Source organism: Poecilia mexicana, unplaced genomic scaffold (genome assembly GCF_051168715.1).
Source record: "Poecilia mexicana isolate PSO_F unplaced genomic scaffold, ASM5116871v1 scaffold_12, whole genome shotgun sequence".
Classification (NCBI taxonomy): Eukaryota; Metazoa; Chordata; class Actinopteri; order Cyprinodontiformes; family Poeciliidae; genus Poecilia; species Poecilia mexicana.
The window spans coordinates 10,746,529-10,890,707 of NW_028263381.1; the positions used below are offsets into that span (position 1 = coordinate 10,746,529).

Sequence of the window (144,179 nt, forward strand, 5' to 3'; positions counted from 1 at the left end):
TCCCATGTCAGGCAGACAGAAAAACACACTCTCTCCAGCTCTCGCAGCCCAGTCCCGGACCTTTTCTTTTTAGAGGCTTCTAATCCTGGTGGGTCCATGGCCTGACGTCACAGGGCCCTCCTCCCCAAGCCTCTGTCTGCCTATGTGCCGTACCCGCACTCTCATTTCCTCTGCAGCTCACGAACACCAATCCCTGCTCCGGTTTCCCAAGCCTCTGACGTCTGAGCATCTGATTATGAGGGACTGCCTCATCTGACGCCTCATCTGGCCCTCTGAGGTGGTTAAACTTTAGAGAAGGGAGGCGCTGGGTGAATGTGTGGGCTGGAGTCAGTGTGCAACACCCAGCCCAGCCTTCTCTTTCTCTCTTCCTCATTTGCTTAGTCCATAGAAAGTCTCTCACTTGGCCGCCTGGACTTCATCATGTGACCAGGAAGCATGGCTCCCATCCATTTCTCCTCCTGACAGAAAGGAAATATTCTAACAAAGGGGGCGGACACTGGACTCTGCTACGTCGCCGGTTAAAAATAACTGGCATATTTAAGGCTGTTGAGGAATCCCAGGGCAGGCAAAGGCTGGACAGCTTGCCGCCCGGCAGGAGCTCTCTCTCTCTCTTTCTCCTTTCTCACAGTCGGATTCTTTGGGAAGTTTTCCCTGTTTGTTGCTCCTTCCTTTAAACCCGCTTAGCTTTACACAAAACCTGAAACATGACCACGACCACTACTCCACACCTGAACCACATGTTCCAGTCCCAGTGGAAGCCCACAGCTACATTATACAACATGATGAAGGCTGAGCAATGCCTTGCTGCAACTCTGCAGCATCTTTTTTGTTGTGCAACTGTCACAACAAAAACTGACTCAAGCCTTGTGCATATGTTTACTTGTTGGCTGTAAGCTAATTTCACCCACAGACAACATTTTATTTACTCTAGGAGTCTTTCCTAACTGAAGCGGACACCATCAATAAGCTTTTGTCTCTTCAGTTAAACAGAAAACAAAACAAACAAACAAAAAAAAAAAAACTTAGTTTCCCAGACATGGTAGAAAAAGTCTTACAAATAACCTTGCACATAACCTTGCAAAAGCATGCCTATGTGTTACAACCATGAACTTTAATGATTTTTTTTTAGATTTTAAGTGATAGACAAAGTACTATATAAGAAGTGAAAGAAAAAAGAATAGGAAAAGATTTTAAATACTTTTATAAAAAAAAAAAATCCAGTGCAACCAGTCACCTAGTTAGTGACTGTAGTTTATTTATGTGTATTTTATTTTTGGTTTAACCCAGTTGTTTTGTGAAGCCATCAAAGGTTTGCTGGAGAACATCGTTGAAAAACAGCATCATGAAGACAAAGGGATGCAGCAGACAGGTTAGCGAGGAGGATCTCAAACAGGCTTAAAGCAGGGCTGGATCATAAAACGGTATCCCAAGAATGCAATGTGCAACCCATCATCTGAAAAAGGTAACAGTATGATGCAACTGCAAACCTACAAAGACATTGCCGTCCACCTAAACTGATAAGCCAGACGAGGAGAGCATTAATCACAAAGACACTTTGGTCAAATGAGACCAAAACATAACTACATTATCAGTGAGACACTAAACAAATGCAGCCTTCAATCAACAGCAGCAAGGTGAAAGTCATTAAAGAGTGCACATACAGTTTGCCTCAAGACATGTAGCAGATGAGACCAAGCTATTTATTTTTGTCCTAGATCTAAAACGTTATCACCACAATGGCACTAAGTAGTGGCAGTATCATGCTGTGCCAATGCTTTTCTTCAGTAGGAACAGGGAACTTAGTTAGCTTCCTGCAGAACAACAAAGCTACATGTTAAACCAAAGTGGGTCCTGAGATCCTCTCTGTAAAGGCCCAGTCAAAGTCCAGACCCGAATCCAATAGACAACTTGTAGCAGGAAATTAAAAAAAAAAAGTCTAATGTCCGCTGATGCTCTTTATTATATCTGTTTGAGCTTGAGCTGTTCTACAAAGAAGAATTTCAGTCTCTGGTTGTGCAAGTCTGGCAGAGGCCAGAAGACTTGCAGCTGCAGCAGTTGACACAAGGAGGCTGAAAACAAAGCAATACCACATTTTCAGATGTTTATATGTGAATAAGTTTAAAAACTATCTATCATTTCCTTCCACTTTACAGTCATGCACTACTTCGCATTGGTCTCTCACGCAAAGTCTCAATGAAACGCATTCAAGCAGTTGATTTGAAAACTGCAAACACTTGAGTAATGCACCAAATAATGCACAAACACATTAAACAGAGTCTCTCCTCTTAACGTGTCCAAACATTGTTTTCCTTAACCGTCCCTAAGAGCGGCAACCAGATGAATAATTTAGTTTAAATTACTTCTTTCTTAACTCCACTTAGCAAGAAATCATCGAAACACAGTCCGAGGGTAACAGCACTACAGCTAATGTGAGATGTAGAAGTGTGGAAGTACAGCGCGGAGGGACGACAAACCTTCCCCCAACTTTTAGAAATTAAGGAAAGAATGAAAGCTATTTTTTAATTACTGAACAGCATCTGGAAGAGAGCGTAGAAAACCTCAATATCTGGAGTTATGATCTGCTGATATATTCACTTGGAAGCTGTCCAGGTTGGGAGGCTGGAGGAGGAGGGGGGCCGTTCACCGAGGGACAGCGGCGAAACAATATCTGGAGGGGCTACGATTTATCTGTAGTTTGCCGTTTTTATCTGAATCCTCAAATTTTTTGCTATGTCATTTCATTCTAATGAGTCTCAAGATGTACAAATGTTCTACGAATGGTTCTGTTGAAACTCTCAGCACAGCCAAGAACAACACCTGAGCTCACCTTAAAAACACTTTACGGAGGTGAAGGTACTCCTTGAGGTAAACGTTGTGACATGCAGACTTTATTTGTACAGAGAAATAGACAAAAACACAACCCTGGGGATGCTGAAAGCTCACAAGAGGAAAGTATTACCCATGTCGTTCACCTCTCCTTGCTGATAAAATACCATTACCTCAGCCTCACCACATCCGATCGTTATGTCACCGCAGTGTTCAAGAAAATATCTGAAGTTATGTTGAAATGATTCACTGCAGTGGTGTATCACAAGATTTTATTTTATTTTTTTAAATATCAGCAGTTCGTTCAGTTATAACTGCTGCATTAACTTATTCCATACGAGGGTTTGGTGTGAGTTACAGAACGGCCATGACTTCATTGTGTCAGGAACAGAGCCCAGCACACAGCGGTGTCATCTTCTCGGTCTTTATCTATTTTCTTCGGGCTATTATTCCAATGCAAAGCACCTGACTTGTTCAAGTCAGCCTTTTGTTTTGAGGATCACTTTCAAAAACCATTATGTCTCATCATAAAGAATGTGGCTATAATGACATGGTCTCTATTGTCTTCCTACCTGCTTTAGGAAGCTGGTCTTCAAGAACCTTATGCACACACACACACACACACACACACACACAACTTAAAACCATCACTTCTTTGCTCTCCGCACATTTGAAGAAAGTCGAGTAAATATACAATTGGAACCTGATATTTACATATAGTGCATAAAAAGATAGTTAGCTTTTGTTGTCACCTGTCTGACAAAACCCTTGTGTGTCTGTTTACTAAATTGAAATACATTTACTGTTTTTGATGATTTTCCTTTTCCTTCTTTTGTATTTTTATTAATGAAACCATAGAACTGGTTCTCACGAGAAAACAACAAAAACTCATCAAAAATGGAGATGCAAGGTTGTTGCCTAGCAATTTGTGAAACTTTGTGAATTCCACCAACCCCTCCTGCAGCAACGCAGCCCCGTAACATGGTTCTGCCTCCTCTGTGCGTCCATCTACCTGTACAGCTGGAATGGAGTTTTCAGGCTTGCAAGCTTCCTTGGTTTCCTCTAATGTGTAGCAATGGTTATTATGGCCAAACACTTTGACTTTGATTTATCTCCAAAAAAAAAAAATTTGAGTCACATTCACCCTGTCGCTGTCAGACACACACACACATTCAAACACTGATACGGAGATAGGTAGGCAACTTGAAATTAAGTTCCTTATTGTACGCAAGGTGAACCAGATTTGTGAAGCTGTAACATTCTCTTGCTGTTAGTTTGGCTGAGTTCTTTATTTTTTCTCCATGATGCCACACAACAAAGCAATGTGTTGAATGTATTGTGCTGAAACACAGCCACAGGTTTAACTCCCTCCCTTTAACTACAATGTTGTGAGTTAACCTATCGTGACACGGCATCATTATCAGGGCTTTCCCAAATTGCAAAGTAATCTCCAATGTTTAAAGTTTAGGAAAGTAATAAAAACAAAAACAGGAAAAGTTCAACTTTCCTGCTTTTGTGAGAAAAAGATTTGTCTTAATATGCAGTGTATGTAAATGTTTGTTTCATGTGCATATGCAATGCTTGGTCTCAGATAATATGTCAAATTGGAGCCATAAGCAGCCCAAACAGGATACCCGTTTTTTGTTGACAGAGCTCATGTGCCTCTGTGTCCTGCCTTTTTTTTTTTCCCACATGCTTTTGTTTGCTAACTGAAGCTTTGTGCATTTGTGCAGTTTCTGTGTGAAGACACGGACAAGTCGTTTATGGAGAACATGTCCTGTTGAAACGCCAGCGTGTTTGTTGACATACCTAACAGACGAGATCCTGATGCAGGAGGATCAATGCCGAACGCTTTGTTTGCTCTCGCAAATGCTGTCGAGTCAGTGCGCCAAGCTATTCTGGACAGCAGAGTTTGTACCAAAATGATTTGCAAATCCAGCAAGATGCCAGTTTAGCCACAAAGCCTGGCGTTTTAAAGCTTTAATGCTTTTCAAGGAAGATTTTTAAAACCCAATACAACCTCAGTGACACACAGATTTTTTTTAGTGTGTCTTTGGAATAAAATGTTACACTTATAGAGTAAAACTACTAGAAATAATTTGATTTTAATCAAATAATTTTTGCCAAGCAAAAGTTTTATCATATTTGAAATCTTTGGCTATATATTTTTTAATTAATAATTCAGCACTGTACAAATGTATTTAAGAACATTTACATTTTTTTACTTTTAAGCGACCAGAAATTCTCAAAGTTCTTATTCTAAGATAGCCATCATTAATATTTCTTCATATTTCTTCATACACACAGTGTTGTGTACTAGAGGGTGAACCTACATCCACACTTAAGTTTTTGCAGCCTTGTACATATTTTTGAAGATTCTCTTGCATTTAGTCACATCCGTTTTCCCATAATCTCCTACCAGATTTCAAATCCCAAACAGAGGAAAACATTTCCACAGCATAATGCATCCTACAGTATGATTCATCATGAGTTACTTTTAGCAGCTTCACAGAGCTCTGTGTAAAAGTTAAAATTAATCCAAACAACACACAATAACAGGGAACCTTTTTTTTTTTATCAAAATACCTGGATTTGTTTATACCTCGGGATGAACAGTGGCACAGTAAGGCTCAGTGTGGGTAATGTGTTGTAGTTTGCACGGTCTCACTGTACCTAGATTCTCCCCAGGTACAACTTCCTTACACAGTTCAAAAGCATGCAAGTTATGGTAATTGGTCTTTCTAAACTGGCTGCAGCGGTGAGTGTCAGAGAGCATGGTTGTTTGTCCCGTCTACCCTTCTGTGCTTTGCCATTTTATACTGCAACCTGTCCAGGGTTAACCCCGCATCTACTTGCAGATATAGACAATGGAGGCTTTTATTCCTCAAATTAGGACAATACGCCAAGATTATCAAGCAATATTCACTGCACTATGTGAATATTTATATACACAACTTTCGTACATGTACACACACACACCCCCCCCCACACACACACATATATATATATATATATATATATATATATATATATATATATATATATATATATATATATATATATATATATATATATATATATATATATATGTGTGTGTGTGTGTGTGTCATTAACTAATATAAAAGTAAATGTAAAAAAAATTTTACTCATCTATATTAATAATAATTATATTTCCATTATTTACTAAGTATTATTTATCTCGGCTCTCCAGGTGATATGTGCGCCTGCAGGTGTCCGCATTAATCGTCCCTACCTATGTTCTCCTGTCAGTTTGTGTGTTGCAATTGGAAATTTGCACTTCCTAAATGGCTTTTTACAAGAATAAAAGCAGCAAGGATTGGTACCGTTGCTATGAATACAAACAAACCTCGCCGTGCCTCACACTTTTTTTTCTCTATGCCATTAGACTCGGCCTACCCCTTCACTCTTCGTCCCTCCCCCCCTAATGTTTTCCTGCGCCCGTTGCCGGGCGACAGAAGGCGTTTCCCATGATTTAGATTTAAGGATGCCTCTCTCACGCTGTTTCCTCACTCAGACTGCCGGTCTCCCTGCAAGGCAACTGGCGGGAGGGATTCCCCTGCTCGTCGCCTCTCTGTCTTCCCCGTTCAAAACAGCCTCCAATCAGTCACAACTAGCTCCATTTTTTTTTTTTTTCTTTTCCTTTTTTTTTTTTTTTTGTATGCTTTTCTTTTCCACCGGCGCGCCCAATCTAGCGGCGGCATGTCCCGGAGCCAAAGTGCGGCGTGCGGTGCGGAGCAGAAACTTTGAAACACTTCTGACGAGGGGATTTTATTCCTACCAGATCCAGTGCAGTCCGCGGCAAGAAGAATTAGAGTCGATTCTAACTGATGAGGTGAAACATTTTTTTTTTCACAACATCGCCTGATCATCGTCTTGCTTGTGGAATATAAAGGAGCCTGCGCAGCGCCTCCTCCTGCAGGATCGTTCCGGGGATTTACGGTGTTTTCTGTGTAATTTCAGGCAGCCTCCAAATGACGTCGAGATGGCTTGTGGCACGCTTCTCCCATCTATTTCCACGTTTGCCAGCGGACCAACTGACAAGAGCAGACCCATAGGAGGTGCTTATCTGGTGAGTATACCCTACTGCCTGCCAGATAGACTTTGGGCATCAGGGAATCTCTTATAGTCCTCTATTTAAAGTGTGTTTATTTCTCAGTGTAGCTCCCGTATTATTACTGCAGTCAAGGCTTGACACTGCTGGGGCGTGCACCAGTTTATACAGGCAACCCTAGGCATTCAAACTGGGAAAGCACACATGGTTTCCAGCAAAACTCCTAGAAAGAATATTATCTGACTACACGATGTCTCCGAGTGCCTATCCAAGCATACTTATTGTTTTTCTTTTTCCCATTTTTATGCTTTCTGAATCAATTCCAGTATTCCAGCCAGTACACATTCCAAAGATCTTTCCTCCACCTGACTGAGCTGTGTTGCTGAGCTTTCATAAATATCACCCTTCATTAAATTCTTTCTTGAACTGAACTTGTCCACAAGTCGGTTTCCCTTGTTTTGGACTCTTTTAAAGTAGAGCAGGACATAAATAGGTACGAGTTTCTTGTAATTAGTGGTAACTCGACACAAACAAGCTTCTTATCTGGTTTCTGTAACTTATCTCTAGAAATGGAAGGAGGAGTTGTCCCATCTTAAGAGACCAAGTGTGCCGGGGAGAAGCAGCTGCTGCGACCCAGACCACCCCACAGCCACCAGCATAACAAGCACCAGCATGTCCAAGAAGGACACTGAGCCAGATCTGGACTTGGACTATGATTTTATTTTGTCCAATTCCATCTTGCAGCAGCAGCAGCAGCAGCAACAGCAACAGCAGGAGGACGCCATGGGGTGCAGCTCTGCCCAGGCCATGTCATCTTCCCCAGGTTCCTTCACCTCATCTTACCAACTTCCTTCTCCTCAAGACACTGCCAGCGAGCTGCTCTACACCATCCCAGACATCAGTGACGTTTCGCCCTCTGGAGGCTTTGTGGCAGAACTCATGAGGCCTGATTTGGACCCAGCATACCTCCACCCCCCTAGCCTCCATGGCAAGTTTGTAGTCAAGACAACAATGGACATGGGAGAGTACAGCCAAAGCATGACTGTAGGCAAGGCCTGCGTCGGCACGGCATCGGACTCTGCTCCGTCGCGGGTCTCGCCGTCCTTCGTGTGCAGCCGGATAAAGCAGGAGAACCCCAGTAACTGCACCATTTCACAGCCCATCGACCTGCACTTGGCAGGGGTGAACTCTCATGGCCGGGCAGGCCAGCAACAGCGTCCCAGCAACTTGGATCTTCACGCATTTCCAGGGAATGGGAGGACCATGACCAGCACTAGATTGTCTTCGTCCTCGTCCCTTTCTCCAGACAATCCTCTTGGCCGGGAGCACCAGTTGGGCCACCCTCTCTCTCAGATCCCGCTACCTCCGCAGGGGTACCACCATGGTACCTCTCAGGGCTACACCTCCTACCCTCAGGGCTCGTCCATGCAGTACCCAGGTGACTGGCACACCACTTTGCAGTATCAATTACTTTGTACAACCAGTTCAGCTGAGAGTTTATCTATTCAATAAATTCAATTTTAGAGAAGATTTGGCAAAACCGACTGCACAAGCGAATTCTGTTATTAAGATCTTTATTCTTCTATGGTATGATATTAATGTTTCATGGCGACTATGTTGGCCATCCTTTCACCCTACAGAGGGTCTCATGATCTCCAGCGGGGACTGCTTGCCCGAGGAGCCGAAGCCCAAACGCGGTAGGCGCTCCTGGCCCAGGAAGAGGGTGGCGACGCACACGTGCGACTACGTTGGCTGTGGCAAAACGTACACAAAGAGCTCCCACCTGAAAGCACACCACCGCACACACACAGGTAGAGCTCCCTTTACAGCTTTTCCTTCTCCTGTTGCCTTTTACTTTATGAGGCATGCACATTGAAGCCTCGCTCGTTAATCATACTTATTTTTTGTTATCTAGAGCTATTCAGCTTAAGGCTTTCATTGTGGATTTACAGAAAAACAGGCCACATCACTTGCACATTGTTGAACAAACACATTCATAGAAGGGTGGGGGATGGACTAGGGGAGTTGCTTGTCAGGTGCAGCCAAACAGGTTGACACTGATCCCTGCTCAAATACAAGTGCTAGGCCTTTTACGGAGGAGCTGCAGGACAGGATGGACCTCTTTTCTAGCTGGAGGTGGCTACTTCAACCTTAGGGATGGTGCTAACTGCTCTGTGTGTGTGTGTGTGTTTTTTTGTTATCACAGGGGAGAAGCCTTACCACTGCGACTGGGAGGGCTGCGGCTGGAAGTTTGCACGTTCCGATGAGCTCACTCGCCACTACAGGAAACACACGGGTCATCGGCCTTTCCAGTGCCAGAAATGCGACCGGGCCTTCTCCAGGTCGGACCACCTTGCTCTCCACATGAAGAGACACCTATGAGACGCAGACAAGACGACAAAAGCTGAAGGCTATATATATATGTCTGCAGAATCCCGAACACTTTTTTTTTTTTTTTTTTACCAATACTTGCCTTCAAGCTGACGTCGAGCAGCAAGACACGCTGTGGTGTTCATGGCACAAAGAAAAAAAAAAAAGCATTACTCCTTTAAGAGCCCCTCTCACCTTGTGCAGGTGACTCGACGAGGCCTCAAAGCCAGGGTTGTAAAACCTTTTTATAAAACAAAACAAACAAAACAAAAAAAAGGGACCAAACTGGAATTTGTCTTATTTAACTGACAAAACTTGGTGGACCAGGTGCCAGCGGATTTTAACTGGAAAATTCAGGGAAACCAGGAGCAACAGACAAAGCATCTCCAGAGGCCTTCTAGCAGCGAGCAACACACCATCGCAGACTTTACTCCTAATACACACTGTTTAAAACAAACTGTATTAATAAACACAGTGATATTTATCATCCCATTTCACCTGCAAAGCCATTTATTTTCAGGTACAATGTTAATTTATACAGAATGGTGCTGAGTAATAGAGAAGGTTTCTTTTAGAAAAAAAAAAGGTACCAAAGATGATGGAAAATGGATAAAAGAAAAGGGTGAAGCAATGAAAATAAAAGTGCCATTTAGTTGTTTGTGTTTTCTTCCAAAAAGTATGACTTCAGGTGAACACTTTCTAAACAGCGATGGCAATCTACAATGCACTGCAGCTGCAAAGTGCAATAATTTATATGAAACATTCGTATTTTTGTATTGAATGAGTAACTCTGAACAAAGATTTTGCTTTTGTTTATAGCCAAAATATGTAATATAATGTTAAACTTTGTACATTTGTACATACAAATGTTTTGTTATTGTTTTGTATTTTACAGTATAATGAAATAAAAATGTATTTGAACTAAGAAAATCAAGGTGGCATTTATACTCTTAGCTAATTCAAATCCATGATGAGATGCATGTGGTCATTAGACGTTTTGCGAAACCGCAACAGAGCAGCACATTTATATTTGAAATGGCAGCGGTGACTCAAAGTCGCATCCTACACAATATAATCGTCCCATATGGAGAGGCAAACCAGCACAACGTTGCCATTTAAAAAGTTTTCCCTTTTCCGCATGTTTTTTTTTTTTCTTTCCACCTGTCCGAGGAAAGAAAACGGGACATTCAAGGATGACACCAGATCTGATTGCTGCTCTCTGCTGAGTCAATATGAATAAAAACACAAAATGAAGCTAGAATAACAGTCTTTGTATTCTCATTTCTTATTTGTACACTGCTGTGTGCATAAAACTGCTGTTTGAATATTCCCATGTTAGTGGGTTAATGACGAAAATTAAACTCTGCTTTAGTAAACCGAGTTTAAACGGTTAATGACTCAGCGATGTTTGTTTTATTTTGGGATCCTCATAGCAGAGGCTGTGAAAGAGTTTTATTTAGTTCATTTCTTTTAAAACAGTGCTTCCAAAACTTGGGAAACTTTAGGATGCAAGTCTTTCAAACTGCAAGCATCTTACAACAGATTCTTAATATAATCCAGTCCAAAAACAAACCAAAATATGCACCTGAGCTGAAAACACTGCAGTTAAATTGATATGAGTTCGTAACATGACAGTGCAAAAAGAAATGTAAAAAAAAAAAAAGTTATCCAACAACCTCTCAAAGACTATCTGTAAATAAACACTACCGCAACAATTTAGAAAAAAAAAAGTTCTCAATGGAAAACAGATTTAGAACCATATGGTGCATATTGATATGACAATTTCAGGATTATCCAAAATAAAAATTAAAAAAAAAACAGAAAATGAACAAACCATCTGTGCATCTACAGATGTAAGAAAATGCCCCTTCAAGAAGACAAATTAAACACAAAAAGAATATACGTGTATGTATACATATATTTTACACACACACACACGTATCAAAACAATTTATAATTTTACTTTAGAAATAGTATACTCGAAATTTTAACATACTTTGTTCCTATTCCAGATTTTTTCATATTTTTAATATTCATAGCCTGACCATTATCTTCATACCTTATTCTTCTAGTAGCAACACGTTTTTTTCCAAGTTGGTATACATGGAATTATTTAAAGGTACCAATAATTGTACGCAAGCTTTAAAAGGGGGACAAAAACCAAGATGTAGTTAAATTAAATATGAGCTTCACCCATGTTGGGGCACTTATCATATAGTATCGACATTCATTTGTTGCATAGCTTCAGGTCGGTGCTGTTAAATCATGTGAAACATTTTGTGGTCTACGTTGCCCTCTGCAGGTTTATTCAGCTAAATCATCCTGTTTTTTTACAACAGGAAATGCCCTCTAGTTTGTCTCTTCACTGGAATTGATATAAGGGAAGACAAAAATGAAGTGAGTTGCATTTGTAAAATGTAACATATATCATGATGTAAAAATAAAGACAAACAGAAGGTGACACACATGTTGCTTGATTGGTTCCAATTTAATTTTTTTTTCCAAGAAGCAAGTGAATACTGTAAGAACCTCTTAGATTTACCCTATTATTTGCAAACAAACAATTGTTCTTAAGCAATAAAACAAAAGGCACATAGGCAAACTCTGATGCAAAAGTATTGGATTTTAATCACTACTCCATTGTATCCTGTTAACAACAGCCTGTCCTTTTACAGCAGCTCCCAACTGAGAATTATCCAGTGTTATCATGAAACTTTGATTTGGAACCTGGGAATAAAATACACTTTGGATATTAAAAGGCTTATTTGCAGATATACTGAACATGACTAACAAAACAGTGGAGGAGGAAGAGTGAAAACAACAAAAACTAACGTCTCCTTTAATCGTCGTCAAAGTTTTGTTGTAAAAGGAAGTTGGCAGCCAAGTTCTCATTCTTATCACAAGCGAAGTAGGCTTGGATGACGAGTCCTTCTGGAAAACCCAAGGCTTTTAGCTGGATGGGACGCAAAGTGTGAAAGTTAGTTTAACAAAACTGTAATAACCATCAACCTTTTCAATTTAAGCTCTAATATTTTTAGATATAAAAAAAAAAAAGCACGTTCCGGATATTCTCATCTTCCACCTCACCCTCTCAATAGCTTCTTTTTCCTGTGGTGTGACCTGGATATAGTTCATCTGACCCCCACCAGCTGTACCACCTCCTACCCCTCCGGCTCCACCCGGTCCTCCTCCGCCACCTGCTGGAGCTGGGTCTGGATTTGGCTCATTCAGCATCTGGATGAACTGTTCTTGGTGGCTGCTGATCTCCTATAATTCAGAATGAAAAGTTCATGACTAGTTTAGTGTTTGCAAAGTGAAACGCAGAACAGAGTGTTTAAAAAAGAGCTTTAATGTGGCTGTGTGGAATCTATTAGTGTCATTAAGAAAAAGAAACAAGGTGAATTCATTTTTTTGTGCAATGAAATATGCTCCCATTTGACAAACACACACTACTTTTGGTTAATTTATTCCACAAAATCCAATTAAAACACACTGCAATGTATTATCAAATGTGAAAATGCCCAAGAGGCTTGGTTGTCTTTCCCTTGCAATGTGTCATTAGAAGAATTACTTGAAATTTTAAACACTGGATATGGTAGACTGGTAGATGAGTGAACTGTCATTTTGTTAAAACTCCCCTATAAAAGTAATAAAAGTCTTAATCTAGAAGTGAAATATTGTTGCGGTCTGGCTCTTCCTCACCTGCAGCAGCTCTGGGTTCTCCCTGCCGATCTCCTGCAGCAACGTTGGAAGCAGGGCAGGATTCTGCTGAATCAGCTGTCGCATCACCTGGAACTGAGGCTGATTTCTTAGGAAGCTCAAGGGATTGGCTGGAAGCAGAAATTAAAGTTGTAAGACGCAAGGAACAAGAAAACTGGCAAAGAAAGCAGAGTTGCGTGTCTCATTTGTTTTTGGAATCAGGGTGTTCCACTTACTTCCTGCTGTAGCGCTTGGTGAAGATCCGGTGTTGGCAGGAGTGTTAACACTTCCGGAGGGAGCAGCTGGAGCTCCACTGGATGGAGTCGCCGTGGTATCAGGACCTGGTGCAGGACTCTGCTCTGTGGACGACACACCCTGTGGAAGGAGGCAGGCCTCCACTGGTTAGTAGATCAACAAGAAGGGGGATGATACTCTCATATCTTTGTAAGAAGTACTTTGTAAGAGTTTTAAGTTTTTTTTGCAAGTGAACACTAAAACCTCTGTCAAACTGTTTCCTATTGGATGCTGATGCATTTGAAAATGGATTTAATGTACAACAAGAAATAAATTGCATTCTGTGAAACCACTTTTGTCAATTAAACAAAATATGTGTGTTGGCTTTGATGCACCCCAAGCTTCCATTATGGATAAATATTTGGGTGAAGGGTGTAAAATGTAGTCCAACCCCGAGTCAGGACATAGTAAGTTACTTCTCTAGTTTTATATTTAAAACTAATTGATTACCTGACCATTTTTGACTGACAGTTCACTGGCATATTATCTAAAAAAATTATGAGCCGACAAATACACAAAATAAGTCTAGCTGTCATTAATTGAACATCCAGCATGCTGAGGGGAGTACATTTTCAGAGTGCCAGAACATCATGACATTACGTAAAATTATTTGGGGTCATTGCTTGATGTTTACCTTAAATTCATATAGAAAAAAACTAAATTTATCCTATAGAGAAATTAAATTTAACTCATATCATCCAAGTATCTTCAAAGAGTGATTGTGGATAGTGATGCTTTGGGCAGGAAGGATCTCAGGTAGTAGTCAGTTTTGCAACGAATCTGAAGTTGCTATATATCCCTGCATGACATGCTAACTACTCAATATCAAGGCAGCAGAGGTGATATTACACAGGAACATTTCCTAGATAACACCATCCAGTTTTTGCCAACACTGCTAATCTACCTCAATGCTTTTGCCACTCCTCTTTAAATCTCTGCCTGTGATGTTACAGTCGGGAATATGATCTTTGTCCATTATCATAAATGGAAGAGTTGGCTTGGACTTCCTCCTTCTCTCTGTTCTTTGGTTCTGCTCTGCATCCAAGAAGTCCCTTTTTAAACTCCTCTGGGTTTTGGGCTCCCAGTTCAGGTATTATTTAAACTTTTGACATTCTAATGAGTTAGTCCCAGCCTGGTTGCCATGGTTATGCAACCAGGCAACCAGGTTGAACAACTACCTGAAAGTAAAACAGCATGAACAAAAGTTGTTCCAGCTGCACAGCATCCAAAGCCAGAGGGAATAACTCTCCAAAAAAAAAAGCAATGCCACAGCCAGAAAAAAATTGACCAAAAGTTAACAAAAGGAAGAAATCAGAAATAATGTAACAGAGCTACTCCAACATGCTGCCATTGTGAGTGGCACAACTGTGGGATTAAATGGAATTGACTGTTAATTTAAATTTCATATTAAAATCCAAGGCATTAGTGCAATTTGTGATATATAGTATGTCTACAAGTTAGACCCTCATCAAACGTAACGTTTTTGATATCCCCCAACCCCCCCCCCCAAAAAAAAAAAAAAAAAAAAAAAACCCTTTGCCGGCCTGTTTTATAGGAAGCTAAAACTACATGCTACAATATTATATTTTTCATCTAAAGCATCATGTTTTTGCGTGCTATTGAAATGGTAAACCCACAGTAGTGTGAGGGGTAGAAGATTTTTCTGAACAAATATTTGGGGACTCTTGTAAAGTTTTATAGATAACCGGACCGTCTACAAAACAATGATATGAATCTGATCTAAAGTTTGAAAAAAAAAAAGCTTTTAACACAACTATGGGCTGAGAAAGCAAAGTAAGCTCCAAAATTGCAAATGTCACACATGAGTATAATATTTAATCAGTTAAAGTGATGTATCAATCTGGCAATATAATTAAAAGCGCATTCATTTCATCCACAGAGCTCCTCATACCGACAGCAGGTACTCCACAGCCCTGTCAGGGTTGTTGAAGCTCGCTCTCAGAGCTGCCACCACTTCTTCTCTCCCGAAGCCCAGGAGCATCATTTCATTTACCATGGCATCGTACGACGAACCTGTCACTGAAGGAATGAGTAGACAGTCGCCAATACAGCAACTGAGATTTATTGTCGCAGTGCAGACAAATCTTTTCATCTCTATTCTTTAAAACAAAATTTAAAAACCTAAGACACAGAAAGAGAGATAGTTGTTTCTACAAAACATAACTCCATTTAAACAATTTGAGTTAAAAAAAAAGTATTATTGTTAAAAGGAAATCAGAAAAAAATTGATGCTCAGCAGTTTTCAGACATGCAGGTTCACAGGATTCAGTGTGAGGCAACACATTTTCTAAGTGTAGAGCATGAGGACATATAGACCTGTGCCTCGTGTACATCGGAACAGCTAACAAACATCTAAACATATAAATGCAGCCTTACCAAGAGTTGAAACAGCTTCATTTATCAAGTTGGAGTTTGGTGAAATCTCAGAGCTTGTAGAAGAGAAAAGAAAATACTTTAATATCTCCAAAACGTAATGATATTGAGTGAATGTCTGATCCTTACCCGCTACTGCCACTACTGGTGGAGGATGGTTCAGAGATGGGTGGCGTCTCCTCTTGTTTGTCCTCTGACTTATTGTCAGAGGGAGTCGTCTCTGCTGGATTATCTAAACTAGACAAAGCTGCAGGAGGGGCTGCAGGAGGAGCTGCAGGAGCTGAAGAGGTTGATGAAGTCTGTGTGGTGGCTGAGGCTGTTTTGGGCTGGAAGAAAAAAATAAAAATAAATCACAGGCCATAAAATATCTTCGTCAAATAAAAGCTGTCATTATGATCGAGCTATCAACTCTGTTTTATTTTACATAATTATGCTGCTCCAAACTGATAATAAAGAGTAAAATATTGTTTTTTCTGACTAAAGTCATTGGACAGCTTTAATCCTTTGATGGAATACCAGCCAATGCTAATTCAAAAAGAAAAAAAAAACACAAGTTGGAGAAACTTTAAATTATGAACCTTTGTCACCATGAGCACCACAAAGTTCTTCTCATCAATGTTGTACTCTTTGAGAGGCGTGTCATCGTTTAAGATTTTACCTGTCAAAACACAAAAAAATGAACAACTAAATAAAATGGTGCACACTTTATATGAACTAAACCTCTGCTGAACGAATGACTCAACAGTGTACAGGAAAGCAAATGTGTAAAATTCAAGCTTTACATTGAAGTCTAAAATGCTACTGTCCCAATACTTTAGAAAAATATGTGAGAGTATGCAACAATGTTTAACATAGATAAATCTTAACATATTACTTAGCATTACTATGGAAAACAAAGCAAATGTAGCAAAAAATATGCATCACTTGTCTAAACAAAGGCCTCTTAAAGTTAATAAAACTATTAACCACTCAAGAAACTTCTTTAATTCTGCACTGTCCATGTGGTTACAGTTCTTTTTTTTTTTTTTTACTTAATGAAGCTGACCATAATCCATCAAATCTATAGGTGAAAATAAAGTTGCACATGGATTGTAGGTAGTTTCATTTAGTGGGGAAAAAAATCTGTATGAAGAAACAACTTTTTTCAGTTACACAATTGTTGTTTCCTCTACTCTCAACACTTGATGCAATCAGCTTTTGACTTCTGGGTCACTCTGTTCGCTTCAAGCTGCAGCTTTTCTGTGGGACTTCTGTCTTTGTACAGACTTACAAAGAAAGAAATCGCTGTGTTAATTTTGCTACACGTTTTAAATCATTGTCCTTTCAGTTGTCTGGAAGATTTATATGCAAAGTCTACTGGCATCTCAAAATGTTGGTGATGCTTTTCATGACTGACTTTTAAAAACCAAGATACAGAAAAAGTTCTTTAAAAAAGTTCAGTTCTTTAAAAATCACAACAAACTTCTTATAATGAATATTTATCACATATAAATTGCCCTTTTTCAAAAAATTGTGTAACATTTGCAACTCTAAATTACTTATTTAGCTTACTGAGGGCAAAAATGGCTGAATTGTAAAGTTTGCAGACCTTTTCCCACCTGTCTTCTCCCACCCCCATATTTAATCAGACTTGGAAAAATAAAATCCCATACTTTTCCAGACTTTCACACATCTCTACCAAAGACTCCAAAAACATGGGACAGCATCTTATTTTATGAATTTGCACATATCATACCAGCATAGATCAATTTCTGTGCTGCAACCGAAAAGATGTCCTTCCCCTTCTCCTTTTCAATCCTCTCTTTTAATGTTTTCACCTATAGAAAAAACATGAAAAAAACGTCAACAATGGTGTTCACATGTTATGTTGCACAACTGTTTACAACCCTTAAAACATCCGTTTAGTTGCTATGAGTAATAAAGGAAGTGAGCTTTACCTGCTCTCATAAAACTGGTTCAACAAACCAAATTCCCTGTGACATATAACCTACAAAAATAACGGCTTCCTTCTGAAATTGCCACAACGACCAGGGTTAAATCGAGTTTAACAGACAAATTAGAAGGTAAAAAAAAAGTTACAGTCTCCTTTTGGTTAAATTAAAATATTACGCAGTCCCCGTACATGAAAAACGAACATCATATAAGCTCACCGAAAGTAAAAGTTAGTAAGTAAATCATTTCAAACATCATCTGGAGCATCACGTGGGCTGCGGCTAATTACTGATAACACAAGTCACTTTTTCAATATGTACAAGTCAGTTACTTTGACTAGTTCAGAAATGGTAACATAATTATACAAAGCTTAAGTAGGACGCATTGAGGACAAATACATAAATAACATTCCATGAATTTTCGCAAACCTACTTATGGACGTGCCTGTTATCATACATTCCAAAACTGTTCTCGGTTCCAGGACATACCCCACTCCCACTCCACCCCCTTCACTTATATTTTTATCTCTCACCGTCTCCTCCTCATCGATGTCAATTTTAAATGTTTGTTGTTGTAATGTCTTCAGAGTTATCAGCATCTTGTCAGTCGAGCTTGACCCGGACTGGACTGGCTTAAATCTATTAAATCCAACTTGAAAGACTCCACTGTTTTTTTCGTTGGCTCATCACAACCTGTCAGCCGCCATGACTTTTCGGTTCTCTTCTTCGTGTGTTATACATCGTGCTTATGGTCCACCTAGTGGTTAGATGGTGAACAACACCATATGTTGTGTTTGCGTTCAATTTGACTCAGAAATTGTAATATTAATGCACTGTATTGAGTGATATTTTTTTATTCAACTATGTTAGTCAAATACCCATGTTTATTCACGCTCTTTTACAGTTAATTAGATATTTGGTTATGGTGTTTTTGTCAACGATTGTATAAATAAAATTTATTTAATTTGACTTCCAGTCTATGGATCAACCTCATTCATTCAGCACTAAGCTTGAGTGAATATATTCCAGATTTCCCCTTCACTTACAGTTTGGTTAAAGCAAAAAAACAAACAAACAAACAAAAAAATGCTTATCACAATTAATTTATCTTAATACAAAGTAACCATGAACATAAAGAGTAAGGGCAGGCATTAAGAATATGTATAAAGTTTCAGTTTGCTGATTAGTGGTCAACATGGAGAAAAGGCTTGTGTCTATGTTTGTGTTGCAATAGAAAATGATGAGAAAGTTCCTACAATCACAACCTTTTAACACTTGTAAAATCGCATGTTATCACTCAATATTCAAAGCTTTTATGTAATGCTGTTTTTTTTGTTTGTTTGTTTGTTTGTTTTTTCAACGATGTTGCCCAGTGGTCACTTTAGGAGGGCTGCAAAGTACAAAAAATAAAATATTCAAGGTGTTCTGCAATATTGTGTAGTCTTAGTCAATCTTCATCTCCCACTTCTCTTTCTGTCCTTCTGCGTCTCTTTGCTTGGCCTGCTCTTCTCGCATCCTGAGATCCTCCTCTCTACTCAGGTTATCCCTCCACCTCCATCACGTTTTCACAGAAGGAGCAGTGGCCTCACTGGCCTTGGCCTATGCATAGTCTCATCAGGTATTCCTTATGCTGCTCCACTCGGCAGCTGTACTGTTGTCCTCTTTTCCCCTCTCCTCTCTTCTCCCACTCTGTGACTGTGTCTCCTGCTCCTGTCTCCAGGGGTCGTCAGTCTGCCATCGGCCTCCTCTGAAGTGGAGAGCTGCAGAGATTACAGTCTGATCCCTGGCGACTCAAAGATATTTTTAAGAGATGATGTTAGACATGTGAAATAAAGACTCAGCCCCCATTCCCCCACCTTAAGAAGGCAGAGTAGGGAAGGACGTGAAAATGAGAATTTCAGTGGAAAAAAGAGAGAAAGAAAGAAACTGTGTCCATAGACTTCCGAAAACTTGAAGCCATTTTTTGAAAACATCTGCCCTGCAGGATTAAGTGTCTTGAACAGATACTCAAAAACATGCGTGGTTTCGGTCAGCGGGGTTCTTGGAGGGTGTGGACAGTAGTTCAGAAGAAAACAGATGACTGGAAGGGTGTAGCCAATGAAAGCTAATGACATGCTTTCTCATCCAAGCGCAGTGACTATTTACCTATTTTATTCAGTTTCCATCTATCTATCCATCACAATATTTATAGCCTTAATTCATTTACAATACATCACCGCAGATGGGCATCTGGCAATATAGAATACTTTTAAAGACAGTAAAAAAATATTGCAAGTACATAAATTCTAAAAGTATCACCATCATGGACTGGCTGTTTACATGTCTGCAAGCCTGGTCTTAAAAAAAAAAAAAAAAAACTCCTTATGTCTTATTCTGAAAATTTGCCAGTCTGCAATCAGTTTGAAGTCCTCAGGTAAATAACTCCACGCAATTAACCGCTTGCACAGAAAAAAGCGGTTTGACTAAAAAAGGTTTCACAAAAAGATACCTTACGATTCTTGCTGAATGCACCATGAGTAAGTAAACCTAGAGTAACTGCAACGACACTGAGCAACTGAGGAGCCCAATCTTGCATCTAAAAATTCATAAGAAATTGCAAAATTGAATAAAGCATGATTAAATCTAGTAGGTTTTATGTTCAAGGTTTTGATTGCTTGGTCATATATAAGCCTTAGAGGCCTCATGGTTGATTTAACATAAAACCAGGATGTCACAAGGTAACTTACGTGAGAATCATGTAGTGCCTGGAACTATTTACAACATGAAATCAAGGAAAAGCTTGAATTAGTCTAAATATAGGTGCAGATGTAGATGTATGAAGGTTTGCTTTTGCAACTCTGCTCATCATTTTCACAATTTTTTCAATTTTTAAATGAGAATCCAGAACAAAACCACAATAATTCACTTCTGAAACCTGCTCAGTGCGTTGACCATTAATTTCTAAATTCAAATTGGAGCCACCGATTACAGACCTTACCCTCAAAAAGAAGAAAACCAAAGCGATCTTTTTAACTTTTTGTTACATTCCTACACATTGCAACCAAAAACATCTGTGTATTTTATTGGGCTATGATGTGACAGACCAACACAAAAGGTTATTACTGCGAGACATTGTTTTCAACATTTGTTTAGAATAAAATAATACAGACTCCAGTCTCAGGTCTGATGGCCCTAAACAGAATCCAGTGCAACCTATTACCTTCAGATGTTTTAAGGTCAGTATAAACCCAGCTGCTCTGTGAAGGCCTCGTAGTTTTGTTGGAGAACATTAGAGATCAAACAGCACCATAAAGACCAAGGAACACAGCAGGCAGGTCAGGGTGCTTACAGAGCTCTGTTCAATGCACCGTCAGAAAATGGAAACTAGGAAACTAGGCCTAACTAGAAAAAACTAAACAGAGATCAAAAACATCAAAACGAAAGCGATTAAAAAAAAGAAAACAATTGTTGTTAGAGAGCCATAAGGAGCACCATACTGTGGTGATCATTGTCCTTAGCAAGGACAGGGAACCTGGTCAGAGACGATAGACAAATATATAGGAGCTTCAATCACCTCTCAGTAGGATGATCCTAAACATACAAACTGAGCAGAGTTTAAGTCACAACATATTCATTTCATGTTAGAATGGCGTAGTCAAAGTCAAGACCTGAATCCAACTGAGAATCTGCAGCCAGACCTGGAAATTTCAGTTTTCAGACGCTCTCTGTTCAAGGCTTCGCTTTGCAAAGACTAATTGGCAAAACTTCCACTCCCTAGAATTGCAAAGCACTTAGAGATTTTCTCCAACTCTAATTCCATTCTTGAAGGGAACCTTAGTTAAATCAGGAAATGATGGTTCACTACACTTCAGTCATATTTTAAAATAAAACCTCACCATAAGCTTCAGTTCTCCTTTGTGTCATTTCCAAGGATCCGACATTTTGCAGGACGACATTTAGAGCAGAGGACGACGACATTCAGTATTCTGATAACTTTATTATCAAGTTAAAAAAAGACAATGAATTACAATATTTACAGAATATCCAGAGATAAATGGAATAAAATTGTAAACAATCATTCTAGGCAACATCACAACCCACCATCAGGTAATCAGATGTATATAGGAAAAAAAAGGCAAGGAGAGATTCTAGTTTCAAACTATGGAGACAACAGTCTGAAAAGAGAAATGCTTTTTGAAACAAACTAAACATATATACAAGTATCCAGTGTGTCTTCAGCAGGGGCGGGGACATTTGGTAAACTGGGGATTTTTACAGTCTGGATCCTGAACACAGTGAAGGATTCATCAAAGATCATCACGGAACAACGAACTATACCAGGCCGACAGCTTCATGGCCACACTTGTCCAGACTCATCCTCTGGTTTACGCCGGGCCGGGCAATAAAACTGTATTCCTACGACAACTACTTCCAACGGGCTTTTCCCCTTCTGGGAGGGGAGGCAAGTTTGTTCTACAAAATGGGAGAACAGCTTTTAAAACTGAGCACCAACTCAACTGGATTTAAGCTATTTCAGGAACTGAGGAGCAGATAAGGGCTGCTTTCTTCACTTCTTGTTGACTGGAAAGATCATGAGATTATGAGCAGGCAGACGTGGTCTAAACAAGTCGTCACCGTTCCTGTTAACCAAGAGAACACAGTGGAGCGACACGATTTCGGAGACGTGGACCGGCTACATCTATAGGCTGACTAAAAACCCACATGGCGGCGAAGCTCAAGAAGAGGACCCAAGCGGTTCGTGCTTCCAAATGTACTATTTGCGTGCCTCATCTCTTCATTCGCCACACTAACATCCCTGCCCGATTATTGAGAACTGCATAAGTTTCCTTTTATGCTTCCTTTCTACTCCTTTGCTGCACAAAAAAAAAATAGCAACCAGACGTTGTACAACAGCTCGATAACGTTGGAATTGAGATTCAAAAGTCTCTAAAGGTTATCTTCATATTGTTTTTCTTCCCCTGAAAAATAATAATAATAATAATAAAACAAAACACTCAAAGGAAAACAGGGTTGATTAATCCTTTCTGGAACACCACAGTTCACACATTAAACAAGGAGTTTTGTTTTCTATACATGGCTGCAAACATGTAGCTTTCCTGGGTTCCTACATGTTGAATTATAATCCAAAGATTCCAAGGTCCAAACCTAGAATTCACCATCTCCATTGACAGTTCAATGCAAATAATAATAATAATAATAATTATAATTATAATAATAAAAAAAGACAAGTACAGCAGCAAACACAGCAGGCTTCATAAATATTTTGGTACCGAGAACACAGAGCCTCGTTGGTTGTGCTCCTGAACAAATTTTAAAATCAGACCTATCCGCTGATTTTTATTTTATTTTATTTATTTTTTTATCACAGATTGTTCACCGTTTCCTGTCGGTTTTTCTCAAATTGGACACAAATTGAACAGAATCATTGTCTCATAAGGCTTCAGGGCATTTAAGCAGCAACTTCCAACAAATACAATCTCTGCTTTTTTTCAAGAACAAGATAAACCATCGTAAAAATAAAAATATATAAAAAAAACAGCACAAAAAAGTGGACTACTACATGTTTATCAACATAGAATCAGAGTTTAACAGTATTTTTTTTACCTCATGAAAAGTCAGGCATATGTGTATCTGGAACTTTCTGTTTTGCTTACACTTGTCTTTTCTGTGATTTTTCTTTTCAAAACGGAACAGAAACTGTTTCCACCCTAAATTTATTATATGATTTTTAAGGACTTGCAAGCCAATTAGTAAAAAAAAAAAAGAAAACTGGAGACATCTAAAGAAAAGCAACGCTGGCTGCTAATCAAGCCCCAAACGGACATAATGTTGCAGAAAATTTCTCTTTTATTCCTCAGAATTGAATCTAAGTCTTAAAAAACTAAATAAATAAAAAATAAAAACTTAAGACTGCAAATTGCATTTTTTAATGAACGGTATTGTCTGGGTGTAACCCTCCCGAATGTTAACGTGTTTAAGCCTTGCTGACTATATTTCAGCCAACTGTATCAATAAACATGACAACGGAAATCTGACTGTTGAGCTGAGGATGCATCAGACCAGCTCTCACTACTCTAAGACTGGACTATGATACTCCAAATCAGCCGGCATGTGGAATGTTCCCTGCAGGCTCAAGATCTGCAGTGACTCAGCAGCATTGGAACGATCGCTAAGATCATGGAGGCCATGGGGGCTTCAGGCCGGGATAATGGAGGACTGAAATGCCATTGGACTGGTGTCTATCTTTCCAATCTTGAGTGAACAAGGAGCTTGCTATGTCTGACCAATAGAAGTAGAACTTTTTGTTGAATGATGTCTTCAACTGCGGGAGGCGGGGAGGGGGACAGCAACATAGATAAACACGCGTGTATTTGTATTAAAACTCTAGGTTTCGTTAAAGAACTTAGCTATTTGGTATATTTGCCAGTAGAGGAGTTTTATTGTAAGGCACTGGTTTCAAAACACAGACGAGGTCTGAACCCACTGTGGTCTGATTCTGTGCACGGTGTAACCCAGTGAACCTGTGGTTCGATCCATGTTGTCTGGGTCTCTACAGATGTGGCTGCACACACCTAATCCAACCATCAGCACTGAAAAGACAAGTGTAATCTGCCTTGGTCAAGAGGCCATCATTTTTTTAAGCCAGTTGCAGCTCATTTCTGAGTGGACATGAATACAGATATGACACGTGAAACATATCTCTAGGTCTATTAACATGAATCTGACAGGGATAAACGGGGAGTTGTGTAAATTCACCAATAGGACAAACAAAAAGTTAAAGTTAAAGGAGCCGGGCATCACAGGTTGAAGGCTTATACTCAGTATAATATAATATAAAGGGACCTAGATTATAGCAATTTGCTACAAAGGCTGGAAAAAATGTTGAAAATCTCTAAAATGAGGAAAAGATGACTTTTGATTCATACTAACATAGGTTAAGGTGCCATTATTTCTAAGGAATATTCCCACACATTTAACACAGGATGAAAAAAAAAAAAAGTCCAAAATTTTCACCAAGGAGTAAGAACTGGTCGCTGTTCACTGGGGCAAACATTTACCTCTTTCACCCGTCGTTGGTTTAAAAAGGTAAAATTCACCAAACCTGGAAGCAAAAGATGCTGGAAATAATAAAATGCTAACTTTAGATTTGGACAATATTCTTCATAAATAGCTTGGTTTCGTCAAGGTAGGGATCTTTCTTGGTGAATGTGACCAGAATGTCAGCGATAAAAGAGTTCTGTTCACTATTGGTTACCAATATATTAAGTTCTGTCCAAGGGGACTGCCCATTTAAAGGGGCTGAGACGTTTTTTTTTTTTTTTTTTATGCAGCACAACCTAATACTTATATATGTAACACCTAAAAAAAAAAATCTACTAATGCACCAACTGATAAAAGTCACTTTTCTTTAAATTTTAACCTCCCAAAGGCTTCTGCGCTGATTTTTCCCAATTGTTTTAAGCATGAAGTCGCTACAATCGATTCAAGGAGACTGTTGATCCGTTTTGGTGTGAAGCATTTCTTTGTCCTCCACATACTGGCTCTGACTCGTCAGTGAGAGATCAGTGGGATCTTCTTCCTCTTTGCCGTTACTGGCCGGGTCCAGTCTCGAGTCCGCGTTAACAGAGGAGTCACTGGAGGACGGAGCCGAGGCCTCAGCAGCTGACGTGGAGCCGGTGTCCAGGCGCGTGTTGTTAACTACCCTGGAGACGAAGGAGGGGGACAAGAAGGAGAGACATGTCAGACTAGTTGCATTCCTTTCACAAAATTCGGCTTCCTGGAGGCGCAACTTTGGCAGATGGAATCCATAAAAGCAAATTAATTCCTGGGCTCCTACAGCAAATTCCAAAACCCATACTTTTCCAGAGTGAAATTAGCAGCTTCCAGTCAACTTTTGGTCCATTTTTAGAACCAACATGTGAGAGACAGAGAGGTAGTTAGAGGGAGAGAGGCAGAGAGAAAGAGAGAGGGAGAAAAAGGGAGAAAAAAGCCCAGATGGAAGCAGCAGCGCTGAGACCTACATGCCGTGTCGCAGGACGTGCCTCTCCCATTCCAGGCTGTTGGTGAAGCAGCGGCCACAGAACTCGCAGGGAAGTCGCTTCTCTCCGCCGCTTGGCCCAGAGCTGGTGCTGCTGGGAGACGCGAGGACTTCTGGGAAACGGAGTTGAAACAAATGGTTAAGTTCAGCGCAAAGTGAGCCAGTTAAGAGTTGGTCCACAGAAAAGTTTAGCTACTTTCACCGGCAGCTCGGTCACAACCAGTTGCTGCCCTTTCTACCTCTTTGTATCTGATGGAAATAGCTGCTCCTTTAAATATTAGCTTATCATTCTAACACTGCTAAAAGTGTTAAATTATTTCTTCTTATGTTCCATAAACATTTCATACAAGAAGTGCCTTTGGTTGATGTGGAGTTTTACCTTGCGGGACAGTGATTTCCTTCACTACCTCCTTGACTTCTTGTTCCTCCTCCTCCTCCTCTTCTTCTTCTTCATCTTCCTCCTCCTCCTCCTGCAGTTCTTCCTCTTCTTGCTCCTCTTCCTCCACCGCCTCATTCTCCCCGTCCTCTCTGATGTTTTCCTCCCTGCCTTTGTCATCCGTCTCCTCCCGGTCATCCACCATGTTCTCGATGATTTCCATTCCGTCGTCGTCATCGTCGTCCACCTCCTCCTCGTCCTCCTCCTCTTCCTCCCCCTGCATGGTGGCCTCTCCGTCCGCCACCATCTCCAGAATTTCACTCTCAGCTTCCTCCTCTGCGCTGCTCTCTTGCTCGTTCAGCATCTCCAGCTGATCCAGGTTGACTCGGCCCATCAGCTCGAAGTTACGGATGACCTGATCAGAAACGAGACGTCAGCATTCCGTTGAGAGCTGTTATTATGTCTTTCATTTGGAGGTGTTTAAAATACTGAAACTCAAGAACAGTGCAAAATTGACACCCTTTTTTTTCACTTTTCTAAAGAAAGTTTTTATTTTCTTTCATTTTAATTTGGATCAGGAACATTCGGTGACTTTTTTTATGCTTATTAAAGCTAGAATAACCAGATCTAAACAAGATTCAGAGCATTAGATATAAAAGCAAAGCAGGTTCATGTTTAATCAGAAAAACTTGAGTGAAAATCAATATTTATGTTCTCTTCTGTGATTTGGGATAACTTTTGCTTTTTAGAAGGCCTGCATTTCTTTTACTAAATAGAGCTACAATTATAAGAGTCACATATATTTAATTAAACTGATGATTTTTTTTAGAACCTCGTGAAACAGATTAAAGGAGGTTATTCTTTCTTTTTGCACTTTGTGAAACACCTGCTGAAGAATTAGGTGAATGGTGCTCTGCAACGCTCTCAGCACAAAAGGATCGATTTCTGAATTCTTTAGCTTCAGCCTGAAACGGCGCTGCTCTCTTCATCACACTTTTAAAAGAATTTTAATTAGAAATGGAGGCTTTTGAAGGATTTAGATTCCAGAGGAAAACAAAATAAACCCAATATATTACGACACATCTGCTCGTTGCCAGTGAATAAACGGAGAAACGCCTACTGCAACATAAATGTGCAATGACATCACAACATGTAGATTAGTTATGAAAGGCTGAAGTAATCTCACATACAGAGTCCCTTTTAAGGCAAAGATAGTTTATCTTCACCAAGAGATCATTTGTTTTTGCAGCCATCAAAGAAAAGTCTCCTTTCTGAAACATCCCAAGTCCAGCCTTATTTATTTTCTTCTCTGATTTTAACGTCGTTACAAAGGTATCCATTTCTTCTGCTGCTACTAAACTCGCTGGTGTAGTTCACCCAACAAGACTCTGCTCATTGAAAGTCTGCTCATAGTTTCTGTGTACCCATGGAAAATGTAGCTATGCAAAACCGCACATATTGGTCTCCAACTGACCTTGTGCTCAAGGCGAAGGTGCTCCTCTAGCTGGCTGCTGCGGCTGCTGTCATAGTAGCAGAGCTGGCACTGGTAGGGCTTAAGCTCGTCATGCTTCTGCAGATGGAGCTGCAGGGCATGGTCACTTGAGCATGTGAAGGTGCACTTGTGGCAGCGAAGCACAAGGCCCTCTAGGTGACGCGACAGCTTGGAGCGGCTGATCTCCAGAGGAGCCACACGATCTTCTGATGGAGAGGGAAGTGAAAATTAGTTTCATTCTTAACAGACGGGAAGAGGAGGAGGAAGATTTGTGTGAATCTAAATTAGATATGTGTGCAGTGCTGCACATTTTGTGGGCTGTTGTGAGGAAAAGCAAACAGAGCACTGTGGGACTTCCTGTAGTCGTTGACGTCACTGTGAGGTTGCCAGGGAACCAGTGACAGACCCCAGGGGAAGAAAAAAAAGTAAAGAAGCAGCAGTTTTCCAGTCTGTGGAACTAAAATGTTAACGTTTACTTACGTTTGACTTTATCTACATTGGTCGAGGCTTACATTAGACGCATTACTGAAAATCTTCTCCATCCACCATAAAAATGTCAAGTAGAAATAAAACTTTTATAAACGACGAACACAGAAGATTCATAAAGGGTAAGTTGATGGAAAGTTTGTTTCTTGGGTTTGGATTTTATTAGTGTGTTTAAAGAATTGGCAGGTTCTGTAAACATGACCTGACCAAGAACCTTGTTTGAAGACGTTAATTGACTTAAAATGAGAAAAATTAAGGCAAACTGACCCAAACTAAGGGAAACTTGACTAAACTAAGACAAAAAAATTAAAATAAAATAAAGTAAGCTAAATTTCTTTAAACCTAAACTAAGCCTTAAGCTCAGCTTCTTTCGTTGAACAGAGCAGATAAAACTGAATTTCAAATTGAATCGTAGAATTAAACCCTTATATAAAAATACATTGCATGTCAAACATAAATAATAAGCATCTAGAAATTAGAACAGGATGTCAAATAAGTCAAACTGTAAAAAAAATTCTTAGATTAATTCTTTACTCGATGTGTATGTTGGAACCTTGGAACAACAGGAGAGTTTTCACTGATAAACAAACGGCATAAATCTCGAACCGCTCCAGTAAAACTCGTACTTCCCATGACCAGTAATACGTACCTCTGTGCAGAACAATGTGGTCAATCATGTTGCTCTTGTGTTTGGTGTGGTAGAGGCAGAGGGGGCAATGCAGTTCCTTAGGTAAATCCCCGCTTCCGCTGTTGTTGTGACCAGCCTCGACATGCAGTGAAAAGTTATCCCTGAAAAACATTTACGGACGGATTTTGCACCCTTAGTAACATTTCAAAATAAAAACGGGAGCGCTTCGATAAGAAGGTCGGTAGCTTTCTCTCACTTGCAGCAGGTGAAGAAGGAGCAGTCTTTGCACTTGAAGAGCTTCTTGCCGCCGTGGCGGTCCCTGTAGTGCCGCCGCAGACTCTGCATGTACCCGGAGCTGAACTCGCAGAACTCGCACGTGAGCAAGCCGCACGGCGTGGAGCTGCCGGGTTGGAAGTTGGAAGACATCTGACTCCGGGAAGCCAGCTTGTAGCGAGTGAGCTCCTCGCAAACATCAGCTGGCTCCAGGTCCGACGGATCTGAGAAAGAGGCAGGAGAAAGAGAGAGGATATTACAATCTTAAAAATCGAGTCATTTCATCTCAGGAAATTACAGCTGTTAATTGCAAACCACACAACAGACATGTCAAAAATGAAGGACTGTGTGAAAGCTTATAAAGCAACATTCCAAGCTTTGGATAGTTCGTCTAACAATGCCCAATGAATCCTTTTAAAACAGAAACAGTATGGCAAGCCTACCGAAACTGACAGAATGGGCAAGAAAAGCAATCAGAAAAGCAGCCTGTGGTAACTCTGTGGGAGCTGCAGAGAGTCACAGCTCAGGTGGGAGAATCTCTGAACGGAACAACTTCTATCCAGTTACTTTAAATGCTGGAAGAAAGCCGTTGTTACACCGCAACGTAAAAATGCTGCATCTAAAAGCAACACCGTATGTCAACCTGAAAATAGCTTCTTGGTGGAAAAATTGTGAATAGAGAAGATGGTCAGAGATGATGAGAGAAAGGATGGAGCTAAACAAAAAGCAATCCTATAAGAAATTCTGTTAAAAGTCACCTAAAGACACGAGAGTGGGCAGAGGTTCACGTTTCAGCAGGACAACAATCTAATCGCACATCCAGAGATAAAATGGAAAGGCTCTGCTCAAAGCATAATCATGTTTTATGATGGCCAGGTCAGAGTCCAGACCTTTACAACCAAGACCTGATAATGGCTGTTCACAGCCCTCTCCATCATTCTAGCTGAATAAAAAACTAAATTCTAATTGATTTATGTGCAAAAATAAAATTAAAGTTAAATTAAAGTAGCTGGAAACATAGCCCGACAGAGTTGCAACTGTGATTACAACAAAATGTCAGTTTGGAATAAATGGGACTGAACATCCTACTTTTCAGCCTTTCTTGTAAAAACAAAACAAAACAAACAAAAAAAAAATAAAGGGAAAAAAAAAAAAAAAACTAAATTAAAACAGCCAGTATTTTTTATTTTTTCCCCCCCCCATTTCATAATTCTGCACCGTTTAAAAATACTTCTAAATTTCCTCGGCTGTGTAATAACTGACCGAATAAATACAAACCTTCCTTCACTTCTGGTTTTATAATTGAACAATAATTTATTAGAACGGTACAAGATGTTTAGCTCTTTCTGGAACTGGCCAACATAAAAACACAACTTCACTCGAACTGAAATACTGCATTTTATATTGACAAAAATAATATCCATTTAAATTCATATTTCCCTCATCTCCAGACTACAAAAAAAATATTTTCTATGTATGATCAACCTGTAGCTTTCAGGATGATGACACATATTTACATACTTTCTGCTTATTGATGATGCTACAGGTATCCGAGCTCATCGCACCTTTGAAACTTATTCATGAGGAACTTAAGCGGACCTCTGCATTATGAAGACAAAACAAGATCTGCTGACGTGTAGCAGACTTGAGGTTGTTGAGTCACTCTAATAAAATATGAACATAAATCAAATAACATCTGTTTGGCCCACAAACGAAGAGAAACTTCAAGTCAGAAACTACAAGTCACAGAAGTCACATTTTGTGTGGCTTAAGCTTCAAACGTGCATCCGCAAGACCGTTCACATCACTGGCTCATTTGTTTAATTCATACACGTCTTGCATAAAACAAAGTAATCCACCCACTGAATTGATTTGCTGCGTCAAACTGCGCAATTTCACTATCGTATATATATAAGAGAGTAAGCATGAGCGTCTTCAGTCATCTTCATCCTCCTTCCCCCCCTCCCAAGGGTCTATGATATCAGTGATTGGGCTCATGCTTTCGTCCTACTTTGAGCCTCCAACACATCAATAAATAAGTGGAAGGCACACTAATAGATCATGTACCCATGCAGGAAAAGCCGAATTCAGCACTCAAAGTGAGAAGAGCTACAAAAGGAAAGCTTGCACTTTTTACATTTTTTTTTTTGTCTAAGATCCGATTTTAGACATTTGCAGAAGAGGTAGAGAAGTTCAGATGTACCACAGTTGATTAATGTTTTATTATCCTCTCTGCACTGTGAAAATAATAATAAAAAAAAGACAAAAAGCAGAAACAAAACAAATTCAGTGGTGATTTGAATGAAATAGAGCCGGCGCTCCTGTTTCCGCTATTGAAGAAGGAGAACCATGCAGTTGTTGACGGTCTTGATCAAAATCACAACCACATCGTCAGCTTAAATATTTTCAGGTTCGAGTGTCAGTTCGATTACCGACAGATTTTGCTTCTAAAAGCAGAGGCAATTGACCAGGCGATCTTCACAAGGAAGAACAAAACAAGAAGAAAGACTTGTTTGGTCTGAATTTCAGATATTCAGCGGAAGGTGGCTGGTTTGACGCAGCATGGAGACATTCAATATGTCAGCTCTGCTCTCTCTCAATGCTTCATTTGTCCTGGTAGTGCACAGCTGACAGCAGTGGATGGTGCACTGAGGAATGCTGCACCGCTCCGGCTCCAGGGAAGATTCCACAGCTCCAGCAGCAAGGTGACAGCTGCTGCCAAGAAAAGCCTGCAAGCTACGCCGCTGCTGCAGAAAAAAACAAAACAAAAAAAAAAAACACGGCAACACCTAAAAAACACAGCAGCGTGTCAAGCTGCAGCCAGAGCGCCGCTTCGACTAAACATATTCGGCAAAGAAAAGGCGTCAAAGATGAAACTGAGGGGAGACCTGGAAGGCAAGAATCCAAAGCAGATTTTGTCTTTGTAAGTGCATCAAGATGTCTGACATAAAAAAGGGAATGAAAATAGTTGATGTGAAACTTGTTAGCTTGACTTGGAGGTGGGGGGAGAGGGGGGATAAAAAAAAAATCTTCCAACTAATGCTATAGAATGTGAGAAAGTACACAGGGCAACTTTTACTTTTATCTCCATCCGGCCCGTTTTGTAATCTGCATCCAAGACATCACCGTCTAAACCTTCAAAAACTTCTCAATTTCTCCTCCTGATACTATCGAGTAGTCTCCCATCTATTGAAAAACTTATTGAAGATGACGTTATACCATCTGTGGTCAGATGAGAATGGTCAGTGTGCGCAGCCTGTCGGGGGAGCCTGATAGCAGCGTGCGCAGCCTGGGTGGCAGCTCGGAGTTTCGGGAGGGTCAGAACCTCGCCGTGGTCCGTCAGAGAATGCTCCTTCAGCTGGCTGATGGTCATAGAGGAGAATGGGCAGGACAAGCACTTGTATGTGTACTGCTCACCTGGAAGGAAATGAATAAATGTTAAAATATATATATATGTTGTTATCCATTATTAGAGAAACAGTTAAAGTTTTTTTTTGATTTTTTTGCAGAAACAAAGCCATCTGTATTATTTTGTAACAGGCAAGACAACCTGGAATCATTAGGGCTCCCCTTTGTATTCGTGGTATCTAGTAAAAATATTCGTACTCCTGGAACATTTGTGACGTTATGACCACAAACTACACTGTATATTTTTTGGGACCAACACAAAATAGCACATAATTGTGAATTGGACGGCAAATGACGCGTGGTTTTCAAATGATACTGGCAAACAAGAATCTGAAACATGAAACACAAACAGCAGTGGGCTGTAAAACCACATCTAAAGCTTTGGACAGTTCAAACACCAATGTTCAATCCAGTTAGAGGCTGTCAAAAATGGTCCTCGACCCCATGGCTTTAATAAAATAGCTTCAGATCAATGTGTTCGCATTGCCTAATCAAGGTTCAGATCTTTATTTGTCAAGAATGTTAAATATCTTTTTATGGCATTCCTTCCTCTTCACATTTATACATCGCTTTGTGTTGGTGTATCACATAAAATCCCAATAACATACATTAATGTTCGAGGTTATAACAAGAAAAAAATGTATAAAAAAAAAAAGTTTTAAGTTTTAAGGGGCATGGCAACTTTTCAAATGGCACAGAAGAAAATACAGACTTTTGGAAACGAAGTGGAAGGATTTTGGGTGTGGTTGAAAAATTCTCCACTGAACTAAAAGTCTGACCAGGTATTTAGCATTTGGTTTCCATCGAGATAAATTAAAAAGGCTTCTGGTAGAGCACTTGAGAAACTATATATTTTTTTATTTATTTGTGTTAATTATAGAGATCTCACTGAAACGATTCACAGTAGTAAACTGCTGGTAAAACTGGTGGCCGAGTCATTTCAAAAAGCTTGATCTTATCAGTCGGTGTTGCCGACATCGTCACCGTGACGCCGCCACAGAATCAAGTTTCCTCATTTCTGTTGCATGTGCTCAAAAAGCAAGGTAGCAAATCTGATCTGACTGCAATGTGGCTTCACAAGAAGTGGTTAGGCTGGAAAATCACTGCCTTACTGAGCTTTATCTAGGGAGAACATCACATTTTGAACATTTCAAGTTCCTGGTCGAACAGCAGAAGACATCAGCGAACTTTTATCCTCAACTGAAGATAAGAAACTTTGCGTTTCAGCAGAAACGGATCTTAAGCTGTGCTCTGTCTAGTAATGAATTTGTTGCCATTTTAGTCCTTCTGCTTTCTGCTGTAACGTGTGACTCAATGCAACTGTGTGTGCAGGTGTGTGTTTACCTGTGTGGGCCTTATGCAGGTGGCTCTTCAAGCGACTCGCGTAGGCAGACTTAAAGGGGCAGAACTTGCACTTGAACGGCTTGTGGTGACCATGGTGAGACTGCACATGTCTGTCCAGGCTGCCGTGACACAAAACATGAAAAAATAAAAAGTAAAATAAAATAAATAAAGGAGGAATGTTTGGATTAGAACAGGAGAAAGGAGAAAAGGGTAATGATGTTCATCTAACTAACAACAGCTAAATATTTGCTAATGACTGCATAACATGGAGCCAAGAGGGATGAACTCATCTACCCACAATCCCCTTCAGGGAATGAGTGTGTCAGTATCCTGTGGCGATGGTTGGAGCTGTGTTTTTTAGCGCCAGTCCCTCTGCGGTGGCACGAGAACGCAGCTTCTTTCTGGGTCGGGGCATGTACAGTGCAGAGGGATTACACCTGGGAGCTCAGAGGAGATGAGGATTCTCCCTTTCCCCCTCTCGCTCTCGCCGTCTCTGCGGCAGATAAAACAAATCGCAGGACCAAAATGTCCCGTCTCTCGCTGTAATGTTTGCCCTTCGCTCTCCTAACAGGCAGGAAATCTCGGAGAAGATTGGAGATTCGGAGGGATTGCGATCAGGTAAACAGAGCGAGGTGTAAAACCGTGCTCGGAACAAAATGAGTTCAACAGCCAGGCGATTGAAACGGCAGATGTTGTCAGAATGGAAGGGTGTTCGAGGAAACGGTTTGAAATGTAGGAAACTGAGGCCTGCATCTCCAACAAACGGTGCATGCAGATTCAGCTAAGTGAGACCATTCTTCCTGCCTGATGTGAAGTAAAAGAATTAATGCACCTACAGCACATAATGTCACAAATGATGTAACAACTCAAGAAATTATATATATATATATATATATATATATATATATATATATATATATATATATATATATATATATATATATATATATATATATTGCAAAAACACAAGATATTCTTTTAGCATTGTCCCACAAACGTAATGCTCAAAATGGATATTTGGACAAATGTGAAACCGGATTGTGTGCAAAAGAAACGGTTGCTTAGAACGGGTTTTTCTTGACTGGCTCTGGTGCTGAAAAAACGAGTTCGATCTGAGCTCCAAACCTCTGCTGAGCCAGGAGAAGCAAATGCTTTCATCAGTAACAGGAGGCAGGCTGGTGGTGACCGATACAAGTGGAGTGAATGAAATGTTTTAACTCCTGAGTTAGTTTTTATTCTTCTTAATTCAAGATAGGACTAACAGAACCGGTACTGTAATGTAGGCCCATCCCACCCACATGTATGAGCTTCTAGTCACTGCTCCCATCTGAATTCATAAATCCTGTGTTTACAAACGCCGTCCTTCAAATTTGCCCGCTGTTAGCTGCTTTTTAACGCAAAAAATACAAAAATGTTCCTGACTCAGATTCCCAGAGTGTTCTGTCCTGTTCAACTTCTTAAAAATAGAATCAAAAATTTCTAATGAATCTCTACACTAGGGAGGTTTTATATATGGACGTAGCAAAAAGCACAAACTCAGACAAGAAGAAAGAAAGTGAAAGAACACAACATGCGTAGAAGGAAGGAAAGACACAATAAAGAACAGAATGAAGAATGTAGGATACAAGGAAGGAAAGACAGTGAGGAAAGGAAGGATTGAATAACAAGGATGGAGTTAGGAAAGGATCACGTTACGGAAGGAAAGACAAGAACAAGACGACGATAAGGAAGGGTGGAAGGACAGAAATACACACGGTAGGAAAGAAAAGAACGATGAATATGAAAGGAAACTAGTCATGACAGAAAGAAATAAAGAAGGACAGAAAGAGAATAGGAAGGATAAGAAATAAATTAAAAAAGGAAGGATGCAAGTGAGGAAGGATGAAAATAGAACAAGCAAGAACAACAGGAAAGGACAGCACGAACAATGCAGGGAAGACAAAGAAAACGAAGAATGTGACGATGGAAGAAGACAAGAAGAAAACGAAAAGGGAATGACACGGGAAAGGATGGGAGACAAGGACAGACAAAGTGAAGGACAGAAGAGAGACAGGAAGTAGGAAAGATGGAAACTGTTCCCATTCTGAAGCAGGAATCTAATTTGATTCATTTTAAAGAATATGTAGGAACAATGTCTTAGTGACCTAATGGTGAAGTTCAGGGATCCATTCAATTTCTTTTCTCCAATTCATTTCTTTTAAACTGAACCTGTAAGAAGGGACCAACCGAGCCACAGAGCAACATGCAGGAATGCATGTAAATGCACGTATTCATATGTAAACCTATATTTGCATCAAAGATGAAGAGGAAAATAACGTCACGTATCAGCAGCATGACTCCTCTTCACTTACTTGTGTCTGAAGGGTGAGACGAAATGGCAGTACTGGCAGCTGTATTTGTCCTCTTTGTTGAACAGAGCCATGGCCGAATGGCTCCTCTCGTGGGACCTCAGGCCCTGCATGGACATGAAGACCCGGTCGCACTGGGAGCACGCGTGGCCCCCGGTTGCCAGCCGGTGATTCAGCTGGGTCCCCGACGCCGTGGCTCTGGCGGCAGCCACGAGGGCGGCCGCTCGTCCCTCCACCTCCGCGTCCGGATCCAGGGTCTCCAGATCGACGCCGTCAACGTTCTGATCGGCGGAACGAGTTGAAAACGGAGGGGAGAACGATGAGGTTTCGGGTCCGTCGGTGCCATCGACTTCGGCTGCTTCATCCTCTTCCAGGACGCCGTTGGTTAGAGTGTGTGAGGGCACAGTCAGGGGTACGTCGGTGACTTCCTGCTGCGAAGCAAAGCAAAAGAAGAGAAAAACTGTTCGTTCACTGAGACAGACGCACCAATCAAATTTTACCCCACTGGATTAATTTGTGGTGCTTAAAACTCATTATTACTCAATCAGCATGTCAGTCCATAATTGTTTATTATAACGGATCACTTTGGTTTGGCTAGAAATTAAAGCTGGAACTTTGCATGAATTTTGCTTCTATTTACACAAACAAAATCCTTCAGTTTCCCTTTTACTTTCCTCATCTGCTGGAGAAGCAGGCCAGTAACTACGATCATGGAGAGTAGAAAGACAACCACTGCACTCCTTTTCTTTATTGCCAAGAGAAAACTCATTTTGCCTGTGTAAGGACCTGACCCTGCACTTCAGGCAGCCATAAATAAGAAGCACCAACCACAGAGACAACCAGTTCCTGAATTTACCATTGCTGCCTGAACTTCATCTACATCAGAAGGTCTTCCTGATTTAAAACTCGATTTGAAAAAAACAAAACAAAACAAAACATTTGAAAAACATTGATTTTAACTCTTCCTCTTATATGGTAAGTTTAATCAATAAAGTAAATATGTTAATTTAAAACTTACAACAGTGAAATGCAAATGATCCATGGCTGTGAATTGTTGCTTAAGTAAAAATCTGTGTGGCATGCATGCAGACATGCATGCAGACATGCATGCCACACAGATGCATGTGTGGCATGCATCTGTGCATGTCACACACGCATGCAGTGTTGGTTTTTCATGTGTGGTGAAAAACCAACACTGCACAAAATCCCCACGTTGAAACATGGCTGAGGCAGCATCAGGCTGTGGGTATGGTTTTCTTAAATAAATCGAAGTGCCTAAATAAAGGGCTAGTCCTGGAGGAAACCTTGTTTGAAGGTGTGAAGACTAAAGAGTGCTTGGAGGTTTGCCTTTTAAGGAAGACAGCAACCCAACCCTAGAGCCGCAATGACATGGTTTAGCTCGAAGCCTGTTCATGTGTCACAATGGTACAAAGTTCAGACCTACATTAAGAATATGTGGCAAAAGGTCAAATTGGATCTTCAAAGATGCGTTCCATCCAAATTGACTGAGATCTTATAGGGAGGAATGGACAAAGATTTCAGTCTCTGGAGACAAAAAGCTGGTGGAGAAATAGCCCAAAGGAATCGCAGCTCTAATCACAGCGAAAGATGGTTTTGCTAAATATTTACTCGTGGAGTTTGCATACAAACTTTGCAGATTTTGATTTGGAAAGCAAAAAAAAAAAAAAAAAAGCAAAAAAAAAGAAAATAATGTACAGTTATTGTCCCACTTTGCTATCATGCACTACTTGCTACCAGCAAAAAAAAGAAATACTTTTAAGCATTGTGATAGTCACAAAAAAACATATAGGGCAAGCCTAAAACTTGTCCTGCTTCATGCTCTGTGCTTGCCTGCCTACCTCCTCCTGGACAAGTAAAAGTAAAAACAGGCTAAGTTTGATGGACGAGTGAGTCAGGCCTCGGTCCGAGTATGTCGTTGGATCCCCAGGCCCGTTGCCCTCTGTGGCAGTCTCAGTGGATTATTAATGCACAAACTGTTGCCAGTGACTGTCTAAAAAGTTACAGCTCACAGCTCCATCGTCTTGCTTAGGATGGGACAGCACAACTCATTTTCTCTGAAAGAAGATGACGGCCTCTGTCAGCAGTAAACAAAATGCACAAACCAAAGACTACTGCAATTTTCAGAGGCTGGGAGTTAGAAAATACAACAGACTCACCGGGGACCAGCAGAGTGTGCTTTTACAACACCCTAAAAAAGATCCGTGGATCATTTTAGCACAGCAGGAATCTTTACATTTGCATGGAGTGTCATTTTGAGGGGAGCTTAATTTTCTTACAGGAACAGTTTGACATCCTATTGTTGACGATTACAACAGCAAGGGGGCAGGAATTAGAGCTTGGTGTACTGAAGGAAATCTAGGACACAGTCTACATACATTTGTTATGATGTTAAAGTTCTTAAGCATGAAGAGCCTACGGATTTTTCAGATCCAATTGCGATACTTTTCAGAAGTTTTTAGTCCATTTGATCTCTTAAGATACAAATAAACTATGTAGGATGGAGGGATGTATCACACACACAAACATGGATGGAAGTACAAACTGTAGAGAGACATGGATGGAAGAGCGCATTATTTTTTCTTCCTACAGAGATTGGAAAATTCAGAACTTTTCTTAATCGTTTAGGAACACTGTAAGTTGAACTTTCCTCTTAGATTTAAAACAAACTCAAGTTTTCGATTTCAAGTTGTCCCACATCCCCCTTTCATACCTTTTGTCATGTTAAATCAAAAATGTGAAAAATCATTTTTCTTACAGTATGCAAAATATGAGAGATTGCCGGAGCTGGAGCATCCCTGTTTGATGACACATTTTAAGCCAATCACTTGCTGCAGTGATTAAAATACCAGCCATGCATGCCGGCACGACACTCCGCATACCTCCTGATAACCATAAGTGGATTCTCGCAATTACATGACAATTAAGTCGTTAAGACGAGCGTCTCAAGACGCTGAGATGATTAGCTCATGATCTAAAGATACTAGCGTTAAAGTGTGATTGAAAGCATCTTTTACCTTTTGTACATGTATTATTGTTGTGTTAAACATTTGTGCAATTACGTCCTTGGAAAGAATGACTTGCCTACGACTACATCGGTAACACAGAGATATCGAACAGCTTTGCTCACCTTGACACGACCCCGTTTGGCTTCTCCATACTGGACGTGCTTCCTAAGGTGGTTGCAGATGGCTCGGAGGGTCGGGTGGATCTCCACGCAGAAGTTGCACCTGAATCCTATGGGGGTTTTATTTGCAAGGCTTTCCTGATGACAAAAATGAAAAAAAAAAAAAAGACTGAATCTGGTTTATTCAACCATTTTTATAGAAGCTGTAGAAAAATGATACAGTTAAGATTCCCTAATGACTAAACTATTAATAAACAAAAATATTTGATAAGTCATGTTCTTTTTAGCTTACATTTTCTCCAGGAAGTTAAAACTTCTAACCGTTCCGATAAGTCTGAAGGTATTTTTAACAGCCATTCAATGAAACTAATTAAAATGCATTGTTATGTACAACTACAGAAAGGCAGAAAGCACAAATGGAATGATGCCATTATGTTTTTGAGTAGTTGTGACTATTATGATTAAACAATCTAGGTTTCAAGGGTTTTATAATCCTATTTGCATTAACCACTACGATGTTTTCTTTTTTCAACTTGGACCTGAAAATGGAAGAAATCCACTTTGGTCTTTGTCTTCTTGGACTATCTATACATTTCAGCCTCTGGGACCAGGTAGTCAAGCTTTACATTACATAAAAATGCTATGAGTATCATCTATGAAATGAATTGATATCAGACTTGCATAGAACTTTTCAGGACCCTCAAACACGCTTTACAATGAAATCAGTCATTCCCATTCATACACACATTCACACGCTACAACAGATACTAATTGCTCATAAAAGAGACATTCTGAACTGTCCGTCTGAAGCCAAAATAATTCCATGAGAGCTCATTATGCTCACCTTCTCATGTTTATTATCCGGCGGCGGCTCTGTTCCTTTCTGCTTGCCAAGAACCTGCTTCTTCCTCTCCAGTCTCATAACTCTCTTCTCAAACTCCTCATTGTGCTGCAGTAGATGATCGGCCAGATCAGGTAGACCCGTAAACTTCAATTCACAGTGGGAGCATTCGTATAACTCAGACTCCTCATCCTCAGGGGTGGATGACACCAAGAAATCCCTCTTAAGGTCTACGCTGTGATGGTCATTGTAGTGCATAGATAGCAGCTGCCCCGTGCTAAAGGACAAACGGTAGCATTTCAGACACTTGAAAGGAAGCCAGTCATCATCACCTTCCTCCTCCGGCTGTAGCGGGACCTCCAACACCTCTTTGTCCTCTTCTTCCGGCACGCCTTCCTCAGCCTTCTCAGGCTCTTTAGCGTAAATAACGGTGAAGTAGCGGCCGAGTTTGCTGGAATGCTGCTTCTTGGGGAAGACGCCAGGGTGGCGTTTTATGTAGTGCGAAACAATGCTCTTCCTGCTGAATGCCTGGAATCCGCAGAGGTTACATCGCCGCCTCTCCACCGCCAAACGCAGCTCCTCGCTCATTTCTGAGCATTCCCCATCTGATGGCGGCTGAGCAATCACTTTGGTGGGCTTGTCGCTCATCGTCTTGGAGGCAGCCAGGCAATGAGTGTAATAGGCATCGATATCGTGGCGCTTTTGGTAGTGTGCGGCCAGGCCTTTGCGGATAGGGTTTGTGTAAGAGCACAATGCACATTTAAAGACGTTGTTTTTACCCTCTGGTTGAGCGCGCACATTGTTGTGCTTGATGCGGTAGTGGCGGGCAATGCCTTTCCTTGTGGAGCAGAAGTACTTGCAAAGCTGACACTTGAACACAGCGTGTTTCTCTGGCTTATTGATGGGTAACTGAGAGAGGGCAAAGTCCAACTCACTCACCTCCTGGACTTTAGCAGTGCTTGACATATTACTGCTGCTGCATTCAGCCATCGGCTCAGTTTCTCTGAAGGAGGCAAAATTACTCAGAGAGGGTGTGAACATATCTGAGGCTGACTGATTGTGATATTTCTCATAATGGATTTTAAGTTTCTCAAGTGTCCCGTGGGTGTATGGACACATCTTGCATCTGTAGGCACCGTAGCCCTGCCTCTGAGTTTTGAACTTATCGTCTCCTTCGTGCAATTCAGAGATTTGCTCTATATCGTCTGCAAAGTCCTCGGCGGTGACCTTCACCAAGGGGTGCCGTTTCTGATAGTGAGTGAGGACTCCGTGAATGCGGGAGTTTACATACGGACAGTGCCGGCATTTATAAACGGAGCTGGGGTTGATGTCTGCCTCTTGTGCAAAATCTGCAGCTTTTACTTTCATGCCTGGGTGCTTCTTGCCATAGTGAGTGAGGAGGCCATGGAGGCTGTTGTACTCTGACAGACACACAGTACATTGATAAGGATTGTTAGAAATAGAAAGACGTGGGTGGGACTGGGTTTCTTGAGGTGGGGTGGCAATAACTAGTACTCCTTCATCAGACTGGCAATTCAGAAGTCCAGGCTCCTTTGTAACCTGCTGCTGGAAACTTTCAACAGTGCCATCACCTTTGATGATATCCAAAAGCACAGATTCATCCTCTTTGATAGCCCAGGGGTGGACGGCCTGGTAGTGACTTGTAATGTCCCATATAGAGCAAGCCTCAAAGGCACAATCTTTACATTTGTAATGTTTTGTGTCCGTATTTCCTTGCTGGGTGGTTTCTGGGCCTGCCCACAGCTTGCTGGCCATGTATGCATAATCAACATTATGCTCAGGGTGGCGTCTTTGGTAGTGAAGCAAAAGGCCCTGGGGATCAGCATGAGAATAGATGCACCACTCGCAGTGATAACCTGCCTCCAGAATGCCATCTTGGTAAGCCCAATGTAAAATGGTCATGGCTGTTGCTTTGACAGTAGGGTGCTCCTTCTTCAGATGCTTCTTCAGGGCGTAAACATAGGGGGTTGTATATGGACAGTGTCTGCACTTCAGTGAACGCATAGGCGTCGCATTTTCGTGATCAGCAGAAGCCGAGATCGCAGTGGAGGAAGTACTGCCAGACTGGACCATCTGTGCTCGTTCGCGCTGGCTCCTCACCACTGCAGTGTGACGGCGCACCAGGTCGGCGTTGGCCTTGGTTTCCCTGTGCTTTTTCTGATAGTGGATAAGCACTCCTTTTACAGTCCGGTTACCATAATCACAGTGCTGGCAAAAGAACAGTTCTTCTTCCCCTTTTTCACCACCACCTAGTTTGGAGTTTTTCGAGCCATCGTGGCCATTATTTTGAAACTGCTTCAAAAACTGCTTGGGAGCAGCAATTTGCAGTTCATCCATTAATTTCATTAGACCAGGAGTGGGAGGACCATGCTTGATGTATTTAGCTGTCACTTTCACTTCCGGGTGTCTTTTTTGGTAATGGACCAGCACACCAACCACAGACTTGTTGCTGTACACGCAGTGTTTACAGTAGTACATTTCTTCATCTGATCCATACACAGATGGAGTTACATTGGATTGTTTAGGAGTGCTGGAGATGGCAGGGCTGAAGGAGGAGTTTGCTAAAGGATGTGACGGATCAACTGACACGACCTTCATTGTTTTTTGTATACGGAAATAAGATGCCTTTTGCTCTGGGTGTTTCTTTTGGTAGTGGACCAACACTGAGTGCATGTTGGCACTGGAAAAGGAGCACACATCACAGTCATAGACAACCACATTGCTGACGGTTTCTTTTAGAGATTCAGTCTCACCACTGGCCTCGGGAGACTTTGGAGCCGCTTTTGGCACAGGGCTTGAGGAGGACCTGGGCACTGAAGAAGAGGAGTTAAAACTTTTGGGGCCAGAGTTTAATATCTCCCTAAGGGTTTGCGATTCACTGGTCTTGTGACTTTGCTCTACAATGTAGCTGGAGAAGATCATGGCATTGTTGATTTTTACGGTGGGGTGCATTCTTTGGTAATGAGGCATCAGGCTCCTGACGTTGGGGCTTGTGTATGAGCAAAAGCGGCACATGTACAAAAGATGCGGTTGGTTAAAATTAAGCACGTTGCTTGCTTCCGGGTGGTGATCCATGTAGTGTTGATGCAAGTCATTGTAATTCGTGTACTCAATGTAGCACTCTAAACAGCGGAAAACAGCACTCTGGTCTTCAGGATCCAGGATATACTTAAAGCTGAACTTGATGTAAGGGTGCATCCTCTGATAGTGAGTGCTGACACTTCGAGCTGATTTGTTGTGGTATTCACAGTGTTTACAGTAGAAGCGCATGGTTCCAGAATCATCTGAATAGTCCATGTTCTCGTGGATGGTGCCGTCACTGGGATCAGCTGAAATGTTTTCACTGTCATCAGACAGAGTCAGAGATATTGGAATGTTTCTCTGTTTTAACTTGGGGTTGTTTTTTCTTTTCCCTGTTCTGCCTACTTCTTGAGAGACTGAGGATTCTTGATTGAACAGATGCGTGTTGTAAGCAAAGATCGGGTTCCTGTTGTCGTTGGTTTTACCCTCGTCACCACTGCCGTTATTTTCCCCGTTGTATTCGTCGTCCATGTCATCCAGGTTAATGATCATGTCCTGCTGGCTTTGGCTTATTTTGCTTTGAAGGTTGCTGGCAATCTCATCAATTCTAGTTCTCTTTTTGACAGAGGACAGATCCAAAGGAAGGTCATTTATGGATTTCCTGGCTCTTTTTCCTGCAACTAATGTTTTCTTGGTGGTGGATCCCAATATGGACGTCTGGGTTTTTTGCAGGAACACTGGAGAAGCTTCCACTTCAGCGTCTGGCTGGTCGCTCTTCTGGGCTTCAAAGACAGTGGAATCGAGGTCATCACAGTAGGAGTGCTTGTGCTGCTGGTGGACTCTCAGACCTTTTAGAGTGGTGGTAGAGAAGCTGCAGAGCGTGCAGCGATGAGAGTTCTGCTGGTCATTAGATGTGCTGGTTGCCTTCTTCCCGTTTACTCTGGAGCTTACATTGCCCCCGTTAAGCGGCTCTGTGGCACCATCGTTCTGAGAGACCGGGCTATCCCCTGTAAGGTCCAATGTCTCTAAATCTGAGGGATTGTGGCTCTGCTTGTGCGTGCCGAGCTTCAAAGGGCTGGTGCAAATAAAGGGGCATTCATCGCATTTGTACACTGTTGTTTTGCCAGAGAGGTGAATGTTTTCGATGTGGCGGGAGATGCTCCGCCTGTGCATCGTAAGGAAGGAGCAGAAGGGGCACTGGAATCGGTTCATGTACCTTCTGAACGGGATCCCTTTAGTTTCCAGTAATTTATTATCGCCATCTGTTAACAGTTGCTTTGCGTCTGCGGAGAGGATTCCCGTATAGCTGGGATCGTCTATATCGCCCACTTCTTCTTCATCGTCGTCGTCCTCCAAGCTGCTCCTGGAGTCATCCTCATTGACCAAGTTGGTGTCCACATGTGAGACGCTGTTGGAGACATCAGCGGAGGCGAATCTTTTTGACAAAATAGAAGAACCAGTGCTGTTGGGAGTGACTGCGCTAATCTGTGCGTATTGAATGGATGAGATTTCTGCAACTGACTTTTCCACCATTTGTTCTGGGTTCTCCACTGAAACTTCATTTCCGGTGAAAGTCACATTTGATCTCGTTGGGCTAGAGGAAGAGGCTGGAGAGCTGGGCTTGGGTGAGCTTGCACTTGGTTCTCCTTCTAGATTTTCAGGGCCGGAAACGATCTTCACCTTATCACTGTGTTCCTTTACCACATGGTCAGTCCAGCTGTCCTTCTGGTCAGTCTGGTAGTCACACCATTCGCAGGGAAAAGTTCCCTTGACGAGTTCCGCACCTGCTTCAGATTCCTCCTCAGCCTCTGTGCCCTCCGGCTGAGCTTTGCCGCTACGAGAGGGAACTTTGTTGTGATACATTAGTTGGTGTTTTACGATCCTTGCTTTGCGGGGAGACTTGTATGTGCAATACTGACAGGAATACACTTTTGTATGATCGTTGTGCATTATTACAGTGTAGCTGGCCTGCTTAGCGTTGTCTGAGGAGACTCTTGCGTCTGATTTTTCCTCTGTGACATTATGGACCTTTTTGGTGTGATTTCTCAAGAACGACTTTGACCGAAAGTAACGGACGCAAAACTGGCATTGGTAAAAAGGGAGATGGGTTTCAGTAGTTGGTTTCTGTGATGTCTTGTTGGGCCCTTCAGAAGAGTTGGGACCTAAAAAAAAAAATAAAATAAAATAAAATCAAGTATTGAAGATATATTTTAGAATATTTATTATCAGAGTTTTTATTCATATAATTATTTTTTTTCTGCAAGAGAAACACATTTCTTTGTGTACTCATTAAAATGCATCAGCACTTACAAGGCCTCTAAAACAGAGAAAAGAAATGCTTCTTAATCCTAAACAAAATAACGACAGCATCCGATTGTGGTGGGCATACTTATTCCAGCTTTAGGAGGCGTGTAATCTTTGTCATCCTTGTCTTCCTTATCCTCATTTTCCTCCTCTTCCTCTTCATCCTCTCCTCTCAGGGAGTCCGACTCATCTGCATCTGATGGCTGCAGGAAAACAGTGTGCACTTCCTGAATGTGTGTCTTCAAGTCCTCGTATGACTCGGCACGGAAGTCACAGCCATCACACTGCAACCCCTCCATCACTGAAAAGGGGGAGAACTCCCTGGAAAAATCAGGGAAACCTGCAAGACAAAGAGGGAAAATCATTAGTGTATGCTGCTTTGCTACATACATTTAACTAATTTCACTTAATAATTGAAGACAACGGCAAGTTCAACAAGAATTAAATCTACATCACATGGTTTTTCATAAGTAAGGGCTAAGTCTTGATGCTGGATGGCTATAATTAATGCTTCCTGGTTTGAACAATGAATAATCAGGTGCTAGACGCTGACCTGCTTTTGCACAGAATAAATGAGATAATTCTAAATGTTCTTAAATATATATATATATATATATATATATATATATATATATATATATATATATATATATATTTTTTTTTTTTTAGATGTGAAATTTTTTTTAAAAGCAGCTTAAGAACGGTTTTCTTGCTAAAACGTTATATTTGACTTTTCACAACATAAGCCAATAGAAGCAAGTATCAAAAAATAATGAAGCATCTTTAAATCTCTGAAATGTTTAGATGCATCAGTAAACTCTAGTAGTCTAACAGGAGTTGGTAGAGGGGACGATTCAGCAGATGCTGCAGGTTAAATTTTTTTTCAGCGTAGCATTATTCCAAGAACAATGCAGGGACTGAGGAGGGATTATGGGTTGATTTGTCCCATTTTTTTTTTTTTTTTTTTTACCTTGGGATAAGCAACAGCTGGAGAGCAGCTCCAGAGCTCAGTATTTAGAGCAGAATATTCCATCTGATTGCATTAACTGCTCTGAAGATTGAATGAATCAACTAAGAAATGAAGTCTTTACATTTTTGGGGTTAAGGGGATCTGTTATTCCGACGTGTATTGGAAAAATGGAAGCTAGCGGTTTTACGTTCTTGCGACATTTTATGGGTTGATAGACAATCTGGCAAAGAAGAGAGCCAGACTGTAATCCAGGTGAAAAATATTTCCTTTGGTTGCATTTTAGCCAGGGCATCACATCGTAGAGAGGCAGAATGTGACCAGACACCTCTGGGTTGGGTTGTTTAAAATCCACATGCTTGGTGATGAGCTGTACAGTATGTGTTGGAGAGGTTTCCCTGTTAGCAGTGGCTTAAGAGGCAAATGTTGAACCTTGCAGTACAGTCGCGATTTAACGCTAAAAAAAGAAATATGTCTAAGGGTAGATCCCTGACAATTCTGCAAGATAACCTCTTCTGGAGAGAAAAGGGGGTTAGTTAAGCATCATTTTGTGGATTGTCTTAATTTTTGCTAAAATCTAATAATTTTTTTATTCAATAAACTTAAATAAAATGTATTATTAAATTGGTCTGCATTGACCGACAAAAATAAAGAGTGACTGACTGTTTCAACACATTAATCAACTTAAACTGCAAATTTTGAAACTGATCAAGAGACACTAGCCAAGGGCAAAATGTTCTCACACGAAACTATCACAAAATTACAAAACTTGACAGCTCTGCCACTTCCTTTAGAACATACGAAGATGGCAGTGAACCTGCATAGATCTATAACAGACACATCATGCCACTTTTAGACCTAAAACTCTCACAGGATACAAACAACCACCACTTATGCCATTTCTATAGGTCAGGATGTAGCGTTTATAGCCTCGGCCAACAGTGTCTACCTTCTGATGTTCTAAAAGCGCAGGATGCCCTACTTTGACTCAAGAAACCCAAACCTAGAAGAAACTTTAAAAGAAGCACAAAAAGTAGCACAACAGAGTGAACACATGAAACGCTGTATACAAACACACTGAACACAGTGTGAGACAGATTCTTGAAACCACTTTCCGTCTCTCTGTTTATACTAAAAATGGGGATGGCAAGTGTATGTTTATTATGGGAAGACATTTTAATTTAGCATATTTTGCTATTCTTCAAAGTTTTAAAAAAAAAGCATATGCATGCTTCAAACTAAAACATTTTCAAAGATTTAAAAAGCCATGTTTCTAAGAACTGACTCCATGCAGCAAGAGCACATTTGATCATTCCATTAGTCAAAGACCAAACTCTTTGCATGCATTCAAAGAAGATTAAGTGCTCAAAATGTGAATGTCACTCTTTGGTAATTTATTGCTGTCAATGACAAGAGTCAACATGGTGATTCATGTACAGAACATGAATTCAGGACTAATTTAAGCCCGGCTGTTTTCTTTGGTCATCACTCCAACACATAGAGCAAACTTTAGATGACCTTTGTGTTGTAATAACTACTTTTTTTTTTAAGTACAACTTTAAATTACGGAGCAGGTAATTTTTTCCAAAAAGGGAAGAGTCCTTTAAGAGTGCAGACAATTTTTACACATTTTGTTGACAGTTTCTTAAGGATTACTTGGATCTACTGAGATTGCCGAGCATGAAGATTAGCATGTATAAGCACAAAGCTCCTTAAGAAAATCCAACACTTTTCTTCCTCTGATTATTATTTTTGTTTATTTTTAAACAAGTTACATTAGTTAAAAACTCCTTCACCACAAAAATGTACGACATTGAGTAGTGTCTGTGAAACTGAGTAAATTGTATTGTTTGATGGCGAGTTTAAGGCTTTCGTACCTGGCAATTTGTTGAGATAAAATAAAATATCTGAAGAGGTGGGTGTGTGAAAAAGTCTATCTCTGCAATATGTGATCTAATTTTAAAAAAACAACAACTCTGCAGTGGAGAACAAAGTCTGCCTAATTGCATCAAGCTGCCAAAAATACTTTTATGAAAAAGAATCTTCAAGAGGAACGAGTTTGTGGTTCTTGCTGAGAGATTGACAGGATCACAAAAATGCTAACCTCTAGTCACCTCCACTGGAATTGGCAACACTGTTAAAGATAATGCAAAAACCCATAAAAAATTCCCTATTCCTTTGAGTATGAATGTGACCCGACTTGAAGGCTCATGGCTCAGTTGCTCTTCAAAATGGGAAAGACAATAGAACTGGCAATTAAAGTAAGGTGAACGGTCACTGTTCAAGAACTTCGGTAAATAGTGGCAACAATTTATTTAAATCTTTTGTACAGATCCTAAACAGAGGTGTAACTATTAGTGAATGGCGCTATAACTGAGACAGTAAAAAAACGGGGGTGAGTAATTATAAGAAGGGTTCAGCTGCCAATATAGGGATTTTATTGTTTCTGGAGAAGACTATAAACAACTCTTGACGTACCAATACTGTTAAAATTTAAATAGAGGATTTCTCTTAAAAAAAAAAATATATATATATATATATATATATATATATATATATATATATATATATATATATATATATATATATATACGTTTACCAGCTACATTGTCTTATTATTTGGAAGACGTCTGGAATTTCCTCTCAAAAACAAAGTTGTTGGTTGAAAAGCAAGTCTCAATCTGCCCTGAGCTACTTTGGGCTTCGTTGTACAATGATCTAGAGCGTAACATTATTATTTGTAGTTAATTTGCAAAAGTGAAGTGTTTAATCTGATCTAACCAGAGAAACTAATCCTCCCATTCTACCTCCCAAACCCTAAAGACCGGCCAGTGGAGAACTGCAAGTGAACCAGCCCAACTGCCTGCATGTCCCTGAGCAACCAGTGGATCCATTGTTGTCCAGGGGTCAGGTTACAGCCTCATCACATGTCCACACCCCACTCCTGGCAGTTTGCTCCTGTTCTGAACAAAGTTGGCTCCCAACACAAGGTTCCTTGACATGGATATCAAGAGAAGCCTTTCAGGAAGGAGGAGAGAAGAATACAGCCATGAAGTGGGGAAGAAAGCCCTCCTTCTCAACCCACCATCTGCCTTACAGTTGGCTGTGTCTTTTCAGCCAGTAAGTCTCTGCGCCACACCGAGCTAATGGGAGATTGCGCAACTCCTTTCATCTAGTCAGCTGGGGCCCCAGCAGACTGCGCCTGAGCTGCTCAGATCCTCCTCTGAGCTGAGCTTCAAGGGCAGCCATTTTAGGAGCAGGCTATGTGTGCTTAGGTGTTCACAACATGGACCCGCAGATCTGATCCTCTTCCTGAAAGGCAGGCAGCCTGTCACTGGAGAGCTGCTGACAGAAATCTATCTGCCAGATGTACGGCGGTGTACCCGAGCCGTCTGCCCACACAGCTCAGCAGAAAACATCTCCCACTCTCGCCAGGCTTGCTCTGCTTTAGTCCTTTCATTTCTTGGGAACATTATCTCACACATCAGGAGATTTTCGAAGAAATGCTTGATTTCCCTTCTCCGAGGGAAGGGAAGAATAGGTCAGAGCAGGCGGCATGCACCAAGAAAAGGAGAAAAAGAACATAAATGGAGAGAGCTGCTGCTTTTTGTAGAAGCTGCCAACTAGCCTCCACGAGGGGGTCTAGAAATGTGAGGCATGTCTGAACTTTTTTATCCCGGAGCTCTGCAAACCCGAGGAGAAGTAGGAGCAAAAAAAAAAAAAGGGGGAGAAGATATGGAGGAAAAGCAGGGAGGAAGCATGACGGAGCCACCTGGTAGACCTTCACAAGACAAAGCCAGTGGACTGGGCTCCCCAGATTCCAAAGTCTACTGACGTTTGTTAATCACCAACCGGTCTCTCTGCATCAGCAAGCTCTGCCAGCAGTCACACCCTCTACTCAAACTGGCTGACAGCAGCTGCTCGGTCTGAAAGAGGGCCTTTGAATAAGCCAGCATTAAGCTGATTAGTAGTACAGAGGTTTTGTCCTTAACTGTGGGTTAGAGCTACCACCTCATACCCTCCTGGGAGAGAGGAGCCCACAGACACGTTACATTATTATACGTCGGGGCATTCTGGCTGCAGATGAATCATCTGGCAAACAAGACAGGATGTGTGTCTTGTCAACCTGTGCTGCCTCAATAATTAATGACCAGCTGATTGAAAATGACAGCCTGGGTTTTAAAAGAGAAAAAAAAAAAAAACACCAGCTAAAGCAGCAGATAGCAAGAATCGATTTCTGCAGAGATGAGATGACAACATCAGTGAGGAATCAATACTTTTTTTAGTTCAAAGGAAGTTATTAAAGAAACTAAGCGAAAGAAGAAGATGGCCACACGACACTTCAAATTCAGATGGCGTTAGTTTATTCCGCGTTCAGATTTACCCAGAAGACCTCGGAGAAAGCTCCCATTGTGTCTGTAGAGGAGCAAGTTGGCTTTGTGCACAAAGAGGAGAAACTGGAGAGCAAACCTGCTGCACTGATCACGATGGCTAAAAGGAGGGCTCACCGAAGCAGATCTGATGCAGTGCTTATTCTGCACACACCACGAGCAGGTAGGATAATGACTTAAAGGACTAAAGCATAAAATTACCAAAGCTTTGAAACATGACCTCCATACTTTCAACGAAAAGCAGCCTCAAGCAGAAAAACCTGGGAGATCATCGTCCAGCGTTTCTGAACAGATACATATGAGCTTCCTGAAACAAAGACGACAGAGTCGTGTCAAATCGTCTACTTCAAATTGATGTTTTAAAACTTAGGAAATTTGGGCTTTAACTGACCAAGTATCAGTGAAACATTGTCAAACTTCTGTTTACAATGCATTCCTACTCCTTGGCCCTTATCATTCAACAACACAACCACAAACTTAAATATAACTTAATGAGATTTTATTTGACAGACAAACACAAGGTCAAAAAGTCTTTGGGGGCATGTCTCGACCAGCTTTGCCAAACTAGAGACTGACATTTTGTTCGTTTGTCCCAGAATATCTAAGAGCTATTCTTTCTACAAACTCTCAGTTGGATTTAGGTGCACTTTGACTGGGCACTTCTAGCACATAAACATGGTGAATCTCAACCACCCACACTCTTAAATCTTTTGCAGGCCAACATGTTTTCCTCCAGGACTGCCTTGTATTTAAATCCATTCATTTTCTTAACAGCTTAGCCTTGTTTCTGCTAAAGAAAACGATCCCCACAACATGATGCTTCCATCACCAAGCTTCACTGCGTGGATGATGCGTTCAGACTGAAATGAAGTGTTAACTTGTAAACCTTCCACTCCTCGTCTCATACTGGAATTAAACAAAAAAATAAAATTAGTCTGATGTGAACAAAGCATCTTTTTTCCACTAAACAGCTAGCGGCAAACTACAAACATAACTCCTTGTTGCTTTCTAACCGTTAATGACACTCACACCAGAGCGTTGGATTTCTCTTCCAGAGTCACACGGTTCTCTTGATGGACTCTTTGATCCTAATGCGATCTCTAACACACTCCTTGTCAGTTTGGGTTGTTGGCTAATTATTTTTAGGTTAGCACAGCACAATGTACTCTACTTTTTTTTTTTTCCAGAGAGGAGTGTTCCTCCTACTAATGTGTCAACAACTTTATTCCTTGGCCTTCTCGATGCTGTTTGTTCACCGTTGTTCACTAACAAACCTCTGAAGCCTTCAGAGAACAGCTGGATGCATGCGGATTAAACTACACATCGATGGAGTCATTTCTAATTAGGATATTCTGAAGGAAGCTATATTTCATTAGAGGGGTTCAGAGCAAGAGGGGAGGCTAAAAATGTTGAAGGTGTATGAATAGAATTTTGATCATTATTTAAAATTTACTGGCCAATAATCAAGCAAAGCTAATACCCACCAGTAATATATGCTGAACATCACACAGACTATCAGTCTAATAGCACATCCTGGCATCAGCTTCTGACAAAGGTGCACCTCAAAAAAAAAGAAAAAAATCAAACAACAGACCGCATGATCCGACTCTGATGAAAAGTGTGAGATTTTGCGGGTGGGGGTTTGAAGCTCTCCGCTGTGATTATTTTATCATAAATGCATCGCAGCCACCAGAGACGAGGAGTCTGGCGTACAGCCCTACAAGACAAACAGGTTCACGACCGTCAGCTCCTGCGTGTTGGCACACCGACTCTCTGTGTAAATAACAACTATTCAGCTCCTGAGATAGGGAGGTTTGCACAGCCGTGCCAAAGACGATGGTCCTATGTTTTCACAGTAACCCCTGCCACAGCATTCCCGCCAGCCCCTCAAAGTAATCACCTTACTCGTAGATAAACTATCACATTTTGTTCCAAAACATGTCAGGTTATGGTACTCGGAGCATATGATATGTAGAGCAAGGTTCACAGTGATCTTAGAAATGTCTATGCATGAATGAAATTTAAAAAGATGGCAGAAGTTGGAATATCATGGCATAATATTAGCGTATGAATGCAAATTTGGTAGAGAACAAAAGTCCAGGCGGGTGTGAACACACCTTTAAGAGAAGGTGCCTTACATCTAAGGGGACTCTTACCTGCTGAGAGGTGACAAAGAACTACTGCAGATCAAAATTACTAGAGATTATTCCGTGCTGCTCATGAAAATGTAAAACTACGCTGTAGGGAAATGCCATGTCTTTTCAAGATATGTCAAGATGAACACTAACAGAGCAAACACGTTTGATTTTCACAAAATTAAACCTGTTAATTGAGAGCACACCTCAACTCCTAATTTGCACCTATTGTTTCAACAACATCACTTCCAGGTACAAGATGATATCGGGCCGATCTTCACATAGTCGCCGACTTTAAATGTCAGAAAATCAGGAGGGGTTCTTCAGAAGCTTGTGTTTTTTTTTTTAGAAGTAATTCATGATGGATTTGGAGGCATTTCTGATCCTTCTGTCTTGACTCTTTAAAGTTTTACTGTCTTGACTAACAGTGTCCAGGTCGCACAGATATTTATCAGACTCTACCCTATGACTTATGTTTGTTGCACCTGAACAATGAATACTTTTGAAGACTTTTTAAATTGCATCTCTTTTTGAGAAGCACATTCGAAACTTTGTCAACCTAAGTTAAAAATTTATAGATTATCAAACGCTGAGTTGCACAGAAGAAGCTGCTGTTTTGATGAGCTTGTCTGCAAGACTTTTTTTCTTCTGACTCATCCGTGAAAACCACGCGTCTGCTAGAGGTTGAACACAGTGAAAAAATTAAGAACATAGCAAGAATCGGCTAACGCCACCGGCAAGCTTCTCATGCCTTGATTTTTAAAGTCACATTTGACCTCCTTGATATAGTGATGCTTCAAAACCGCTAAAATTTTCCACAATACAATTCTTGAACTAGAAACACTTCAGTGAGATGCCAGGCACCTGCTGTGTGCCATCAAGCAGCTGTATGTAGTGACAAAAGGAGGTCAAACTCACGTACAACTTTTCGCATAAAAAAATAAACAGGATCATGTAAGGTAGTTATGAGTATCTTTTGGGGGGAATGGAAAAAAAAACTATGGTTTGGATACTAAAAGAAAGGCATAACTGATTTAAAATTAAAGTTTTGAAAGATATTTGTAAAAACCTTCAAGAGTTACCATGTCTGTCAATAAAATAAAACTACCAACACATCTTACCAAGCCAAGCATAAAATTAGCTAATATTGCCTTGTTAGCCTTCTGTAACTTTACAAAACGCAGAAGGGCTACTATTAATTTCATATTTACAGATCTTAGAGAATGACGTTAAACTAGAGTATTTTTCTTTAAAAAGGCTGTGTGTTCTTTGCTGGTTTTAGCTCAAATCACATCTTAAAATTGTGATATTACTTAAAGTTTTCCACTTTATTCTTTAAGTCATCAATGGTTCGCAAGGATTTCAAAATCAATCAGTATTGCACAGATATGGATTTATTTAAAACACAGTTGCTAGCAACACTGACAAGCCCTGCTTTAAAACTACTATAAATAAATATTATGAATAGTATGTCATTGATCTTGCATTTTATGTGGCTACTTCCTCCACTCCACCTGAAAAGATTCCCGTTTCAATTTTAGTAATCTTTTAATTCCCCAATCTGTCATTTTAACTCAAATCTGTTCCTTTTTACTTGGAACATACTTCAAATGTATTTACAGAAAATACGATCCTGCCATTTCTAAAAAATAAATAAATAAATAAAGAAATAATATAAATTTTGTTTAGTTCTGAATTTCTGACTTTTCGCCTTGTTAAATGTAGAAAGACATCAAGTTGTAGTTTAATTGACAGTCTTGTATAATGATCCTAATAAAACCTGTCACTTGCACAGTATGAAGAACCTTTGCACACTTATTGTATGTGAAGGATCAATTCTTGGTGGTGAAATCAAGCATCTGCTGATGCAAGTGAGGGCCAAGTCAAGCCACAGCAAGAGGTATCTGTTTTGGCACCTTGGCTTTAATCATTCTCTTTCCCAGATACAACTGAGAGACTTTGAAAACAGCATTAAACTGACGTAAGGCCTCAATTTCAAAGTCAAAGTTTGTTTTCAAAGTTTGATTTTCTTCTGTAGGTCATTCTGAACCCGATCATTAGAGGATTTATAGAAATGGAGAATTCTGATCCTGTCTACATGTTAACCTTCTGTATAAAAATATGCTCACTGAATCACACAACCAGTGCTTAATAATGAAGTCTGACAGCTTGAAGTGGATGAGAAACATCATGGTGGATTTGGCGCTTCACTCTGTGAAATATTGTAATTTTGAAACAGTTAAACAAATTAACTTTGCTAAATATACGACATTCTTTAACATTTGGATGTTACATGTTATATAACATTTATTGTATAATATATATGTACATATATACATATGTTATACATAAAACATATGGATGTTATTGCATCAAAAGAGTTCATGATCAGAAGAAGAGCCCAGAACAACACAACATGTTGTTGTGTTGGGACCATAGTCTTAAAGGTTACCATGAGTAACACCCTACATACACCGTCAAGGATTAAGTGAGAGCAAGGTCCCCCTGCTCAAGCCAGCACATGTCCAGGCCAGTCTGAAGTTTTCAAATGACCATCTGGATGATCCAGAGGAAGCATGGGAGAAGGTCATGAGGACAGATGAGACAAAAATATCTGGCCTCTGGTCATTGTAAACAGAGGTTTCTGAACCAAACACTGCACATTCAAATCTGTTGCAAAACTGTATCTAAATTCTATGCGTCAGCAGATCAAAAGTTTCAGAGAGCAGACTGAAAAAAAAAAAGATTTTGAAATGTCAAAAAGGGACTTAAGAGGGAGTAGCCACACTTGTCTTCTTGATTACTTAAAAAAAAATCATTTAAAAATGATTGATGTGATTATTTCCAGCAAAGCTGGTGGAAATATTGTTCTGTGTAATAAAGATGGCTTATGAAAGGCACCCACAGTCTGGAACTTAAATACATTTTTGCAAACCTCAGTTGCCATCCATCACACAATTTAGAGAAACATGAATATGCAGGATGGTCCAAATGAGGTAACCTATTCTGCTGGTTAAGGTCATTTGTTAGACAGGTATTGAATCTGTAGCTCTGTCACAGTCATCTCTCCATAATGAGTCGTGGTTTGATCCCACTGCACAACATGAAGCTCAATAGTTCCAAGGAAAAGGCTCCCCGATCATGATGTTGCTTCTCCAAAAGAATATGCCTCTCATGCCAGTAAGTTTAGAAACCATCATGAATGACCACATTACTTTTTTTTCATCTGATAATAAAATGTTTTTCCACCTTTCCAGTTCCCTGATTTGTGGTCACTTGCAAAGTCCAAACAGGCCAATTTGGAACATAGGAAGAAATGTGGCCTTTGAAGATACATTTTTTTGTCATTTAAGTTTTTCTCTTGCAGATGCTGGCTTATGGTTACTGGCCTGAAGTGAAAGTCACCAAGAGCCTCAATAAGCTCTAGCATCTGCCTGTATCCGCTTAGCTAGAGTAACGTTGCTCAATAAAAGAGCAGACTGGAAAAAAAAAATCATAACAAATGTTACAAAGAGGATTATTATAATAATTAATATACAATATTACTTTTGCTTTTCTGCTTTACACAAAAGTAATTAGACAACATTGTTATAGTGAGTTCTTATAAATGCTGTGTTATTTGCACTCATGTTTATCATACCATGAGAATCATGGTCAGTCCAAGCCTGGTCAGAACAAATTCTTCTAGTCAGGAACCAGTAAGTGGAAGGATCCATGAACCAAGGTATGACTGGAAACTTAGAGCCAGCAACGACACATTTTGAATTCAAATTAGAACTTACAATCTCGTATTCATCGGTACAAACCCGGCCTACAGCACCGTAGCAAAACCTGCTGCCGACATACTGGTGCCAGATACCACAGGGCACCTTCAGGTCTTGTGGACTTCGCGCCTTGGTGGATCGAAGCTGTTTTGGCAACAACCAAAGGACAGACAGTGTTGTTTGTGTGTGTATATGCGTGTGTTTGTGTGTGTGTGTGTGTGTGTGCGCGTGTGTGTGTGTTTTGGGGGAGATCAGACCCGTGTCTTCAAAGTATGTTATGGAGATTGTTTTCTCTCAAACAATCAGGCTGCGCCTGGCCGCTCCGACACCACCCCCACAAACCATTTCTCAGAAGACCCAAACAGCAAGTTATCTTTGTTCATCAACTCGGTTCAATACTTGAAACCACATAGGATTCAGCCGACAAACATCCACTGGCTGAAAACAGACTTGGTCTGATGAAAACCCAAAACAAGCCAGACAAGGTGACTTCCACAGACGCGGCTTCCTTGAGTTACAGAGTCACCACCGACGTGACCAGAGGGTCAGGACAACTGAGTCACTCCTTCCACATGTGTGGGAAATATCAACACGCTCCTCCTATCGGAGCTCTGGCAAGTTTAATAAACATTATGCACTCATAAAAGAATAAGTATTTTCTGTGATTAACATTTAATTACCATCCACAAATAAGTATAATGTGCATACAATATCAAAAAGAGGTGATTGTTTGGCTGACAATACAAACTATTTATTGATTCTTTTTGGGATATGTGTGGATGTGACTGCGTGTCACAGCAGTTACAGCAAACATGCTGCTTTTGGAAATTATTCCCAGTTGTAACACACTTCTTTAGGATACCAGCCACACAAAGATGTGCAAGTTGCATCATTAAATAATTGCAGTAATAATATTTTCAAATGTATTGATTCTTATTGCTGTTTTCGTTGAACAAACAGTGTAGAGCATAGTAAAGCAAACAATTCCAACAATACGGACATTTTTGGGACATTTTAGCCATTAATTGGAATTTATCACATCGACAATAAATGTTATTCTTATCATGACAGGAAGTTTATCACGATAAATGATCAGCAATAAACGGCACGATAAATACATGACACATTTAGCTTGACCACAAAAACAAATTATTGTTGGGCTGTTTTTAAAATATTTCTTCATCAGACAGTCACTCAAAACTCCTATGAAGTATAAATAACTGCAATTAGATCTTTTAGACACATTTTTGTGTAAAATTCTTGAGAAAAAGGAAATTGTTTGATAGTTGTTTTTCTCACGTTTTTTTTTTTTTTTTGAGAGATGGAGTAACAGTTACTAGGTGACCAGAAATATGACCGCTGCTGGTCTGCAACAGTCAGCTGTGTAAATAAACAACACTTTGCTGACAGCTCGTCACGTTTACTTTAAAGGTGGCGATGCATCAGCGCTGTGGTCAAAGCAGGTAGCTGCTTGAAGACCCAAAACAACAAAATAAAGTTAAATAATTCAACATTGTTAACACTTTACTTGTTTCCACACATTTACAACATAATTAATTTTTTTATGGTGAGCAAACACAGGGAGCTGCAGGCCCTGAGACCACAGCAAAAGGGTAGCCAGGAAGTGTAATTAACATTTGGACTGTCAGCTAACATGCGCCCGTCTGCGCCTAAATTAACTGCTCTGCACACAACAATCAGTCAGCAGAGATTGTAGGCACAGACACACTCATACACACACACACACACACACACATTCGCCCTCACAGACTGAGGTTACAGTTAAATTGCACAACTGGGTTTTTGGTGGATTATCTTTACCTGAAGATTTAAAAACAAAAGAAGTGATATTACAGAGCATCAGTCCTGGATGGGGTCTCCAATCTATTAGTAAATAAATACAACAAAAGAGTGTCTGTATAGCAAAAAGACCAGAGAGATACATATCCTTGCATAAATACGATTTGGCGATTAAAGTACTTAGTAGCTACATCAACATTTCTCCTATGATCGAAAGTAGGATTCATGTTTTGAAGTGGTCCAGCCTGAGTCATAACTTGAATGTTAAGAGAATAGGAGATTAGGGTGATGAATAGCATGGCGATAAGAAGGTCTTCTAACTTCAAAAAACTTGGAACTCACCACCCAAAATAAATCCTGAAAATAGTCCTTGAAAATATGCAATAAGCAGTTTACCTGTCATAAGAAAAGTTGTATTACTGAAAAAAGTCCATTACTGAGAAGGATGTAGATAAAATGAAATGTCCTTTCATTTTATTAAAAATGAAAGGACATTTTTAATAAATTGTAAAAAAAAAAAAAAAAAAAAAAATTCTCCAAAAAATTACCAATCCTTTCACATTGCTTTATATTTTGAGAGACGCTCGTCCCATTCCTTTCAGAAACCTTCCTTTCTGGTTGATTTAAAATCTGCCAGAGTGTGAGTAGTTTTGAGCTGAATTATTTTATACATACACAAATATTCAAATTTCAATCAAAAACCTTTTTTTTTTTTTTAATTAAGTCTCAATCTGAATATTTAGCATGCGAACAGTTGAATTCAGAAACAGCAGTTTAAAACCTTCAGGGGGTTTCTTCAGTATTTAGGTTGATTCAGAAGATTTATATCACTTCATAATCCTGGACTGACTGAATGTTGTTCAGATCCAGATCTGGACAGGCAGGGGGAAGGGACAGGGAAGAGTGCAAGACCATCTGTTGCAGGACTTCTTTTCTTCTTGCTGATGAAGATACGACAACCAATGCGTGGATTTGGAGTTAATATTCTGATGCAGAACTGATTGGGATTCAATAAGCAATTATTTTGTGATGGAGGATAATTCAACAGTTGAAGAAAATGCCTAATGAGTCTTCATAAAAACACGTTTATGAAACTGGCTTGTAAAGTCTTGACTTTTTAGGTACTGACAAAATAATTAAATACTTTGCCAAACTATCCTACTTAACACGATATCTATAATCTATATAGATATCCTGTTTGTGAATCCCTGACAAGAATATCTGCCATATTACAACAGCATTACAGCTCTTGTGTGATAAAGACCAGATAGATGGATGCTGACCTCATTCCTCTCTGCCGGAGCAGAGCTCTTTCCAAAAAAACGATGTGATCACATGGTACGGCTCATTTGCAGAAGTCTGAATACAGAGGGATGAAACATCGATCCCACCTGCCCGATCAATGAGAGGGGGCACGTTTCAGAAGAGACGCGAGGAATCAATAATGCTCACTATGAACATTTTGTCATAACATTCATCAGACGGCTCCCAAATGAAATAAAAATGATAGGAAGGGTATGAAATTTCTAAACACCAAACGTAATTCCGTTAAATGGGGTCATTTTTGATTGGTAAAAAAAAAAAAAAGCATATTAGGAAGGATAATTAATAAGTGTAAGCAAAACTTTGTAAAACAGTAAATCGACTACGAATTTGAGGTCCTGACCAGAGCAGACCAACCAGCTCTGGAGAGTCCAAAGTGTCCTTACATCATGGCAGAGACAACAAAATTATCCAAAAATAAAAACCGGCCACCTCAAGCAATAATCTGGAGATAGACACTTCTCTCAAAGCTTATGGCATTCCAGAAAGTAGGTCAACCTCTGCCCAACATAGAGCATTTGACTAGAGACAGTCATCAATTACTTCCACATCAAAAACGCAGGTCCATCATGAAGCAAAACCACACCATTTGTGAAATCAGATCTGGCGCACGCTTCCTCCTATGAGTCAAAAGTGCAGCTCGACTAATGAAATCCATCTTTGCTCAATTCAGAGAACCAACAGATTTTTTTTCAACTTTCTTCTTTTTTTTTTTTTTTTTTTTTTGATGCAGCAATTAATTTAATAGAACCAGTCGGTTTTTGTTGCTATGGGATTGTTTTGCATTGAGGTGCAAAACACCTCAATGTAAAGTTAGTCACTTAAAATAGACATGGTATTAACATTTTCCAAAAGAGTAACACAATTACAATTAAAAGAATAGAATGGCTTTCAAATATACCAAGATTGCCTGCATAGGTTACAAATTAGGACATAATTGTAAATGTCAATTAAGCTCCATCAATTTGTATTGGAAGCTTTAAAAACTTGTTTGACCCGCCACAAAAAAAATGCATAATTTCCACTACTTTATTAAAATACTGCCCAAAACAACCCAAAACTTAAGTCTTAAGCATATTTTAAAAATAGTAATAATAGCAGGAGGTCAAAGGTCAAGTCGTTTTCCAAAAATGTGATCATCACGCTACTTAGCTAATTTTGAGAATTGGTCAATTCAGGTTGAATGTGAAAATAACGTCATAAATGAAGGCACTCACAAAATATAACTTATCAAATATAGCACAAAATGCAGCATTCACCATCACTAAAGGGACATCAGCTTGTTCCTTGGTTGGAAAGTTTGTGCTCCCATGCCAAGTCAGTTGATTTTTGGTATTTAAGATGCAGGAAAACAAAACTATTCAGCTGATTTAAAAAGAGGTTCCACTCCTCCCGAGATAAATACACTATGGACTTAAGTTGTTATTATTTGTAGGAACAATTATGTGCTCTTTCAAATATTACAAATTCATCAAATATTACAACAGACAGCTGCATCTGTGGAATCTCAAGCAGCTCCTAAACTTTCACAATCTAGGTGCAGGACATTACCATCAAGCCACAACTTTTTCTTGGCCTTCTCGTTTTGATTCTCTATACAAACGTCAGGAACTTTAATCTCTTCCAACTTAGCAGCTGCTCTCTCCATGTCCCAGTGCTCCACATTTACAAATTAAGATATACCTTGATTTCATCAGGCCAAACGTTCTGCTTCCTAGCTTGGGAATTAGCCAGATGCTTGGAGAAATTAACATTAAAATAGACCTCATGGCCAGAAGACCTATTTTATGTTGTTGCCTTGAGGAAAGATCAGAAGTATGCAGAGCACATAAAACTCAAGCTAAGTGCAAGCTGCAGAAAGATTCAACCATACAGACCTTCAGTTATTTTTAGCATTGCTGTGGGCCTCTTGGTAGTTTTTTTTTTTTTTTTTTTCCTTCTTCTTCAAAGCTTCCGCTTAATAGGACCATCCATCATAGAGAGATGACCTCAAGTAGACATGGCCTTCGTTCTGTCATTCTGTTCCTTTGTCACCATGTTTGTGGAATACTTACGGGGCTCTGATTGATTTTTCCAAATTTTTCAAAATGTGTTATTTTGCCCTCTCCTATCCAAGCTCACTTTGTGTATTTATAGTGACATCAAGTTCTTTTGACAAGGTTCTAGTGAATTTTCAGAAGATCTGCTCTACAGACTCCAGTCCGCCTTAGAGGAGCCATAAATACATGTGCAGGGCCTTTCAGACACTGCAGTCCAGCAAGATTTGCTGATCTGTCTCCTGCCTGACCTTCACTTGTGTCACATTCAGAGCAAGTAAGAGAGAGAAGCAGCTCATGTTAGCAGGATAGGGGTCACTTACTTAAATATTTCGGCTAGAGACGAGGGAAGTTCTTATCTGCACAGTTTGCAGCTTTATTAACACTTTTAAAAGAACCAGTGCAGACAAAAAATAAATAAAAAAAATCTCGCTGTCGGTTCAGTTAATGCATAACAGCCTGAACACATGCCACCTCCGTAATGGAGGACAACTAGCAGAGCCATTTTGATCTTTGAACCTCAAAGCATCCGGCTGACTGAGGGCTCCAAGCCAGTCCTGAGATCAAAAACAGAAGGAAGGTGGAAGGGAGGAGGGAGAAAGCTGTGCCTCAAACATGGATTCCTGGTTGGAGTCATACGGCCATCATCCCAGAAACATCTGGATCATCTATACTGCAGTCAAAGAGTTCTTGCGTTCGGGGCTCCTACACGATTTCCATTTGAAACTTCAATGTTTCCCCCCCCATGTTTTAGATAATAGTATGTAAAAAAAATTATCTTAAAAAGGATTGTATGGTAGTCGAGTTTTATTTGTTTGGCAAATCATGACAGCTTAAATTGGCTGCTGATATGGCAGTTTTGTAAAGGGCTGTTTCACTGCTTTTTCGGGGATATCTGAATTGACTGGTTTCACAGTCTGTAACACCTAAGCTAACTCCGTTATCCTACATCCATTCATCTTAAACAAGGATTTAAAAATTTCTACTGGTGGTAGCTTTTTTTGTGTCTGTGTGTGTGTTAATGGGGCATTTTTTACTGAAAGGAAAACATCATCTGGTACTAAATGTCCTCACTGGAAGGAGTTTATGAAATGATTAGAGTCCTTCAACAGATTAAACCTCTGACAAAACCAAAGCTGTGGCAGTCGTAGTCAGTCTAGTGACAAATGTTTCAATTATCAAATTATTCATATTAAATAGGATGGAAGCTTTGCAGTATTGGTCCATAAACTGCGTCACAGAGACCATTCCCTATTAGCTGCAACCCAAAAGACCAAAGTGATCAATTGTTCAAACACATTGGCCAGTAGGATAAGTCAGTTATTTTACTCACTGACCAGGCTAACAACGATTAGCAGCAGCAGCCAACAGCAATGCATGTCTCTGCATTTTATACTCAAAAAAAAAAAAAAAAGAATAAAGTTGTACTACATGTTAAAAAAAGACTCAGCGAGAAACAAATTACTAGAAATGCAAATAAATTGTTCATTATTGCAGATATTAAAGTCGTAAACACACGGCTGCCGTATTAGATTTTTGAGGATGAGGATGGGGGTATAGGGTGGCCTCCACCTCTCCCATATGGAATTTCTGCTTAATGTGAATTTTTTTTTTACTTCTCCCTAACTTTAAACTTGGGACATTTTCACCTCTGAATAAAAATAGACTGCACATCTAAACTGCTAAGAGTTTATTCACGTCTATAGTTAGAACGGCAGCATATGGAAGAAGACCAGGTCCTGCAGGTGAACTATTTAAAGATGTCTTAACAATATGGCTGTGGTTTAATTAGTGTAACAATAGCGTTTAGCGTCATAAAAAAAAAAAAACAGCACAACTGCCCTACAGATGCTTTACAACACAGTTGCCTTACAACTCACTTTGTTATTGTGGTAGTTTTATTGTTAAAAATAGCAGGTGTTTTGCAAAACAGACCCAGTTTTAAGAACCGCAGGTTCTGTTTAATCCAGGATTTATGTTGTAAAGCTGTGAAATGACTTATTCTTTTAATGACTGTTCCTTCGTTTTTAGGCTCTCAGTCAATAAAGTTAAAAGGTTAAAGACCAGATTTGATGATGCAATTTAAAGATAAATGTAACAACATTTTTTAAAGAAATCTTTACCTTTTAGACAACGTGTTAGTGAATAAAGGATAGAAACCAAAACTTTGTCCCATACTTAATTTCCTTCTTCTGCACCAACTGTGACATAAAAAATGCTAAAAGCACACCATGTATTGAGGTTCACCAGATAAGACACACGTTGTGTGTTGAGCTCTTTATCTGTGGCAGATGGTTACCTGGCATCGCACATGCAGTGAGATCAGTGAACTTGCTCTTTTTTTTCTGTCCTTCATTACAACACAAGACATTTTCTCTTCCCAATATTTCCAGCTCTCTTTTTCCACATTTCTGTCAAAAGCTGCACTGGGGGAAAGAAGAAAAAAAAAGAGAGAGAGGGAGAAAGAAGCCGGCCATCATGGAACAAGTAACCTTGCTCCAAGGGTAGCCTTTGTGCTCAGCAAAGGGCTCTGAATGTTCTTTCTGAAAAGAGCGACGACTGCAGCACAGAGCACTTGGTGACAATGTTTGGCCTCTTTTTGCTTAGACGATAATGACCGGGCAGATTACGAAGAAGCAGGCATTTAAGGGCCATCTTCTGCGCCGTCTTCAGGTTGTCATGGTGAAGACTATCAAGGAAAATACAGTCAGAACACGATCTTTTACATCTGCTTTCGGATGCGATTCTCAGAGATATTTACGTGACCTTCAGGGCCGACATGTTCAGAAAACATCAAGCTGGAGAATCCCAGAGTGAGAGCCTCCCGGGTGTGAAGGTTGGGTAACAAAGACCCTGATGACACCCCTTTATTTTTTTTGGTACGACACCAAAAGTAAAAATAAATAACATAGATTGAACCTTTTCAATTGCACCAAGTGAAAATGGCTCCCAACACAAATCAAGACTAAATGAGGAAGCAAGTCTACTGAGCAGTAACCTGAAAGTCTTCTGCTCAGCCTTCTCTTAGCATAGTCACCTCACTTGGCTGCTCTCGCGTCTCTCCCTCTCGAGGCTGACAGAATTATCTTCTGCATCAGAGCCGAGGCTGGGCCAACGCTCCACACAGAGGACTCCATTTCGCACAGCCAGACCCCGCAGCGGCCGAGGAGACACAGCCAATCGCGCCGGAGTATTAGTGGCACGGCCGGCCAGCCATTTTGTGCTCCTCAAGGTCTTTGACCGTCCTGCTCGAGCCGAGTGGAGGAGCTGCTTGCCTCTGCTATCCTGTTACACAGATGGAAGTGTTTAGCTTTAAGAGCGCAGACCTGAGCAAGCAGCTTCCCCTCCTGCCGGTTCCTTCTGCAGGCTGTCATGACCGAGACGCAGAAAGCAGAAGTGAGATGTGTGGTTTTGATCTCAGCAAACCATGAGAGAGACTGAAGACACCATCCAAAGTCTGGTTAGCTTGCTTCTAAAAAACCTACAGCGATCCTGCCATTGAAAAAAAAGCATTAAGATGATGCATGGAAGCTTGTGTAAATAAGATGTTTGCGTTACCAAATAAAATCAGAAAGAGGAGGGAGAGAAAAGAAAAAAGAAAGCATTTATAGTATGAGAGATGGATCTCAGGGCAAACCCTTTGCAACATCATTAAATATTCCAAAAATGATTAAGTCCACAATTTAATTAATAGCTCCAGGCATGATTATTTTTACTATTTTGCAATGGAAGGTAGGCAGATATTTTTAGTTTTCTCAAGGGCTTTCTTAACTTAAGGTTTTAAAAAACATAATTCTGAGAAATTAAAACTTCATACACAAGTAGGCTAAAGGGTAAAAAAAAAAAAAAAAACCCAACAAGCAAGTCCAACCAGACCATATCCACTGTTGGAGGGGAGAGCTGAGTCAGAGCTCCTGAAATTGAAGCTCATCAGCTCGAGCATGGGCTAAACAAACACAACCAAGGAGACAAGGACAGACCTTACAGAGAAACCAGGAAGTGCTTTTCCACAAGGACAATTAGTCCAGGAAACCTTACATTCCTCGCAGCCTTGGAAAGCGGCTTCTCCAAGGAAACGGCTTCCTCACACAAATCAATCTGCTGCCATAAGTCTCTGCGTCGTTTCAGAAATAAACTCCACCGACTGCGTACGAAATGCCACCATGATGCAGCATCTCACAAAAGTATTAATAACCCCTGAACTACTTGGCATTTTTTTTCACGCTCAAACTTCGGTGTGTATCTTAGAGATACACCACATTTAAGTAAAGCAAAAAGAGTGAAGTGCTAGGAAAAATGTGTGCACATATTCAACCCTTTTAATCTGATCCCCACGAACGAAATCCTCTGCAGCCAATCAGCTTCTGAAGTCTTAACTAACTTTTAAACAGAGTCCACCTGTGTGTAACTTCATCTCAGTTTAAATACAGCTGTTCTCTGAAGGCCTCAGAGGCTGGATAGAAAACATTAGTGAACAAAAAGCATTATGAAGACCGAAGAACACAGCAGATGTGCTGGTCAGGAATATAGCTGAGAAGTCGTTTAAAAATTATGAGTTAGGATCATCTCACGGAGAGCGGTTTGATCAGTCATCTAAAAATGTTAACAGCATGGCACGACAGCAAAAAAACCTACCAAGAGGTGATTGACAATTGGAGAAGAAACGTCAAGACCCCCATTAATAACTCCACAGGAGCTACGGGAGGTCACATCTCAGGAGGGAGAATCCACTGGCAATATTTTGTCCCACCAATCTGCATTTAACCGACCTTGCCTTCATGGAAGAGCAGCAAGAAGAAAGTCATTATTGAAAGAGACCGATGAGAAGTATTGAGATGACTCAGCACTTATCTAGAAGAAGGCGCTCTGGTCAAAGGAAACAACATTTCTATTTCCTTGCCTACTTGCAGACTCCGACTCTAAATGTACTGTACAACTCTCGCTATGAAACACGGTGTTGGAAGCTTCATTGTGTGGGAATGATTTTCTTCAGCAGACACGAGGATGTTCCGATTTGATATGAAGACGGATCAAGGTAAATCTGGATCGACACATGTAAAAATTGAAGCTCTCGATCCAATCTGACAGAGCTTGAGCTGTTTTGCGATAATCAAGGAGTGATAATTTCAGTACCGCGAAAGTCTTGCAGGTATAAGTGTAACAAAAAGGTTTCATGAAGCACTCACCAAGGAGGCTTGGGGCTAAAGTTCAAGGGGTATGAATACTTGTGCAAAGAACCTTTCATTATCTCAGAGGTTCCAAACATTAAGCCCATTTTATTTCAAATACGTCTCTACTGACTTAAAGTAAAAGGCATGTCCAACTCTGCATTTCTTCCCCAGAAACAAATCACCAGGGAAAAAAAAGAAGCTGCAGGATGCACCGAAGGGTTTCTTGTGAGTTGCACTCAGTGGACAACTGCCAGAAAACACTGCAATGCTGACTTCCTTGTAAGCCTGACATGGCAGTTACTTCAGTTACAGGAGGTGGGTGAGGTTACAAGCTCATCAGGACGGAGCATTTCAGAGTAACCACCCAGAGGACAAGGGAAGCAGTTAAACTCCCCCACAAAAAAAGAAAATAAAAAATTACAAAATAGCTCAAACTAAAAACTCAGAGCAGATTACAATCAGAATGCAGTAAAAACATTCAAAGTTTATTGAAGATGAGAGGAGGTGAGCTTGTTCTTCTGCTTCTCTAGCTCCACCAAACTGACCTCTTGAGGCAACTCAACAAGTTTGAAGGGAAAGACGAGAGACGCATCAATATTAACTTACCACAGGGACCTCCTTTCCGAGTTTCTAAATATTTAATCGTGGATGGACAGCTCTGTTGTCTCAGAGGCTGAGCCAGTGTGGATCTCTCTCTACAAGACCAGTCCTGTTCCTGCTCAATGAAGGCCTTGTCCAGAGGCACCACACTGCCTAAGGAACGGGCGTCTCCAAAGAAGCCTGAGGGTTTTTTTTTTCCTCCTCTTTCCTCCCTCCACCACAGGCAGCTTGAGGCTGACAGAGTAGGTTTACTGTGTCCTACTGCAGAAGGACATTAAATCATGATGAATTTGGAAACTGTAGGACTCCTCGTTCATCTCACAAGACACGCCGTCACATCTGCACAGTCATTTCAGATCAGCATTTCCAAAAAAATAAAATAAAATCTACTCCTTAGGCACATACATGTTGAGGAAACAACCTCCCTGAGATACAAACACCTTTTTTTTTTCTTCCAGGAGGGGAAGCTCAGTGAAACTGTGATCTTCAGATGGAAAGCAAAGAGGAGGAACCAGTTCTGCAGCAGTGTAACGTGGCAACTGACAACAGAAACTGGAATGACACCTCTACTTAGCCACTTCCTTGTTCCACCTAAAACCCAGACATGATGGTGCACTTAGGTCTTTTAAGCAGGCCAAAAGTTACACAGCAGAAAGATCACACTGCAAATCATATCGCAGCTTGGACACAGTCTCAAATGAGTTGAGGCTCCACAACAACGCAGGAGACAAAAGAGGAACAAAATTTGCCTGTGCAGTGTTTATCTGGACAGCGCTTTGGTTGGTATAGTGGAACAGCGAGCAGGGCCGGGCCGCATCTCATGTGCCATGTATCACGTCAAGAAAGCGCTCACTGGAGCATTTCAGTTTGCTTTTGTGCGTCTCTCCTTGCCTCCTTCGTTGCCCCAGGTAGAGAAGAATGGAGGAGGAGTGCATCATGCGGTGTGAGTAAGTGAATGAGTGAGGTCAGGACAACAGGGAGGAGGAGGAGGGGACACGTTGTGTACGTGTGAGAAAGAGAGGAGGAGGTAAAGAGCAGAAAGACAGAAACAGGGGTGACTGATGAGCTTCACGACCACTTCCTTCCAGCATTCAAACCACCTCAGAGGTCTCTGGGGCCGTTTGATCCTCCACTTTACCAGTTAAAAATTATTTTCACTACACCTCACAAACGCAACGGTTTTAGCCATTTTTTTGGCCTCTGCTTCGTCACCTCAGTGCTGAATTTTGGTGTGAATTTATATTGGGACAATCGAGCTACTAAAACAGATCGCAGATTTGGACAATCGTTTATAAATGTTAGTTGTGAGTCGCTGTGAAGAGGCACTCAACTCCGTCACTTCAGGTAAATGGCTCCTGCAAGGTCTTTAAGTGATATACAAAAGGTCATGAATTGAATAGGGAGCCCAAAATTGTTGAACTTTTAATTTTTTATTTTTTCATTCATTGCTTTTCCATCAGTTTTATTTTTTAGTTGATAAATGAGCCGCGTTCTTTTGTTGCTCTAGCAAAGGAGTTCGGGTGGCAATATGCTGCGAAAAACACCTGCAAAAAACTACTGAATAGAGACGCAGCAATCTGGTCGCTTTCACATTGGACATCAGAAGGTCAAACCACTTAAAATATGAAAAAAATTCTATTCTAATATTCTTGAGATGCAACAAAACCAAGAGCTTCGGTACAATTTATCTTCTAAATCTTACAGTTCTGACAATTTAAAAGAAAAATAAATTAAAAAGAAATCAAAATCTGCTGTCAGAGTTTTTAAAAAGTTAAGGAGGAAGACTGATGTGTGTCTTTATCTACTTATTAAAGAAACAATAAAAGCAGGATTGAAAATAAATTCTCTAGATAGCCATAGTTATGCAATTACAATCAATGTGCTCTTATGTTATCCACAACCAGCTCCAGCATAAGAAACATTTATATTTAGAAAATTTGGCTTGTGAAAAGAGATGTTAAAGGCTGGATAAACACATGATCAGAAGCATTTTCTATACAAGATGTATTCTGTACACAGAATTGGTAACCCATTGGTGTAGCACTAGCATCACACACCAGAGTTCAGAAACACATATTTCACTTAAAGTTAGTAAGTTATATTTAACTTGCTAAAGTTATAGAACAAATAAAACTTGCAGTATTAATTAAGGGAAGATGATTTTGGGTTAATGTAGGCCTCCAATGCAAATCACAATTATTTATAAAAAAACTTAACAAGTTAACAAGTTAAGACTTGTTAACTTGTTTTTTTACATTTCATAATTTGATGAAATATTAAAAAAAAAATTAAAAAGGAAGAAAGTATAAAATATTTGTCTCTAAAAAAATTGAGAGCTTAGGTAGGACTGTAGAAAATTAATCCACTTGAGTTGCATGCAGAGAAAATATAGAAAGAAACAAAACAAAAAGGGTTTGCTCTTAAGGAGGGAGCCGTTAAGGGTTCACCAGGGGACATATTTCTATTTTTTTACCACCTTACTCTGTATTTATCTTTTATTTCATTGTATGTAAAACACCTCATCGCTAACTTTAATTATGTTGATTACTTATTGTGACCACAATGCCCAATCAGTGTCGTAATCACTAATCACTATCATCATTCCGGTCTCAAGTTTTAAACCAGATCCTTTTAATGCATGATTCAAATCCCGTTTTGGATGAGAGTTCAAAGGTCTTCAAAAGTCTTTTATATAGAGCTTTAAGATTATTGTCCTATTTATTGAAAGAGAACATTTCTATATTTATTCTGAATCTAATATTGTAAGAAGAAAGTTGTTTGTTTTTTTTTGGACGTGCAAAACTATAAAGTCAAGAACATTAAAAGAGTATAATTTTAGCTTAGGGTGTGAATAATGAATTTTTTAAGCAAACTGGGTGAAAAGTGAAAGCAAAGTTTAAATATGAACATTAAGAGGCTTTAATTACAGATTGCCAAATTTAAAATAAAAAGCATCAGTTTATTGGCAGTTATTAGCTTTATGGTCTTTCTGCTTCAGTTTCTGATTATCATATTATTGATTCATCGATTGACATTTAGAACAAAATGGTGCTTCCTCTTCTTAATATGAAATGCGTGGCGAGATGTTCGTCTATTATGCTACAAAACCCGACACAGCCAGAAAACAGACTTCAGGAGTCTGAAAGACTCTGCAACCCAAAGGTGGAATCCTATCAATCAACTGCTTGGGGAGAAAAAAAAAAAATAAAATAACAGATAAGGAATGTGTTGCAGACTTGTGAAAGTTGAAGCTTGAGCTGGAAGTGCAAACAGAGCACGAGTTATCTGTGTGGACGCTGGAGCTTCCTCCACCAAAAGACCTTAATCACCCCTTGAGCATGCAATCCCCAAGCTCATTTGCAGCAACTTCTAGCAGACTAGATCCGCCGCAGCCAGCCTGTCTTGCCAGACGAATGTGTCTACCACAGCAGATTCTCGCCTGCTCGTCCTCTATCGGCTCCTCCTCGAGAACTTGTCTGCCCTACCGAGGTGGGGAGAGAAGGAGCGTGGCCACCATTTTGATTGCTCTTCCCAGCCCCAGCCTTGTCGCAGCACACCGTGTCAAGCTCACAGGCTTCTTGTCAGCAAGATTTCACACAGTGGCTAGGAAAGCTGCAGAACACACACACACGCACACTCCTTTCAATCTCCAGGCAGGCTGGACACCTTCAGTCTATTATGCACACAAAGTCACCTAAGGCTGAGCAGATAATACAGAGCATGTTCATGCATGACACCTAATCTCTAAATGGCTCAAAAACCACATCAATACGAGTAATTATGTAATGACATGAACATGTGCAGTCCAGATCTCCACTCCCTCGAGTCCGAGCTATCATAAGTTGTAACGATCTGCTTTTATTTTAATGAAAACCACTAAAGAGTGCCGGATGGAGCAGCCTGGAAACGGATCCAAAACAAAGCAAGAATCATCATTAGAATTTCCTACAAGAAACCGCCTGCAACAGCCGTTGCTTCACTCACGCACACGCAGACACACACACACACAACACACACACACACACATGCACGCACACACACACACAGAGAAACAGAAGAGCGTGCATACGTGCGTGTTGATACCGCTCTGTTGATCATTAACTACCTGCAAGACCAAAAAAAACAAAAAACGGCATTGTTCTGCTTTTAAAATTCTGTCGTATCCCCATGTCCACCTGTAGCTAGAGTCACGGTTCCGAAAATGTTCGGCAAGCAGCGCTGGTGCAGGTTGGGCTGCTCTCAGTGGTATTAAGAAGTAGCTTTGGCTAGAGTAATGTGCTAGATAATTAAAAACAAAAGATTTGGGATATAATGCCAACAGCCAAAAAGATGAGCTGTCCAGGCATATTGATTGTTGCTTCATCAAAACATCATAAAACAAGAGTAGAGGAAGAAATATGAAGACCTCCTTGTACAGACTTAATAGGAACATATAGTAGGTCCAGTTAATGCTAAACTATGAACTGGCACCTAGAAATGACAGCAAACTTAACCTAATGTGTTCCAGTTAAATAAGAAAACTGTAGGATATTCAAATTAATATGATCAGTGAAAAAATGAACTACTGTTAGCAATATATGCCTGCAATGTACATGCTTTACACAATAATGACATATTTATCGCAGGAGACTGCATCATATAAGGTGATTGAGGTTTAAAATCAACCATTTTGACTGCAGCTACCACTCAGTTTCATATCCAAGGCAGCCATTTTGGATTTTGAGGTCCAACTTTCTAAGCAGAATTTCAACTTCTGGAAATCTTTGTGCTATATTTTTCAAATCCAAAACTTGGAAAAGTTGAATTTTGAGTAAAAATTTAATGCATATTTAAGCAGTGTCCTTTGACCAACTGTGCCAAAGCACACAAATAATACGCAATAATAAAATGTGTGACTGTATTGTGGTACCTGGACAGTTTCCTGCCGTTGCAGTTTTTAGAAAAAGTTTGAGATCCACTGTGTTAGGGAATTTTCTAAATGTTTTTTTGCTGAAGATCTTCCAATGTTATACCAGGCAAGTTTGTTTCCACAGCCTACTATAAGATTCTCGCATTATGATAACTGAGAAAAATGATCAAGCATCAAAGTATAATTGTATTTGTGAGTGTAATTTTTAAGTGAAAACATGTGATAACTTAATTGCTTTTACTTTAATAGTCAAATTCAATAAAATCTACCTTTATTTTTTAAAGCACTTCAAAACATCATGCAGGACTAAAGTGCCACTGATATTAAAAGACAGAATGAGCAACAGTTAATCCTACCACAACATAGTGCACTGACTATTCAATTATACAGATCCAGTACATTTGGCTTGTGTTATTCAGATAAACAATAATTATATCATTTTGAATTAAAAGCAGTAAATTAGCTGTTTTCAAGTTTGCTGTCCAGCTCTGTACTCATAACAGACTATTAGAAGCTAACATTAGCCGATTGGTCAGGCTGTCTGCTGCAGTAGCTAAACCAGCCAGTTTAACAGGCACTTACTGTTGCCACTAAGAGTATTTCATATTTTTACTTAATAGTTTCCAATACCTTTGCATCCAAAATAATTACTAACAGAATAAATGTGTATTTGCTATAAATAAAGTGTAGATCTTAACCAGTTTTCTTCTTTCCCCAATTTGTTCCCTCAAATTGACATTTTGTCTCTCCTTGTTTAATTTGCTAAGCCATAAACAAAGTATGCACTTTAACCATTGCAATACTTTTGTCATGGAATAGTAATAGATTATAATTATAATTTTAAAAGAAGTGCAACAAGTGCAAATAGTAGTTTGCTACATACTACTACGATAAAATAGTTTCTCTAGGGGAATAAATATTCGCTTTAAAAGCAAAGGGGTGAAATGACCAGCACCCAGGAAATGCCTTAGTCCTCTTTCAGCCAGCTGACTGGCAGTGTGCAGGTCATTGAGGTGATATGCTACGCCATGCTCCAAAATGCCATTCATTCCAGCAATTTCTTAGGTCTCATTAAAAATGAGTGCAGAGAAACAATACTCTATAACATTTAAGTAGAAGTAGTTTTGAAACTTTAACTTTTTAAAACCCTGGTAGATCTTCAAACCGGTGGCCCGACCGAGACCATCTGTACGCATGTAAGCGAAAGCAAGAATCTCATGGGAGTTAACACCTTGAAAGCACCACCACTTTTAAACTTCTCCTGCTTCCCTTTCAGCAAGCTAAAACTTCAGAGCTGAAAAAGCAGCAGAAGAAGGAGGAGGAAGAAGAAGAAAAGGTGGATGAGCTCATTCTGAACACAACCTTTGTTCTGCCTGCCTGTCTGACTCCAGGGGCTCTCCTTGGAGACTCATCTTTCCTTCCTCCATTTTATGGTGAAGCCCTACTTTGTGTGACATACCTGACTTGAGACCAGTGACAAGCAAAACAGCACCTCCAAGCAGTCAAGCTGGTAACACTGAAGCAATAAGCACCCAAGAAATAATAATTAAAAAAAAGCTTAGAACATAATATAGGTAGAACCAAACTGTGGGTTATCTTAGAGATATCTAACTCCAACGCTGTGGAGAACGGAGTCCAAAAATCGCTAGCTGATAAGGTTTCTTTCTCTAGAAGCTGGGAGGAGAAGGAGGGGGATAGGAAAGCACTGGACATGGCTTTTCATGGTGAGTGAGTGAGTGAGTGAGTGCGTGTGTGTGTGTGTGTGTGGCTGGACCAGCGGCTATGGCAGCTTCTCTGTGTCGCTAATGGAGTCTGGGAGAGGAGATCAACCCAGAGCAATGGCTCCTCCATGAAGCTACCGCGCAGGCACCAGAGAGAGAGAGAGAGGGGGGGGCCACCGACTAATTCCCCTGACCAGACATGCCGGCGGAATAACAAAACACTCCGCTCCGGTGCTGCCGAAACACGCAGGCGAGCCTCCTACTTTGCGCCACCACCACCACCACCAACGCTGCCGCCGCGTCCATTTCCTTGTGTCACTTTGACAACAAACCGAAAGGCGACATAAGCGAGGAAGCAGCGGCTTGGGAAGCGAGAAGACCCACTTGACTTTTTGGGCTGCCTAGTGACTAAAAAAAAAAAAATCTCGCCCCGACTTCCTCGTCTGGACCCTGGACTAAAACCGAGCGAGCACGCAGCTCTTTCCAGGTCATTCACGAGGCGCTCTCCAAATTATATCCCATGATCTACCACACCGACGTTCTCTTGGACCTTGAAAGCCCAGCAGCAATCTTGACGAAACTGGACGCACAATCACAAGAAGGGGAGATTAAAAACCAAAAACTCACTGGTACAATCTTCTCCTCGAGCGATCCTCCCGAAAGTTGTCCTCGTATTTCATGCGTGCGCCCGGTCGGTCTAATGGATGATCGCCATCTTTCCTGCTTCTCCTTCGCTGCAGCTGCAGATGACCTGAGATCCGTCTGTCTCTGAATAATGAGCAACCACACAGACAAGGAAGACAATCTGCAAAGCAGGCTACACAAAGAAGTTTGGGAGACTAGCAAGCACCAGAGGGTGCACAAGAGTTTACGATGAGACGAGGAGAGAGCATCAGCAGGATGGACAATGTCTCTGCCCGAGAAGCTCATCCTTCATCTAGACTGAAGTCAGATGATCTGCAAAGCCTTATCAGCGGCTCAGAGCACCAGCAGATACACGCGGCCACCGTGAATTTTATATAGGCAGGCAATACTATGTGCGCAACGTCATGAGGTTATCTGCAGTTCACCTTGGTGATGCTGCAGCTTCACACCATACATAAAAATATAGATATTTACACAAATACATAAATAAAAAAATAAAATATAATTTTAAAAAAACGTATTTAGTAAGACAGAAAAATACCGTTTCAGCTGTTTGTAAACACAGCCACATTTACCACAAAGGGTTTTTCTAAATAATCAATTAACATAAATTTAATATTTTTGTTTCTTATTTTATGCCCCTTGCTCCAATCACAAAAAAAAACAAAAAAAAAAAAACATGGCTGATGTGCTCCTGCGGGCTACTGCTGTGACCAGCTAACAAAAGGAGCCCAGCACAAAAGGTGCGGGGGTCCTCCTCAGATGTATGTCAGTAGTAAAAGGATGGGGTTGGATGCCTGAGGGGGGGCGGAGGGAGCTGAGCTGCAAGAAGCCAAGAGGGCAGGCATGCATATATGGCTGGGTGGGTGGTTAGTGAGGAGAAGCAACCTACCTGCCTTCCATGATTGAGCAACTATCTAGAGTGTAATATATCACCTGAGAGCCTGTTTTTAGTGAAGAGGTATAGGGGAATATTACTATATTTGCTGTGTTTCAGCAAAGTCACACAAGTCACATTTTAATGCAGTTGCATAGAAGAATTTAGAAAAAAAAAAAATCTGACACACCACTCAAAATGGGAAAGAGAAGAGAACTGCAATCTGAGAACCTCTCTTTTATTTTATTTAATTTAAAAAAAATAAGCCTTTAGAATCATTGTGCAGTTTATATACGGTATGCTTCTGCAAAACATGTCTGATATAATAACTATTTCATCTTCTCTTATGAAGACAGTTATGCTATTCTACATTATAGTGTTAGGGTTCGACATTTGAATGCAATGCATCATCAAAAAATATATTAAATATCTACAATGTCCCAACCTTTTAAGTATTGGAGATTATCCTTATTTTGTCATGTCTTGTTTTTTTTTTTTTTAGTTTTCAGTTAAATTTAAGTTAAGTTTATTTAACAAAATGACCTAGACTTTAAAGGTTTAATGAACAATTATGGTGCCATGTCATTTTATTTATTTATTATTTCCCTTATACCAGATGAAGATCATTAAAACAACAAAAGAAAGAACTATAGTCAAAAATCAAATGTGATACTTCTTGATAAAATTTTTTAAGTGTTTGAGAGCATTCAAGAGATAAAAATAAATGTGCAGACGTATTTAGAGTTAATAGAGATGAGTCGAGATAAATTTATTGTAGTACAAATATGACATTTATAGAGGATTGAGAAGAGTGTATTTTTAATTTTATTTGAACAAATCCCCACAGATTTAACAGATAATACAATTGTTGTTTCTGTCCAAACAAAGCACAAATTGTGAAAATTAAAGATTAGCTATGTAAACTTAGCCTTTAATAATGACTGATGTCGATGGGTTCACGATCTGCTTATCAACCAACAGGAACAGTTTTAACTGTACAGAGTAAAACTGCTGCTCACCAGATATGGCTCTGCAGGCCACCTGCAGAATGTTCAAATGAGGTTCACATGGACAAACCAGAGAACTGTTGGAAAATATTTCTAGGTTGTTGTTTTTTTTTCTTTGTCATAACGTCTTTATTTGGGGAGAAGAAACCACTGAACTCTAGCTTTTCAATTTATCCCAACTTTGGCAACTTTCCTGAAGTTGCCAAAACAGGAAACTGACTGTTTTGGCAACTTCTGGGACTAGACAGGTTACCATTGATTTTGGAGAAATAAATTCCTAATCATACCACCATAAAAAAAAGCATTCTATAAAATGAGAAAATAAGTTAGCATTTTTGTTTGGTCAGTTCAGAACTCTGTATTTCTCCAAGATAGCTTTAAGGAAACACAAAGAGATTTAATTGCAAATGTTTTACCCCATTTTTTCCACATCCAACCTCTGACATGTCGTACTTTATCCAGTGCAATACTGCAATATGGTGATTTGCTTTGTGGGATTCCACGCATGAATCTGATGACATTTTGAGGTCATATTTATACAGATTAAGAACATTTTGAAGGCTTTACAAGTCTTCAAATGGCAGCATAAATCAGGTCAGTGTTTGGCTCGGCATGTGCTTGTCTATTAATCAACACACAGCTTCTTAGGTTTGTTGGCCAGAAGGTTGTTCCAAGCATCATGGAGATCTTACCACTGTTCCTCTGTGGATTTAGACTACCCACCAGCTTCTGCGCCTTCATCTAATCCCAGACTGACTATGTTGTTGATATATGGGCCCTGGGGGAGGAAAGGGGGTGGGGTGGGAAATGCCATCTGTTGCAGGACTCCTTGGTCCTCTTACTAGAGAAGATGTGTTCTGTACGACAATACGAAGTACCTTGAAAAGTATTTGCCCCCAATAATTGATCAAATTTTGTCACTTTATAGACCAGCATAAAGTAGAGCATGCTTAAAAAAAAGACAAATATAAATCTGTGAAAAAGTGTGATGTGGATTTGAGTTCAGCCTCTCTCAGTTAATATCTTTCATCAGAAGGATGAAAGGATGATGCTAGTGAGCCATTCATTTGATTCGGTTGTATTGCAAACAGTGGCTCGGACATGTCCAGTTATGTCAACGGCCATATGGGCGGTTGCCCAGGGCAGCATTAGAAAAGACAGGATAGGGAGAGCACAAGTTTCTATTTCTTTTACCCATGTTCAGTCAGGTGGTCGTTGGCGTTTTCATGTCCTTGTCTAAATATCTCAAACATGCAGGACAAGAACCTCTTTTGACTGATTGTGGAGACAACTGGTCTCACAAGTACTGTACACCCAGAGGGTGAAGCATTTGTTCATGAAGTGCAGTGTTAGTCTTCTTAGGCCAAAAGTAAAAAAAAAAGAGCTCACATCTTCCATTTTCTTCAAAATGCAAATTTTAAATGATCTTTATTTAAATAAAACAATTGCTTTATTGTTAGATCTGTAGATTGAAGGACTGACATTTGTTTTATCAACACATTATCCTTCCTGCCAATAGGTGACTAGGGACCTCTTGACTCTTTCTCTAATTCCAAGCCTTTCAGGTTAGGTCATGGGCTGGCATCCTGCATTTTTTAGATGTTTCAGTGGTTGGTCACCTGACTTAAGTCAGGTATTTGATTCAGGTGAACTGGAGCAGGGCTACATCTGAAACAGGCAGACGGGATGGCTATATATTCAGTCTGTAGTTGTATCATATTTTTCCCACTTTCAGATGATGGAATAAGCAGTCCTCATTGAGATGTTTAAAACTTGTGTTGTTGTCATATAAACTTAACAATGAATCAAACTAACTTTGACTTCACAACTTTCTCCTGAACCAGTTTGCTTTGTTCATTTGTCTTCGGATAGAAATTGTTTACTTATGCTCTTGAATAAACCATCTCAGATCTGCACAGAATCATTTTCCTCAGACTTCGCAGTTATGTGGTACATTCTGCTGGTTATCACATAAAATGCCAATAAAAGGCAGGAAAAGTTATGGCTTTGGCATGATTAGGAAAAGTTAAAGGAGTATGAGTACTTTAACGAGGCACATTGTTATGTCCACAAAACAAATAAGATGGAAAATCAGAAGTCTTTGTTATTGTAATATTTTTATTTTCGGTTTTTGTTTGTGGACAATAAATGGCCATATCTTATCCGACTTTTCAAACATTGGAGTTCATTGTTTTCATTAACATTGAGAGGCTTCAACTCTCCAACTCTTACTCATTTTGCTGCTTGTGTCACATAACAACCTCAGGCTTTCTGGTGATTGCTGTCTGACATCCACGCATCCATACAGAGCCAAATTCAATTTGTGATACAAGATACGTAGTTAATCATGTTTGATAAGTGTCGATGTTCCCTCTTGTGACTTTCGTTTATGAATTATGGATTGCAAGATGCATCTTTTTGTGGAGCGAAATAGAACGCTTTGGATGGACAAATGATTTTTGCTCTCGTGTTATCAATGTGCAATCCTTGCCACTAGAGTTGAAACACAAGTATCTCCTCAACGCTGTTGCTAAGCAGTGTGAAATAAACTGTATCCAAACGCGGACACCTTGGGAGCGGGGTCGTGTAAGAATATAAAGTATGAAACATCCTGTTAAGGATGAGATGACAGATGGAAACAGGAATGAGCTTTAGCTAATGCACTTCTATTGTGCCAATTCTCCTGTTGCAGTGACGTACATAACCCCATGTATTTCCCTACCAATGTGGCAATGGTCCCTTTGCCAAAATGTGACTTCCTCCTCCTTTGGGTTTTCCTCTGATGCAATGTCACTGTTCTGGCTGTTTCTTTAACACCCTTTACTTAGAGAGAGAAAAAAAAACAACACCTCAGATATACATGCCAGACATATTCAATGTCTCAGCAGTTCTTTGAAGAAACACCTCTGGAGGAACAACACGTGTACTGTAGACAAATGCACACTGTGTTGACAGTGCATGCTAAGAGGTGCTGGGGAGCAGTGAGGGTTTATCATGCTGCTTGGACATATGGCCAGTGAAGCAAATCTGATTAATACGGGATGGCCAGGAGTCCGGCGTACAACAGAGGATAGACTGCGCCAGGACATCCCCACTGGTCCGGCCTCCCCCTCACACCTTCCAAACTTAGCCTGCACAGCTAAAAAAGGACCTTCCACCGCAGATTCAGATGGTCAAAGCAGTGGGGAATCAGGAGAGGGGGTGTCGTTAGTTACAAGGTGAACAATGACAGGGAACTTTGTGGCCATTTTAGGAACTGGGGACATTTTTTGAGCCTAAATTCTTCTAAAGTTTCAATCAAAAAGAAAATTTAAGTAGAACGATTATTATGAAATCCATCCATCATGTATCCCAGTATTTTATTGTAGGGTTGTAGGGGGGCCGATGCTGATGTTTCATTGATAAAGCACATCACCCCAGTTCAAAAGTCTTTACACTGGCTCACTGTAGCTCAGAGAAAAGATTTTAAAATACTGTTGTTAGTTTATAAATCACTGAACGACTTAGCACCACAATATATTAAAGATCTGGTGATGTTGTATCAACCTTCTAGACCTCTGAGGTCTTCTGGTTCTGGTCTGCTTTGCATCCCTAGAACAAGTACCAAACATGGAGAACCAGGATTCAGCTTCTATACACCATACATCTGGAACAAACTTCAGGAAAACAGCCGAAACACTGAATTATTTTAAATCAAGCATGTTTAGAGTTGCTTTTGAAACATGATGAATGAAACATTTCACTCATCAAAAGGTTATGTTTGTTACTGGATTTCTCTATTGTTGATATTAAAGTGGTTTTTATGACTATTTCTGTGCTTTTATTATGTAAAGCACTTTGAACTGCCTTGTTGCTTAAATGTGCTATACAAACAAAATTAATTGATTGCATATAAAGAGGTAGCGAGTTGAAAAATTGAATTATTTGCAATCAGTTTTAGCCTAGCTACTTGCAATCAATAGAACAAGTCACACAGATTAAGCTGATAATACAATGACAAACTCTAAAACAGTAAGTTAGTTATGTGTTAATGCTTGAAAACGATTAACTTGAAAAAGACCAAACAAATGAGTATTTTTTTTTATTATTATTTTACGCAAGTTTAAAGAAAAGTCTATGACTCCAGTGTCAGTCAGAACTTTGACTATGTCAAGGGATATAAGCCTGGTCCATCTAGTCAAATTGTTAGAGATGTCGTGGCATCAATAGAAAAGAGAAGGCGAAAAAAATGAATTTTCAAATCTAACCACACCATTACTTATTCCTTTGAAATGAAACGGTTTACCTGGAAAGGACAATAATAATAATAATAATAATAATAATAATAATAATAAAAACATTCTGCTTTAGAAGACTGATAGACATTTGGAGAATGATAGTCAACCTTCTCTTATGAAAAAACAGAGAACTCATTGAAAGAACACCTTCTTTGATTTCCTCCATGCTATTTTTAGTATCAGACGTTTGCTGATAGAGATACTGTCAGTAAATCTTAAAGTAGAATGTTTCAGCTCATCTGAGCAATGACACGTTTGGAGAATAATAAAGTTCAGAATGTAATGTTACATGCTGGTTTTAGTCTGCCTGACCATCAGGTCATTTGTCATTTTCATTCACCAGTAACAGATCCAGGAGACAAACTCAGAAAACCCTCTCCTCAGTGACACTTTCAAGCTCATCCTTGGAGATCCCCAGGCATTTGGAGACCAGAAGGGAAATATTGCTTTTCCAATGTTGTTTGCGTCTACTCTTGGGGAGCTGGACCCAGGAAAACCTCTAAAGGATGGTGCCCAGAAGGCATCCTGATCACTTACTATTATATCCATGCAGGTTATATTGAATGAGTAAACTCCCTCTTTTGCTGTTTGCACAGAGCCAAAAGGAAGTTTTACTGATCTGCAACAAGATTCTGATTATCAGCCATTGTCACAATCCAAAACAATCTATGCAAAAACAGAAAAGCCACCAGACCAAGCAAAGCATCTCTGTTTCGCTTCATTCCTCTTTTCCACATACAAATTCTGTCCATTATTTTTAAACATTCATGGCATTTTGGACTCTGGTTTGGGTTCATCCTTAAATGGACAACTCACCCCGGTTTTGTGACACCAAAGCAAGCATAAATGATAAACTTTCCTCTAATGTGCTTACTCTACAGTAACAGTCCTGAGCTTTAGGAAGCTCCTAACACATCTTCATACATTTCCCTCTCTGTCACTTAAAATTCTGTTGTACCTGACAGTCACAGTGGATGCTGGCTTAGACTGCTCAGCCTGCAAAGATGAGAGTTCCTTGATCATTACCAGCGTAGGTCACAAGTAACTGTCACAATGACGGTAGATCTAGTAAAATATATTCCTTAGATGCAAAATATTATGACATTTCTTAAGCTTCTCAACCTGTGATCAAATGAGAACATGTTATATAAGAATGGGTTTAGTTTGAGTTGAATAATTTGTATATGAGTGTCTTTGTGGATATAATTTAGTATTTTGAATATTAAGATTGTGTCTTAAACAGACATAAAAAACAAATGTTTTCATTTATAGTACAAATAAGACATTGGTGACATTCCTGTCTGCATTTTAGGTCCACCTGCAAACACTTCATGACAACAACAAGTATTTTCCAAAGAAAAGAATGTCCCATATCCACTTATTAGAATAGACAAAAAAAAAAAATCAACACCAAAAATGTTATAAATTTTATACCTTTCATTTAAAAAGATCTTCATAAGACCTTTTCTAGTTTTCATGTCAACATTGATTAATAGAGCACTTTTTTCTCCACAAAAAAATTAAATGTTGAGCTATTTAGTTTATCATTAAACAGCTAAAAATAATGAAATACAAATAGTTTTTCATTTTTAAATCCAAAGTCTAATGTAACGCATCCTTTTACCTTGAGAATTTTGACCAATTTGTCACACTAATATTAAGAGAAGGAGCGTGTGTCATTGTCGAATGTAAATTAAAGTCAAGCTCTTTGACACAAACTGGACCTCACATTTTTTGAAGACAAGAGCTTTAACCCGAGGAGCCCTGTCCTCACAGTAAAACATGGAGATGGATCATCATGCTTGGATCTTTGTTTTTAATAAGGGTGAATCATAACATCACTGCGATGAAGAGCTGATAAATAAGTTCAAGTCCTATAAGAGCTAGAAGAACCGTCTTCCCTCAGCTAGGACTCTGTAGAGGGGTCCTGTTTGGGTCTTTCGGGATGACAGTGACCCGAAACCAACAAGAAAAACAAGAAGCGGATGTGGATAAATCACATGTAGGTCATGGAGTGGCAAAGGCAGTCTCAGAACCTCAATCATTTGCAGAGAGGTCTGAAGCTTGAGCTGTGAATGGAATCCAAGTACCTAAAGGATTTAGAGAGTTTTTTTTTTTTTTGTAAAGAGGAGTGGGCTTAATTCCCCCACTACAGATGTTTCAAATTCCTCAGTGTCAGTGGAATGAGCTCACAGCAAGGAGGTCAGTTGTTGTCAGAGTGTTTCTAGATCAGTCCCGTGTTTAGCAACGTTTTGCACTTAAGGTCAAGTTATGACAATCTGATCTCAAAGATTAAGACGTAACACTTTGTATTCAGAGAAAATGTTTAAAAATTAATGAGATTATGGTTCCTCTCTTCCTTTATTAAACTTCAGGTGTGTCATAGGGTTTAAGAACAGCTTAAGTTGAAAAATTATACCATGATTGTAATGAGGACCATGAGAAAATGTAAAATATTTAAGTCTTATTGAACACAACAGAATGCAATAACGCATTTTCTGTTATTTTTCTTCGAGAATATTGTTGACGCATGTACAATGCCTAAGTTTACATTGATGTAAATTTGAGTTTGTCTTCGATTTTCCAGTCTCTCGTTTTTCCAAACTAGAGACAAAAAATACGGGAAAATGTGTTTTTGTGTGACTCTGAGTGCGGCGTTGGCAGATAATTTCTCATTGTTGCAAACTTTACGGCTTTTAAGTCCTCATTGTCTGACCTCAGTGAAGTGATTGCCTCTGATAATGCCATTAACGAGTGCCTCCCCGTTCTCCAGGGCACAATCAAGAGACTCAGAGTGAAGAATACTTTCATTTCTGAAACACTTGATGACGTTCCTCTAGCCTGATTTATCAGGACCAAAAAATTACTACATCTTTTTTGCTTCCAAATTATCTAAATGATATCACACTAGAATACTTGAAGTCAGAATTGCATTTATCATAAGTTAAAGTCTTCATGTATTCTTCTTTTCTTCTATTTTAATAAGGAAACTTAAATTTGTCATAGCAATTCAACATCTCAACATGATAATCATTCTAAATGACCATGTAGAGAGACCACCAATTTCCCTTAATGGAGTACCACGAGGAAGCACACGTATGTAGGATGAAAAAATAAATAAAAATAAAAAAATCAGTGAAGTGAGGTGCATGTGTGCCAACCTTTCACATGTCTGGAATCGGCTACAAAAATAGCCACCAACCCAAAAAGTGGAATTGTGTTTGAAAAACCAGTGCATTTTAATGAAACAATTCAGTCAGGGAAGGCTGGTGTGTTTTTATCTACGTAAGTCAGGAAAATAGCTACTCTACCGAAGTTGCTCATATTTGTGCTCAGAGCAATTCTTCAGACAACTAGAACTGGGGCAGACAAGGTTGGATGAGGAGCTAAGCTCATCTTGCCACAACAAGCAGCAAAGAGAATGCCCCCCCCAAAAAAGATTAAAAAAAAAATCTATCTCATTACATGATCCATTTGTAAACCTTGATTTACAAATGGATTTTTTTTTTTTTTTTTACAAATACAATTTTCGGTTTCAATTGTATCTCATGAAGTTGACTTTACGGTATTTTTCTTAGATCTTAAGTTGCTTTATATCCTTTTGAATCCATCAAAATATACTGCTAATACGTTGATGTAATCAGCATTACAAATTTAACACAATGCAGCAACTAATAAGAGAGTTTTATAAAAGTTTGGTGTGTGATTCTTTTTAATTTAGCTATGGACTCGTTATGTTTTCCTACAAATGTGATTGTAACTTTACAACCAAATTCACAAAAAAATGTGAATTTTTCTTGTGTAAAATTAACAAGAAAATGATGAACAAATTTGAGGTAGACATATTTGTACATCCCACATAGTAGATGTGTAATTACTTCAGAAGCACCTGGATCTTCTTTCTCAGTCGCTCCCGCCCCCATCCTATTATCTGAGTTTCTGTCTGCAGGCAGTCTAAGATGCCCAGACTTTATCCTCATCAATGCAACAATAAATCTGCTCTGCCACAGGAACTCAAAAGTCCCCAGGTGAGCGCCGCACAACGAGGCTGTCCTATCAGAGAACAGCCGAGCACAGAGTGGACAGTGGCATCTCAGGGATTAAAAAACTGCTGCATCCACCGTTCCCCTGGCCCATTGACAGATGGATAAAGCCTTGGACTTCACCTTATTGAAACGAGGAGAGAGTGCCCGGGGAGCCATGAAATCCATAGAACCTTCTTTAAATGGGTTTGTAAGAGGCTTCCGCCTGGCAAACCACGGCTGAAAGAGCCCATTAAATAAAGCCGTGCTCCTCAGCAAGGAGCTGGGCAAGATTCATCAGAGAGGAGAAGGCAAAGATAATGATAGCTCATGGCCAGATGCTAGACTCTGGCTCCCTTCACATGTCATGTGGGACCATGTCAATAAGAGCAACAGCAGACAGGTAAACAGTGCTTCCTCACTTCTCCTCCAGGATCGTCTCTTCAGCAGAAAGATAAAGCGAACCTAATCTGCACACGTATTTGCAGTGCGGCACCACTTTGACCAACATTTATATTTGTTGCACAATCATGTCCATATGCCTACAGCTTTGCCCTGTTTTGTTACCATAAACTATTGACAGGGATTTTATGTTGTCAGTCAAAACAAAGTAAGGCATAATTTAACGTGAAAGGAAGAAGAGAGAATTTATGATGCAAATTAATGCTTTCAGAAATCATCTAATTGATAAGTAGAGGTCACCTGTGCATAAATTATTCCCTGTCTAAATACCCCTAGCAAAATGGCTGTTAAGCATTAATCAGAGGAACAGCCCATGGTGACCGGAGGAAGAGCAGAGATCCAAAGCTCACTCTTATTGGAGAAAGAAGAAGAAATACATGGTTCCACTTATAAAGCTTTGAACTATGGATGGATGAAGCTAATTTGTATGTCTCCCTTAAAATATTCATCCCACAGTTGAATGCAACCGTTGAATGTGACACATTTCAGCTACGATGTTGTAAATTTAAGTTCCAAGAAGTACGAACACTTCTGGAAAGACGGCATGCAGGCTTGTGCATTTTTACTGCATGCATTTTATTGGCCAGAGGTCTGAGGTTGTCACTTAGTCGGGCTTGAAAGGTGGTGCAACTTTCTTCTCTCTTGGTTGTCTGGAAAGACCTTCAGTGAAGGTAGAACTCAGCCTGGATCAGATTTGAATATCAATGTGGTCAGATGAGACGGAAAGCTGTTGGAAGGAAGGAGGAAGAATGTCTGAAGAAAGCCTCCAGCAGAACGGTGGGTGAGAGATGCGGGGAGAAAGGAAAGGGAAGATCTGTCACTTGCTCCTTGTTCCACCTGCTACCCCGTCGTGAACCCCGTCAGGAGGGGAGAAACTGAACCCTGATGTCTGAGGGAGACCCAGTGAGAAGAAAATCATGGGGTGGTAGGGAAAGGATGGGGTAGGGAGGGGAAGAGCTGAAAGGTGAAGGGGAAAAATGTACAGGGTTGAGGAGACAAAAGTGGGTGACCTGCAGAAGAATAATGGTGTAGAGTAAAAAAGGGGTTGAAATATATGCATACCTTTGCATATTTCAGATGCCAAGTCCCAAAATGCGGCAGCTAAACACGGGGGCTGGCAGATATGCAAATGGGAGGATGTACCTGTGCACCACCAGATTACTTTTCCCGCATTTGCTATTCATATATTTGCAAGGTGACTCACTTCAGACAAAGCAGGTGATCAAGAGCTCTTTCCTTTTTCCCCTCTCCTCCCTCCTTCTTCCTCATCTGAACGGGGGTGAGGAAAGGAGAGCCAGCAGAGGAGCGATGGATCCACAGCCTCAGCAGAAGTCATAAGCCTTGCAAATGCTGCAGCCCCACAATTGCATGCCCTAAGATTTGATATGTATTCTGTCAGCAAACCCCATTTAATCCATTTTGCTGTCAGCTCCCCTTAAAAGCATCTCAGCTAATGCAAGCAGAGTTGGGATTGCAGCGAAGAGGCAAACAAGGCAGCAACATCTATTGCCAACAGTCACAAAATAGTCTGGGAAACGTTTCACATTTTCATCTTTGCATTGTTCACTTTGCTGCTCTGAAGCAATTTTATGCAAATCGGCTTTGATCGCTCAAGCTTGTCCTCGGATGCTCACAGATTTATAGATTCTCAGATTCATATCTACTGTATAATTCCATATATTAGTTGTTTAATTAATATTCTTTTGTTCATTTAGAATGTTTTAGGGTATTTTTGCCCTTTTTTCTGTGCAACATATCTTAAACCAAATCAAATTGAGTGGTACACGTGGGAAGAGATGTTCAAGTCTTGCTAGAAATTCCCAGTTTTTTTTCTAGATTTGCCCCGTATTTACCACCCATCTTGTCACCAGCTTTCTTGTCACTGTTGACAAAAAAAGATCCTCATAACACGAAGCCGCCACCATGTCTCTCTCTATGGGGGTGGTGTGTTTTGTCTGAAGTGCAGAGTTAGGTTTCCACCAGCACAGCAGTTCTCTGCGAGCTAATATGCTAATGTTAGCATGATCGCCATCTCAATTCCCTTAGGAAATCTTCCTAATGATTGCTAAACTAAGTGAAAATGAGATAATCAAACTGCAGTGATTTATGGTTGATTCAAGACATATCTAAATATTCATGACAGTATTTTTTCCGCTGCGTAAATTCAATCTATTTCGTGCAACAGTAAATTTAAAGAGACAGCTACATCGTTAAGAATGCAGAATTTAGATACCAAACATGATAGATGTTAAATATCTTAGAAAGCTGGGTGTTTTCACACACCAATACCGACTGGTCAAAAATATAGCTAATCTATCCAAAGCAGTAAAAGTTTTAGCCAAAAGATTTATCTGTACTCTGGGGAGAAATCAGTACAGACTGATTTGTTTCTCTGCACCAGAATCCCAACAATCTTCAGAAGGCTTTACAGTGAGATGAGATCCTCTGTAAACTTCTGGGTTTTTCTTTTCTTTGCTTTGTGATCTGTCACCAAACACAAACGAAAGGATTGTAAGAGTACGGCGATGCACATTTTCCACATGATATTTTTCTCAACACTGTTCCCTCGCATGTGTGAAACACGGCACATAAAAAGCACATCTGCAACAAGTACAACAGCATGGCTCTCCAAGGTCACATCTTTGCACTAAGGATGTCATGCAATCATGAGAAATAAATGAAAGTATGCCACTTCCTGAGGGAGGAAACCACAACAAAACATTGGGTTGTGGTCAAATATAATCCTATATGTGTGTGTGTGTGTGTGTGTGTGTGTTTCAGCATCTATCGTAAGATTACAAGAATTTGACTATTTCCCAAAATCCATACAGGTTCTCTTTTCATTTTATTGTTTTAATGATGATGTAAAAAAGGCCACAGCTACAGTGTGTCAACTCTACAAAGTCTGCAAAATTATCTCTGTGGATCAAGTCCCAAAAATCCAATCCAATACTCAAGGCATTATCATGACCTGCATTTCTGTTGTGTCTTCCTTCAAATTACCGGGTTCTTTCCTTTAACTCATTATTTTTTCCTGTGTTGTTACAGCTCATGTTATAAATATAAACCTTTCTGGTTTTTAGCAGGGTTTTATATGATAAATTAATACAAAGTAATACATCATTGTGCAGTATACTTCACAGTCTGAAATTCTTAATCATAAAGAAGATAAATTGTGGCTACAATAAAAACAAAGCCAATGATATGAGAAGGGTATGTATGGACTACTTATAAAGCTTGGTATTCTTTGAATGCTGATGTGCCTAATTTCGTAAATTAAAACAGATTCTCTCTTTTCTTTTGGTCAATATTTAACTCAAACAGTTTAGGGCGATTAGGATATTTTTGAATCGCAAATAGCAAACAAGGAGAGTATTTCTACACCATTTGTGTGCCATGCATTAAATCGTGGTGACAGAGCAATTCAGAATGTGAATTTCCTCATGAAATTAAAAGCATGACTGGAATGCTAAATAATCCAATTTACTCTCTATTCTTTGTGAATGATTTAGGGTTTATTTGAAATCCTAAACAGCGGGCGGGAAAAAATCCGTGGCCAGGATCCTTGAGAGAACATTGTTATCTTGTCTATTTCTTTGAATCTTTGAACCTGCGCTCTCGTAAGGTCAGACAATAAATAGATCTGGAAGATATGGAAGCAGGTATGAAATATTAAAGCCGTGGTGTAAGTCCGGGGAGCGCAGAAGAAGTTGTCGGCATTTAATTTCACTTCTTTGTTGAGATTTCCTCCTGCCACTGTCGGCGGCGTCAGCAGATTCCCTTTGCTTGGGCTGAAATTCATGGGACAAGTGTCCATGTCAGCACTTTCTCCCCACCCCTCAGCCGGGGCGAGCAAAAGGACATCACATTTGTCAGCTGCACTAAGCCAGAATTATAAGGACAAATAAAATAGTGTGTCTGAGAACGAGGCCTCGTTCAAAGAGGATGTCCTTTGGGCCGAGCGAAATGATAACTTGTGAAGGCTTTTCAGATGGGGTGACAGTTCTCTGCGTGTTTGTGTGCATTCACGGGCCTGCATGTGCGAGTCAAAGTGCGGCTGTCTGCGTGTGGATGTTTGTTTTTGTGAAAACATTCCTTTTCAAAGCATTTAAACGTGGATTCTTGTGATATCTCTGCTGCAAGCATGTTTTGAAAGAAGCTTAATACGAAATCAAAGTTAAATTTGATCTGTTCTCTCTTTTCCTACAATGAAATACAAGCTATGTCTGGAGCAGGTACAATTGGTCTCTTAAGCAACGGTTTAAACTGCTTGCTGTTCCTTTCAGCTCTGTCGAACAAATATTAATGATTGGTTGTCACTAGTTACATCTCTCTTTAGATGATGAAAATCTTTATTTAAACACCAACAGTTTTTTTTTATTTTTTTATTAGATATTTCCCAGATATATTGGCTTTGAATTAAGTTTTCACATAACCAGAAGAAAGAACTTGATCCACCAAAAATATGAATAATAAGCGCAGCCATTTTCCCATGAATTATAATGAGCTGTTGACACAGTGCATTGACATATTTTGCTGGCACAGTCAAAACATTGGCAAGTGAAATTCAGCAGCTTAATTTTGATATAAGCACAGCATCTTTTGATGCACACATCATTTATCTTCAGTTAAATAAGGATCTTAAAAAGCTTGAAAACAATCACGTTGGACAAAAGGAGAATTTTAATGCAGTTAAAAATGAAAACATGTAGCCTGAACGTCCTTTCAGCTACACACACACACACACACACACACACATGCAATTCCAGCTGTTCACAATGCTACTAACCTTCCTGTTATATTATTCTCTTGTTTTGCAGTCCACTTGGAAGACAACTTGTTCAACAATTAAAAACTGAGCCAATGATACATTAAATTGACTGTATGTGTTTTGTAGACAATCAAATTAATTGAAAATCATTCATAAAATAAGTAGCACACAATGTAAAATGATTATAAAACCTTTTCAGTTTTTCAGTCTTTGATTGGTACAGTTGTTCTATAGAACTATTCAGTTCCACAGAGGAAAAACATTGGAAAAATATGATTGTTTCTCTTGTTTTGTTTGACAGGTTTTAATGTTTTTCATATCTCTTGTTGCTGTATTTGAACCTGGATTCCAATATGTATTAGATGAGACCTTCCTTTTTGCTTGATTGACTTCATGAAATCAAGACCGAATCTGTCATTAAAGTAGACAGACCACATGAATAAAATAGGAACTTGTAATTCTATGATCTTTAGCCATATGGATTACTGCAAGTGCATGGATGTTGGGGGTGCGTGAGTTTGCGAGGGATAGAGGTCTGTACCAGTTTGTCACCTGATTAGCTCAAAGATGTTAGAAAAAGAGAGAAAGAAATTTTGAAACACAGGCACAAAAGATCAGGGCAGAGCAGGTAACCTTGGCTCCTGAAAGCAGCAGTTGCCTCGGGCAGACAAACACCAGATACCCCACAGGACAGTCAGAATCTGGACATGGAAACAGGTCTGCAACAAAGCACAGGAACAGCTGTCCTTAGGCCAACGAGGCAAAGGGTCAGACGCAAGGCACTGAAATCCCCAAAACAGCCACATCCCCCACTGCAGGCCAAGCCCGGAGCCTGGTTACCTCAGTGGTCAGGCACTCACCCATCAAGACCCCTCGAAACCTGCCTCGAGCCTCTGGCTGGCAAGCATCCGCCCGCCTTGGCGACCAGAAGTCAGAGGGCATGGAGCAATCTCATCTGGTGAGGCAGCCAGAGGGAGGCCTAGAGGAAAGGATCTCCACTAGAACACAGAGCTGTCCCTACGGCCCCCTGCTGGCTGACGCGTCCCTGAGAAAAAATGGGCTGCCAGGCAGGGAGCAACAACACACCAAGAAGGACAGCCCCCTGCTGGGCCCTCCCCTGTGACAGAGCCAAAGCACCCAAGGTCATCTCTATATCACTAGTCCTTTGCCTAATGGGCACAGAGGCAAAGGAGAGCCATGCCACACCCCCTGTGCCCAGCCCCCACAATGCATGTGGGTCTGTGTTAAAGGAAAATGTCACTATGAATGCAGGTGGGAAAACTGGGATTACAATCTGGGAGTTAGAGACTTGCTGAGCACAGAGTCTACCCCGCCCCAAAACCCCTTCTGTTTCGAAGACAGTCAGATTGAGGAACAAAATGGGCCAAAGCAGAGACAATATTACATTATATATTTCAAGATAATTCCTATTTCAAATTAGCTTCAAACATGGCAGCCATGTGTGCAACCACTGTTTATCTGACACCAGAGAGGCAAGTTTATAAAAGACAAGCAGGCTAGTAAACAACTTGCACACTTGACATGTGAGTGAATAATGTTTTCTGAGCTCAGACATAAGCAGAAATGTTAAAATAATATGGAAAGTATTTGCTTGATCTTGGTATCACATCTCAAAAGTTTTCCTGAATTTGCATGTTGCTCTCTGTTTTATGATTTATTAAGAGATATCTGAAGTAAATGTATAATGGGACTTGTGTAAAATTTGAGCCCAAGACATTTCCTGCAAAAAAAAAAGGACTTGTTTATTTCAGTGTGGGGCATTTTATTTTATTTTTTTTTCCCAGCATGAGCAAAACCAGGACATCCACAGTAAATGCACGGGCCTGACAGTGAGGCATGTGTTCAGCTTGTGTTGAGATGACATTTATAGATGACACCATGTATGTGGATCTGTCAAAATAGTGGCTGACAAGATGACTCACATCTTCCAGAGACGTGCCAAAGGAGGAATATTCCACCTTGATGATAATCCAAAGCACACCACCATAAAAAAGATGGACGGAAAGCAACATACCTGGCCATAATGTCTAAAGTGAATCCAATAAGACTTCTGTAGATATCTGAAGGACATCTGCACTGCCCTGGCTACAAAGACCTGGAGTGAAATATTTTAGAAATTTGCGCAGCCCTGATAATCTCCGTTGAGATGGGGGAACGAGCCTAGCATCAAAAGACATGAAAAGTATTTAAAACGTTTGAAAGGATTTGATTTTGCTGGTGGAAATGGATTCTGTCAAAAAGTGTTCAGATATGAATATGTTTTTTTTTTTTAGGAGAGAGAAGCTTCAAACCAATGCAGTGCTCTTAAGATGCACAGCAGCATTTATGTGGCAACTGAGTCCAATGAGAATGAGATCCTCTGACCTTTTTCATAGCAGATCTCCTTATTTATTGCACACACACACACACACACCCCCACACACACACACACACACGCACACACACACACACACCCCCTTGTCTGTATACACTACTGGGGACTAAAGACAAGACCATGCTTTCTGGGAACCCCCCTTTCTGAAAGTAGCACAGCTCTGCAAAAAATCAAGTAGCATGCTAGAGGGGCAGTGAACAAACATATCACTTAAAATTTGCAATAAGACTAACTAGAGTTCTCAACATGATAAGAACGTGGCTCTTGGGGACTTGTCAGGTTTTTAGTAATGTGTGGGGAAATAAATACACACTAATTCGTTTTTATTACATTCTTAGTACCTGTAGCACAGTTTCAGGTTCAAAATGCTTAGAGAGCCACTGCAATGCACAATGAAATCTACAATTTGGAATCAAGCAAAAAATAAATTGAGTGGGCACTCAAACTATGTTAAAATCTAGTATTGAGCAGCATACTGGAACCGCTTTGTTACATTTATTCTTTTAAAGAAGTTACATAAAAGGATTAAAATGATGCATACATTTCTACAGAATTTTTTTTTTCTTGCAAATTAGATCACAATTTTGTGTTCTTCTGATTGACTGTAAATCTCTTATCCAGGAACAACCTGTGATGATGAGAACTGTGAGGAGATGGGTTACAGGCAGCTGAAGAAGCCTTGTGTAATTGTTTTCAGGCCATCAACAGGAATGCACTCTGAGAACGTCAATCTTACCACGTTCTCAGAGTGCATTCCTCAGAATGGGAAAGACTAAATACATTTTTGCTTAAATAGAACCTCAAGAGAGCACTGAGATACATGCTCCTCCAGAGTCAGTGAGGACAAAAAATTAGTCAAGATTGTCAGAAGCAACTCAAAGTCAAGATTAAAGACTGTAAGAAGGCATAAAGGAGCACACTTGACACCAAGGTCCAGCAGAACAATAAATCAGAAATGAAAGAAATAAATAAATCACAAGCAGGAGGATCGAATAAACGAAAGTCTGGACAGAGCAATGACCTCAAGACATACTTCAAGAGGTTGAGTTCAATACCAGTTTTTAAGAGTAAAAAAAAAATATCATACATTAAATGAGTGGTCAGCAACACACAGGAAAACCGCATTGGACTTCACTCTTCTGATTGTTTTCCACTCTGTGCAGGGCAAGTCCCACTGCTGTCATTTTCGGGATACTGAGATAGTATGCAGTTGTTTTAAACACTTATCACAGTCTGCTTTCCCTTGAACTCAACAGGTGTTGATGAATTCCATCAAGATTTTTTTGACTGCAAGGACCTCTCTTTCATCTGAAGTTCCCTTCTTGCATGGTTGGCGACCTTTAAAACCAAAATAAATAACACATGTATAACAAATACAGCCCTGAAGTAATACAAGTAATTAAAGACGATGAAATGAAATTACCAAACCAAATCATACTTAGTGTTTAGTAAAATTGCAAAATACAATCATGACTAATTAGACCCATCATGCTAAAAAAAGATAAATACAACACCTAAACCAGTATCATTACAGAATTTTACTCATCATGGAAAGCTATTTTCTCAACAAAGCCAAAAAGAAACATTTGGAAACATTTAAAGTAATTATTAAAGTTGACAGAGCTAAGTTTCAAAATACATGAAGAATAATTCTTCATGAAAACAAATTGATACACAAAATACAACATTCTTGTTAAGTTCAAAGTTTATAGAGCATTTGAAGAAAATATTACATTTCTTCCAATATAACTGTACTGACAAATCTCTGAGACATCTCAGTTAAGACTAGAAGACCAATGACAAGAAGTTCTGACATAAATACCTTTTCCTTAGAGGACTTGGACTTGGGTGGAACTTGATCCAATGAGCCAACATGGTCAGCACCGACACCCTCAGTCATAATTGGTTCTTTGACAACCTTAGGAAAAGAAGAAAAGTGATTCTTAATACTGTAAAAAGACTGGCTTACATTTGGGCAAATCCAATGACCACCTAAACAACAACATATAAAACCATTGACTAATCAAAAGAAATGCAGCTGTTGATTAGCATGGTACATTGTTGATGAATCTTAGCTGTAATGTTCAACTAAGAAACCATTTCTGGTTCAGTTTATCAGCGATCCTTCATCAAAATGTCTAAAATTTCTGTACCAATTTGACCGGTTCAAATGTTTACCTAAGATGACATCACATAATTGGCCTGTAAACATGTCTGCATTGTATTTTCTGATTTGAAACATACATGTTGTCTTAAGCCAGGTATGAGCAATGCTACTGAGGGCAGACTAGATCTGTAGTTACACAAACAGAGTTAAAATATTTGACCTAAAGAAACCTCAAACGGGGTCCCCACTTGTACTGTATACCAGAAATGTGTGCATGGCCCCAAACAGCCAGTCCATGGAAACAAATACTTCAGCTGCTAAAGACCCCACAATGTAATCAAACCAGACTAGTGTGTGTTACCAGGACTACTCAAAGAAACCTGTTAAATTCAGAGCATTTGAGGAAAATATTGTATTTCTTCCAATATAACTGTACTGACAAATCTCTGAGACATCTCAGTTAAGACTAGAAGACCAATGACAAGAAGTTCTGACATAAATACCTTTTCCTTAGAGGACTTGGACTTGGGTGGAACTTGATCCAATGAGCCAACATGCTCAGCACCGACACCCTCAGTCATAATTGGTTCTTTGACAACCTTAGGAAAAGAAGAAAAGTGATTCTTAATACTGTAAAAAGACTGGCTTACATTTGGGCAAATCCAATGACCACCTAAACAACAACATATAAAACCATTGACTAATCAAAAGAAATGCAGCTGTTGATTAGCATGGTACATTGTTGATGAATCTTAGCTGTAATGTTCAACTAAGAAACCATTTCTGGTTCAGTTTATCAGCGATCCTTCATCAAAATGTCTAAAATTTCTGTACCAATTTGACCGGTTCAAATGTTTACCTAAGATGACATCACATAATTGGCCTGTAAACATGTCTGCATTGTATTTTCTGATTTGAAACATACATGTTGTCTTAAGCCAGGTATGAGCAATGCTACTGAGGGCAGACTAGATCTGTAGTTACACAAACAGAGTTAAAATATTTGACCTAAAGAAACCTCAAACGGGGTCCCCACTTGTACTGTATACCAGAAATGTGTGCATGGCCCCAAACAGCCAGTCCATGGAAACAAATACTTCAGCTGCTAAAGACCCCACAATGTAATCAAACCAGACTAGTGTGTGTTACCAGGACTACTCAACGAAACCTGTTAAATTCAGAGCATTTGAGGAAAATATTGCATTTCTTCCAATATAACTGTACTGACAAATCTTTGAGACATCTCAGTTAAGACTAGAAGACCAATGACAAGAAGTTCTGACATAAATACCTTTTCCTTAGAGGACTTGGACTTGGGTGGAACTTGATCCAATGAGCCAACATGCTCAGCACCGACACCCTCAGTCATAATTGGTTCTTTGGCAACCTTAGGAAAAGAAGAAAAGTGATTCTTAATACTGTAAAAAGACTGGCTTACATTTGGGCAAATCCAATGACCACCTAAACAACAACATATAAAACCATTGACTAATCAAAAGAAATGCAGCTGTTGATTAGCATGGTACATTGTTGATGAATCTTAGCTGTAATGTTCAACTAAGAAACCATTTCTGGTTAAGTTTATCAGCGATCCTTCATCAAAATGTCTAAAATTTCTGTACCAATTTGACCGGTTCAAATGTTTACCTAAGATGACATCACATAATTGGCCTGTAAACATGTCTGCATTGTATTTTCTGATTTGAAACATACATGTTGTCTTAAGCCAGGTATGAGCAATGCTACTGAGGGCAAACAAGATCTGTAGTTACACAAACAGAGTTAAAATATTTGACCTAAAGAAACCTCAAACGGGGTCCCCACTTGTACTGTATACCAGAAATGTGTGCATGGCCCCAAACAGCCATCCCTGGAAACAAATACTTCAGCTGCTAAAGACCCCACAATGTAATCAAACCAGACTAGTGTGTGTTACCAGGACTACTCAAAGAAACCTGTTAAATTCAGAGCATTTGAGGAAAATATTGCATTTCTTCCAATATAACTGTACTGACAAATCTTTGAGACATCTCAGTTAAGACTAGAAGACCAATGACAAGAAGTTCTGACATAAATACCTTTTCCTTAGAGGACTTGGACTTGGGTGGAACTTGATCCAATGAGCCAACATGGTCAGCACCGACACCCTCAGTCATAATTGGTTCTTTGACAACCTTAGGAAAAGAAGAAAAGTGATTCTTAATACTGTAAAAAGACTGGCTTACATTTGGGCAAATCCAATGACCACCTAAACAACAACATATAAAACCATTGACTAATCAAAAGAAATGCAGCTGTTGATTAGCATGGTACATTGTTGATGAATCTTAGCTGTAATGTTCAACTAAGAAACCATTTCTGGTTCAGTTTATCAGCGATCCTTCATCAAAATGTCTAAAATTTCTGTACCAATTTGACCGGTTCAAATGTTTACCTAAGATGACATCACATAATTGGCCTGTAAACATGTCTGCATTGTATTTTCTGATTTGAAACATACATGTTGTCTTAAGCCAGGTATGAGCAATGCTACTGAGGGCAAACAAGATCTGTAGTTACACAAACAGAGTTAAAATATTTGACCTAAAGAAACCTCAAACGGGGTCCCCACTTGTACTGTATACCAGAAATGTGTGCATGGCCCCAAACAGCCATCCCTGGAAACAAATACTTCAGCTGCTAAAGACCCCACAATGTAATCAAACCAGACTAGTGTGTGTTACCAGGACTACTCAAAGAAACCTGTTAAATTCAGAGCATTTGAGGAAAATATTGCATTTCTTCCAATATAACTGTACTGACAAATCTTTGAGACATCTCAGTTAAGACTAGAAGACCAATGACAAGAAGTTCTGACATAAATACCTTTTCCTTAGAGGACTTGGACTTGGGTGGAACTTGATCCAATGAGCCAACATGCTCAGCACCGACACCCTCAGTCATAATTGGTTCTTTGACAACCTTAGGAAAAGAAGAAAAGTGATTCTTAATACTGTAAAAAGACTGGCTTACATTTGGGCAAATCCAATGACCACCTAAACAACAACATATAAAACCATTGACTAATCAAAAGAAATGCAGCTGTTGATTAGCATGGTACATTGTTGATGAATCTTAGCTGTAATGTTCAACTAAGAAACCATTTCTGGTTCAGTTTATCAGCGATCCTTCATCAAAATGTCTAAAATTTCTGTACCAATTTGACCGGTTCAAATGTTTACCTAAGATGACATCACATAATTGGCCTGTAAACATGTCTGCATTGTATTTTCTGATTTGAAACATACATGTTGTCTTAAGCCAGGTATGAGCAATGCTACTGAGGGCAAACAAGATCTGTAGTTACACAAACAGAGTTAAAATATTTGACCTAAAGAAACCTCAAACGGGGTCCCCACTTGTACTGTATACCAGAAATGTGTGCATGGCCCCAAACAGCCATCCCTGGAAACAAATACTTCAGCTGCTAAAGACCCCACAATGTAATCAAACCAGACTAGTGTGTGTTACCAGGACTACTCAAAGAAACCTGTTAAATTCAGAGCATTTGAGGAAAATATTGCATTTCTTCCAATATAACTGTACTGACAAATCTTTGAGACATCTCAGTTAAGACTAGAAGACCAATGACAAGAAGTTCTGACATAAATACCTTTTCCTTAGAGGACTTGGACTTGGGTGGAACTTGATCCAATGAGCCAACATGGTCAGCACCGACACCCTCAGTCATAATTGGTTCTTTGACAACCTTAGGAAAAGAAGAAAAGTGATTCTTAATACTGTAAAAAGACTGGCTTACATTTGGGCAAATCCAATGATCACCTAAACAACAACATATAAAACCATTGACTAATCAAAAGAAATGCAGCTGTTGATTAGCATGGTACATTGTTGATGAATCTTAGCTGTAATGTTCAACTAAGAAACCATTTCTGGTTCAGTTTATCAGCGATCCTTCATCAAAATGTCTAAAATTTCTGTACCAATTTGACCGGTTCAAATGTTTACCTAAGATGACATCACATAATTGGCCTGTAAACATGTCTGCATTGTATTTTCTGATTTGAAACATACATGTTGTCTTAAGCCAGGTATGAGCAATGCTACTGAGGGCAAACAAGATCTGTAGTTACACAAACAGAGTTAAAATATTTGACCTAAAGAAACCTCAAACGGGGTCCCCACTTGTACTGTATACCAGAAATGTGTGCATGGCCCCAAACAGCCATCCCTGGAAACAAATACTTCAGCTGCTAAAGACCCCACAATGTAATCAAACCAGACTAGTGTGTGTTACCAGGACTACTCAAAGAAACCTGTTAAATTCAGAGCATTTGAGGAAAATATTGCATTTCTTCCAATATAACTGTACTGACAAATCTTTGAGACATCTCAGTTAAGACTAGAAGACCAATGACAAGAAGTTCTGACATAAATACCTTTTCCTTAGAGGACTTGGACTTGGGTGGAACTTGATCCAATGAGCCAACATGCTCAGCACCGACACCCTCAGTCATAATTGGTTCTTTGACAACCTTAGGAAAAGAAGAAAAGTGATTCTTAATACTGTAAAAAGACTGGCTTACATTTGGGCAAATCCAATGACCACCTAAACAACAACATATAAAACCATTGACTAATCAAAAGAAATGCAGCTGTTGATTAGCATGGTACATTGTTGATGAATCTTAGCTGTAATGTTCAACTAAGAAACCATTTCTGGTTCAGTTTATCAGCGATCCTTCATCAAAATGTCTAAAATTTCTGTACCAATTTGACCGGTTCAAATGTTTACCTAAGATGACATCACATAATTGGCCTGTAAACATGTCTGCATTGTATTTTCTGATTTGAAACATACATGTTGTCTTAAGCCAGGTATGAGCAATGCTACTGAGGGCAAACAAGATCTGTAGTTACACAAACAGAGTTAAAATATTTGACCTAAAGAAACCTCAAACGGGGTCCCCACTTGTACTGTATACCAGAAATGTGTGCATGGCCCCAAACAGCCATCCCTGGAAACAAATACTTCAGCTGCTAAAGACCCCACAATGTAATCAAACCAGACTAGTGTGTGTTACCAGGACTACTCAAAGAAACCTGTTAAATTCAGAGCATTTGAGGAAAATATTGCATTTCTTCCAATATAACTGTACTGACAAATCTTTGAGACATCTCAGTTAAGACTAGAAGACCAATGACAAGAAGTTCTGACATAAATACCTTTTCCTTAGAGGACTTGGACTTGGGTGGAACTTGATCCAATGAGCCAACATGCTCAGCACCGACACCCTCAGTCATAATTGGTTCTTTGACAACCTTAGGAAAAGAAGAAAAGTGATTCTTAATACTGTAAAAAGACTGGCTTACATTTGGGCAAATCCAATGACCACCTAAACAACAACATATAAAACCATTGACTAATCAAAAGAAATGCAGCTGTTGATTAGCATGGTACATTGTTGATGAATCTTAGCTGTAATGTTCAACTAAGAAACCATTTCTGGTTCAGTTTATCAGCGATCCTTCATCAAAATGTCTAAAATTTCTGTACCAATTTGACCGGTTCAAATGTTTACCTAAGATGACATCACATAATTGGCCTGTAAACATGTCTGCATTGTATTTTCTGATTTGAAACATACATGTTGTCTTAAGCCAGGTATGAGCAATGCTACTGAGGGCAAACAAGATCTGTAGTTACACAAACAGAGTTAAAATATTTGACCTAAAGAAACCTCAAACGGGGTCCCCACTTGTACTGTATACCAGAAATGTGTGCATGGCCCCAAACAGCCATCCCTGGAAACAAATACTTCAGCTGCTAAAGACCCCACAATGTAATCAAACCAGACTAGTGTGTGTTACCAGGACTACTCAAAGAAACCTGTTAAATTCAGAGCATTTGAGGAAAATATTGCATTTCTTCCAATATAACTGTACTGACAAATCTTTGAGACATCTCAGTTAAGACTAGAAGACCAATGACAAGAAGTTCTGACATAAATACCTTTTCCTTAGAGGACTTGGACTTGGGTGGAACTTGATCCAATGAGCCAACATGGTCAGCACCGACACCCTCAGTCATAATTGGTTCTTTGACAACCTTAGGAAAAGAAGAAAAGTGATTCTTAATACTGTAAAAAGACTGGCTTACATTTGGGCAAATCCAATGACCACCTAAACAACAACATATAAAACCATTGACTAATCAAAAGAAATGCAGCTGTTGATTAGCATGGTACATTGTTGATGAATCTTAGCTGTAATGTTCAACTAAGAAACCATTTCTGGTTCAGTTTATCAGCGATCCTTCATCAAAATGTCTAAAATTTCTGTACCAATTTGACCGGTTCAAATGTTTACCTAAGATGACATCACATAATTGGCCTGTAAACATGTCTGCATTGTATTTTCTGATTTGAAACATACATGTTGTCTTAAGCCAGGTATGAGCAATGCTACTGAGGGCAAACAAGATCTGTAGTTACACAAACAGAGTTAAAATATTTGACCTAAAGAAACCTCAAACGGGGTCCCCACTTGTACTGTATACCAGAAATGTGTGCATGGCCCCAAACAGCCATCCCTGGAAACAAATACTTCAGCTGCTAAAGACCCCACAATGTAATCAAACCAGACTAGTGTGTGTTACCAGGACTACTCAAAGAAACCTGTTAAATTCAGAGCATTTGAGGAAAATATTGCATTTCTTCCAATATAACTGTACTGACAAATCTTTGAGACATCTCAGTTAAGACTAGAAGACCAATGACAAGAAGTTCTGACATAAATACCTTTTCCTTAGAGGACTTGGACTTGGGTGGAACTTGATCCAATGAGCCAACATGGTCAGCACCGACACCCTCAGTCATAATTGGTTCTTTGACAACCTTAGGAAAAGAAGAAAAGTGATTCTTAATACTGTAAAAAGACTGGCTTACATTTGGGCAAATCCAATGACCACCTAAACAACAACATATAAAACCATTGACTAATCAAAAGAAATGCAGCTGTTGATTAGCATGGTACATTGTTGATGAATCTTAGCTGTAATGTTCAACTAAGAAACCATTTCTGGTTCAGTTTATCAGCGATCCTTCATCAAAATGTCTAAAATTTCTGTACCAATTTGACCGGTTCAAATGTTTACCTAAGATGACATCACATAATTGGCCTGTAAACATGTCTGCATTGTATTTTCTGATTTGAAACATACATGTTGTCTTAAGCCAGGTATGAGCAATGCTACTGAGGGCAAACAAGATCTGTAGTTACACAAACAGAGTTAAAATATTTGACCTAAAGAAACCTCAAACGGGGTCCCCACTTGTACTGTATACCAGAAATGTGTGCATGGCCCCAAACAGCCATCCCTGGAAACAAATACTTCAGCTGCTAAAGACCCCACAATGTACCGGGTAATCAAACCAGACTAGTGTGTGTTACCAGGACTACTCAAAGAAACCTGTTAAATTCAGAGCATTTGAAGAAAATATTACAATTCTTCTAATATAACTGTACTGACAAATCTCTGAGACATCTCAGTTAAGACTAGAAGACCAATGACAAGAAGTTCTGACATAAATACCTTTTCCTTAGAGGACTTGGACTTGGGTGTAACTTGATCCATTGAGCCAACATGCTCAGCACCGACACCCTCAGTCATAATTGGTTCTTTGACAACCTTAGGAAAAGAAGAAAAGTGACTCTTAATACTGTAAAAAGACTGGCTTACAATTGGGCAAATCCAATGACCACCTAAACAACAACATATAAAACCATTGACTAATCAAAAGAAATGCAGCTGTTGATTAGCATGGTACATTGTTGATGAATCTTAGCTGTAATGTTCAACTAAGAAACCATTTCTGGTTCAGTTTATTAGCGATCCTTCATCAAAATGTCTAAAATTTCTGTACCAATTTGACCGGTTCAAATGTTTACCTAAGATGACATCACATAATTGGCCTGTAAACATGTCTGCATTGTATTTTCTGATTTGAAACATACATGTTGTCTTAAGCCAGGTATGAGCAATGCTACTGAGGGCAGACAAGATCTGTAGTTACACAAACAGAGTTAAAATATTTGACCTAAAGAAACCTCAAACGGGGTCCCCACTTGTACTGTATATCAGAAATGTGTGCATGGCCCCAAACAGCCAGTCCATGGAAACAAATACTTCAGCTGCTAAAGACCCCACAATGTAATCAAACCAGACTAGTGTGTGTTACCAGGACTACTCAACGAAACCTGTTAAATTCAGAGCATTTGAGGAAAATATTGCATTTCTTCCAATATAACTGTACTGACAAATCTTTGAGACATCTCAGTTAAGACTAGAAGACCAATGACAAGAAGTTCTGACATAAATACCTTTTCCTTAGAGGACTTGGACTTGGGTGGAACTTGATCCAATGAGCCAACATGGTCAGCACCGACACCCTCAGTCATAATTGGTTCTTTGACAACCTTAGGAAAAGAAGAAAAGTGATTCTTAATACTGTAAAAAGACTGGCTTACATTTGGGCAAATCCAATGACCACCTAAACAACAACATATAAAACCATTGACTAATCAAAAGAAATGCAGCTGTTGATTAGCATGGTACATTGTTGATGAATCTTAGCTGTAATGTTCAACTAAGAAACCATTTCTGGTTCAGTTTATCAGCGATCCTTCATCAAAATGTCTAAAATTTCTGTACCAATTTGACCGGTTCAAATGTTTACCTAAGATGACATCACATAATTGGCCTGTAAACATGTCTGCATTGTATTTTCTGATTTGAAACATACATGTTGTCTTAAGCCAGGTATGAGCAATGCTACTGAGGGCAAACAAGATCTGTAGTTACACAAACAGAGTTAAAATATTTGACCTAAAGAAACCTCAAACGGGGTCCCCACTTGTACTGTATACCAGAAATGTGTGCATGGCCCCAAACAGCCATCCCTGGAAACAAATACTTCAGCTGCTAAAGACCCCACAATGTACCGGGTAATCAAACCAGACTAGTGTGTGTTACCAGGACTACTCAAAGAAACCTGTTAAATTCAGAGCATTTGAAGAAAATATTACAATTCTTCTAATATAACTGTACTGACAAATCTCTGAGACATCTCAGTTAAGACTAGAAGACCAATGACAAGAAGTTCTGACATAAATACCTTTTCCTTAGAGGACTTGGACTTGGGTGTAACTTGATCCATTGAGCCAACATGCTCAGCACCGACACCCTCAGTCATAATTGGTTCTTTGACAACCTTAGGAAAAGAAGAAAAGTAACTCTTAATACTGTAACAAGACTGGCTTACATTTGGGCAAATCCAATGACCACCTAAACAACATTAAACAAGCCATTCACTATTCAAAAGAAATGCAGCTGTCGATTAGCATGGTACATTGTTGATGAATCACAGCTGTAATTTTCGACAAAGAAACCATTTCTGGTTCGGTGTGGCAGTGATCCTTCATCAAAAAGTTTCAAATTTATCTTACTTAAACCTAGAACTCTACGTCGGGACACAAGGAAAACAGCTTGCATGACAGGTAGCTAACGCCATCTTGTTAACATAAACTGAAGTAAATCTTCAATTTACTTCTGTTGTATGCCTTTGTTTCGCCTTACAGATTTTTAAAAAGAAGCTCGGCTAGTCTCACCATCCATTAAATCTTTTAACTAAACCGGTACATTAAAATACATTTAAAATAAGAGTAATTACTTACCCTTCTGGGTGGTGAGCTGCTTTGCCCAGGGCTCTTTGTGAGTTCATTTAAAAGTGCGCTTCTTTTGTCACTCAGCGCGGCCCGGGTGGAGACAAGTAAAACACAAACTACGAGCTTCCACCCGTCCGGTATGTCTTGGTCTTTAAATCCAAATGATTCAATTATAAAGTAATTTAAAAGGACTGAGCGTTTGACTTGATGGATTGGACAATAATTAACTATTTACGGTTTTAAAAGTAATTTGTTTTAAAAGCAGTTGGAATGCAAAGAATTGTAAATTTGTAATTGGTAAGTGAGGATTTTTTTCCTCCTGTCTTGTTTCGGCCTCCTTAAGTTTCTGTTATGTGTTTACATGTAATAGGTACAATCTGTTTCAAAGTTATTAGTTATTAGTTTTCACAAAGCACATATTTTTTTCCCAATTTCTTTGTTTGATTTTAAATAAATTATATCAATTGGTACATTGCTGCAAATGACTATATCTGAAGAAGTGTGGTGGATTAAACTCGGCTTACTTAAGTGCTTGTACCCCTGCTCTCAACATTGATGAAGCATGTTGTACCAAACATGTGTTAGCCATAGCATACATTTACATGGTATATTAAATTAAATTTTATTCAGTTTAAAATACTTTAATTAAATATAAATGAATTAACTATTTTTTAAATACAATTAAGTTTTTTATGTGCCACTTGCACCTATGTATGAATCATTGAAACATTGTCCATTATTAATTTACTAACTACTGAATGACATCAAACTAGGAATTATAGAGCCCGCTCATTCTGCCCCAGATGTCCACATTGTTGGTTACTATATTTATTGCTGAAAGATTAAATTTCTTTTCTCCCAAACCAATAGTCTCATTCAGATCAAGAGGAAGGGTTGATCTTTCCAACTGCTATTTTCTCTTTCTGGTACACTTGTGGCTTTCTGTAGAGTTGGTTTTATGTTCATCTTTTGGTATCGATTCTGCCTTCGAGCAAATGGTTTTCTGAGTGTAAATGTCTGGTTACCTGATTCTTTAGATATTTTGTATTTCTTAACTATTTCATCAGTCCATCAATCAAGTTTATTTGTATAGCACATTTCAGCAACAAGGCAGTTCAAAGTGGTTTATGTAATTAAAACACAAAATACAAATTCATAGAACACACAGTCTACAATGAAAACTTTTTAACTATTTTTAAGATTCTGAGGATTCAGGTCAGAGTCCTTCACTACTCTCAGATTTAGGACTTGATCTCTAGTTTCTACCTGTAATAACTGAAGCTGTGTGCTGACTCTAGGTCATTCCTTTTTATGTCCAAGGATAACTTCAGTTTTGTTTCTGTTCAGCTGGATAAAGTTTTGACACATCCAGCCATTTTTTCTAAGCATCTTTTCAGTGCTTGAATGGGTTCTGAGTCACCTAATGACATTGTAATGTAGAGCTGTCTATCATCTGGCATAGGTTTATAATCTCTTCTAAGCTTTTGTAGTTTAGTGTATGCATCCTAGTAATGCCAGGATGCATACTAGGATGCATACCTAGGATGCATACCTAGTAGTAGATCTTAGATCTTGCCAAGATCTAAGATCTTGGCAAGATCTTAGATCTTGCCAAGATCTAAGATCAGGACCACCCTCTACTGTCAGATCCACCAATGTTATCTGAGGTGAAAAATTGTTATTCTGACAAAATATGTTCCTCAGAATGCCCCATGTCTTAATAGTATTAGTAATTAGAAAGTTATCTTTGACAATGAGTGGGAATTCTCGGTTTTGTTTAACATATTTATAGGGTGACAAGGTTTACAAACACTTTCCTCGATCTCAAGCCATTACAGTGTTTTTGGGTAGCCCACACTGAAATAATTCTTACATGTAAAGACAGTACATAGTTTTCAACCCTGGGCAGGCCCTATCAACTCAAGGTTTAGGGAAGTTGTAAGACTTTAGTTTTAATTTTAAATTTTCTACCTGAACAAATAAATTCTGATATTGCTTTATTGATTCCAGCTAAATCTTTAGAGTCAATAAACAAAAACAACATAGACATTGGATAAATTAAATTAGGGTGAATTATCACCTTAATAAGGCTAACTCCCCCCAGAAAGGATAAGGGGAGCTTCTTCCATCTCACCAACTTATCCTTAATATGAATAATTGTAGGACTGATGTTTTCGGAGTACAGCTGACTAATTCTAGATCCAATTCGTTTTCCTAGATATTTTAATCTTGTAGGAGCCCATCAAAATGGCTTGATGAATACTGATTTTCCCTGGTCACAAGCATTTAAAGGCATTATTTCTGATTACTATAATTTACCTTATACCCAGATATTTTACCAAATTTTGTTGACACAATCAATTAGAGCCGAGGTAGATTTCACAGGGTCTGTCAAAGTTTAAATTATATCATCAGCGTATAATAATATTTTATATTTTATACAATTTTGTTCCTATTAATATACCTTTAATATTATTGCTTTGTCTAATTGCAATTGCAAGTGGCACTACATCCAAAGAGAAAAGTAGCAGAGAAAGACAGCTTCCTGCGCCGTCCCCATTTCCAGGCCACAGGGTGTTGACAAGAGGCTATTTGTCAAGATGGATACTGTGGGCTTTTTATAATGAAGTTTTATCCAGTTTATAAAATTTTCTCAAAGTCCAAATCTTCTAAGCAGTTCAAACATATACTCCAGTTTGACACAGTCAAAGGCATTCTCAGCATCCATTGAGACAATGATGCCTGGTATTTCTGTCTGATTTTTGGTCACTATAACTGGGTTTACTTTTAAATGATGAGGTCATAGCTCCATCTCCCTCTCTACCCTGAATGAGCCTTACTCTCACAAATAAACATGCTGCCATTCTGCAGTCTTGTCAGATCTGAAATGGAAAAACCCGCCAAACTAATTTTAGTGTTAAGGATATTAAAATAAATCTTATGAAAATCCTCAGTTTCCTGTCAGCTCTGGAACAAGTTGTTTGATTTAATTTTCCACATCTATGGTCCATAACAAAGTTATTATTTTCAAGTTATCTACCATTATACTGTTGATAGTTGCTCTTAGTCATTTTTTCTGAATAGTATGTAAAATTAGCCCAATGTATTTGTAGTCAGGCAAAAACAGTAAATGTATAGTTTGCTTGAAAATGTACATTTGTGTAGTTATTCAAGTTTTATTTCTTTTGACTTGGTTTTTAGACACTACTACAAAGGAAGGTCTTGTGGCAATAAACTACTGACTTTATTTAAACAACATGGGCAGAAATATTCAACTAAAATTACACAAAATTAAACAAAACATTTTAATGACGACATGAATGAAAAAAATGGGAGAGCTGTACATTTTCCATTCCCTTTGAACTGAATTAGTTCCTGATGTTACCACAAGTCAGAAGCAATCATTTAAAGAATCATTTAATATAATTTAAGACAATAAAGTTTTTACGTATCAGTAATTAATGATGGTCTGAAGAGACAATGGTATTTTGACAAGACTTTTACCCTACAGTTTCTGCATGTATAAAACTAAATTATGCTGGTATATGAAGATTATGGCGGTTTCAGTAATAAGCTACCATGTCCTAAAATACTTTTTTTTTTTTACAGATTTTTAAGAATATTTACTACATTAATGACATAAATGTCAATGTAACACTAAGCAAGTTAACAACCAATCTGCAATAACGCTAATGATTCCAAATGTGAAGGTTATAAATCAACAAATAGTAAATAAAACTATTTCAAGTCATTTAAAACAATCCGCAAAAGTAGATTTTTATTTGTCCCTTCAATGTCACTAAAGTCAGATTAGTGTGTATAGTGTGTGTAAGTGTGTGTTCCTGCAGTACCACAACCCACCACTAGAGGCCGATACTGAGTGACTATCGTATACACACTTATACACAAACAGTTGGTTTTTGTGAATTCTAAGGACTTGTCTGAAAATTTGACAGAGCATCCTCCTGACCTTCTTTTCATTGAATTCAATGCAAACTTTGTGGGGACCAGGTTTTTGGTCCCCACAAAAAATTTGGTCCCCACACCGTGAGTGTGCTGTCTTGCTTTGGTCCCCTCTATGTAGCAAAAACAAACACACACACACACACACACACACACACACGCGCACACACACGCCTGCACCCATTTTAGATCTGTGAGCATATACAATGTATTAGATAGGCATCAAGCAATTTTAAAGGGTAATTTTCTGCTACAGTATAATTATATCTTATTTAAAAATCACCAGGTAAAAGACTCACGTAAGGTAAGCGTCTGTGGGGTGACATTAGATTATTGACAGTTTTACTGATGTAGAGAACAGTGGGTAATGACAGTAATTCTCCCTGAGTTTAGACGCTTGGCAGGCAGGTTGTTGTAAGTTTGCCGGAGAGGCTGCCACAGCGGATTTAATCTCTTTCAGATGCTCCTGTCAAATAAAACCCTAGTCAGTGCAGGATGAGATGAGAGAACATCATCTGCTGCAGAACCTGTTGTTCTTCCTGATGGTGCATTTTCGACATGATGAATTAAAGGATTTCAAACCTGCCAGATGTTTCCCCCCCAAGGTTGAATCCCAGTCAAAATGTGGAGAACTCACTTTTTCTATATTTGAATGAAATTTTGATCACCAAGAGAATCTCTTTTATGACAAAATGGGCTGTTGTATGTCTATAGAAGGCTTCAAAATTAATATATGTGTTCGACCAACATGAAATAGTCTCACCTTTCAACTTAAAATGTTTCTATTTCAACTCGAAAGTGCTATTTAATTAAAGGGCACTTACCAAAGTTCCTCTGCTTCATTCACTGAAGTAGTTAATCAGACTACAGTAATTGTTTAGTTGTTTATAATCAAAGACGATTAATGTTAAATCATTAAATTAGTTTATTTTATATAGAAGTGTTATTGAAGTTATTCTTGAAAATAAAAATGATGCATTTACAAAACCAACGTTAAGCTTGTATTTTCTACCATCATAAAGAAACTTCCGTTAAATAATTGTTTACAGTTGGTCAACTATTTCTGTATGGCACATCTATGAGGAAAACATGCCATGTATTGCATCTAAAGGATGTTAAACCTGTTTATATTTTTCTAACATTCCTATCCAAAGAAATGAGCTCAGAAGATATGAAGCCAATCATTTCCCCTGAAAAACAACATTCTGTATTTTCTCTGTTACTACCCATTGAACTGTTTTTAAACTTTGTTACTTTGTATTTCTTGATTAATGAAATTCAATCTACAAAAGATTGTTACATCGTAATAATGTTTTGTTGCAACATTGTGGCCAAGCAATGTTTTGTTACATTGTAACAGAATGCAATCTGTTCATTATTATTCATTATTATTCATTGACCCCAAGCCAAGATATGCACCCCTCTTCAACATTAGAGTTCACAGTGAGAGCTTCTTCCTGGTATTTTTGATTGAGTCACCTGTTTGCCTCAGCATCTTCTATATCTTTCCAAGAACTGCCTTTTCATTTTTCTCTTCCTGAAACAGACCCAAAACTGTCTAATGAGATCCTTTTTTTCTAATATTTCCAGTCAAGAACTCTAAGCATGCCACCGATATCTCGAAACTCAAACAAGCGGAGGTTCAGAAAGCCCAAGGCTGAGCTGCGTTACAGAAATTCTGTTTACCTGGTTTAAATTCATGAGCTAAACAATGATAACTTGTGTCAGATGTGATTTCCTGTCTGTCAAGAGAGGATAGAAAATATGGAAATGAAGATCCAACACCGTCTGGCACTGTATAATGCACAAAGATACACATTCATATACAGTTTGCAATCATGCAAACAGTCAGAAATAATGTTTGTTATTTGATGCGGTGGGAGAAGTGCTCATTCATTCCCACGGAGCTCTACGAATTGAAGTGAAATTAGAGGAACTTGAGAGAGAATTCTGGGAAAGGAAGATTGAATAAAGCTGACCTGGCTTTGATTGAATCCTGCACAGACAGAGGCCGCATACACCTGGGTTCCTCTGTTCATCTGATTTCACATATTACTCTTGAATATTAAACATCAGAAGCTTGTCGAGCTTTCTGCAGCGCCTCTGAGATGAGGTGGCTTCAGGTGCAGCTCAGATTTGTTTGTTTCTTTTTTTTTTTTTTTTGCTTGTTTATGAATGCATCTGCTTCGGCCTCGGCACGAAGAGAGAAGAGTGCCACCAGGAATGTGTGCACAGCCTCACAGGAAGGAACAACTGCAGTGTTAAATGTTTTGCTGCAAAGTTGTATTATCACACTTAAAACTGTTTCCTTCAGGCAAGTCAGCTGATTTGAAATGGAGATAGAAGAACTGCTTGATACTTTATTTTCTTAAGGCTGTTCAAAAGACCAACGGGTTGTTTTGTCTGTATGGCTGTTCCATTGAAGTGTTCGGGAAGATATAGATTATAAAATTTTCAGCTTTGAGCATCTCAGAGCACTGGTGCATGGTGCATGGCACAATTGCAAACGCACTAAGGTACAGCAATCCATGTAAACTGGAAGGCCGGAAAGAAAAGTGTTAATTAATGTAACTCTGGAGGAGCTGTAGATACCCACAGCTAGAAGATGTACTATTCTACATCACCCATGGTGAAACATGGTGGTAGCAGCATCATGCTGTGGGGATGCTTTTCCTCATATCCTCCGATCAACCGATCTGAGTTGATGAGAAAATGTTAGAGCCAAACACAAGAGAAGAAAAAAATTAACTTGTCACAGGTTGGGGAAAAAAAAGTCAGACTGGAACAGAGGTTCATCTTCCAGCAGAACAACACAAAACATGAGCCAGAGTTGCAATGGGATAGTTTAGATTAAAAAAAATATTAACGTGCTGCAATGGCTAAGTCAATGAAGACCTAAATTAAATTCAGAATCTGTGGCAGTGTTGTGTAATTAATGAAAGTAAACAATGCAGAGGGACGTTTATGGTTGTGTGCTGAGTTAAGTTGAAGAGACAGCAAATTTTCACTGTTACACAAGCTGTACACTGACTGCTTTAGAGTGTGTTAAAGTGTCAGCGCTATGCCAGGAAAAGATAGGACACAATATTTACAAAAAACATAAGGGGTGTTGCCTGTTCATGTTTATCTCTTTAATTCCTCTACAAAGGTACACTCTATTCCTGATGATCTACTAAATCCCAATAAAACGTGTCATTTTAATGTAACAAAATATGAAAACAGTCTGGTGAGAAAAAAAATAGAGAAGGCAGCATGTTGTTACTCAGGGGAAATGATTCATTTCACATCTTCTAAGCTCATTTCTTTGAATAGGAATATTAGGATTTAAAAAAACAACAACAAAAAAACAGGTTTAACGTTCTTTAGTTACAAAATCAAACAAACCAAATCGAAATTTGACTTAAGTGTAAAAGTAAATGATTCTTTAAAAACATGCTAATTCCTCAATCAAACCTTTCGACCTTTTGACAAAGCACCACTTTATCTCCTCTTTGACGAAATGTCGTGCAGATAGTTTAAGACGGGTCACTGAATTGAAGAAACATTTTAAATAAGATTGGAACAATATTTCTCCTCTCCTCATTTAGCAACAATCCTGTGATTCATTGTTGCTAAATGTTGCTCCATAAGCTACTCAATCAATGGTTGGAGTATGTTTTTTTTGTTTTTTTCCCTCATTCTGGCTCTGTTCCTTTGTTGACTGTCGTAGGGGCAACGATCTTCATGCGGCCAGGTTCTGAGGGGAGCACTTGTTCCTCTGTGTGCGAAGGATCACAGTTTGCAGAGAAGAGATTGGATTTTGTCTCTCCATTTGGGCCACCAGAGATTAGATGAATCTATGTCTGAGGTTTTAATCCTTGTAGGAAGGAGCACCAAGTTGCATGAGGCGAGCCTGTGCCCATGTACACACACACGCATATCCGCACACACACACAAACTTACAGACTCACAATTAAGGATCCAGATGCATCTTTTTTTTTTTTTTTTTTTTTCTAAATGCTGCATCTGCAGGCAAGCATGTGGCCCTCATGGCGCAGGCCCAAGCTGCTTATTGATGGGCAGATTTTAGCCTCCATCTATTGTCAGACCCTGTACCCACTCTTTATCTCTCTCTCAGCATATAGAGAGATATGATTATGACATGTTTAAAAACATTAAAATACTCTTTTTTTATTCCACAGTTTCTGGTCTTCTTAGAGAATTTTATACTGAATGTGGACTGAATTAATTGACGGTATTATGCATATTAGTTCATATTTGGCTGCATTAATCTGCCTGAAACAGAAGGACAGAGGGATTTTAGCATAATAATTCAGTTTCCCTACTGTACATTAATATTCATATTTCAAAAACTCTGACAATTTGCACCTGCCAGACATCTGTGTCAAAGCAGTAGCCTGTGTGTCATTGCACTTTTGCACTTTCATTTCTTCCTTAAAAGACCTGGGTATTTTTCCAAAGATATGCAGAGGTTTTGGGGCTCCATTTAAAAATAAATGCTTATCTTTGACAAGCGCTAAGTGTAAAAGCTAAGATCAGCAGAGGCGTTTCATTGGCCCCAATTTTTATCTTTTGGTTCATTCAATTCAGGTAACTTAACCCTTTTTTCTGACTGCAGTTTAGATGGATAACTGATTTAATAGTTCTCTAAAACTGGAGATTTTCTAGCACACGTTGCATTTTATATGTGAAGAAGGTCCAATTAAATTAAAATTACCATGAGTGACTACCTATAATTCTTATAGTAGTCAAATGGATGCAGTTTGTTGGAATTATGTAAAAAAATATATAAATATTTATCAAAGAACTGATGCACATAAGAAGCTTCCTGAGAGAGAGAGCTTATTTTTTTTTAATGGAAAAAATAATATGTGTAGAGATCAACCAAAAATGCAACGATATAAAATGACAAAGCAGTGGAATGCTCAGCACCCCTCCAGTTCTTACTTCAGGTGTTTATTTTTTTAAATCTCACACATCTGATTTTGTGCTTTCAAGGCCTCTGATTTGGCTTCATCAATTTCAAACTTTGCTCTTTCTGCCAGAACATGTTTTAAACCTGTCCAGAGACCAGAGGTGCAATATTTTACATGTAGCTTTGCTATTTTCACTTTTTGTGATCATGTTTTCTCCTGGGCAGACAGGATGTTGAAAGCTGCAGCAGAAAAATCCTGTGATGTCCACCATGGGAGAGAGTGAGGGCCCTGTTTTTGTCATTTAACTAGGAAGCAAAACCAAAAGGGGGCCGTTGCAGAGTTAAAACTGGGGAGAGACAGAAACAGTGGGGGATTCAGAATATCATCAGAGGTAGAGAGAAAGAAAAGCTGTTTTATGGGGTTTGCAGATGAAGAAAGTCTGTGTTTACATTACCATGTGGAGTTTTTGTCCCCAAACAATCATATTTTGTCCATGTTTTGATCCTCGCCGGTTCTCCACGGAAGGCGGCGGATCTCTGCAATTCTGGATGTCTGTCTGAGATTGTGCACTTTATTGTGCGACGGTGAAAAACAGTACTCTGCATAGACAGGCTCGCTCGCTCTCAGAGGTTGAGTGTCGTGCAATTAGTATGCAACCGAGATGCCTCGATGCGGCTCCAATCCGAACGGAGAAAATGAAAGTTATAGGAAATATGATGTGTTTTCGGAGCCTTGGGACAAAAGGAGCTAATATGCATGTCAGTCAATCCCGCTGGCTGTAGATAAAGCCCGGCAACCACTTTGTGCCCGAGTGTGACTAAGATATTGGTGTGAACTAAGTGGTCGGCTGCTGTTTTCAGAGTCACTGACCTCCAAAGAGAGATTTATGCAGAGTTGGGAAATGTGAGAGGAGCGAACTGGGATTTTCATTTGAACTAGACGTCATTCAAATGGAGAATGGAGTGACACTTCAATTAACTCGCTGTCCCCAACAAAGTTTACCTTGGTCCTCCGAAAGGCACAGTGTTTCAGTTCGCCCGGCAGGATTAGCTGCTCATACTTCCAATCTCCGACCTGTCAGCACAGTGTCACTGCACTGCAGCTGCTGTTCAAAATGACTGCCTCTGTTTCCTCCTCCTGTATTTCCCTCAGACTTCCACTGTGGAGTGCGACGCCTTCACCGCAGTTACCTTGAAGCGTCCTTTGCCCATATTTACTTATACTAAATTGAGTGTTTTACGCTCGCCAGCATTAAACAGCTGCGCCTCTTTACGGCGCCAGGAAAAAGTATTTGGCCGCTCGCAGACCTCCAGCATTTTTTGCATTTTATCAGAATTGATTCTTTCAGATCATGGAACAAATTTTGTTGTCGGACAAAGAAACACAGCGAAAATGCAGGATGCTGTGTTTATTTTTAAGTTTTTTTCTTTATTGAGGGGGAAAAAATTATTTTAACCAACTTGGCATGATATGAAAGTAACTGACCTCTTAACCTATCAATTGCTTGTAACGTCCTGGGATTGACTGGCTTCAAGCATAAGTAGCCTGTTAAAGGTCATGCCCATGCACTGATTTAAGTCTGATTTTTGCAGTACCTTGATTTATATATTTTTTTTTTCAGCCAGTCTGGTGGACCTTGGATTATCCAGGCATGCTTGACAAATTCATCACCAAACAATCTTTTTTTTCAGGATTTCCTGGTAGACAGCAGAATTTATGGTAGTGTGAGTTTAAAGTCCATTTTCTGAAATGCTGTGCAAGTTTCACTCCGAAAGTAATGCCATGCATACCTTCCAACAACTTTGGTTGACGTCTTATCAGTCCAAAGAATATTTTCCAAAAAGTCTTGGCAATCCTCGAGATGATTCGTTTTTGTGCTAAAAACAGGCAGGCCTTGTTGCTTCTGTGTTTTCTACATTTTATGAATACCGACTCTCAAAGTGGTTTCCCGGAGTCCCAAAACCCTAGAAATGGCTTTGCAAGCCTTCCCATACTAATAAATACCATTTGCTTTTTCTCCCGCTGATCAGTTTTATTGATTTTCTTACCTTAGTGACATTGTTAAAAAAACTGCAATCAATTACAGTCAGTTCATGAAATAACAAGGAAATACAGAAGTAATCTGTTTTTTGTATTTTTTTTTAAAGGGGTGAGTACTTGTCACAGAAGGCTTTCGTGAATTGGTCCATTTCATTTAATCAGTTTCTTAGAAATGCAGCCTAGTTACTTTTGCAGGTTTCCAGAATATTGGACATTTTTTTCCTCAAAAGAGTCATTTGCTTTTTTCCAGCATTCCACCCCTGGGCTGGGTCACACCAGTGGTTTCTGTCTGAATCACAGATGATGTTGGCCCCAGTCAGCCTGCAGCAGAAATACCCCTGGCACAAGACCAAAGCTTTGTGTCCACAAAGCTTCCTCCACAGCTTCTGGATTAGGTTCTGAAAGCACAGGGACTTCAGGCCAGCTCTTTTCACCCTAGCAGGGTAGAGGGAGAAAAAAAATGTTTTAATAAAAGTTTAAAAAAAATATAAATGTAAAGGTGGATATTGCAGAATTAGAAGTGGGAGAGGAAAGAAACAGCAGGGGATTGAGGATATTCTTTGGATTTTAGTGGAACAGCAGTGTAGCAGAACCAGTGAAAACTGACATTGTTCCAGATGTTGTAGCAGGACTGCTTCGCCTGCCTCCATCTGCTTCTCCCACTGCTGCTGGAATGAAGCACCAACAGACAACTAAGGAATGCGGACAGATGTTTAGCATTATTAAATATAGGCCTACTTTCGCTCAGCAGCATATCGGAAGCCATCATGGCTGATCTAATCTGCATCTGCAGCCATAGATGCAGTGCATTCTTTGTTGCTTGAGAAATGTACTGTCACACATCCACTTTTGGCACCAAATTTTTTTTCTTGTCATCCATTTTTTTTTTTTCCATATTTGTTCACTAGTTGCTCACGTCGACTTGCTAACAATTCAAAACAATATTTCATATACGATTTCTCCAGCTGGAAGAAACCTGTCATGCACATTTTTCATGTTTCAATTCCTCCTGCAACATTTCAGTGGAATGGAGGGTCTGTGCAGAGGGTCCTAATCCTGCTCAGCAGCCCAGATTCAACTTAGCTTCAATGGCACAACAATTCATTATTATAAAATGTAGACAAATCAATGAGAATCATTTCAAAAGTTGAATCCAAAATTATTAGGCATCCCAGAAATTGAATAATTTAGTATCAGCTTGTTGTGCTCGTGTTACTTCACACCAGCACATCTGAGTCGAACACTCATGTGCTTAAAGCACCTGGAGAACTTGACTGCATACTTTGGAGGTAATTCAGTCTTTTGATTCAGGTGTGTAGAGCCAAGGGCAATTTTACCCAAACTTCATTTGATGGATGTTCATGAGACATTTTTGCTTAAAAATGCATCAGTAATTAAGCAAAATTCCAGGTTTTGAATTTCAAACGAAAGTAATTTGATCGTGTTATGCGTTTTTGTTTTCAGTGTTTGTGTGAATGAAGTGGAAAAATGTTTTTGACTCAAGAGTATCCGGCTTTGAGGATCTCATATTGGCCCATCCCCAATATGTGAAATGTGCAGCGGGGAAAAAAAAGCATGCACAAGTCTCCGCTGGGATGTTTTGAGTTATTTACGGATGGTGAAAGTGTGGATTCTAGATTATGTCAAACACATGGAAATAAAAATCCAAAATGAAGACAATATGACCTTTTGAACGTCGGTACTCAGGAAACCAGATTTCCGAGACAACGGGGAAAAAAATTTTGGATTAAACTCATCTACACTTATCGTAGTTTAATTCTATCTTTCTAGAGCTGAATATTCCAGACGTTCGATGCTGCTTATGAGATATTTCAAAGAGATAGTAAATTAAAACAAAGGTGTTTTCAGATGTGATATTTTTCCTGATTGTTCTCACTCTCCACAATTGTTTCCATTCATTTTGTTTTCTCCAGTCTTCTTGTCTCCTCCTCTTTTCAGTTGCTTTTGAAGGAGCAATAAAATCGAACACAACAAAAAATGTCCTAAATGCACTGACAACAAAATGCGTGGCGCTTGCAAGAGAGCATGCACTGCTTTAATATAAAATTATTGCTCATGTGCCTCAGCATCCATATCTCATATTTATCAGTGAATAATACCGACTTTTTGACACGAGTGTTGCATCACATGTCTAACCAGAAGATCAAAAACCAGACTGCAAGTGACAAAACCAATACTTTTTTTTTTCTTTAGCTCTGAGTTAAACTGCCATCCTGTATGCAGAAGAGACTCATTCCAGCTGATGCAAACTAACAAATGTTATATCCTCCTCAGCCTTGTGCAGCACGACATGACTGCTCTGTCATACATCTTTAAAATGGCAGTCATACCCATAAATATGGATTCAGTACTCTGAATGAAATGGACCTCAATAGCAACTACTAACAGGCATATTTATACTGAATACCAGTTATGACATGCATGAGTAAATATACCTGAGTGTTGCTGTTGAAAAGTAAATGAAGATGATTCACTGGAGAGAAGCCCCTACATTGGTTGCAGTCTCTCTTGTTAACTGCTGTCTAATCACAAATGAACAAAACCATCTGGATGTAACTTGCAGCTTCGGTTTATTCTATAAGCTTTTTACTGGTGAGGAGGAGTGACTTCAGTTTTTACCGTAGCGCTTTCAGCAATCCGAAGACGACATATTATCGTCAAATTTAAAACACGGGGAGAGGAAAAGACCAGAAATAACAAGGTAAAGACAAAAAGACTGTGCATGACAGTCTGTTTTAAGTACACATGTGCTGCCAAAGTCAGAAACACATACCAAACTTTGACCATAAGGGAGAATTTTGTGTGTTAAAATAACAAATTAGTACGCTATTATCGCCACGAGGAAGCAAGATGTACTAATTCTTTTTTGTTTACAATGTCCATTGTTTTTGGCTTGAAAATAACAAAATAAAGAGATTCAGCAAAAGAGCGCTTTAGTAAGTTCCACAAAATATCAGTTAAACATTAAAACGGAGGCATCATTAATAACCAAAAGAAGCTTGTTTGCTGAAAAGAAGCAAAGAATCAAATGTAGGTATCTTACAGTGACCTATTTTCAACAACAACCTCTCTACGGCGTGTCCGTTTCTGCTTTTAAAGAGTCTTTACCACCTTTCATCTGCTGGGTTTCTTTCTTGTGTCTAAGACTTTAAACTAGATTCTTCAAAAGCATTCAAATATTCAAAATGCATCCAAATTAAAAGCTAATAAAACAAGCGCCAAATGCAGCGTCACCAGTGGCAGTTTAGAGATTGGTAACATGGCTCCCTGCCCAGTGCAGCCATTTACCAGTGGCAGACGTCCACAGAAGTCAATCAGATGGATAAATCAAAGCCTGAAGAGCTTTCCAGTTCAAGCTCTTATCATAAAAATTACACAGGCCTCAGTTTGATTTTTATGATATTCTTGATCACCTGTGTTCTTGTACTCTGTCAAACTCGATGAACATTATCAGAATCCAAATTCGAATCTAACAATACCAATTTGCCGAACAGTGGCGCCACCTGATCAATTTAAGAATCACGTTGCGGTATTATCCTGAAGTCCTAGCATAAACCCTGCAGCCCCATCAGTGTCATAAAATTGTCACTGAAAGAATATTCAGCAATGGTTCGGATGTTGACATTAAAACTTCCTCTGGAATGCCAACAATATTTCCTGTAACAGGATAGGAATGAACACGTTGGGGATGAACACCTAATGCTAAATAAAGAGTATTAAATTAGAAATGGAAAACTGCCAGTTTCAACCATCTTTGACATGGAAACACTTGAAGTATTGCGAAAAGTTACAGAACAGTTTTAACACCCAAGGACGTCTGTGGATAAATATGGAGAGAAAATCTGTTCATCATGTCGTCACATTCAGACTTAATTACATGCAGGGCGATTTGATCCTAATTATATCACAGCATAAATAAAACATTTTATTCAATGACATTTTAGAATAAATACTGTCATCAATTGGATACATAGTTTGCATGTATTACTGCCCCAGTAAGGATGTGCCTTAAAACAAATGTGTCATTTTTAAGTACAACTCTGAACACTGAGCTTTGACCTTTTTTTTTTTTTACCTCTCTAAAATATATTAAAAAAAAGAGGACTCTGCTGAGGATGAGTCTTCAGTCTCCGTTGTTTGGTACAGTTACAGCTTTAAAGTTTTTAATTTTATTTGAAATTAAATATGGGCAAATTTGGGAAAGTAGCTGTTTTTGTCGTTAGTTCCTAATAGATATTGATGGATATGAAACTTCCATGGATGACATGTCCTTTAGTTTTTTTATTTTCTTTTCCATTTTAAAGATGGGAATGGTTAAAATTATTTCCTTGTGTCAAGTCAAATTTATACATATGGACGTGGCGAACAGAGAAAATTAGACGCATGTCTTACTTTTCTTGTTTTAACCAAAGGGAAACAGGAAGTCATGAATTACTAAATAAGTCACTCAACATTCTGGTCAGCTTAAAATAATGAAATGTTTTGCAAAGGAATTGTTTAGGATTTCTCACATTTTTAGCTTTTGCAATTAACATTGACTTTGCCCTGCTTTCTATACATGTCTGTATGTGAAAAATGTAAATCCAGAACATGCATAGTCTGACCTTTAACCTTTTAAAAAAGTCATTTCTAATAAAACACCCAAAGATAGCGCACATCCTCTTCAAGTAGACACTAAATAAAGATCCTACTGTATAGACACATTATGGGTGAATACTCTGCTTCGTCAAACCTCAGAAGATGCTGTTTAAACACAACAACTACTGAAACTATACTGTCAGCCGACCATTTAAAAAATGACAAATTTATTACGTTGGGCTGACAAAAAAAAAATTGAGCTGTGGTATTTCCTTTGCCTGTAGGTTATTGATCATCCTCAAACTATTCCAAGTGGCGGCTCACATATTCCTCCTCCTTTTGCAGAGTATCAGTCTCTATCACATCTAAGTGAATAAGCTCAACACCGCTGACCTTCCCTGAGCTAATGACCCCTGTCACCGCGACGGCTCCACAGCAGCACTTTTACACCAGGGGGACAGTATAAACATCCGCTCCGCTTGAGCGACCCTCAATCACCGCTCCATAATGGCGGTTACCTTGGCACGCCGATATCCGTCATCATCAGTTGGCATTAATTTATCATAAGGGATGAAGCATTAGAATGTGCAGAGGGACAAAGAATAGTACACCAGTGACAGGAGCTCCCTCTGGTGTGATGATAAAGAGCAGTCAGTGCCTCATGCTGGGCTGGATAAAGCCGGGTGTTTGTTTTTTTTAGAAGAATCACAAGACGGTACTTCATTTACGCACACATACCCGGCTTATTTGTATTTGTTCTGTATGTATTGTGATTTGTGAGAATAAGCCGTCACCGTTGTAAACTGCGGATGTTTTTTCCTCTTAGTTCTTCTTGTGGGTTTTCAGATAGTTCAGAGAAGATGTGAGGTTTTCAGGGCAGATGGTTGCCTTGGTGTGCGGGCTTCATAGCAAAACCTCTTACCCCCTATAACCCCCCTTTTTTTATCTGTCACTGTGGCATCATGCAGCTCCTTGGTGGAGGGCAGCTGACAACCATTCATCCACTCATCAGCGCACACATCATGTCGCAGCTTGTCCTTGGTGTAAGGGGGCAGACAGATTAGACCAAGCTTTTTTGCTCTCGGATTTTCAGATGTTTTCTCTTCATAATTTAAAAAAAAAGAAAAAAAGAAAAAAGAAAAACAACAGAGAGAGATTGGTTGGGGATAAAGCAGAGCTTCTAAATGCATAGAATGACAATGTTGCTTTGGTTTGTTTTGAATATGAGCAGGTTTCCACAATCCTCTATGGCTGAGACTCTGCAGTTAATTGAGGGATTTGGAAAGATTGCATTTCTCATTTAGCAGCAAAAAAAAAAAGTTTACAAGTGATATTAGACAGTTACCAAAAAATACATGCACATGGATTTTGAATCAGTCAAGGAGAATCCTTCAAAAATATTACTTAATTTGCTGTTCATGTGCCAAGCAAGGGCAGAGTGGTTAGCACAGCTGCCTGAAAAATGGTGCTGGTTTTAAATATTGGCACGGTATTTTGCATGTTCTCTCCATCCAGTGATCTATCCTCCTAAAATTTAGCAATGGCATGCAATACTGGAAATCAAGCAATCAATTAAGATAATTCAATGCACATATTATTGTTGTTGGCCGGCATTAATACAAATGCATAAATCTCAATGATGTGAGAAAATCTTATTTTTGTATTTTTGATGCTACTTATGTATTTATCCTCCTGATATCTTGCATAACTATCATGAAATTTAAATCGGTTCTAGCCATGCAGACAATATTTTACCAAAGCTATCGCTATAAGTACAGATAACATGCACGTTGTTTAGCAACAATAAAAGCCTGGTGTGATGGTAAAAACAAAGCTTGTATTGCTTTGAAAATCAAGTCTATACTCTGTCGTTTTGGAGGTTTATTTAAATGAAAGTCGATCAAATAAATTTAGACACGCTAACTTAAATTTTGATTTAGTAATGCGGTCGGCGGCCTGGCTGACCAGAAGAGAGCGACGCTACTTCTATTAGTTTGTGCTTAACTCTAGACTTTCCATGAAGCCTAAAACTCAGTAATTTAAATTCAAGCACCCACAATGAAATTGTAAAGCATAATTTATCATCCACTCTTTGTTGGTTTCTCTATTGTTTTCCCATTAGTTTCAGGTTCCCTCTTGTGGGTTTTCTAACTCCTTTGATTCTTGGTTTTATAAGTTTTGGACTGTGATTATTTTACGCCTTTGTTTGGGTCCTCCACCTCATCAGGACATGACTCTTCATTGGAAAAGAATCAGACTCATCTTTATGGGATGGTTTATGTGGCAATTTAATGACTATCAGTGTCTAAAACAGCAAAGTTTTTTTTTCTCCAACTGGAGGAAAACTTCAAGAAAAGCTGCACCATTCAATCTTCCATCTTGTGAGTTTCACAATAAAAGTCTAATGATTTGTTTTATCATATCAAGAAATAATCATTTCACCTTGTAGTTGTAGAAATAAAATGCAGGTAATTGTTTGATAAGTTCTAATTTAAATAGTCTTTAAAATGCCATCTTAGTTTAAAAATAAAATCAAAAGTTTTTGTTTTTTTTAATCTGTATGATTTTAATAATGTGCAATCCTTTGTTTGTAAAGAGGCTACAGTCCTTGTAGTTCAATCCCAACATGTTGATCTGTCTCGATCACATGGTAGCACCACCTGTTTCCCCATCCTATAAAGGCATTTCCTCTGTGTGATGAGACACTTCCTCTTCCTGTGATCATACTTGGTCAGATAATGCTGTAATCCTCATGTTTTTCATCATATGTCTGTTTCCTTCTACTCACTACTCTCAATAAAGCCACACATGTTCAGATTTAGATATATTTGATCTCATTTATAACGAGCTCGGCCTATGTCTTTAAAAATAAAAAAAACCTGTTGTTTCATTGAGCTTTATTGACATCTATAAGCAGCTTTACGTCTCTGTACCTCCATAGCAGGCTTCACTCTGCTTGGCTGATCCAACATGCTCTGCCCCTTCGGTGGCCTCCAGCCTGTCCTCCTCCTGCTTTTTGACAATGAAGAGGGAGGAGGTCACTTGATGCCTCTTTGAAAGTCAGCTCTGCTCTTTTTTTACCTCCCTCGTATTCCCTAATATTTTCTACTCCAATGTCAGTTTTTCTTTTTTTCTTTTTTTTTTGCTTCCCTCTCTCTTCACCCTCCACTTTGCTGCTCTCCCATCTCTTCCAGTAGTCTGTGCAGCCCTCTGGGTGAGGTTGTCCTACCTCAATGTATGCTCTTCCACTGTCTCGCTCTCTCTGAGAACAAAGGAAGAGCTGACACAAGACACATCATAGTGCTGTGGTCTTCTGATGAAGTTGGGATTTTTGAAACGTGAACAATGAGACATTAAAAAAACAAAACAAAGAAAGCTCAACTGAATGTAATTGCCATTGCTTGTGACATTATAGACACACTAGACTAATGTCTGAATTGATATGTAACTAAAAACACTCAGCAGCCACATTATTAAGTACACCGGTTCAAATGCTTGCTAACACAAACAGTGAATTAGCCGATCCCGCAGCACCAACCAAGACTATTTGTAGATGCAGCAAGGACAACTTGGAACACAGTTCAATAGTATTGGGTAGAAAGGTTATTTAAGGAACTTTGAATGTTCCCTGCTTATTGTTGCCAGGTAGGCTGGTTTGAATATGATGAAAATGCTGATTTGCTGTGATTTTGAATCACAACCAACTCTCCAGTTTACTTGATTAGTCCAAAAAAGAAGAAAACATTCAGCGAGCAGATGTTATGTCAGTGGGAATAACTTGTTGATGACAGGAAAGACTGGGCAGATTTGTTGGATATAATAGAAAGGCAACCCTTGCGTAAATCAACCGGGAGCATGTGGAAGACCACACTGGCTGCCACTGCTGCCTGCTATGGACAGGAAATTGAATCTATAATTCATCCGGAGTCTCCAAAGTCGGACAGAAGAGTATTTCTTGCTCCAGCTATGGTCTCTGCTGTGGCATTCAGATTATAGTCAGAATTTGCCTTAACCATTGTGAAGCTCATCTTTGTGTCAATGATCCAGCAGGATACTACACCATGCCAGAAAGGTTCAAATACTTTCAAACCTACGTCTTAAACATTACGAGTTTTCTCTACTCCAGTGGTTTCCACGGTCACCAGATCACAATCTAACGGGCAGAGGCACAATCGTAAAAAAATATTCAGACTTACATGCAGCGCACTGACACTAATTTCATGACTAGGTTGGTCACTGTTGACAGGGATTGTGAAGAGAACACTCATTATGTTCCTCAAAATACAGATTGGTGGCGTTTCACCTCTTACAGAGACTCCAGTTTCTGAGGGAAGTGAAAGAAGCACCTCCCCCCAGCACAGCATTACTCAGAGTTGTGGTTGAGAGATGATAGCACGTGGTTTCTTATTGTGGTGCTCCAGCTGCAACATGGCAGACAGGAGAGTCCTGCAGAGGTTAGTGAGGGGAGCTGAGACTGCCCCTACCTTCTGTTCAGAGTAGACAGAGTAGAGTAGGGGTCTAAACTTTCTCTGAAGGCCTCCGTGGCGTCTCCATGAACCTGTTTGAAGATTTCTCACAGAAACACTGTTTTGTTTCCTTCCAGCTACATCATATTCAACTCTACTATCAGAAATATGAGATGTTCAAATTCTGGGAAATTGTTCTAATAGCACAGCTCGCAGTAAATGTCTTCAGAACTTTTCCAACAACATACATTTTACACTTGGTTGTACGTCACAAAATAGTAAACAAGTAAACACAGTTGTCTGCTTTAGACAAAGAAAAATATCTCAATTTTCCCTGTTAGATTGCAGAAGCTTCTCTACAAAACCTATGAATCAACACATCCATAACCCTCCAAACATCTGTGAGTTTAATTTAAAACATGCCTACTAGGCGTAAGCTCCAGAAACCAGCAGGGGAGCTTACCTGATGGAGTCTGAAAAATAAAAAAATGAGAGAGGGAGTTGGGTATAGGAACACATAGATGTGAAACATGAGTGGTCTTAATGACTGGATCCATAGATCCATTTACTGTCCCTGAGCTCCTTCCAAGTTGTCAAACATATTATTGGAACAGAGTTTTATTGCATGGCAGCAGAAACACTCTCGCCGGCCAATTTTTGTATCCAGTCAGTTAACTGTTTTAATACTGAAAATATTGATAGTGCGGTTTGATATATCATGAATCTCTAAATCATAGATAGTTATCACTGATAAATGTGTGTTGTTTTACCCTCGAGCCATTTTAAGCCTAAGAAAGGTTTTTGTAAAGTCTTTTTTTTTTTTTTTTACAATTTTTAATTGCACAGTCGAGCCCACACGGCCAGCGGCATGTTTCACAGTGGTGATGCATTCAAGTTATGCTCCCGGTCTGGACATGCTTGCAGCTCACTGCAGTCTGTGCACCTCAGCGTTTGTCCTCTTAACATCTCAGCCATCCCAGAGCAGATGCATCAGACGCCAGCAGCTCCACAAGCTGCATGTGGAGTCAGCAGAAGAACCAGCCATCAGTTCCTGCTCAACCTCCCCTCAACCGGCCTACCCCTCCACCTCCTCCTCCTCCTCCTCTTCCTCATCCGGTCCTGGACCTTGCTGGCAGCCAAGATGAATGATTCATTCCCCAAGTGAAAAGAGCTGACTCATTCCTGCATCTCCGCTCCATATTTCCAAAGTGGATAGAAGCTAAATGGATTTACCAATAGCGTTTCCCCCTCTTGCAAGCTACTGCAACCTTCTTGATCTGCTGCTGAATATGCAGGAAGCAGAGGACGGAAAATATACTGCTGCAGCTTTTTGGCCAAAAGGGGCAGCGGTTAATTATTAGATAAGATGTAATTGTTCACTGAATACTGCTTTATCTAAATTGCTTTGACTTATTTGGTTATTCCCAATTAAAAAAAGAAAAGAAAGAAAAAAAAAAGCACTGATGTGATCATTTAGTAAAGACGCCATTTTAAAGACTTTGCTATGTAGCCAGAGATCTGTTTGTTTTTGTCCTCCAAGATGTTTCGCTTCGCTTGGAGACTCGGTGCACACAACTATTCACACACTCAGACTCGCAGTGTGACATTCTAAGATGAAGGACATTTTAGTTGTGCTCTGCTGCATTGGGCTAATGGTCAATAACAAATTTATTTTCATCACAGTGTGTCGGTGTGTGTGTGTGTGTGTGTCCTTCACTTCCTTCTCTGGCAGTTATTATGGACATTTGAAATTCTGTGCCAGCTTCCAGATTGAGCAGGGGGGGGATTACTCATCTGCCTCAGATATTTTGCTCCTTGGTTGTGTCTGGCTTTGCAGCTGACTTAATGAGAGTGGAAGGCTTTGTTGTTGCGAATTTCTCTATTCATCCAAAAAGAAAAAAAAAGAGGAAGAAGAGGTGGTCCACTGAGGAGGGAAGAAGAAAATAAGGTAGCTGCTCTCAGCTCCTCTTCCTGGTGAAAAGCAATGACAACTAATACCTGAGGGCACTTCCTTATCTTCAGCCTGTCAACACAGACAGACCACATCTTTCAGCACAAGCTTTTCTCATCGGGGGGAGAAAAGAAAAAAAAGAAACAACCAATGGGAGTAAGCCCTTTCCCTGAAAACTGTGATGCTCTATCTCCGTCTGTGCCTCCGTAACCTTTATCATACAGCGTTTATGGAAGAATGGTTCCTCGAGCTGCCAAATGCTTAGACCTTCTTTCATTTCCGCATTTCAAAGCAAGGCTGAGATGTTCTCGGCTTAGAGAAAACAGGATGAGGTGAAGAGAGAGGAAGCACATTGTGAGACAAAGATGAGATTATGGGGGGGTGAGAAGAGAAGGCCAGGTACAGATTTAAAAGATGTGCTGACCGCAGGTATGGAGTTCTTAGCGCACGCACATGAGAACGTCTCTCTCTTTCTCTCTCTCAGATGTTTTCCAGAGTTCTTTGTAAAAGATCAGGTGATGCAATTCTCTGCAGCTCTCACGAGAAGGGTGCCACTCCCAAAGAGAAGAGAGAGAAAAAAGTTTGGATTTATAAAGATAAGATTAAAGAGAGAGACTGTGCACCTTTACAAAAGACTGACTCACATTTGCAAAAGTTTGAGAGACAGAGCTAACACACTTACACCCTTGATCATGTGATCACACCTCAAATAGTCTGCACTCAACAGCAACTCTGAAAAAGACAAACATTTCTCAGCTACGGTCAGACAGTGTGATGCAGACTGAATTGTCCGATCCGTTATGGACAGATTCATGTACACTGCCTGTCATGCATCTGCATAAATCAACATTTTATGCTATTTAGTTGTTTCTTAGATTCAAAACAAGCATTTAAAAACTTTATAGACAGGATTTCCACCATTTCCCTCATTAGAACCACAAACTTGCGATTTGTGTGATAAACCAACATAAAGTGGCACATTCGCCTCCACAGAGTCAATACCTCCAGCTGCAAATCCACCTGCATTGCATCTCTGTTTTGGTATGTCACCACAAGTTTTCTAAATGTGAAGCTCGCTTCATTTTGTTCTCTGAAAAACAACCCAAGATGGATTTGATTAGATAAAGAGCGTCTTTGAGTCATGCCACAGATTCTAGATTTAGGACTGGGACATTTAACACAATATGTGTTGATGTCGAAGCTTGCATTGCTGCCCTGGCTGTATGTCTAGGCTCATTGTCCTGCTGTAGGGTCACTCAAGTCTTCTGCAGCCTTCAGCTTCAACTATAGTCAAGTACAACTAATTGTTGGAGAAAAGCATCCCTCATCCTGTTGCTGCTGCCACTTTGGTACAGATTGTGTGTAGTGGTGTTAGTCTTCCCACATCTTACATATTGCATAATATATATATATATATATATATATATATATATATATATATATATATATATATATATATATATATATATATATATATATATATATATATATATATATATATATATATATATATATATATATATCCACTGGCCCTTAAGTTATATATGTTATATATCTGCTTATGTGGCTTTACCCTCTGGGTATTTATCGTAACTTGAAGTTCGTGCTATCTGGCAACTGATGTGCAAAACAAGAAAGTGCACATTTTAATATCCCTGTAATTGCCAGCTTGATGCTTAACCATTTTCCAGATGTCTATATCCAGAGCGACTTATGACATGAAATAAAGAAAGAAGCGTTAATCAGGTTCTGTTAGAGGTGACAGTGATGAAAGTAAAGAGATAGAATGAAAGCATAGAGGAATAAAGAGGTAGTACAGTAGAGTGTGTAGGGAGCTGTGGTACATGTGCTCTCTGAATGCCTGGGTCTTCAAGAGTTTCTTGAAGACAAACAAAGACACCACAATTCTCGGGAGCTTGGTAGTCAATCCACCGCTGTAGAAAAAACATGATAAGTGTCTGGATTGTCTTGAGAACACTACTGGCCTACAATCCTTTGACACTTTGAGAGACTGAATTGTGATATGAGCTTTAAAAGTTTGCCCTGGTCTGCACACACTCTGAACTCCCAGATAGTCGTACTCAGTGAGATGCTTCAAGCTTTATAACCCAACCCTGCTTTAAGCTTTTGCCCCAATCTGTTTGTTGTGGTTCCTCAATTCTCATGCTGGCTGTCTTTATGGATTTTATCGTCTGATAGGTCTTTATGGATTTTATCGTCTGATAGGTCTTTATGGATTTTATCCATAAAGATGTATCAGGGTAAAAGAGGTCTAAAAAAAACATCTAAGGACCAATTTAAAAAAAAGTTACATTTTGCTTCTACTTCACACTTATCCACTACTTTGTGTTTTCTATTGCAAAAAATTCACATGACACATGGATGTTGGGGTTTCTATAAGAAAAAAAAGCATTTAATGGATTATGAATAGCTTTGTAAAGCTCTACAAGTGCAATAACTATTGTCTTTCATACATTCGCATTGCCGTTTGACCTATTATAACCTAATGTTCAAAGATGCGTCCACATTTGATTTATTCAGCTCAGTCAAAACAAGGTTATGTTAGTTTGTTTCTTCTACAAAACATTTTAGGATCCAAAATCACAGAATCACAGAAACATAGCACTGAGCCAACTGGGACAGATACTATTCTACATGAGGACAATGCAAAAGCACAAAGAAATTATTAAAAAATCAATACGATGTAAAAAAAAAAAAAAAAAATCAAAGTGACTTATTTAGTTGTGCAAATTATCTGAATATTTTTGGAAACAGGGTTACTTTGCTTTATATTTTTAAAAGTGTCTCCCCATTTGAATTAACTTAGTCTGAAGCCATCAGAATATGCAGAATCATGACGCTGAACATTTTATGAATCCACCTTTCAGCTCGTCTCATCTTCCATTATGAAATCATGAATACTCTCTCTAAACAGAGTTGCAGAGCTCTATTCCTCTGCAATTTTGCCTCATAGTCTGGCTGAGATGGTGAATTGAAGGAATCTTTGTTTTCCACATCTGAAAATCTGTTGCGACTGTTATAATATAAACTGTGGATGTAGCACTGATTTGTGGAGAACGAAATCTAGTTGAGCTGTGCTTTAGATCTGTATTTAGCTGGAAGTTGGCGCTACCAGCTGCAGCATCATTAAAAACTGCTTCACAGCACACACAAAATAAACCTGGTTTGTATTCTTCATCCATTAAAAAAAAAACAACACACACATATACAGCTCATCTCGTTGTCTGGTACAAGTTGACAATGGAAGGTTGTTTTTGTGAACCCTGTTAAAGGGGGAGTGGGTGAGGGGAAAGGCCATACACAAGCGAACATGTACGTTTAACCCCTGAATGAAACCACCAAACCACATCCGGGAAATAACCACCAAACCCACATCCGCCTGAGTAGAGAATAGTTGCTCTTTGTGTGCTCGCTCCTTTCTCCTCGATTTACTGAAAAGCATTATTGTAAATGAAAATCTATACGTACTACACTGTGCTGCGTTAGTTTCCAGGTGAAACATAATGCCGCCTCTTACGCAGACACATGAAAGGCTTCCCAAGAAGAAATCGATGACGCGCTGCAGTGTCAATACGCCACAATTAAATCCACTGCACACAAAACAGACTTCTGCTGGCAGATGAGGTAAAATGAAGAGAAATGAGGTCGCAAAGCACGCAGCTGCAGCATTGCTCTGGCCTGCAGGAGTACGAGTCAAAGCGTCAAAGACAGAGTGAAGCGCTCGCGTGTTCCAGGAATGAATACTTTTGCACAGCATCTCTGCGACCCTGTTTTGCATTTTGCTTCTTCCACTTCACCGACAGCCACTTCTGATGACAACGTAGACCTTATGGTCTACATCTCACAGCAAGGATGAAGTATTCTGTCTCCAGAGTTCTGAGTGGCTCACATCCTCTTGAATCGCACTCTAATATGATTGGCCGCTGAGTTAATTGTGGAGGTCACAGACGGATGGGGAATTGAAATGTTTCCTCGGAGGCCACAAAAACTAGATCACCGACATGGAGACAGCATCGTTAAAACTGAATTGTTGTCATGCTATAAAGACCTTCTTTTTTTTTTTGTCTTCTGAAGAAGACCGTATGATGGTTCAAAATGTCGATATTACTAATCTCTGTTCATTTTATTCAAACAAAAGGCAAATAAGTGACAGATTTTCTAAACGATTTTTTGTTTGCAGTAGTTGTAGTTTACTTCTTACTTTACGTTTGATGATTTGTCCTCATTTATTAGACATTGTGGTTTATAGTTTTGGTTTTTTTTCCCACATTCACAGATCAATTGTTGTTTAGTAAAAAACAAACAAAAATAAAACGTTAAAACCATTGCAGTGGACCCTCATCTAATTGCGTTATTTCACCTACTTGCAGGTTTTTCATAGAGCATATCTAAAACGCTCAAAATAAAAGACCACTTGAAATACCTCGGCATAGTGCTACTTGACATATTATTGGTGGGCCTTTAGAAAATCGCCAGTCCAGGACCGCTGATTAGCTCGACCCCTCTATCTATTGGATTCTGTGGTGGTGGTGCTGTGGCAGTTTCCACTGTTCGTATTAATGCATGTCGAGATATATTTTGATGCTTGAAATATTAAAATTGCCAATTACAAGCATCTTTAGAGCGGGCCTCAAGTACTTGTTGATTTTAGCAATTTGGAAACCCCTCAAATGCTGGGGGTCCACCCTTGTACTACAAGTTTGACAAACACGTTCTGGATACATTTGCAAGTCAAATGTATTTATGGTGGTAAATGCTCCTGAAATGTTCAAATAAATGCATTAGATTTTAAATACATTTTACTGAAACAAACTAAATATTCACCATTCAAACTAAAAAGGGGTCAACCAAAGGACAAACAAGGCTAACCATAAGGCCTCATTTAAACCATAAAATCCCTTCCTCCACAGGAGCAACGAGATTTATTCCTGCTGCTGACAAATTCTCAGAAAATAAAACTCTGCTCAGAATTGAACACAAACTAGTCTTACTTCAGCTCTTCATATTTTCCAGGAAGAAGCACCATTGTTCCGAAATAAAGTTTGCTTGCCTAATGCAGGTCAAAGACACCAGACAGGGTGAGAGGTCATTGTTTTTTTCTTTAGTTTTTTTTTTTTTTTTTTCGTTATTTTTTATCTTGTTTGGACCTCTGCATTCCTTTCCAGAGAAAGGTGAGTCTCATTGCCATGCTGAGCTGAAGTAACAGATGGTTGCTGGAGCAAGTCAGGCTTTCCCCCCCCCATCTCTCTTTGCTCACAATAACCCCACTGCTGTTCTCATGGTAACACTTTCTGCCAAGTCTAAAGGATTGGATTTTCTGCAGGACACATGAGCTCCGAGCTGCAACCATTGATGGACCCTCTTCTCTCCTGCACCTTCATCCTTCTCTCTGTCGGAGCTGAATGTATCATTTCCTCCTTCTAGCCGCCCTCTTTGTCTCCTTTATCAGGCCCCTCCTGTCCTCAGCTCGTCTGTCGACACCGCTTGTTGAGTCAACAAGTTCCTTCTCCTCAGTCGCAATTTGTTTCATCATCCAGAAATCCAAAGTGTGACCGAGCTTTTATCAGTTCGCGTGTGTAAATCCAGTTTGGGTCTAATCTGCTCCATCTACTGTGCCATTGTTCCTCTCCTTTAGATTCACTCCATCCTCTGCAGGTTGCCTTTGTTGTATCAAGTTCTCCAGGCTGTGCTGATAGTCTTATCACATGACGGATGGTTTCAACTGGAAAGCTGAGCTTTCAACTTAAAAATATTTTTAAAAAATGTCAAGCATGGTTCACAGCGGTGATTCTTGCATGCTTGTTGGTTCTCTGCAGCCAACCAAACACACATTTATTAAATAAGAAACAAAGAGGAAAAAAACATGTTTTGCCTGTAATTTATCAGAGACATTGAGGAAATTTAGATACTTCCATGTACGGGAAGATTATTCATGTAAGCCAAACGTTATCATATTCCTTTCTAGTCTCACAGTTACAAAACAGGTGGTGTATTTGCATGTATTTGAGTATGAACATTTGGTAATAGGATATTGTATTTACACTTAGAAAATAGGAAAGTTCTTTTATTTTGTTTTGTTGGTGAAATGTCTCTGAAATAAAAAAAATCCTCATCAAAAGCTTTACAGATCACAAGCCGTGTTTAAAAGAATCCATGATCAATGGATTTGTTTGACCAGGCGATAGGTGTGCTTTTTTATGCTTGCGACAATCGTAGAACTTCTGAATATCAAGAACGCATAAAAAAAAAACTTACTGACTTGAAGACTGACATGACCTAATATAAAATAAATATTTGATTTTGAATTAAAGATGGACAAACACAGCCATCACTCTTCAAAAACACATTATCCTGACGTGTGTGTTTAAAGTTGGACGGAAATGCTGACAGGAGTTTGGAACGATTGCGATGAAAAGAAAAAAAAGCAAACAAAAACTTGCAGATGATGCACGAGGAGATCAGAAACATGGAGCACGGAAACAGACACAAGAACAGGAGGATCCAGTAATGAACAACAAAACCAAGACTCAAAGAGCAAGAAGTCAGGGGAAAACAACAACACTGATCTATCAGAACAAAATCCAAATGCATAAAGAACAGCGTACATGAATAAACTAAGAAAGTAGATGCAAAGGAATGATTTGATACGGAAAGACCTTTCAAACAATAATGGGAACTGAAAATATTAAGGCGAGAACTAAAGAACAAAATGAAGACAACACTCAAAAAGCAAACACCTTTGAAATTTGCTGTTAATTTGGCAAATGTAGAGACTTTTATTTTGGCGCTAAGCTATGAACTGTAAACCAGACATGTATTACAGCCCCAGGAGGGAGCTATTGACGGGACATGCAAAGAACAGAAAATTAATTCAATGTAAGCTCTACCTAATGTTGTTTAGCTCCATTTTATTTAGTAACAAGTTTTAAACTTTTTGGATGTTTTTTTTTTTTTTCTTGTGTCGCCGACAAAACAGCTATTTCTTGGCATTACCACCCATCAACAAGCCTTAGACAACTTTGTCGCCCACATCAAAAAACCGCCACTGGTGGCTTACGGTTCTTGCAGTGCAGCGAGTGTTGCTTGGGGGAAAACGTCGTCAGCCACACACCACACTGACTCATACAAACGTTGTTTTTAAGGATATTTGATTCAAACAGACTCAGCATGGAGTAAAAGACAGCCAGCTGTTCTTTGGAGCAACTTAGATCTGGAAACAGTGGCCATCTGTGACACGGTGATTGAAGGGGGTAGGGGGGGGGGGGGCAGGCAGGGTACGGGAGGGGGTGATCCATTCCGAATTCAAAACATCTCCAAATCAAATGCGGGCCCACACGCTCGTGCCTCTGCCCATCCCCTGCTCCATCAAAGGAGAAATTCAAATGGCGCGAGCTAAGAAGGCAAGCCGGCTCTCTCTGTGCGTCCTGCCATCCCAAAGAGGTGAGCTCACCCAACCTTCCTCCCCCCCCGCCGCCCTCTTTCTTCTACTGACTGCATTGTAAATGGAATGAGTCTGGTTGCATTGCTGTATTACGGTGGGATAAAGTATCAGTCCTGGTAATCTTCCGTGGATTAATGGCTTCTTCTTTATCTGCTGCGGCTGCTCCTCTCAGATGTCTGGCCGGGGCCAGGAGCCTCCTGCTGGAATACTAATGACAGACAGGCAGTTCCAGCTCTCCCTGTCCCCAGGTCCAACCCAGCCCATGGGATGTGTGTGTTTTGTGACAGTGTACGTGAAAAAAAAAAAAAAAAAACAAAAAAAAAAAAACAAGGGTGAGGGGGGGGGGAGCACATGTGTGAAGTGCATATGCATGTAGATGGAGAAGAGAGGAGACACAGAAGGGGACTACATGCAGTGTAGGAGGGTGAGCGCTCTCGTCACCCCCCCCCCCCGCCCCCCAAGACCCTGTTGGCTTCTTTGTGAGGTTGCTGCTGTCCTCCTTGTCTTGGCTGACACCTGCTTTGCATATGGGAGGGGCCAGGGGAGGGGGCACAGTGTTGAAATGAGGGTCCCCCAGGACGTGTGAGAGAAGGATGAGTGATACACATGGGGCTGAGGAGAAAGAGAACAGGATGAGAAGAAGGGAAGAAAAAAAAAACATGGAAAACATGGAGATGTCCCAGCATCTGGACCACACAATGTTTCCATTTCCATGTAAGTCGACAGATATTTGGACTTGAGAAAAAAAAGAAAAATGAAAAGGAAAGGAAGTGGAGGGGGGACAAAACGGTGGAGTTATCCCCAACTAAATCTATTCCCTAAGCAAGGTCACATTTACCCCATGCAGTTCCTGAGCTAAGAATATCGAACAGGCCCCTTTTTTTTTTTTTTCGAAAAGGGAAATAACCAACAGTAAATGCCATCTGCTTCCTCAGAGAAGGAAGAAAAGAGAGAGGAGGAGGAAAGAAAAAAGAGGAGGGGTGGTGAGCGACTGAAGCACACCATGTACCAACTACTGGCCATGCCTGTGAGAGGAGAAATGCAGAGGAGAACAAAGGCTGCACATGAGTCTTCATTCATTTTACTGGTGGAACCATGAAGCATCGACAGAACAGAGCCACCAAAAGAATAGTAGTGGTGGTAGAAGTAAAGCTCCAGATTCAGCTAGCATTCCAAGGTGATATCACAAGCTTCTTGACAATGTTCTGCAAAGTGCATCAAACCAGGCAAGTGCATTATTTACACACACCTCTAGTTTCAGGACTTTGAATCTTGTACCTCTTGAACCTTTTCCATATTTTCATATGTTACAACCACAAACGTCCATGTTCTATTTCTTTTCCACCTGATGAGTTAAACCAACACAAAGTAGCCCATCATTGTCCAGTAGGAGGACAATGATAGATGCTTTTTTTTTTCTTTTTTGCTTTTTACTCTGATACCTGTAAATAAAATCCAGCACAACCAACTGGAGACCAAATGGGATCCAACTGTGTGTAATTTCAGAGTATAAATGAAGCTGTTTTTCGGGAGGGGTCCAGATGTTCATTAGAGAGCTGAAGGTTATGAAATAGAAACACCAACTTTTAAACATCTCATGACACAACTAAGACATGTTGGGGGGGGAGTGAGCCTTAGTCAGAAGCAGCCAAGAAGCCCCTGGTAACGCTGAATGAGCTGTACAAAACCCTGGTCTAGTTTCTAGTGCAAATATCTTTATACACTTGAAATAAGATAAAACTAACTTACCTTTTAGCAAGATTCATGAGCTGGTTTTATGTCAGTGATTCTTTAATATTGATGAGAAAGTATTGGTTCCATTGGCAGATTATGACATGGACATGGAAAAACCAGACATGGAAAAATGTCTTGTTGTAAGTGAAATACACCATCGTAGGGGTGAGGCATGATGGTGGCTGCATCATGCTGTGGGAATGCTTCTCTTCAAATGGACTGGCGAGTGTTTAGTGGATCACAGAGGCAAAGTATGTTTGGATTCCATGATTTTCAGCTTTTGAGAAAAAGAAATTGATCTCATTAGAAAAATAAAATACTCCTGGGTTGTAACATTACAAAATGTGAGGGTTCGTAAACATTTTTGAGCTCTGTGATGCTCAACACCGGTGCTTTGAAATACAGATTCAAAGATCTGTCTGATTCTCACAGTCTCTGTGCAGTAAAGAACTATTGTAAAAACTGAATGCATATGACAGAACTCCGATCCAAGGACCTTGCGCGTCTTTCTGCGAACAGATTTATGTTTTCATTAAGTTCACAAAACTAAACAATTTCAAATGTTCTCTGAAGCAAAAACGCATGCCTTACTCAATATGTCCTCACAAATCAGACCGGCAGCTCCAAGAAACCATTCCAGCCAATAAAAAGAAAATAATGCATGGCTGACATGGAAATGACGCTTTATTAAAGCCGAGGCAGAAACTTTGAGATACATATGAATGACTCCTATTAAATGAGTTGACCTGATAAACCCGAGCTCAAAATTTTTGCTCAATAATGAAACATTTTCTCCGAAATATTCCTGCATTTTGCAGGGAGGCCCTCTGCAGTATCTTGTAGATTTATGGCATTTTTTTTATAGTGGAAAAGTTACTGATACTGTTCCACTAATCAGCCTGAAATTGCTGCTATATAACACATGACGTTTTTTTTTTTTTTTTTTTTTTTTTTTTTTTAACGAACAAGTTGTTAGCTGGGAGCTTTGATTTCATTTCTAAGTGTTCACGTGCAAAACTACGACTAAAGTTCAAACTAGTCTTTGAACTTTGAGCTTCTTCTGGAGGTTGAACTTGCACAACACTGTCTGTTTTACTGGAGTTCATTCATTGTGAAGCTGAGACTTCCCCTTTCTTTAAACACCTGACTTTAACACTGCAACCAAGAAACCGGTGCCCCTCAATTGGTGTTGATTTGGATGGTGGGAGGATACTGGGGTCGCCAGTGATGAGAAAACATGGGACCTCCAGGCAGAAAGGCTCTTGGATGAGGTTGAATCTCAGGCCTTGTTGCTGCAAGGCAACAGAGCTAACAACTGTGCCACTGTTCAGCTCGATTTCAAATCTATCCAGCTGTTCTGTGAAAGCCTCAGTGGTTTGTTAGCGCACATTAATGAAGGCAAATCGTCATGAAAACCAAGGAAGACGGAAGGCAGGTCAAGGATACATTTGGGGAGAATTTGGTAATAATAGCAAAGCTTCAGAAATCAAGAAAGAAAACCAGTGTTAATCAGAGAAGAAGCAACTAAGAGGCTAGTGGTATTCAACAAGACCTGCACAGCTCAGATGAGGAAATCGTGACAAAATAAAACAGCTTAGGTTATTTATCATCTACTCCACAAATCTGGCCTTTGTGAAGTGAAAAAGTGAAAAAGACAGAAGTGTTGTTTAAAGTTTTCCACGAGATACGTAAGAACAAGCAAAACTGAACTTTAAGCAAAATGGAAACTTGAGATTTGAAGAAGGGATTTTCTCTATCCAGCCTGACTGAGTTAGCAGGACTTTAGTGATATGAAGGAAAATATTCCCAAGGATAAAACTGCAATGTCACACTCACAGTTAACAGAAGCAAGAAGTCCCGTCAGTTTAAAAAAACAACAACAAAAAAACAAAAAACATTTTTGTAGTTGGATGAAACATTCTCCGTGTTTTTCTCAGTTTCTTTTTTTCATTTCTTCCCACAGAAAGACCCGAGGACCCAGCATACAATTCACATTACAGTAGCTTCATTTTTTTCGTCGATCTCCTTGCAGCTGTTCTTTACAAGTCACATCATGAATAGTGGGAAGCTATTTCATCTGCCGTTCAGTTGGAGCGGCATGAAGAGACTTCTCTGTTTGCTGTTGTGTGCCTCAGCGACCGAGAGAAACATTTGTAAGAGAGAGAGAGAGATGTCGGATGCTCCTCGTCCTCCCGAGTTTGTGTTACTTTCTGCTTCTTTTCTTGCCCTCTATCCACTCTTCTCCTTCCCTCTCCCTGACTTCCCTGAGCCTTATCCTGTGTGGTCCCTGGTAGCCGCCTTCATCGCTTTCATCTCACTTTTAGAAATAATGAGTTTGATTGCATCACCCGCTGAGTAATTTGTCATAACTTTGACTTTAAAAAACATTTACTTTGATCCCCAGATCCCACAAGGAAAAGTTGTCAGTGTGAAAATAATTGGCGGGTTTACCGCTGCGGATGACTTACAGTGTAAAATCCCTTAGTGCATCAGTTGACATGACATCTATGAGAAGCATGAGGTCAGGACAAGACGGATGCGCACAATGCAACCAAAGATAACATCAGCGCCAGGTAGGGGGAAAAGCAGCGCTCAGCTGCTGTTGCTGCAGAGCAGGTGCACAGCTACGAGCTAGAGACAGCAGCTAGTGGTACGGCTTCAGTCCATTTTCATGTGGTCACAATAAGTCCGGTAATGGACTGGATTCATAAGCGAGTGTATGAATACAGTAGTTCATAAATGTATTCATTTCACATAAACATTCTTCTAATTGAGCAAAACCACAGGCTTCAACATATTTCAACTGGATTTTACGTTTTAGCCCAAAACAAAATAGCGCACAACTGTGTTGTGTAAAGGACTTTCAACCTGGAAATCTGAAAGGTGTTGGCGTTCAGGTCTCTGGTTTTAATTGATTCCATTTTCGATTAAATTCTGTATGTTTGCATACCGCAAATTCACAACAAATATCAAGGCACTTTATAACAAGAAAAAAAAACATTTCAATCCAACTATACAGACAGATTCAAAGTCGCTTGCATACTTTCCAGTTAGAGCTTAGTGATGAAATGTTGTTGAGGTCAGTTTATTATTCAGATAGTAACAATGTTTTATTTCTAAAGAAAACAGACTGATTGAATTGAGTCACTGTCTTTCAGCAGCAGTTCTCCTGGACAAGACTACAGTGACAGTGGACAATGATAATGAAGCATTAACTTTACCGTAATCCCTCATAGATACAGCAGCAGTGGAAAAGGAAACTGACCTGCTTTTAGTTATTTTGGGCATGTCTTTAAAGGCTTTGCACATGAAAACTGACATTTATGTCTATTCCTCTGCAGATCTACCAGATTGGCTGGAGAGGACAACCTCGAACTCTCGCTACGTATTCTTCTTGGATCAGGTCAATCTAACGTATGAAATATGTTTTAATCTAAACCATCCTGTTGTTGTGAACCTCTGCCCCAACTGCAAGTCTTTGCAGCCTCTAAGTTCAACTTTAAGGTTATTTTTTATAGCATGTTTCAAAAACAACTGCTACTGGTTAAAGCTGTGTATATAAGGCAGTAGAATAACAACAAACCCAGACGGATACCTATCAGAGTGCCTTATAGATCACCACTAAAACTTTAAAATCAATTCCAAAAACAAACAGGGAGCCAGCGAAGAGAAGCAAGTACAGGAGAAATATGTTCATGGTGTTCAGTTTGTGTCAGAAAGCGGCCGGGTTGCAGCATTCAGGATCAATTGAAACATGGGCAAGCTTGACTGAAACCAATACAGAGAGTTGAAATATTTAAGTTGGAACATAATAAACTGTGGACAATTTGTTTAAAGCCTTTACAAGACAAAATATAAGTGTGACATAAAAAAAAAAAAAACACAAAAGACTTCCTTTGTTTACAGTGTATTGGAAGTGCTTTGGTTGCCACCCGGTCCAAAAAGATGAAGGTAAATCAAAGTATTGTATGCATATAAATGAAAATAGATGTCATATTCTCTGACAATTATTTCTGAAGGCAGGATAGAAAATGAAATTGGCCCGATAGTAGAGCTCTGAGAGACTCCACCAGTGAGATGGAGTGGCAAAGAAACAGCTAAGACCTGAAGCAGTCTGGTATTGTTTCCATTTACCGCCACAATGCTCAAGATGCTGGGGTCAAACAGCGTCAAACAGACGTAAGGTCAGAAAACAAAACAGCAAGGTTAATATTCCCTCCACTTTACAGTTCTTCACTTTCTGTTGGTCTTCACATGAAATCCTAAAAATACTTGAAAGTTGGTGCTTGTACAGAGACAAATGTATGAAACCCGAAGGAATATAAGTACAACGGGGAGCTGTGATGGTGCAGTGGTAAAGTACAATCCACACGAGGAGGCCTAAGTCCTTGATGTGGACGTCACAGGTTTGATTCCTGGCCTGATGACCTTTGCCACGTGGCGTGTTTTCCCCCTGTCTTATGACCTACTTTCCTGTCTCACTGCTCTCAAATAAAGGCCACAAGAGCCTGTAAAACCTTTAATAAAAGGGAACATAAATACAATTGGAAAGTATTGTAGAATAGATTGAAGAAAGGTTATGTTTACGCTTTTGAAGAGTAGAAATGCGTAGGATGTGAGATCAGAATTAAACTTTGGCCTAGATTCTGCTACTCAGAGATCAGCAACGTTTCCAGGCCAGACCTGTTCAGTAAAAGGTGGTAATGCAAGCTTCTGGGACGTGTTCAAACACCCAATAGGTTTTATGGGACATTGTCTTAATAAAATAGAAACTGTCTGTGGATCATTTTGAATTGATTTACATGTGAATATAATGTTGTTTTAGAAAGATAAAGAGCTCTAGTGGTCATTTCGGTATCCGTCTGTGTTTATGCAAGACGGCTCTCTGCATCTTTTGTGATGGACTCAGTCCTATTTCCCGCCACTCAACATTTCTCATTTTAAAAATGCAAGTTGGTTCATTTTCTTATCTGAATATATACATCTATATATACAGTATATATATTTATATATATATAGATGTATATATATACATATATATATACATCTATATATATATATATATATATATATATACAGTATATATATTTATATATATATAGATGTATATATATATATACATCTATCTATCTATCTATATATATATATATATATATATATATATATATATATATATATATATATATAGATAGATGTATATATAATTTTTTTTATTAAAACATGAAAGTAACTAAATATGGTCAATAAATTCATTTTAGAGCAAACCATGCCCCAGAAACTAAATTACTCTGAATATACTCTCTCTTCTGAAACACTTAGAGTCTAACCTTGACAGCTAATATGAACATTTTTCAGTTTTCACTCCATAGTCTGCTATTTTTTGAGCATCCACAACGTTATTACATGTCCTCACAGGCCAAGCTAAACCAGATCACACACACACACACACACACACACACACACACACACACACACACACACACACACTGACAGACTTCCCTGGCTCTGCAGACACACTCCCCTCCTGTCGCCATCCTTTTCTTGCCTGCAGCTGGTAGCCAGCCTGTCAGTTCCCAGGCATCAAGCCTTCAGAGATGACGCCTCCTCACGCCACCAAGTGGTAATCACCTGTCCTGCACATCTCAGACACAGAAACCCTGTCATGCACTCAGATAGTAAAGGTACTGAAGAATCTGTTTCTCAGGTTGTTGTTTTTTTTTTTCTTGTTTTTTTTTTAGTTTTTTAAATCTTCACCATTTGGATTTTGCAGCAAAAACTAAAAGCAGTTCAAAATAATAATTTTAAAAAAGCTGTGATGTTATAAGGTTTTGTTATGAATATCTAAGTTACAGTTTCACAAGGAGTAAATTAACTAATAATCGTAGTGAAAAAAAAGTTTTCATTATAACTTAGAGTGTATACATATTTTTGCAAGACACTGCAAATGAACTAAAAAGCCTAGCATTGTATGTAAATGTCTTCAATTCGAGGGAAATGTAACAAAGTGCCATGTGGCTATGAAAATAAAAATTCCAGTTAACACTTCCATTGTTGTGGCCCTGATAGATAACAAAATACAGTTGAAGCGCAGGACATGCAGTCCTGTCAACTGGACAGGCTTTGCATAGCCTCAGATCTCAACCTCAGATTATAAAGTGTTGACCGCAACACCTGTCCTGGGAACTTATACCATTATTTAAATTGTTAAAACAAGGTTACGGAGTTCAACTTGTCATTTGCATCCCTAACTTTAGACGGCTGTGTAGGTGTGATTGTGTTGAGCTTTGGTGCCTAAATTCACTAACAAAAGGTCGCTTTTAATTGACTGGCATCGTCTATAGGTTTGTTGTTGTTAAAAAAAAAAGAGGTGTTACACCATAGAGATGATAAAAATAAAAAATCCATAAAAAAAATTACAGTTTTGCTTTGAAAATATAATCATAAAAAAACAGCATCTGTAGACAAAGCTTGTGTATTGGATGTAGCCTTAGATTTATAAGTATATTTCCATACTCTGTCTTTAAATATTACATCTGGTGAAGTCTGAAAATCAGAAACTTGAGTTAGAGGAAAATTACAGTCCAAAACCCAATGTCTGTCATAACATTTTGTACTTCTAGCAAATGTGATAAATACGTATGGAAGTCTCAAAATAATCTTATTAACCTATAACTTGTAGAGCAAAGGACATCCAGGTACAGAAACATCCAGATCTGAATCCAGTTAAACATTTGTAAGGGGAATTTGAAGAAGAAAGTACCTGCAAGAAAATCTAAAATCTCCCAGTAACAGATGTCAGATGGAGATACAAAACAAGTTTTGTTTTGATGTTGTTTATATATATATATATATATATATATATATATATATATATATATATATATATAGAATATACAAAATTGTCCCTCTTGGAAAAGCTTCTCAGTGTGATACAGAGACTCTGTATTCTGTCGGTAAATAAATAAATAAAATAAAAAAAAGACTGGAAGATGTTTACTTGAATATGATAAAAGCTTGACCTTTCTGAGTGAATGCGATGTCCTCAGATGACATCGGGTCATGGCGATGACAAAAGAAAAACAAAAAGCAAAGAAGATAGCGGAACAAACGGTCAAGCTCCCAGTGTCACATTTCTCCTGATGGCTTCCAGACACCAGCTTTCACTGTTTGTGGGTCTGTTTGTTTGAGATGGGGTCGGCTGTAGTTGGTATTCCATGGGCCTAGTATGTCAGCCACCTTTGACTGGAATTCACAGACAGGTTTCACAAATGAACAGTGTTTTAAAGTATCTGTAAATAGCGTACAATGATTCAGAATAAGTTTACCTGCCTACAAACTGCTGCTTTTATGCTTCTCTCTGTGTATGATTGTCCAAATGCCTATAGAGCACTGAAAATTATCGTTTTTATGTGTGCTTTCACACATAAAAAAACAATGTCGTAAATCACCATACCAGTTGTGAAACATGAGATTGGTAGCATCATTTATTAATAATAATAATTAAAAAAAACCTCAAGAACAGTTCTTAATACTGGTCAGTTCTGTCCCTGAAACCTTCATTCAAACCAACAAATGAATACCGTTCTCTTATGAAAATAAGGTTTTGGAATGAACCAGACTACATAGAACTACATCTCATTGAAAATCCCTGAAGATGTCCTCCAAATCTAGATTTCTAGAGAATATGCAAGGGAGAGTGAAATATTTTGGTGTGCTTGTACCAAACACCTGGTAAAATTTCAATAAAAGGTGATTCAGAAAACTTTGAGTTTAGCAATGTGTGCATTATACAGCCAGATTTAGAATATTTAGTTATTCATATATATATATATATATATATATATATATAATTTATTTTTTTTTAATGCAGAATTTCTCTCACATTAATTACGTCATCCAACAGGGCTGCATACATTACTGACTCCAGAAGAACTCCAGATCAAAAACAAACATTGCACTCATTAAACCTTCATGTAAAAGCAACGCGGCTTCATCAACTTTTAAGAAAGACCTAGAAGTGCTAAAGGAAGAGAGTATGTGAATAAACAACGAATATCCCTAAACCTTGGCACATCTATGTTTCATCTCAGAATGGAAAACAAGGAACAAAGAGCTGACTAGAATAAAAAAGAAAAAACAAAAAAACAAGAGGCTGATGGGTGGGCTGCTTTGTTCATTGAGTAATTGATGTGTGTTGGGGGGGTGGGGGGGGCTGTGTGAGGGTTTTATGCAAGTCAGGACTTCATTAAGACAACTGCATCATAGCATTTAGGCTCTGAGCTGTGTAATGACATAATTGTTCTGGTCGTAAAAAGCAGTGGATAAAAATATGTGTCCTTTTATTCAATTAGCTCAACATTAAGGAAGATTAAGGAAGGACACCACAACAAAAGCCCAGCAGCCAACAGTAAAATCCAAGTCTCTAACTTACACACACACACACACAAACACACGCACACACACGCAAACACACGCAAACACATGACATATTTGGACATTTTAAAAGCAGGTACATCACCTCCACCAGTATCGCTTTTGATCTTCTTCTCTTTTCTTCTCAACACCCACCCTCGGTTTTTAATTTGCATTCGCAGAGGGGAGAGGGTAGGGGGGTGGGCCGCTCCAACGTTT

General features: G+C 39.4%; 3 protein-coding genes and 1 long non-coding RNA gene across 6 annotated transcripts; 2 read left to right on the top strand and 2 right to left on the bottom strand.

The window, feature by feature from the left end:
* The first annotated feature begins 6,048 nt into the window (after positions 1-6,048).
* Positions 6,049-10,532, top strand: klf4 (Kruppel like factor 4). The gene is made up of 5 exons (XM_014968939.2): positions 6,049-6,679; positions 6,808-6,916; positions 7,466-8,336; positions 8,539-8,709; positions 9,105-10,532. The coding sequence occupies exons 1-5, from the start codon at positions 6,675-6,677 to the stop codon at positions 9,278-9,280; spliced, it is 1,332 nt and encodes a 443-aa protein (XP_014824425.2). The 5' UTR covers positions 6,049-6,674; the 3' UTR covers positions 9,281-10,532.
* Positions 10,533-11,737: 1,205 nt separating this feature from the next.
* Positions 11,738-18,343, bottom strand: rad23b (RAD23 homolog B, nucleotide excision repair protein). Its single transcript, XM_014968937.2, has 10 exons — positions 18,120-18,343; positions 17,391-17,472; positions 16,234-16,313; positions 15,785-15,981; positions 15,659-15,711; positions 15,174-15,301; positions 13,204-13,342; positions 12,971-13,098; positions 12,356-12,535; positions 11,738-12,221 (listed from the first exon to the last, which is right to left on the bottom strand). The coding sequence occupies exons 1-10, from the start codon at positions 18,183-18,185 to the stop codon at positions 12,108-12,110; spliced, it is 1,167 nt and encodes a 388-aa protein (XP_014824423.2). The 5' UTR covers positions 18,186-18,343; the 3' UTR covers positions 11,738-12,107.
* A 3,199-nt stretch (positions 18,344-21,542) lies between these two features.
* znf462 (zinc finger protein 462) lies at positions 21,543-75,051 on the bottom strand. 3 transcript variants are annotated; one of them, XM_088010910.1, is made up of 13 exons: positions 74,756-75,051; positions 45,397-45,651; positions 39,969-45,169; positions 39,128-39,262; positions 35,983-36,407; positions 33,632-33,750; positions 32,099-32,296; positions 28,863-29,103; positions 28,628-28,767; positions 27,475-27,698; positions 26,004-26,415; positions 25,608-25,737; positions 21,543-25,289 (listed from the first exon to the last, which is right to left on the bottom strand). In XM_088010910.1, the coding sequence occupies exons 2-13, from the start codon at positions 45,608-45,610 to the stop codon at positions 25,070-25,072; spliced, it is 7,659 nt and encodes a 2,552-aa protein (XP_087867036.1). In that variant the 5' UTR covers positions 45,611-45,651; positions 74,756-75,051; the 3' UTR covers positions 21,543-25,069. The 3 variants fall into 3 exon arrangements, with proteins under 3 accessions (XP_087867036.1, XP_087867035.1, XP_087867037.1); XM_088010909.1 differs by having other exon boundaries at positions 35,983-36,410; XM_088010911.1 differs by lacking the exon at positions 32,099-32,296 and having other exon boundaries at positions 35,983-36,410.
* Positions 75,052-92,652: 17,601 nt separating this feature from the next.
* Positions 92,653-94,520, top strand: LOC148155987 (uncharacterized). Its single transcript, XR_015764868.1, has 2 exons — positions 92,653-93,281; positions 93,334-94,520. It is a non-coding gene; the product is annotated as an uncharacterized LOC148155987 (long non-coding RNA).
* Positions 94,521-144,179: the final 49,659 nt, after the last annotated feature.

Bases quoted from the DNA above. Each gene is read 5' to 3' on its own strand.
- klf4 (XM_014968939.2), top strand. The intron at 6,917-7,465 runs GTGAGTATACCC...ACTTATCTCTAG, and splicing joins CCATAGGAGGTGCTTATCTG to AAATGGAAGGAGGAGTTGTC. The intron at 8,710-9,104 runs GTAGAGCTCCCT...TTGTTATCACAG, and splicing joins ACACCACCGCACACACACAG to GGGAGAAGCCTTACCACTGC.
- rad23b (XM_014968937.2), bottom strand. From the start codon at position 18,185: ATGCTGATAACTCTGAAGACATTACAACAACAAACATTTAAAATTGAC. The intron at 17,473-18,119 runs GTGAGAGATAAA...TTTTTTCTATAG, and splicing joins ACATCGATGAGGAGGAGACG to GTGAAAACATTAAAAGAGAG. The intron at 15,982-16,233 runs GTTCATAATTTA...TTTTTCTTCCAG, and splicing joins TGGTGCTCATGGTGACAAAG to CCCAAAACAGCCTCAGCCAC.
- znf462 (XM_088010909.1), bottom strand. From the start codon at position 45,610: ATGGAGGGGTTGCAGTGTGATGGCTGTGACTTCCGTGCCGAGTCATAC. The intron at 36,411-39,127 runs GTGAGCAAAGCT...TTTGCTTCGCAG, and splicing joins CCAAACGGGGTCGTGTCAAG to CAGGAAGTCACCGACGTACC. The intron at 25,290-25,607 runs GTAGGTCTCAGC...CTTCGTCTCCAG, and splicing joins CACGTCCTGCGACACGGCAT to GGTAGTTAACAACACGCGCC.